This window comes from Ambystoma mexicanum, chromosome 4p (assembly GCF_040938575.1).
Source record: "Ambystoma mexicanum isolate Mex_15411 chromosome 4p, UKY_AmexF1_1, whole genome shotgun sequence".
NCBI classification, from domain to species: Eukaryota; Metazoa; Chordata; class Amphibia; order Caudata; family Ambystomatidae; genus Ambystoma; species Ambystoma mexicanum.
In genome coordinates, this window is record NC_090927.1 from 981,865,428 (window position 1) to 982,009,606 (window position 144,179).

The window sequence follows — 144,179 nt, forward strand, 5'->3', positions numbered from 1 at the left end:
TTGGTTGTGTCCTTTCATTCCTGTTTCCCAGGACAGCTCATGCTGGGAGGCTGTCCTGCAGGAGATAGGTGTTACCAGACCTCATAAAGGATCAAAGGAGGGGCACAGTCTTACAGTCTCTTGCCCTGCCCGCTAGGGCAGACCCAGGCTGTCTGACCAGAATATACACGATCCTTCCATTGCTGGGCTCGGTTCGGCGCACAGTGCTGATACATGCATGATATAAATCAGATGTGCCTTCTCATAGTTATGTGAATTACTATCCACCATACCCTACACTCGGGTATGGCTTTATGTTTAAAGTTGAAACTGCCACCAAGTAATGATTCCTCATGACTATATGGATTTGGAACAGAGGTACAGACGTTAAATTCATCCTTTGTACTGAAGTGACTTTTCTGTCACAGCAGCTGTCGAAGGGGCACCTGTGACCACTGATCCTGCTCTGTGCCACTGGAGAACAGGCACTGCAGATCAGGCGATTGATGCAGCAGGGCACACTCCATTATGCTTTTGGCATGGATGTCATGAAAGGGGGATCTGGTTAGCAGACTGAGATGGAATTACTAACCTCAAATTATTAATTAACAAAAAACTAAAAATCTGGGGCTTCTACACCCTTTCTATTGGCAATTCCTATCTTATTCAAGGTCCCTTCATTTAAACAACAATTCCCAGTATAGGCAAGGGACAGCAAGCGACAGCAAGCCTAGACACTATCTAATGAGCACATGTAAATAAGGCGCATAGAATGTAATAAATTCTTCAAGGTGACCTGTGCATTTTCTGCATACATTCCTGGCACTAAAGGAAGACTTTCTTCTAGCAACCATAAGGGGCCTCATGCACACTAAGTTGTCCTTGACACTTCTCAAGCTGTATCTAGGTGTGAGTCTGTTTCCAGTGCTACCCGAACTGGATGCCTTTGAGGTGGCAAAGTAATTAAGCCTGGAACATTTCGGCCAACAATCTCATTCGCCACACCCTGTTACACTAATGTTTACTATGTAAAGTTTTGCAAAGGAACTCTTTAAAAAAAGAGGTATAGAAGCAAGATAGGTCAAAGTTTAGTAAATTCCGACCCTTTCTAAAAACGAACTCTAAAATGTGACCATTAATATAAAACATTGCAGGCGAATCTCGGAGCAGAGGTATCCTGCACTGCTGCAATTAGATGAGCCTTTTCATAGCCATAATGCTTTTTCTGGGCAACCTTCCCAACTGATAACTTCTCCACAAACAAGGATGAATGCAAAGTGACTGTTGAGAAACGTCAAACTGAACCACAAACAATCAAAAGAAATCAAGATGATTTCGGTTTAATATGCCTTGACTCTTAATCCCAAACATTAGCGAGTTTTGCCATAATGAACATGTCATTCAAGTAAAACAAGATTAGCTTCTCAAACCGCAGCGTTCCAGGTGACGGAACTCGAAGGCGGCCTCGCGGTTCATTGTAAGCCCCATCAACTAAACGGAATGTGCTTTGGGACAAAAAAGAGCTGTGCCGGTAAGTTAGCTACGTCCATACTAAATATCAAGTGCACCTTTAAAGCTGAGCACAATGAGTATGAGTTGCAGAATAGCCTATTAGGTGCTACAGTGTATGGAAAAGTGTGCCCTTGTTTTCAGTGATGCAGTACTTGAACTGTGGTGATGTGTACGCAATACTTCTCTAGGCTATAGTTAGAGTCGTCTATATTTTCATGTTATTAAACCATGAAGCCAGAATGCTTTTTTTGCATTTATTGGAGAAAAATAGGTTTTATTATACGGGTTCGTATATATCACGTGACCAACCCGTCTCACAGCATTGTATAACATGTTCTCTTAAACATTGTCACTTTAACTTGGATATCTTCTTTACAGCTAATATACAGACATTTCTATATTAGTCTAATCTTGCCAAATTGGCTGAGATACGTGAAAAGGGTATGTGAGAATCAGCAAAAGGAGCAGTGGCTTTTTTCAGGTTATGTGGTGTGGGGGGCTTGAAGATGCAGTGATGGAAATTTACTAGCACGTATTGTGAGGAAGGTGATGATCCCAGCCATCGTCAGCAAACGCTTTCCAAAAGTATCACCGATGGTGATTTATGGAAGTGGTACAACTGACTCATTGGGGACTGGGCATTGGAGAGGAGGACTCCTCCCTAATTATAATATTGTAGGTTCTATTCGAGAATGTTCCCAGATACTTTCATTTGTGTCAAAAGGGCAGGGCCTTTATGGTGGGTGGTCGGGTTGTTGCAGGTTTTTTCCAGTAGAGTAAGCATGCTCTTCTAGTTATTGCCTTTCAGGACAATAAAGCTGCCTCTGACCTTGCTGCTATCAAATAATTTTGTGGGCCTGGATTCTCTAACAATTTGACACCATGGTTCACTCCAAGGAAGTACCGTGGGTTTACGACACCTTCACCTGAACTCCTCTGGCACCAGCATAGAGGTAAGGAGTCCTATTCAAAACTCCTTTATAGATAATAAAACCATAAAATAAACCAAAACATTGTAAAAGAAACAAACATGGGCACAGAACAGTCAAAGGAGGCCACCAAAGTGCTCAACGGCACACTAACTGCATACCAAATAGAACAGTAGGACTTGCAAATATTGACAGTAATGACACAACCTAACGCAGGAGAATCTACATAACCAGTTCCCACTAGAATGTACCGTATATGTAGACCGGTTTGACCATCTTAAAGCGCGCCATGGAACTAAAAAAGGGGAACGTTTGTCCGAAACAGTGAGGGGCGGCTTACTCTAATTGGTATGAGGAAGCATCCGAAATACAAATGGCCTCCAAAATTAAGGTATTGAAAGACTTAATCAATAAAATGGGGGGCCAAATTTAAGGTTTGAGAAATTGGGGGAGGTTAACAGAAGGGGTGGGGCCGTCACTCAACCTGCTGTGTCCTTAAGTAATAAAAGATACGGGGGGCGCTGTTGCCCACGGGAGAAGATGGCCGCTCCCGTGTGAGCTCCGGAGGGAACCAGGGCCGCTCTGCAAATATCACCGTTAAACGGATCCGGTTTTACAAATCCGATGCAGGAAATGTGTGGCAACGACGGGTCAGCACGACCGTGAAATCTGAGCGTCAGTGGTGGCTGGACTTCGAAAATACAGCGGCACGAAGATTACGCCGGCCTCTGGGTCGAGCCGGCGCTGGGAGGGGGGAGGAGCTCGGCGTGCGACAGGCACAATCCGCGCTCTGATCCCGACATTCGGGCCCGCTCTGGGCGCTCCGTTCCGCGCCGGGCGCTTGCTAGATCTCCCTCCTCGCGGTCCATCGCTGCCACCCACCGCCAGAGGCTGCTGAACGGGGGAACTCCGCCCATCCGAACTACGACAACGGGGCTGTGGACGCCGGCCAAAACAACACGGATAAGCGCAGCGGCTGGGGAAAGACGCCGGAGCGGCTCGCGGTGAGGGCCTCTACATCGGACAGCCGCGTGGGCGGTTCCTGCTATCCGCTGGGGAGCGCGGCCCCCCCGAGATACTTCACGCTTGGGCCTAGAGGCTCGCGGAGGCTCTGCGGCTGGCCCACCTGTTGGGCGAGGTTTGGCGGTCGGGTCGGAGCTGCCTGACTAACGCGGGCCGAGTTGCTTGGGCCAGGGGGGCAGCGCACACATCACGACGGCTCACTGTGGGACGCCCGGAGGGGGACGGAGCGCTGCACGACCCAGGCAGACACGATAGTACGGAAACCACGGGATAATGCCCAAGAATCACGGACCCAAGAAGAGCAAGGGGACGATCGACAAATTCACCACATCTACCCGGAGGAACTCGGCAGCCGGGATTGAGGAACCAACGACACAGATGGAGCAGCAGAGCCCACCGTCCACTCTGATGGACCCCCAAGCGGTCTTCCTCGCTATGCAGCAAGGGTTCTCAGCTCTGAACGACAAACTTGATGGGATTACCGCTGATGTGGCCTCCATTAAGTCGAAAATGGACAAAACAACGGCACGTGTTACGGAGGCGGAAACTAGAATTTCGGGCGCGGAGGACGCACTCGAGGCCCTGAAAAGTACGGTATCCACGTTGGCGATTGAGCTGGGAACGGTCAAGAATAAGTGCGAGGACTTGGAGGCGAGGTCACGGCGAAACAATGTTCGCATTTTGGGGGTACCTGAGGAGGCGATGAAGGGCTCCATGGAGAAAGGTGTGGAGGCCCTCCTTCGTACGGTGCTGGGGGACCCCGGATGGTCACCCATGTTCATTATCGAGCGTGCTCACAGATCCATGGCCCCGAAGCCGAAGCCGGGAGCATACCCCAGACCAATAATTGCACGCGTGTTGAACTATAGAGACAGGGATCTGATATTACGCACGGCGAGGGAAAAGCAGGAGCTACGATGGGAGACTAGCGTGATACGGATCTACCCCGACTTCACACTTGCAGTGCAGCAGGAGAGGAAACAATTTACCGGTGTCAAGAAACTGCTCCGCGACCGACAAGTCCAATACGCCATGCTCTATCCGGCAAGACTCAAGATTCAGTACAAAAACAAAATTCGCTTCTTTACCTTCCCTGAGGAAGCCGCCAATTTTGTTGAAACACATATTCCCGCGTTGCCGGGGAGCTCTGAAGCCAACGGTCAAGATTGACTGGTATGAAGTTACTTAGTTTGAATGTCACTCGCTGTATGTGATTTACTTCCCCGTAGGGGGACTACAATGGCTGAGGGTGGGCAGAATTTTATTTGTACGATGAGCCTTGCCGGAAACAGTACCCGTGGCCTACCACATGTGTGAGAGCAACGCCGGAACCGGCTACTCGTATGTAAAGATTCTAAGAGCATTGCCCTGGTCATCTCCACAGGCCCCCCTGTAGCAGGTGCATATGCAGAAAAGTGGGGGTGGGGAGTGGGATCCGAAAAGCACAGTAGATGTTCGGGGTACTGTGAGGGTGGGGGTAGGGGGGGAGTTTGATCTGTTGGGAAAGAGTTACGTTACGCATTGGGAGAAAATAAAAAGCACACAGTTATGGTACGTTAGCAAATGTCAAAACGTTGTGAAACAATTTGTTGCAGACACAAACCCGCAAACACCTTATAGGAATGGCTGACACAAACACCGACAATATTATGATAATGAGCTGGAATGTTCGAGGTCTGGGCTCTAGGGTTAAGAAGCGGAAAATCACAGCATATATCAACAGACATAACCCACAGATTCTTTTCCTACAGGAAACACACATTGGTCCACAACATGGGGAACAGTTGGTCCCAAATTGGGGTACTCACCAATATTTCACGACCTACTCGAAGAAGGCTAGAGGTGCGGCAATTTTGGTGCACAGAACTCTCCGATTTACCTGCAGTGAGGTGGACTGCGACGTCGGGGGCAGATATGTCTTGGTCCACGGCACTCTACGGGACAAAGAGGTAGTCCTCCTAAACGTGTATGGTCCCAATGTGGATAACCCGGCATTTTACTCCGAGGTCTTTGGGAAACTGGCACACTACCCTACTGCTCACCTGATTTGTGGAGGGGACTTTAATACCATTCTCGACGTGGGCATAGACCGCACTTCGACACAAACGAGGACACTGTCTAGAGCCGCTCAGGCGATTATCGCTCATATGGCTGATCTGGGACTGAAAGATGTATGGCGGACACTACATCCTGCCGAGAGGAGATATACGTATTACTCCACTGTGCATGATATGCACTCCAGGATAGACATGTGGCTGACTGATAGCGCGGTGTTGGCCTGGGTGACCGACACTCGGATGCTACCCAGGACTTACTCTGACCACTCCCCCATCCTGATGGAGCTCCACATACCCGACGTGGCAAAGTGCAGGCCGCCATGGAGGTTCAAGCCAGCCGCATTGCGCGATCTGGTCTATAAGAACGCAATAGACCAACATATACTTGAGTTTTTTGAATTTAATGAAAACTCTGTGCCCTCCCTTGCGACACTGTGGCAGACCTTCAAAGTGTTTATAAGAGGTGTATCCATATCTAAGGAGAGTGGTATCCTCAAAGATATCAGAAACAGACTGCAACGGCTCGAGACGCAAATAACAGTGTCACAATCCCAATATGAGCTTAATCCATCGCCACAACTCGCGTTGGATGTAAAAAATAAACTGGAGGAATACACTGAAGCAGCAGACCAGGAGATCCGCTACTTCGACAGACCAGCAGCTGCACGCCGCTATGGTGAAAGTGAACGCCCGGGGAGGTTGCTGGCCAGGGCTGTCAGGGGAGAGAGGGGGTCAACGGATATCCCATGCATACTCACACAAGACGGCTCCGTCACCACAGATCAGGCCAAGATTCGCAACACCTTCTATACATTCTATGCGGAACTTTATTCGCCCCAATCCAAAGCCACGGAGGCGGAGATTGATCAATATCTCACCCGCATCCCGACAACACTTCTGGCTGACAGTACAAGAGATGCACTGGAGGCACCGATAACTGAGGCAGAAATTATTGAGGCAATTGACGCTCTCCCTAATGGGAAGGCCCCAGGCACCGATGGCCTTAGCGCAGAATTCTACAAAGAATTTAAGAATCATCTAGCCCCTAGATTGCTAGCTATGTGGACCGAAGCGCTGGAAAGGGGAGAGCTCCCCGAGACTACAAGGGAGGCAGTGATAACGTTGCTCCTCAAGGCAGGGAAACCCCCGGAAGACTGTGGCTCATATAGACCTCTATCGTTAATTAACACGGACGCAAAACTATTAGCCAAAATACTTGCCACAAGGTTAACACCTTGGATGCCATACATGGTCCACGAGGATCAGGCTGGATTCATCCCCGGCAGGTCCACAGCCTCTAACATCAGAAGATGCCACGAGGTCATGACCACGGCACCGCCGGACCAGCAGGCGATAGCTGTATCATTAGACATGCGTAAAGCTTTTGATACGGTGTCCTGGCCATTCATGTTCGGGGTGCTACGCAACTACGGGTTCGGGCCGAAATTCATGAAATGGATAAAGTTATTACACTCGTCCCCTCAGGCCAGAGTTAGAGTCAACGGTTCACTAACAGAAAAACTTAAGTTGCGCGGGGGCACTAGACAGGGTTGCCCACTATCGCCATTACTGTTTGCATTAATAATTGAGCCTTTGGCGGATATTCTGAGGCTCCACTCCGCTGCATGCGGGCTAAAAATGGGCACCACATTACACATTATAAACCTATACGCAGACGATATCCTGCTGTATCTGAGAGAACCAGACAGAACATTGAGGAGGGTCCTGTCCATTGTGGAACAATTTGGTAGAATCTCGGGCCTACGACTCAACCCCAACAAATCAGAAGTGTTCCCAATCACTGAGGCCACTGTCAAACCCCAAGACCTGTATGGCCTACAGTGGTGCCCGACGCATATACGGTACTTGGGAGTGTGTGTAGCCAGGACGGCACAGCTGTCGCGGGCATTGAATTATAACCAACTGGGGGATTCAATATGTCTGAAATTGAAGCGCTGGGGGGCTCTTCCTATCTCCATGATGGGTAGGATCGCCCTAGTGAAAATGATAATTCTCCCAAAGCTATTCTACTTATTCAGCACGGTGCCGGTCTGGCCAGGTCGGGCGCTGTTTACTAAGATCACGGGAGCGTGTGCTACATTTGTCTGGGGCGGTCACCCTAGGGTGGGCTGGAGGGCACTGACCAATGAATACTCCAGGGGCGGTCTGATGGCACCAGACTTTGAACTCTACTATCTGGCTGCGCAGGCACAATATGCTTCCCTTTGGGCTACAACATTTAATAATCCGGTGGGTCCTACGCCAACTCAACCTGAGAAAGAGGCCATGCTAGCGCTTCACCAACTCACGAGGTCCACCTGCAAACATTATAACTCACTGAAACCGTCTAAAGTGACAATCACGGCATGGGCCAAAATAGTCGAGATATACGGCACTAACAAGATATATCATCCAAGTATGCCGCTTTGGGGTGCCCCGCAGGCTCCCTTTAACCTAGAGGGAGAGGCAGCCCACCAATGGACAGCTAGGGGCATAGCACAATGGGGTCAACTTTTTACCAGTGGGCACTTTATTCAATGGGAGGACATCAGGGACGTGGTGGGGAACACACCTGGGACCAGACATCAGTACATCCGTATGCAGGCAGCCTCCCAGAACATGTACCCGGCCTTTCCTGATGAACCTCCACTTAACATGGCACTGGGATACGTGTTCGCAGGGGGATCTCATAGGATAACGGCATCGGGTATGTACAGAATTATACTCCAGACACGCCCTTCGGAGCAACGTACAGCTAAGGCCAAATGGGAACAAGACCTGGGGGAGGAGATGGGAGATGTTGAATGGTCCCAACACTGTGCACTTGTTAAACAGATCTCCTGCAACTCCAAATACAGATTGATTCATTATAAAATACTACAAAGAACACACTACACCCCAATGAGACTTAAACACATATACCCTGCAATGACAGGGAAATGCCCGAGGTGCCACGCCGACAACGCAGACATTTACCACATGTTGTGGGCCTGTGTAAAACTGCGGGGTTACTGGGAGGAAGTATGCCAGGTGCTAGATGAGATGGCCGACCATCCCATTGAGTGGACTCCACGAATGTGCCTGCTGGGGACTTGTGAGAAAATGAACCCGATATGGCGGAAACTACTGAACTTAAGTTTACTATTGGCCAAGAGAGCGATTTTGCTCAAGTGGAAAAGTGCGAATCCCCCAACTAAAGCCGATTGGATTAGGGACATGGCGTGGGCAAACGATATGGAGGAGGTGTATATAGACACGGTGCTTCCCAGCTCAAGGCCCAAGAATATATGGGGCAGATACAAGGCATACTTGGCCGAGAGGGTCGAGCAAGTTAGCCCTGATCATGAATAGAAAATGTTATTGCAACTGTGCATTATGTGAATGTGTCAATGATATAACTAAGCAACTGTACTGACTGTGTGCAACGAAAAATAAAAGTTAAAAAAAAAAAAAAAAAAAGTAATAAAAGATACGCAGCATGAGGAGACAGGGGAAGATATAGTTGTGTAAAAGCTCTGGAAAATCCCAGTGCCAGCGGAACAGGCGGGCCGGGAAATCCCACGCCCAATGATTGAAATAGTCAAGTTTTATTAATAATCCATATAAAACAGGGACAGCGGTAAGCGCTCAAGTCTCCACAGCTCTCTGTCCTTTACAATGCAAAACATCAGGTGTTAACCGACAAACACATCACAATTGATGTCACATTACAGTCTTAGTTGCAAAAACCTACGTGTCAGTGGTATTGGTTACAGGATATGGCTGCATACAGGATGCACAGGAGATAGCCTTTCCATTGGATATAATTATCTGATGGCCCCACCTCAGACCACCCATAAATTGATACAAGTAAAGAAGGCATCATCTTAGCAACAGATAATTAGCTACTGCAATTATATGGCAGCATCCATTTGAAATTTGTGATTGGTTGGCCTTGGTCTTGCCAACCTTGGACATTTGGCAGAACATAAGCACCTGAGCAAAAACAGTGGTAGGGGGAGTGAAATGAAAGAGCTGCTTTTTTAATTGAATAAGACACCATCCCTCATGTCCTAGGCATTGAGCCAGGGCATCTTAGCTTTGTACTTGGCTTTGTCCATTGTCGCTTGCTCTGGGAATCTGTGGAGAGTGAGAGCAGGCGCCTATCAGTGTCTCGGGTCAATGAATAGACATATGAGGAGGGCGGTAAGTGGTTAACGGCGCCGGTAAAGGTGCTAGAGCCGTTAACCCCTTACCGCCCTATTACGGGGTCTGCTTGCGGGACCCGCTAAGGACGCCTGGTTTTACCAGGCATCCTTAGCCGGTCCCGCGAGCAGCCCAGCATGCTAACAACGGGCCTGTCATGAACGGGCACGTTGTTAGAATGCTCCCCCTTCCCATTGAGCCCTATGGAGGCTCAAATGGGAATGGGGATGGACCGGGTCCACGTTCACTGAATGGGGAAATACCGGGCCCTCCAAGGTCGGAATGGCCCGGTATTTCCCCAATCAGGGAACCCAGACCCGGACCCGAGTTTGGAGGCAGCCATGCCCTTAATAAGGGCATGGCTGCCTCCAAACTCGTAATGAGGCCCATGGTCTTCCAATTATAAGTCACGTGTGAGGAGAACAGAACATGTTTTGAATTACTCTACTTGGCTTTTATTAGGATCTTAGCTCATATTAATGGGGGTGCTATTACTCTCCTTGGCCACTGGAGACTTGGTTGAGCTATTCATTCCCCATGCAGCGTTAAACTTCTAATTAATGGGTATCTGGCTTTTCAAGGTTGTTTGTTCCCTACCTAATCTAAGAGAAATATGGCTTATGCTTAGGAATTATTATCTTCTGTTCTCTTTGGAGCCATGCTAACCTCCCTTTTCTTCAGTAACTTTGGGTAGGGGCTGCGCAACCACTATCTGGCCTGCATGGGTCTGTATTTCAACTAATTCAGTAAGTCGAATCTCCCTGCAGCTTCAAGGCTTCTTCAAGGTTTCCCTTTGACTCTAACATGGCTTCGCCATCCATTTTATCCAAAATGGCCACTCAGTACTGTTGCGTTTCTACGTTTAGCAAGCTTTATATGTATATCGTTCATCTTGCGTTTCAGCGTATACATTGATTACGTTATGTTACTCACATTATTATTGTGCAGGTAACATTCTTCATGTCTAAATACAAGTTTGTCCAGTTTGTCCTGGTGTCTGTGTTGCTTCATGGTGAGTGCGTATTTGCTTCATGTGTAGTCTATCTACGTGTGTCAGTTTGGCAGTGATGTCACCTGCTCTCGTCATCTTCAGTTAAAGCATGTTAATTTCTTCTTGAGTTTGCAGATTCATCTCTTCTTCTATTGTTCCAGGATAAGGTCAGTAAGGTGGTCTTAGTGAGTTGCGTCTCTCATAACTGCGGTATAGAGGTGGCAAAGGGGCCAATGCCATAAATGACCTAGCCCTCTTGTTTCTACGATATGGAAGCGGGGAGGGGCATATGCGATGAATGATGTATTCATCTGCCTCTTAACATGGTGGATTTCTTTATTAGCATACACCCACGCCCTCAAAGAACCAAGTAGGCAAGTGGCTCAGCAACCCCATCTGAGAACACCGATACACTGACTAGACAGGCTCAAGTAACCGGACACAGGAGCTCTATGAGCCTGATAATACAGCAGCCTGCCTCTCAAGAAAAAAAACTGTTCCCAATATATACTCCAAAACAACCCCAGTTATGCGTCCTCCAGTTCTAATACACACCATCTACGAATTGTGACAAATACAGGGAATTTGTTCCTTCTCCCATAGGGTGAGCCACCTCCTTTGGGACTACGGAGGTGAGCCCACTCCATTTAACACACCCTAGGGGACAGGTCAATTGGTATCCCCCTGGGGGTGACCCCTCCTTAGTGGATAAAAAATCCCCAAGCTAGATGCATACTCCACGCCCATGCTACACCTAGTTACTTTTTTAGTCACTTTATGGCCAATCACAGACACACATGCCTTTTTGTTAAGCCCGGCAGCCCCTGTAAATATGTCAGGTAGAGACCTCATATGTGAATTGAGCTGCTCTATTTACTGTATCCCAGACAGAGCTTTCTTAGAAGTCCCGGAAAGAAAAACTTAAGCCTGTAACAGCAAGCACGACCGGATGCCAGAGGAGCTCCATCCCAATGGCAGCGTTGAGATTGGAAAGAGAGAAGCCCTCTGAATGCTGTGGTGGCAAGCATGGCTAGGAACCAGAGGAGCTCCATTCTGTTGTGGAGAGAAGAGACGTGGCCACACCAAAACACAAGAAACCGACACATGCGGTGAGACAGACCGAAGCAAGGAAAATCCGGATTCACGGTTCAACACCAGCCAGCGAGGTCACCTCCCCCAATTAGCAATGCCACCAAACACAAGTTATGCAGCTCAAAACAGGAACCAGGAGGAGGGCAGCAAGGCCAGGTGGTACCCTACAAAGGAGTGAGAAACCCAGAAGCCCAAGAAGTGCTCACAACTGGAATAGCCCAATCTGGGCTGAAACTCAAGATACCCCATAAAGGGATGAGAAACCCAAGATCCCAAAAGGCGCTGAAACTTGAAATAGCCTGAGCCGGGTTAAGACTTGAAACACCCAAAGTAAGGGTGAGAAATCTGAGGGTTCAAGAAGGGCAGAAAAGCAAAATGGCCAAAACTGAGCTGAGATCCTACATGTCCAATGCAGGGGTAAGAGACCAAAGACACCCAGAATGGATGGGGTCCTAAACCCCTCACGCAGGGGGGAATGTCAGCGCTGTTCAGGAACTGATAGACAAACACAAGCTGATGAAACCTATCACATAAAAACCAACAAGTACAAGGACATTGAGACAAACAGATGGGTGAACTGTTCAGGCAGGCAGAAGACCTAAAATAGGAGATATGGATACTTGGGTGGGACCCAAATCCGAGCTCCACCAGGAAGAGTAAAGAGACATTTGAAACTGTGCATTCAGGCATGTGGCCTGAGACACAAGGGCACTTTGGGTGGGGGTGAGACACCAGCCACCATTGCCAGCCATTCTACCAGGCGCTGCACAGCTGAGTGGGGCCCTGCACGCGACTCTCCTGGGCTACGATTTTTGGATTTGTAGGCCCTGTGTGCCTCTTTGTGCCGGCACCCATGTAGTTCCTCTCCCCGTTCCCCTTCCGTATCTCATTTGACTCTCCTCCCTCCTCCCGCCTCCCAGACCACCTCCTCACCCTGATTGGCTCACTCTATACTTTTAAAGCCACCTCCCCAGGGCAGCCCTCTGCCTGGCAGCCCCTGCAGCTAAGGGCCCCAAAGCAAAGGGCGGCTCCAACAGAGGCGGCTCCACAAAGTGTCTGCAGGTGTCAGCAGGGGAAGCCAAGGAAGTCAGCAGATACCAACAAAACTGTGAGTTTGGCTTGGGTGGGGTGTGGAGCAATTACTCTACTCCAGAAAGCCCCTGCCACTCTACCTTACCTTCCATAGCGTAGACTGCCATACACTTAGGCAATACGTACTTAGGGAGACTAGTGACCACTGTAAATGGATTGTAAATGTTGCCTTGTGATGCATATCAACTTACTTGCCAATTTTAGCTAGTGCCACACCTGCTGGGAACTGAAAATTAGCCTGCATCGCATCTAGATAGAAACGTGATTGTTAAGCATGCACCACACTTAGAATTCTGAACTTTAGCTTGCATCACATCTAGATAGAAATGTGATTCTTAACATGCACCACATTTAGAATTCTGAACTTTGGCCTGCGTCGCATCTAGATGGAAATTTGATTGTTAAGCATGCACCACACTTAGAATTCTGAACTTTAGCTTGCATCACATCTAGATAGAAATGTGATTCTTAACATGCACCACATTTAGAATTCTGAACTTTGGCCTGCGTCGCATCTGGATGGAGATGTGAATGTTAGCATGCACCGCACCTAGATGGAATCCCATAATTGCAAGGACAGCAATGCCAACTAACCAATCTACTAACAATTTCATCCCTCTGCATACACCTTTCAAACTCTAACCAAACACAACCACAAGCCTAAAACGCAGCAATCCGCACAAACTTCACAACACTGCAACAACAAAACAAACCACACAGACTTACACAACAGCACACAATGACTACTGACCGTAAAACACCCCAAGCCCAGCCAACGGACCCACCGGGCTGAGGCTGCCAACAGCACATGACTGCTCTCTTGCACTTTTCCAGCTTATTCCCAATAACCCACCCCCCTCCTCCCTTTTTCAGAGCTGCCAGACCGCCAAGGGACCACTCCGGTGGTGATAGTGCGCAGAACAAATATCCTTTAACATTAACATTAACATTAAAGGGGGATCCCTTTAAGAACTTGCTGGTTGTTCTTACATTGTTGTCTTTTTGTATTAGTGATAGCGACAGACTATATAGCTTAGGGTAGGTTTGGACAGAGGACGGTATTGTATTATGGAACATTCTGATGAGCACAATTTATTATTTTCTTATTTTGATATACTAGGGAAACCATAATCTCAGAATTCGGGATATAATAGGCCTTATTTCCTTTAATAAGCCAGATAGGTTGCACATAGGACCTCTTGTTTGTCTCCTATATCTGTCTTACCACAATATGCTCTTATGCAGGTGCCTGGGGAGATGACCGCCGCAGGTTCTCACAGATACCCACTTCGTCCCTGTTCACTACTTCTCTCACATAGAGAGATACCAACTAAGGAAGAGACTTGTTTGTCATGAAGGCATCATTGAGGCAATTGCCAGGGACTACCAATGGTACAGACAGAGAAGACGGTTTAGTGACGGTGCACATCGCATAGTCTGCACTAGACCTAAGGAACCTCCAAACATCCAAGAAGAACATCAGCTGAGGAAATTGAGATGGTAATATAGTGCTATAACCCCTCTTGGGCTGTTATGAATCAACTCATGAGGGTGATATTGCCAGGAGAGTTCTACCAGAGACTAATGCAGCAAGACCACTGGCCGACTGAGGGCCCGGGGGTTGGGTACACATTTTTAACAGGCCAGAAATAGACTTTTGGCTTCAATCCCTGAAGTCAGCCCCCAAAAGACTGATTGGGGCAAGTGCCAGAACTACAAAGAGAACAAAGGGAAGTCTCCAGCAGACTATTTGGGCAGACTGAAGATAGTGTTTACCCAACATTCTGGAATAGTAAAGCCAGAATGCACAGCTGATGAGGCAGTGGGGAATCCTTTTGTTTTGGGTTGCAGTCCAAACTTTTGAACAGCAGCTTAAAATGGTCTGCATTGACTGGCAGCCAAAACCTCTATCCAAACTTGTGACACTGGTAACCCACTGTGTTGCTTACCAGGAAGAGACAATGAGAACATTGAAAGCAAGCTCATGACTCTGCAGTTGCAAAACCTACAGGGTGAAGCACTGCAAGAGTACAGGGGAGCGTTAATGGTTTTGACTATGCAGAGGGATCAGGGAACGATGCCCCACAGGATGGGCAGTAAGGATAACTCCATAGGCCCACAGCCTGTAATTAATGCAAACAGGAGGGCCACTGGAAAGGCAAGTGTCCTAAGCCCCAGCAGAAATGTTCTCCCCAACTCTAGAACAGGAAACTTTCCCTAATCCCAATGCCCCTCAATGCAAACCAGAGCTACCAAAACCCCCCATCATTGGATGAAGATCAGTGCTGAGATAGCCTAAGAGAAAATATTGGCATACATCACTTAATCCAGTAGATCAGGACAGTCCATATCTTCAGTGTCTGGTAGGAAGCCCGAACATGTCCTGTTTAGAAGATACTGGAGCCAGCAGGTCCACGATCCAATTGGAATGACTACTTCCCTGATATCTCATTATCATCTGAAACCATTAATTCTTTAGAAATTTCAAATACGCCTATGCTAGACCTAGTTACCAATCCTTTTTCAGTCACTTTAGGGCCAATGACAGACACGCATGCCTTTTAGTTAAGCCCAGCAGCCCCTGTAAATATGTCCGGTAGAAATCTCACATGTGAATTGAGCTGCTCTATTTACTGCATCCCAGACAGAGCTTTCTTAGAAGTCCCGGAAAGAAAAACTTAAGCCTTACTCACCAACCGGCACACTATGCCAACAAGCACAACTAAAAAAGATGCATTGCATTAATCCGGAGCTGACGGAGCGGTTAGAAACTCCCTCTGGTTCACACACAATAATGAAGTAGGAATCATACACAATGCAGAGTCTGTCCAAATCAAAGTAGTTTGATCCTAATGATTACTATGAATAGGTAGTATCTACTACGCTGAGAGGCGGAGAAAGGAATTTCACCTGTAATTCAATCCCTATTGGAAGAAGGAATAATAGTGGCAACTACTTGCCCATGCAGTAGCTCAATAATGCCTGTCAAGAGGAACTACATAGATTTGTTCAGGATCTTAAAGCAGTGAAAATAGCAGTATTACCATCATTTCCAGTAGTACTGAATCCAGCAACCATACTATCTTGTATCCCCGACAGCTACACAGTCAACAGTGGTAGACCTCTATCCATCATTCTTTTCCATACCCATACATCTAGACCATATTTTCCATACCCATACATCTAGACATCTATATAGTCTGTATGTGTTCACTTTTTTTACTGGGGCATCCAGTACATGTTGTCTCCCCTCCCAGAGGGGAACATAGAGTCCACCACCCTCATTTCACAAGAGCTCAATAGTTAAACCACTGCAGCAATTGACAAAGATAGATACCGAAGAACCATTACGGTGGACAGATGAGACCGAGCAAGCTTTCCAAACAATAAAGAGATGCTGACGCTACCTGATCCCGACCCTCGGGGTGGCATTATTAGGGAGGATCACATGGGAGGAGATGGCTGTCAGGGAGAAGTGGTGACTCCCTTAGGAGGGACACAGTATTTGTCCTTTTGTGAGAATGAAGAACCTATAATCCCCAAATACCTGATGGCATGCTGCCACTATGCAAAACCCACCCATGTTAAAGCCCAAAAGATAATATCTTTGAAACCACCTAGACATAATATGTTTTCCACTTTGGGAATATATGGGTCACATGTGGTACCCCCTGACTGCAAGGGTTCTGTCTTGGTTGAAATTCCTAAACTTAATGTTATTGCACATAATGTTCATATAACATCTTCTGTTTCATCTAACCATCAGTTGAAACAAAATAACTTTAGGAAACCCAAGAACATTATGGACTTCAATGCCCAGAATGCCTATGGTACTGCGGCAAGGAAGAGGAATGAAGAGTTAATGAGGAATCATAATGATGTCAAACAGACTGTGCAGTCTAGTTGTTTCTAGTCTAATCAGCTTAGCGGAACATTTAAACACAGTTACAGGTGAGGAAGGCGGCAGGAGCAGCCGAAGCCAAAGTGAAGGCCAATCAGAGGCTGCAGTCAGAGGAGAAGTTGCAGGGTGCTGAAGAGTGTGTGCAGCGGGAAGCGGACACATAGAAGAAAAATGAGGTCGAGCAAGAAGCTCAGCTGAGAAGAAGTGCTCCTGAGTGGTAGAGGATCACTCCGACAGCCTGAGTACCCGAAGACCCGAGGGAGCCTGTCAAACTCCTGGGAAGTGCTACGTAAGCAATGACAGCCTCAGGAGAGCTGTCAACAATGCTGGCGGACCAGAGAGGGTCTGGCAGCACACCAAAGTCCTGCCTGCTTCGAGACCGTGCTGCAGCACTTTGATTCAACACAGACATTGAAAGAAGCCAGTGTCAACCTAGAGAGCAGTAACCCCAGGGTGTTCCGTTAGGGACATTTACAATTCCGGGGCAATTTTGCATACCGGCCAAGTAGAAAAGAAAGGCAAAAAGGGTACAATTCTCCTCACATGAGATATCAGTTTGATAAAGAAGAGAAAGAAAGATAGTATGGTGCAATTCTCCTCACATGGCACACCAGTCTGGGGAAATCTGGAACCCACAATGCAAGAAGCAAACCAACCGGTAACCATTGTACAGTTCTCATATGAGATGTTGGTTGGGAGAAACCTGGACCAAACATAGCGACAAGCAGAGAAACCATCAATAGTTTTGTGAAGTTAAAAACCATTCATTACAACTTGGAAAGAATACTTTGTGGAAGAAACAGGTGCTTTTCGGTTTTGAACTAGTGTTTTGTGAAAGAGACATTTTCTTTACTCATTTGAAAGAAGTGTTGGATGAAAGAGACATTTGTTATTGAACTGAATAGAACATTGCTGAAACAGAACTCTTTAAAAAGTCTCCCTGAATTGATTCAGGGGAAGGGAATCAAACCCTGGACACAAGGATTGCTTTGTGGGAAACTTAAGTTTGAACTTTTGCACATTTTGATTAAACTAAAAACAGACATATTTACCTTATGAACTTTGATTGTATGTATTAGTGTGAGGGTCAGATATGTTTGGACACAAGGTCATCTTTCTTTAGCTTTTAGTTTACTTATGTGAGGGGTCAGAAATGTGAGGCGGACAACTTGATAAAGGTTTTACACAAGTAGCCATTTCATTAACTTATAAGGGTGTGATATCCCTAACCTAAAGAGGATTTCCCTGCCCATCAAACTAAGACGAAAGGAAAACAATCTAATAGCAGGAATCTGTCCCTCACACTTATTTATACATCAAACTAATAAAGGTCAATACAGGTTTAACAGGTGTACTCAAACAAACTTTGTAACCACGTATCCCTATAACCAGGGTCAGATCTCCTTCCCCAGGTTTAAAGCAGGATTTTCAAAATCAAAGTTCCAAATAATAAAGTTCTTTTTTGTAACCAAGCTCTGCTTTGAATATTACACAAAGTTCTTCTCACTCCAAAGGTCTCACACTTTGCATTTGGCAAAGCTTCCACAAAATGAAAATGTCTTTGGGCCTCATCACGAGTTGGGCGGTAGCCCTTAAATGCGGCGGTAATGCTATTATTGCCACATTAAAGGAGCCACCCAATCACGAGTCAGGCAGCATTTTCCCCCAGCTGTAAGCTGGGGGTAAATGTGGCCACTTAACGCCCATTTTTGGGCACAAATAGCACAGTGCTATTATCACACGGTAATTGCACTGAAAATGCCCAATTGGGTCCAATGGACCCAATGGGGAATACCCATGACCGCCCAACCCTTGATATGGCGCTAAAAGCGCCGGACCAGTTGGTGGTAACGCTATTAGCCCTGGCAGTGTCCCGACGGTAATACCGCCGGGATACCACCCAACTCGTCATGAGGCCCTTTGTCTTCACACTTATAGTGAACATTCCCACATAACCTCCTTATTGAAAAACAAAATACGCAATTCTTCTTGATCAACAACAATTCTTTTTCAGAATGGTTTTACCACAGTTCATCAAACACGTTAGTGGTCTTGCCACTTCCTTTCCTTCACAATCTTCAACAGCAATGCAGTACTTCAATGTCTTCTTCCTGGTCCACTAACCTGCCAGGGCTACCACTAATAATCCCTTTCCTGGTATACTCGCCTGTCAGGATAAAACTTCCTAACACTACTACAAGTACTCTGTGGTGATACTTGCTTCAAACCTTCAGGCAACTTCTGTGAGGCTACAATACACATTGGTGATCTTTGTTCCACTGATTTATTTGCCAAATGCAATGCAGGTTATGTTCCTCTCCTCATTAATACCTTTCACAAGGAGGGCTCCTCTCCTGTGACTTTTGATTTCCTATTTTCACATCCAGTAACTGCTGACCATGTCTCTTTGTTATACTTGCTTAGGCAATGCTTGTTGGTGTTTGGCTCAACTATTGTCTCTTCTTCACTCTGAGAATAATGGGTACGATCTTTCTGCAATATTTTTTTCTCTTTACTTTGCCAATGTTGGTTATATTCTATCCGAAGTATTGTCCTCTCTTTACTTTGGCAATGATGGTAATAGTTTTTCTTCAGTATTGCCCTCTCTTCACTTTGGCAATGCGGGTTCCTAACTTAGTTCAATATTAACCCCTCTGGGCTTTGGCAACAATAGTTGTAACCGACTTCTCTTGACTTTTTTCAAAGTGATTATAACGCCAATATGACTTTCTTGCATTAGTTTGGTTTTCAAAATGCGTTTTAGCAGTCTGCGGTCGACTACGGAGCGTCCCGGGGTTACCTAATAAAGGCCAACTCCCAAGTCTCTCTCCACGCGTCCGCCCAATCCTCTGCTGCTGCCACTTCTGCTTCTTCTGTTGATTCCTGAATGTCTGGCAGCTTCGGTCGTATATTCCTGCAGCCCGTGCCGTTCCAGAAAGGAGCCTGTCTTGCTCCTCGTGCATTCCCTTACTCGCCAACCACCAGGACAAGGCATGAAATTTGGAGAGCTTCTCTCTCCCATTGGACAGTTTGTTAAAATAATACTTCCCGCTGCGCAACTTCTGCACTTCAGGTTTCCTACTTCGAAGACCCTCTCAGGACCGATATCTGCTTCAAATACAGTGGCCACTCGGGCATCTGAGTTTTTCATCTTTTTCTGCTGCAACTGCGACTGGTAACTTCTTCTACTGCTCCACCTTCTTGTTTTAATGGCCTGCACCTGAAGGGGCTTTAAATATTCAAAAGTCTCACTCAGGTGGGGGTCATTAGAACCACTAGACTGCATACTGCAGTTCTGTATCGCTGAGCTCCTCTTCCTCATCCCAGTACTTACGGCATTGTGGGACTTGAAGCCTCCATTGTTCTGATTCCTTTTTGTATCACAAATTTCAAGTCCACCCTTATTTAATTCACTCGCTTTATTAAATATATCTTTAGGGAAAGATTTTAGAGGAGCAAATGGTTGGTTATTGACTTCATAGCTTAAACCTGAGGGAGAATCATAATCATTAGAAGCCAAGGTATTAATGCTCTGATTCATTTATATATTATTCCCATGTTGGTCATAATGGTTCTTACTACTAACAAGGGGGGGGGGTCGTTTTGGGAAGGGAAGCCTGACTCTGACAACATGCCACTAGATATTCCGGCTTCATGGAAATCTCCCCCTCCAAAGAAAAGAAATACTGTGCCTCTCCTAACAGAGCCATCCAATTGCCTCGGGGCCCTTCTCTTCCCAGGAGATCCACTCACTTAATATCTTCCCAAGGGTTAGGATCAGGTAGCAGCTGCCTTCCCCTGGCCACCTTTAAGAATACTTTAGGCAGGGATTTTATGAGGACTCTGCAGGATTCATCACATTAGGTAGGAACTTTCTGGTTAGTATAGGGACAGATAGGTGTTTATCCCATCCCCTTTTAATTTTAATAAATATGTCAAATGTTGAGAAAACTACAACTTTGTGTCTGTCTCTCATTTCTGACGCCGGAACTGTTTACAAAATGAAATGTACGTGATATTGTCATAAATGGAATGGGTTTTCACTAGCAGCACTCATACAAGCTCACAGTATGAAACAGAGACCAACAGTATATTACAGTACTTCCTTAGGCCCAGGTGCAGTAAGGATGCCTGTGATCCAAATCTGTACCCATAATTGTAGTGCAACAATGTGAGTGGATAGTATTAGGATCCCCATTAAAGGTAGCTGTCCCTCCTACCATAGCTGCACTACTATTGAAGACGAAAACACAGCACATGTTCCTGACACAACAGACACAATTATGAGATGCTATAATATTACATTGACACATTGTCCTGTTCTGAATCCCGCATCATTGTTGCCTGCACCTTTGGACAGAGAACAGCATGAGTATGAGCCACATGACTGTGTAGAAATAGCCAATGAACTCCTAGCCTAGACAGCACTTATTTGACACACCATTACAAAATCCTGAATTACTATACTTTGTGGACGGATCTTGTACTAGAGATGACAAAGTCTGACTAGTAGCAGGTTAGGCAGTTTCTTCACCTCAGGAATAGAGAAAGCAAGACATAAAATAAGCACGGTTGCATAGCAATATGCTATGTAAGTCTGTAGGTTTGCTAATTAAATTGACACTTGTGTAGCATAGCCAGCTGTTTAAATACCCTGTTAAATGACAGCAAAGCTCACCCTGCATTTCTCTCTTGCCCTCGGGGCTCTCTTCACCCTCTTTTTTTCTGCCCACTACAAGTTCAAAGGTGCTAACACAGAAAGGGTGCAGCAGATGTCATCTCCCTCACTCTTAAAAGTGCAAAAGGCCTGCGTGGGAGTTCTAGGAAAAAAATGTTCTTTTTTCAAATAATTGCAAATCGGATGTAATAAGGATGATACTTTTGTTAAGCTAACTATATCCTGTTTGGCAAAGATCAGTATATATTAACTTCATTTTTTAAAAAAAAAAGACAGTTCTGCAATCACATTGCTAAAAATGTAAGTTGATACATAATACACAAGTACAGTATTGCTACTGTAAAACGCTGCATTGACTGTTTTTCAGCAAGGTCTAGGTCAGTATCTAAATCTCATTGTGAACTTTTTTATTTACAAAACTTCTAAACTTCTTACACAGCAAATCATGGGGCAAACATACAATATATGGGACTGTCCTGTGCAACACTGCCTGCACTCAGTTGCACAGAGCCCTGCACTGTAAACTGTTGTCAGAACCTTTTTATCATATCTATTTATTTATGCAGCTTATTTATGCCCATTCATGCAGCTAACCTTTACATTTTACAGACACTCACCTCACTAATGTCTTACTTCAGCGGTACACAAAAATGCTTTATTGTTGCTCATTTTATGTCTTGACAACTGGTGATATTAAAAATATCAGGACAAAATTGCTAATGAAATTAGTTTGTTTGCTAATCAAGAAAAGTTTAATTAGCAAACTCTGCTAATCAATTTTTGAAAACTAATTTATGCCTCGGAAAATAGTAGTTTAACCAATATTTCTTCTGCACAAGTTGTAGAGTAAGTAGCCCCGACAGTGCCTGCAAGTTCACAGAATAACAATAGGTAAACATTCACACAGATTCAAGATACACCTTTGGGGTTGTGCATGACTTCTGACAGTTCTGGAAGCAAAGAGTATTGTGAACGTCTCCAGGCCCCCCATTAAAAACCACAGTCACATACATGCCAACAAACCCAAAGCTCCCGGGAGGGAGATTGCATAAGAGAAATTGGGAGACATAAATGTTCCCATAGGAATGCATTGGGGCTAGAATTATTTTAGGTGGGAGAACGTGAAAAATAGCAATATATTTCATTGAAACATCCGTAGTCTCCCACCTAAATTCGGGATGGTTGGCATGTATGCAGTCATGTAGCAGCGCTTTTGTATGCCCTGATGCTTCCCTGTCACCCAGTTTTTGTGAAGTTCAATGCACACAAACACCTTAGTGACAGGAGTTCACATGGGAGCGTGATGATGCTAATAAACAGGCAGTTTTTTTCCAACTCTCAGGCTGAACATGGTCACCTTGTTGCAACCAAATATACTTTTGTCATACATGCTATGCATCTATCATGGATTTGCCTGTGTAGGAGAGTGGGATATGACTGCCACGCTGAGCCATGATTGACATGCCTCAGATTTTCCTTCTATGTCACTAGATTACTGCAGGCATTGTGTGTTATGCCAGCAAAACAATGTGGGGAAGGCCATAAAGACAACACCAGGAGTTTAACCGAGACCCTACAGACCCTTTGTAAAATTGCAATCCAATTTTATCCAGCTGTCATGTACAGGCGGCAGGTAATGATAGACAGGTGGCTGCTCTGGAGGGTGACCGATCACACTACAGTTCCCAGCAGCAGGTGAGGCTCATGGCTGGTAAATGCAACGGAATATGGTGATGTCACGCAGAAGTGTGCGCACTGGCACACCGACACAAAGAATCGCCAGAGGTGAAAAGAACAGATAGAGACTGAACAGGTTGCTCTACAACAATGGTGAATCCCTGTTAGTCTAGCAGATATTAACTTGTTCTCGTTTTGTCCCTAGTTTCCCATGATAGTTTTCCTGTTCTGGCCCCAAGCTTCCCAGCTTCGATTTATTCATTATTTCCGATTCCTCCCACTCAGTTTCCTTTGATTTCCTTCTTGTTACTTTGACATAATATTCTGGCTTTCTCCTAATGACCTGGGCCTGCTTGGTGATTTGGCCTTGGTACTTTGTATTATCGTTACTCCGGACTCTTGGAGTAACCTTGGATCCAAATAGGTTACTACAGCCTGGAATCTCTTTTCTTAGAATTTGCTTTCTCCCAGCACTCGCAGTAGACAAGCCCTCGTTCCGCCATGTTTAGCGATTCCACGCTAATAGAAAGGACCCGGTTAGTGAACCCACAGCATTAAAATGCTCCTAGATTAGTTGAGTTTGATCCTTCAAAGTTTTGATAACTTATTGCAACCTCTGCTCCGGGTGCAACCTCTGCTCCGGGTGCAAGAAATAACTGATGTAAAAAAAACAGCTACATATTTTAGAAAAAGTCTTTGGGTAGCAGAAACAAGCTTTCCTGGGTCACACACACCGTACGTGTGTGACCCAGGAAAGTGATGAATGAATGAGTATGTCTGAATTTGAATTAGAACGAATGTAGTGAGTGATTAGGTTGATTTTGGTGACATTTGCACAACACTACCCCAGAGTGATCTCAATTTTTATTCACTCCTGGTTTTCACACTGTTTATTATTTTTTGGTATGTGGTGATTATTGTATATTTTTTCTGTTTATTCTGCTGTTTTACCTCTAATTGTGAAGAGGTACATGTCATTAGCATTTGCACTTTATACCAGTTGTCTGGTTATTGAAGCTTTTAAAGTTGACTGTGAACAAACTGAACATGTTTTAATGATGATGAAAACTAATAAATGACATATATTTTTTGTAAATCTGTTTGGAATCTGATCAGTAACTGGTGATTAATGCCGCAAGCATCGGGACACCAATTGAAAAGGGAACAAATCAAGACCCTTGGCACTGTTTTGTTTGTTGTTCTAGGCTTCGCCTAAAAAGTATAGAGGATGTGCCAAGAAGAGGGCTCATAATCCTCTTACCTCCCCATAGGTGTTTGTTTGTAGTTTGTCACACACTGCTATGCCACCTTGTGTACTCCCTTAGATATGGTATCGTAGTAACTGAGAGTATCACAAATAAACCAATGACCTTTGCCGTTTTAGGGCTAATACTTATTTCTATTATTTTTGCAGGATTCATTACTTGCTGTTGTAGGTGCTTGTGTAGAAATAATAGCACAGGTATATATGCATTCAGACCTCCACCAACTACTATTGGGGAAGCTATCTTGTATTGTAACAGTAGAGAGGATGTAGACATGCTCAGGGAAGATTAATCTTACAGAGAGACCAAGGTCCTGATGAGTAATGACATCTAGATTGTAGCAACAGGATTAAAAAAAGGGCTGTCCGGGTAGACCAGCTCCCATGAATCCTCTGTGCTATGTAACAGGGTGAGAGGCGATCAGCCTCATTACGATTATGGCGGTAAACTGTAATATTGGCATTAACTCTGTTACGGCCAACTTTACCACTATGCCAAATTATGAGTGACCCAAAAATCATCTGTAATTCCTCCATCAGAATTACCTCCAGCGGTAAATCTGCTAAGAATCAGCGGAAACAGCAACGGGGCTAATTTCTCCGATGGATTCACTGCCAAATAACAAAAACCCATTACTGCAAGATTACAAGTACAAAACAGCTGAATTACCTCCAAAAATTGGAGGTAATTCTGCCAAAAAAACAGCGCAATTACCTCGACAAAAAAGGTGGATGCAAATGCATACAGTTGTCACAAATCGAGGTCCAGGTGAACCTGATCCACTTAAGTGGAGTATAAAAGGCCCACCCCCAACACAGCTCTAAGCAACATCCAGCCACAAGCAGACGTAGTTTACGGTCTCCACTACATATTACTCTAGATCAGAGGTCTTCAAACTGTGGGGTGCCAGAGCCCAGCATGAAATGTAAAAAAAATGAAATCTTTTTTTTTTTTTTTAGATTAGAGGAAATGGTAAAGGGGCAGCTCACATGGTCAGACTGGGCAATAAAACGGCACTAGGCACCAATGAAAAAATGGCTAGCAGTTGCAAATGGATATTCAGTGTTTAGTCACAGACTGTTTGAATAGTACCAAAGGGGTAGTTTTTTGTTCAAATGTAAAGAAATGGTGATATATAAAGAATATTTATTCAGCAACAATGGTCAAAACTACTAGCTGCATAGTCAAGTAACTCCTCAAACTGGCCCACATTGGCCAAAAAGTGGCCCATTTTTACTGGCCTACACTAGCATTTTGCATTTTTGGTACGTCATCTCCCTATTGCCGTATAGGCCAGTCCAAGCCTGCCGGCTCATCCATAATGGGTTAGGGGGCGTCCACCCAGTGGACACCTCACCCATTATGGAGGAGCCGAGGAGCCAGCCCAGTGAAACACTGAGCCCTCCCTCAGCTGCTTTTTCCAGCTGAGGGAGTGCTACTGGGCTGGCTGAACTGTCAAAGGGAAACTCCGTTTGCCTTTGACAGTTTATTTCCCCAGCCACACATGATCACTGAGCAATGCAACGCTGGGGGTGTTTTGATTCGCCAACCTTACATAGCTCATTGGAAATGCTGGCTGGGGCACTGCATGCATGTATGTGCGAGGGGGTGCTCCTGCGCCTCCTCGCACATACGGGCAGAGCAACCTGGAGCGGGGCATTTTAGAAACCACGCGAGGTACGTTTATGGCGATTTATTTTTTATTTAAATGTGTATGGATGTGTGTATGCTTGTGCTATGGGACTGTGGTGGGAGCAGGATGGGTGGCAGCAATGGGATAGTGGTGAAAGTAGGGTGGGGAAAGCCCAGGGTCTGTACTGGGAGTAGGGTGCGGTGACGGCACGCAAACGTTCATAGCGATTTCTACATACTGTCCATCTGGCACTTTTGGGGGGGGGGGCCCGGTCTGCCCAAACTTTGCTCAGGGGGGGACCAGGCCAAAAAAGTTCGAAGACCACTGCTCTACATCAAGCAACAGCAGCATGCTGGACCACAGCAGTGAAGGAGACGGGCGCAACCAAAGCGTAGGAGATGCATGCTGTGGAGGGCACCCATACCACATGTCCGACCATCCCCATGGACACTGACAGACAGCCAATTAGTCACATTATACAGACTGGACTGTCCAACTGGGTGTCATTTCCATCAGAACAGCCACACCCCCTGCTGAAGCTTGTGGCAGTCCTACATTTCTGTGGCACCAGTGCCTTCCGACACACAGTAGGGACACTGCATGGCATGTCCCAGCCCACATACTTCAAGGGGCTAGACCAAGTCCTGGATGCCCTAATGATGCATGCACATCTGCACATCTCCATGCCCATCACCCAGGCACAGGTGCATGCAGCCAAGGCTAGGTTTTACAGCATTGCCCATTTCCACACCATTGCGCCATTGGATTGCACCCATGTGGCGTTGGTGCCACTCCAGGCAACAGAACAGGCATACCGCAAATGGAAACAATATCACTCAATGACTGTGTGGATGACCTGCGATGCCCACCTCACCATCAGTCAATGCTGTGCCCGCTATCCTGGGGCCGCACATGATTCACTGATTCTGCACAACAGCACTCTGCTTGCGTACATGGACAGACAAAGAGGACAGCACACCTGGCTCGTGGGTAAGTGGCACTCAGAACAGACTGCCAAAAGCACTGACACACACCTGGGGCACGTAAGCAGTAGTAGAGTGAATGAACCACAAGTCCCATGTTACAACACTAATACACAGAATAGGCTAGGCATCCCAATTGATCCACTCCGGGACACAGACTTGAAACATGTGATGACACAGGGCATCCAGCCATGCAAGGCAGCACCATGAAATCAGGACAACGTACAACCCAAGTAAGCATCGCCATGTACCCTACATGGCCTACTGCCGCACCATAGTTGACCAGTGCATTGACAATATCACAGCAGTGATAGCCACCACATGACTGGCAACTCCCACAACGTGTATGATAGCAAAGGAGTCATGTAGCCCATGTCCCAACAACCCCGATGCACACAAGGTGCACCGTGCCCATCCACTGAGTCATACACATAGGGGTATACACGTCAGGGCCATTAACTTGTTCCCCGACCCACACACCACCATGTCTTACACAGTCCAATCATGTTTTGCGGGTGATGCTGAATACCCGCAGTTGCCATGGCTAAAGACTCCAATGACAAACCCTACTACACCACAGGAGATGACCTATGATAAGGCGCAGAGGAGAACAAGATCATGTATCAAGCGGACATTTGGCCTTCAGAAATCCAGGTTCAGGTTCCTACATTACACAGGCGGTGCACTGATGTACAGCCCCGAAAAAGTAGGGAAAATCATAGTGGCCTACATACGCACGAATGTTGAAAAGCCTGCAGATGAGGACAATGACCCCCCTTAGCTCTGATGAGGAAGAGGCTGGAGGAGGAAACAGGGCACCACAGGCCATGTGTGGGGAAGTAAAGGAAGGTCAGATGGTCCGCCAGGAGTTCATGGAATTGTTTTATTACTCTAGAGACATGAGGCGCATACGTGCAATGGATGTAAATGTCTGAATTGCATTTAATGAAAACCGTCAAACTGATAAAGCATCAAGCGTATTTATTACTGGCAACAAGGAAACCCCATCCCCAAGACCAACTCCCACCCCCATCCCCAACTACCACCTCCCACCCCCACCCTAGACCCACCCCAGCCCCAACACCAACTATCACCCCCACCCAAGCCCCAACTCCAAGTACTACTCCCATTAGCGCTTGCGCTTATCCCCCTTGTCCGCAGGTCTAGCAGCATTTGAGGCACGCTATTGTGAGTGCCTGGGCGGGGTGCTTGCCAATTACCTCTCAGTAGGGGTAGCGGACTGTGAGCTCCACTGCGGTCCATGCTGAGATGTATGGCACTGGCCATGGTCTCATGTGATGAGGACATTTGTTCAGCCAGCACCCGCACCGTCTGGCTTGTGAGACACAGGCTTGCATTGCAGGTCACTGTGCTGCTGCATAGACGGTTGATTGACCTCGACAACCGTTTCGAGGCCCCCTGGATGCAGTCAGGCACAGTCTCAGCATGCCCCAAGTGTTCCTGTGCAATGGCGCGCATTTCCACCTGCCGCTGTTCCATCTAGTCCACACAGTCCCAGTTGGCCTGGAGTATAGGGGCAGCCAATGGCCGTGGTTATTGCCTTTGGTCATGTTCCTCATGCTGGCCATGACGGCGAGCCTTCCAAGCCTGCCCGTCAGATGAGTCCTCCACATAGCGCAGGGCACGGCAGGAATCATGCTGGGATGGTGGTGTGTGCAGTGGGGAGAGGCTGCACAGGGGGGAGGACTCAGGCGAAAAATGACAGACGGGGGAATGTAGGTGGCTGGATGCAGGGAAAGCACCCTCATACTGCTCGACAACCGTGCCTGCAGTGGCCTGCTCTGATTACAGGCTGTCGTCCACACTCTAACCCACCTGTGTGTCCGCAGTTGGAGCCGATGTGGTTGCGTCCTGGCCTGTTTCTGGTTGCACAGATAGCACACTTGGGGTCTGTGGGGGCCCCCATAGGCGTTTCCAACTGGACGGCTGCAGTGTCTGTCGGTGGCCTGATGGCCTGGTGCCTCTTCTTGGGTGGCACACTCCCACTCCCTCAACTGCCATGGTCTGGCTTCATGCTGGCAGAGGTTGGTGCTGGTGTCGTGGAGTGGCCAGCCTCCTCAGCCCTTTCATGGTGTCTTGTGTTCCTGTTGGGACAAATTGACATGTGTGTTACCACATTGGTGCTGAGGTGCTTGACAAATCAACATTCACTATGTCCTGTACTATGTCATCACTGTGTGTTGGGCCTCCTAGGGGGGTGGGGGCTGGCATTATGTGTTTGCTACTGTGTACATGGCATATATTGCGTCTGGACAGCTGGGTGTGGGTTGGCCAGCTTGATTTTGTGGTGCATCCCAGGGATGTGTTGGGCTACAGGCTATCCTGTCCAGTGGTGCATCAGAACTGTTGGTGACAGGTATCCGGTGGCGTGGTGCAGTCAGGTGGGTGCAGTGCATTTGGTTGTGTGTGGGTCAGGTGGCCATGATGTCAGATGTATACTCCTGAATGTGCATGTACATGGGGCATTGTAGTCGAGGGGCCATTGTCTGCGACGCACCTATCCACAGTTGTGCATCCATAGGCAGGGACAAGTTGCATGGTGGCTATGCTGACTGTGCATGGGTGTCATGTCAGGGTTGTCCTGTGGCCACTGGTTACTGTCATTGTGGCCTGATGCCTCAGATGGATGGCGATTGCTTGCTGGGGTTCACGTCGCTTGGTTACATGGCAGTGTGGGTGGTCATGGATACCTGCAGGGTTGTCCATTTGTAGGTGCATATGTGACTGTGGTATTCACCAGATTCAGCTTGGCTGCTGGCTCCTAGCTCTGCCGTGCTCACACTCTCGATCCCGACCCTTGCAGGATCCCACTGACCATGCCCTCCCACGGTGTCAGTTGCAATGGTTCCACTGACCGACCTCCAGTGGCAGCTGTCTCCCGGCGGTGGAGTTGAGGCTCCTGACCCTCGCCTTGAGGTCATTTTACCTCTTCTTCATGTCCTCAACCTCACATTGGACGTGCTCTAAGGCCACCCCCTTGTCCCTGATTTCCGCCCATATATTGTTTTTGCGCGGTTGGCTGGTCTTCCGGTGTGATTCCCCATATAGCTTCTCAGAGTGGGCAACCACTTGCTCTGCCAACACTGACCTCCTGCTCCGTGAATTTGGGCTTCCGCTGCCTCATCTCGGGCACCCTGCCTTTGCCCTTTCCTGAGGACATGTTTGGCCTTAGTTGGGTGTCTGGAGGGCACTCCTATCTCGAGATATTAAATGGATTGTAATTTCAGAAATGGCCGCTGTGGTGTTTCCTTATATAGGGATGATGAATTTCCACCAGTAGAATTTCTGCCGTCGGAAATTCCGCTGACCACCATGGCGCTAATAGTAATTCTGCCATTTTTTGGCAGAATTTCGTCATACCATGGGTTGTTTGGCCGTAACTCCGTTAGGTGGAATTACTGTTACCGCCACTGGTGTGTGTGTGCACCTGCCAGGATGTAATTCGGCAGAAATTCTGCTGCTACACACAGCAGTAACACTAATTCCGCCACAGCCGAGTTACCGCCGGATTACCGTCCAAGTCGTAATGAGGCCTGTTGAGGATCCTGTTGTACTGTAGTGCAAAAAGAAAGGTGAAGAGGGAAAACATTGATTTCTTATGTGGGTTCATTTATATAATTATAATTTGTTTTTATATAGCGATTTAATCTAAAGCGCTTTACATAGGACATATTTACATACATTTATATCATGTGACCAATTTGTCTTAATGCGTGTAACATTTATTCCTGCACATCGTTGATTTAACTTGGCTTTCTTCTTTGCAGCTTATAAGGACAACTCTAAATGAGACTAACTGTGCCCCATTTCCAGAGATATGTAATGTGCAATGTTTTTCTGAGCTTGTTCGCACTGTGTAAAGGGGACATGAGAATCACAAAGGAGATGGCGCAGTGGCCTTTTTCAGGTCAGGTGGTGTGGAGCGACTTTGCAAATGGACTGGAAGCTGCAGTAACGGAAATTCACCAGCATGTGTGGAAGGGAAGATGGAGATTGCGGCCATCGTCAGGTGTCAGCTTTCCAGAAGGATCGGGTCAGGTGATTTATGAACATAGAACAACATTTGTGTTAAGGATAGACTTTTATATCTGTAATTCAAGGCTGTACATTGGAGGGAAGAACTCATGCCTAATTATAATATTGTAGTTTATATTCTAGAATTTTCCTAGTTTTATTTGTGTCACAAGGTGTCAAGTTGGACGAGGTTCCTTCTTCTATACCCACACGGCCTCTCTCTGCTTACCATACACAGAAAGAGGAGGCGATCACAGGAGGAGGAATATAACAGGTCATTATTCCTACAACTCCGAACTAAGACTAACTTCCCTTATCCCCGCCCCCCCTTCCCCTGAGCCCTGTGTCATTCTCCATGAGACACAGAAAGTGCCTTCAACAATGTCACCCCCCCGCCCCCCGGTACTTAACACAATGTCGTACCCAAGTTCATTTCTTCTATGAGTCTCTGGGGTCGATTTCTGGCCCTCTGAGGCCTCTCCGTCACTCACAGAGTTCGCTGATTCTCTCTCTCTCTCTGGGGCGGGAGCATCTGTTATTCACTAGAATCTTCACCATCACCCTCATAGGAAGGGTCCCACCCTTGAGTTTCTATTTCTGCAGTGGACGACCGTGATGTGATGATTCCTGGCATTCTTTTGAAATGTGAAGGGTTCCCGGTGATGCTTCTCCTTTCCCCTTCAGCTGAGACGAGAGATCCCTTCACATGAGTCATTGGTTCCTTGTCAAATGCAGACACATGTTTCCTGGTTTGTGGTTGGCGCACTATTACGATGTCTCCTACTTGAAGATCATTTTCCCAGCCTCTCCTGTTCTCATCTGTCCTCCTTTTCATGTTCTCAATGCTTCTTGCATCCTGTTCTCTCATCTCATCTTCTCCCTTGTAGCTCTTGTTCATGGTGGTGACATGTGGTATTCTTGTGCGTATGTTCCGTCTGAACATCACCTCATATGGTGTTTTCCCGGTTGTACTGTGATGTGTGTTGAGGTAGTCACGCAGCAATTGATATAGGACCTTCTCTACGTGTTCCCCTGTCAGTCGTGTGATCTGCACATTTCTTTTGATGTTACTCATAAAACGTTCTACTGTGCCATTGGCTTGTGGTCATAGTGGTGTGATTCTTCTATGCATAAAGCCCATGTATTCGGCGAACACTTTGAAATCTTGTCCTGTAAAAGGGAGGCCATTATCTGATTTCACTACTCGAGGTATACCTTAGGCAGCAAACATCAGATCCAGCACTGGTATAATATGGTAAGCGGACGGGATGGTACTAGCTGTAGATCAGGGAAGCGAGAATATTCATCTATGGCCACCACTATGTATTCCTCCTTTCTATGGCGATCTCATCCCAGGCCTATTCTGGTAGGTCCATCATGTGCAGTGGCTCTGGCGGGGGCTGGGATTGATGACTGCACATGTGGGACATTGGTTGAGTAGTTCTTGGGAACCAAGTGGTGGACACTATGCCCATGTGTCCTTCGTGCGCTAGTTCCAAAACTTTCCTTCGCAGACTCTGTCTGATTACTAGCTTGGTTCCTTTTAATAGGAATCCTTCCTCTGTCTTGGCCAGCTCTTCTTTTACAGCTACTAGGCTGCTGATGTCCTGCTGGGTTTCAGTGCTTGTGGTTTCTCCTGTTTATTTGGCCTGTTTCCATCGCCCCGTCTCTAAGCATCTAAGGATGACTTGTAGACACTGGTCATTTTCGGTTTCTTGCACAATCTGATGGGGGCTTAGACCTCTCGGTTTGTTTTCATGCACTATATAATATATGTATTGATCTGCTATGGAGTGCGTGAGCTGGGGCTCCTTGCGAGGGTGTCATGATAGGAAGTCTGCTGGATTACTGGGCCTCATTATGAGTGTGCTGGTCCGGTAACAATGGTGCCAGTAAACCTACTGGCACCGTTGTTACTGGACCGGCACACTACGAGTCTGAGGGTGACTGCTGTCCCGCCCGCCAGGTCTGACCTGGCAGGTGGGACGGCACCCGTCCGCATACATTCACAGAAGCACCGGCACCGTTATAAACGGTGCCGGTGCTTCAATCATCCCCATTCCCATCGAGTCCTATGGGCATGGTTATTAACGATTTTCCGATGCTTGACTTCCAGTAAAACCAGGGTCATAATCACCCAGTGTTTCAGTGAAGCCAGGTGCTGGAAAAATTCACAAGTCGGCGGCAGCCTGCCGGATTTACCGGCATGGCTACCGCTGGACTTGTAATGAGGCCCACTGTCTTTCCCTGGGCGATGGATGATGTGAAAACTGTAATCTTGTAGTCTAAGTGCCCACCAAGCAATCCTAGGGGGCATTTTTGATTGGGGGTTTCGGAATATGAAGAGCAAGGCCTGGTGGTCGGTGACCACGGTGAATGGTTTTCCATATATGAAGAGGTGAAAATGCTCACAGGCCCATAGTGCAGCGAGGCCTTCTTTCTCAGCCTGTGAGTAGGCCTGCTCTGTCTTTGATAAGCTCCTGCTAGCATAGGAGACAATGTGCCGCGTGCTGTTTTTTGGGTCGATCAGTGTTAAGATGACTCCCGGACCCACCAGGCCTCTTGTGGAGTTGAAGTAAGCCATGTTTTTGGAATCCGATAGTCTCTGCTTGATTATCTGAAATGCTTGCTGCCACTCCCCTGTCCACTCGAAGCTCGCGTGCTGCTTCGTGAGTGCTCGTAGAGGTACGCTTACGAATGCAAAGTCTTGAATGTAATGGGTGCAGTAGCTTGCAAGCCCAATAAAGGATCGTAGGTCTGAGATGTTTGTAGGCGGTTCCACCTCGGTGAGCACCGTTACTTTCTCCCGATCTGGGGTCATGCCCTGAGCTGAGAATAAATGTCCAAAGAAGCGAAGGGTGTGTTTTCTGAGTTCACACTTTTCTTTGTTTAGCGTGAGGTGGGCTTCCTCCAAGGCCATGCAAACGCAGGTGAGGATGTTGTCATGTTGTTCTTCCTCTTGTCCGAAAATGAGGATGTCATCACTGTAGTTCAGACAGTTTGGGATGTGCTTTATAACATTATGTATTTCTGCCTGGAAAGGTTCAGCAGCTGAGTATATGCCGAAACTGAGGCGTTTGTACCTGTAAAGGCCTAGGTGGTTATGTAGCGTGATGCTTTGCTTGGTTCCAGCTGGTGGTATCCTTTGTTAAGGTCCAATTTCGAGAATACCGGTGCTCCGTTCAGAAAGTGCATTGTGTCAGTGATACGAGGGCCTGGCGACGTTCCCTTAGTATTGCTTCGTTTTCTCGTTGCATGTCTGCACATATGCGGATGTCAGAGGAGTCCTTTTCTGGTACGGGGACAATGGGTGACACCCATGGGGTAGGCCCTTCTGCTGGTTCTATGATGTCTGCTTCGAGTAGTTTGCATAGTTTTTCCCGCCACCTGTTTTTGTATGTTTATTGGTATTCTGCGGTAATGTCGGGCTACTGGTGGCACTAAGGGGTCAAGATGTAGGTCAATCTGTCGACCTTTGGGTTTTCTTAAGCCTTTGAACAGTGACGGGAACAGTTGTTCTATTTTTGTAGAGGGGTCCAGATATTTGTGTGCCCCGAGTCTGTAGGGCACATGTATGAGGCCTATGCCAATAGAGGGTTTGAAGCTTAGAATGAATATTTACATGGTCACCTGCCCTAGGACACAGACATCCCACCATCAGGTGATGGGGGCAATGGGTCACATAACCCATTCTCACCCCTTTGGGACGTATCAACATAGGGGGCCCGGCTGGACTCAGTCCTGGCGCCTTTGGCGCCAGGCTCATGTGAGAATATAAATGGGAATACTTCATTACGGCACCAGAGCGCTTTATTGTACAAGACTTTCCATGTGCTTTTACTTCAGGAGCAGTTCCACATGCAGACTATTTGGGTGTGACTCCCTGGGCTGGGTTGCACGTGCAGAATTCTAGGAGTGGCGGGGTGTGGCAGGCAAGCCAGGACTAGTGGGCGTGCCCTCAGGAACTCACCTATATAAGCTGTTCCATCCCCTCGTCTGCAACGTAACGCTCACCGCCGCCTGAGTTGACAGACTTACCTCTTGGATCCAGCATCTTACCTGGGTGGGTACCTCTGAGAGACCGGCGTCCATCCTACCATCTGCAGACTCATTGTCTGGAACTCCGCGATCCTGATCTCAATACCACCGCACATCGCGCTCTTCGTTCACAAAGCCCATTCCTGTGGAAGAAACGGAAGACAAGGTTAGAACATTATTCAACATTTCATTTAGGGTCGCGCCTCAGTCAATCATCGCGCGCATCCCTAAGGACCACTTACCTATTGCCAGACCATCGTGGAGCTATCTTCATTCCCTCCGGATTCCACCCCATGCTTCACAGCTGCAGCAGGGTCCACACCATCGCCTATACAGGGAGAAAGCAAAATAGAGACATTACTTACGGAGCAAGCAATAATACTGGAAACAAACAATACAAACACTATTAAAGCAGGCTGAAAGCCGACAGGTGAGAAAAGACAAAGGGAGAAACAGAACAACACTCACCTGAAGTGACATGGACTAGTCGCAGCTGGACTGGGCTACCACATGCGAGGGACCAGTGAAGGAACTCGGACCCGACATTTAAGCGCCCCTGCCAGAAGCAGCAGGACGGAGAGCTTGCCATCAACAATCATCAGGTCAGCCTCTCAGGAACAGCGCATTCTCACGAAAACCACATCTGGGGAGGAAGAGTCTGGAGGGGGTAAGGGTCAGACTGGCATAGTCACGTCCCCTTATGTCCACGCAAGAGCAGCACCACCAATAGTCGCAGTCCACAGTATAATTGCAGAGAGAGAAGCCAGACAAGGGTGACCTCCGTCAGGGAGGGCTGCAACCGTGCCCCAACGTCCCCACAGAGACCAGGTGAGCGTAACAGAATGCAAAGCCTCTACAAATTTCTGCCTGGGCGTAATGGAAACTTCTGAGATGGACCAGTTGGCCCAATTATTGGGAGAGCTATGGGCTGAAGTTCATGCCTCCAGACAGGAAACCAATGCCCTAAGGAGGGATCTCATTGTGAATCGAAAGCGAACTGATGATTTAGCAAGGCAGATGCTCCAGGCACAAGCTGGCAGGGTCCCATTGCCGGGGTTTGCCCCCCTGCTCCACCTCCACAATCAACGCCAGTACAGGTGGTTCTTCCAGGGGCGGTTCCACTGGCCTGCCCAAACGTTTTACAGGCGGCCCAAACAAATATGCCATATTCATGAATCAATGCGACTTCATTTCCTGTGCAGACCTGGAGCATTTCCCAATGATCAAGCCAGAGTGGCGTTTGTAGTTTCATACTTCGGAGGTAGTGCTGCGGACTGGTCAATACCCTTGGTAAAGCAAGATAATCCTTTGCTTTGGGATTTTGGGGGTTTTCAGCACGAAATGGAGAAACTGTTTGAACGGCATACTAAAGGACAGGCTCTGGACACCGAATTGTTGTCGCTTAGACAGGGTAAAAAAGATTTACTAACCTACATCGCCTCCTTCAACCGTTTTATAGCTCAGACAAATTGGCCGGAAGAGAAGAGAACTACACTCTTCTACTGGGGGCTATGTGGGGAACTTAAGGACATTCTAGCCCAAGTGGTGAATCCCCGGAAGTATGTGCAGAATACATTAACCTGACAGTGCAGCTCGACCCCCGGTTGCAGGATCGGAAAATGGATCAATCGAGGGCAGAAGGGCAGTCAGTCTACATGCGACCCCGTGAGAATTAAACCAAATCACACAAACTAATTACGCTGACGATACCCAGATCCTCCTCCCACTCTCAGGGGACTACGAAAAGGACTTAGCAATGGTGAACAGAATCTACAGTATCGTTCAGGCATGGATGGCTACCTACGGCCTATGCCTGAACGGTGATAAAACTGAGCTTCTCCTCCTAGGTACCACTTCCCTCATCAATAAACTAAGTAGAAACTACTCCTCCTTCATCATCGACGAAAACTGCATACAAGTAGCCAAAGAAGTAAAAACGCTAGGTATTTACCTTGACTCCACCTTATCATTCTCCAAATAGGCAAATATACCCTTGCCTCATCTACAGCTTACACATTTAAACTAATCAGAGCAGGAAAACAATTCTTATCTCAGCACAGCTGCCTAACATTAGCCAGAGCCCTAATTATCTCCAACCTTGACTATTGTAATGCATTATACATCGGAGCCACTAAATCCACCATCAACAAAATTCAGATATAGCAAAACAATGCTCTCCGAGCAGCATTGAACATTCCCAAGAGAGAACACATCTCAGAAACAAGAAGGAAACACAAATGGCTCTCCACCCACGAGAAAATTAAACTCAAAACTGCATCCCTCACACACAAATCACTCCATAATAAAGCCCCACAATACTTAAAGGACAGATTCACTAGAACACACTCCATAAGACAAACTAGATTAGCCAACACCAATCGTCTTCAAGTACCTTGATTTAGGGGCCGATTCATGGAACAAACGTGCACCGAAAATCCATGCGCAAGCAGGCGCAAGGGAGCGCAAGCGTGAGAAACGCAGCGCACGCGCACGATTCAAGGAAGACGCTGCGCATGTTTCCCGCTGTCCGTGCGCCCAATCCAGCCATGGCGCACGCAGGCATACACGCCGTGCGCTACACGCACAGCAAAAGCGCACATAGCGCAGCGTACACAACCAAAGTGGGCGGAACAGTGGGCATAACACGCGGAGTGGGGAACAACGCGTGAAAAAGAAGGCGTAACTGGGGAAGTACTGCAGGGAACTACACGGAACGCCCACACGCACGCGAACAACCCGTATTCATGGATCCGAATACGGGAAACCTGCGCACGGCAAAAGACGCGCACAGGCGTCAATGCGTCTGCCACACGAAGGCAGGCGGAAGCGTCCCCGCGCACAGCATAAAAGTGCGCGCAAACAACAAACGCGTATATACAGCTACGATGAATGCCCCATTTGTCGCAGCACTGATCGTGGGAAACTGCAGGAGGAGGAGAATAGCCAGGGCACGCATTTTCACACCACGGACAAGCCTTTTTGGGATGCCTGACGACCAGGTCTATGGCAGGTATAGGTTTCCACCGCATATCATCCTAGACCTGGTCAGGGAGTGGGAAGATGACCTTACATCCCCCACCCTTTGCTCCCAAGCATTGAGCCCCTTGGAGAAGCTGCTCAATGTCCTGCATTTTTTGGCCACTGGGTCATTTCAGCGGACCACTGCCATAGTGGGGGGGGTCTCACAGGCCACGCAGTCACGCTGCCTACACCAGGTACTGGCAATCATGACAGCGCGCCCCTCAGTCTGCAGGCACATATACATGCCCAGAACATCCGCAGAAAGGCAGGCCGTTGTCCTGGATTTTTTCAGGGTGGCACACTTCCCCAAAGTGCTCGGTGCCATAGATTGCACCCATGTGGCCCTACGTCCACCGAAACCGCAAGCACTGGCATTCCATCAATGTACAGGTGGTATGCGATGCAAAGGGAATCATCACCTCTGTCTATGCAAACTACCCTGGCTCCACCCATGACAGTTTCATATACAGAATGTCCGCCCTGAGCCGGGCCCTGGAAGCTGGGCAGCATGGCGACACATGGCTCCTAGGTCAGTACAAATGCCCTTGCACATGCATGCAAGTCACACACAGACAAATATCCAAACCCTAATAATCTCAACTATTATCACCTCCCCAGGGGACAGTGCCTACCCTCTGAGCAACCACATGATGACGCCAATCCGGAACCCCACCACACCACCCCAGGTAAAATACAACGCCGCCCATATTGCAACCAGGGCCATAGTGGAGCGCACATTCGGAGTGCTCAAGTCACGTTTCCGCTCCCTTGACCGCTCTGGCGGGCAACTACTCTATGCACCACCAGTAGTGTGCAGGATCATTGTGGCAGCATGAGTCCTGCACAATGTTGCAACACGGCAGGGCGTCCCGGTGGACATGGTGGTGCCCCCACATCCCCAAACACAGGCACAGGCGCTGCCCATGGGAGGGGACAGGGCACGTGGCGAGGAAGCCCGGACCCAGCTTGTGGCCACATTTTTCACCTAAACTCCCACCCCTGCGGAGTGCAGACAGGCCTGGCACATACCAGGTGACAATCGATGATGACAAAGAGACAGTCAACTGTCACAACCCTACCACCCTGAGATAGTTGCCATGGAAGTGCCACATCGTCTGCATCCCTAGCTACTTAAACACAAGCTATCCCGTGTGACCAAAAGGCATACATATGACATATGACATGATATGGCCTATACACAAGTATTTCAAGGTGTGATGAGGCAGGGAGGGGGGAACAAGGGAAGACAGACAACGGTACTACTAGGCCAGGTGTCATTGAGATTGTGCAAGTGCAGGGGTAGGGGGAAGGGAAAAGTGCAAGGGGAAGGGGGGGCGAGTGCAGTACAGGCGAAGTAGCCCAAAAAAAAAAATACATAGGTCGGCTGGTGGCAACTGCAAAGGTAAGTGCAGACAAGTGCTGGGAAGGGTGGGCTGTAGGGATAGAGAGACAGTACCGCAGTGCAGGGGTTGCCAGGGAGGCAGTGCAAGTGGAGAGTGGCTGGGCCAGGGACCGAGGTCGGTGAGAGTGGCCCAGTTGCAGCTCCAGTGCAGTTCCAGTGAAGAATTCTGCAAGGGAGAGGCAGAGAGAAAGCAGAAGCAAAGAGGAAGGTCTTGAGGTGCTTCCAGAACTGGAGATGGTTCCCCTCAAGTTCAAGTGAGGCAGGAAGGCTGTTCCAGAGCGAGGGCCCTGCCGCGGAGAGAGATCTACCCCCAGCTAGTTGCTCTGAGAAGCGGATGACCCTGACATGCAATGTGTGCATCACACACACCTGCAAAACAGGCCATGGCCATCACTGTCATGTCACTCAAACCCTCCAAAACCACGACATGACATGGCAAGCAATACCCATACACCAACACAGTAACAATAAGGTACACATTGCCATGTCCTAAATGTACCGTGGCAGACGACAATGATGCCTGTCCCGGAATCAGATGAAATGACAGACCAACAAAATCTCCCACCCAAAATAAGTCATTTCCAAATGCATTACAAGAGTCGTAGACATAACAATGAATGCTTGTCTACATGCACATTGTGCATTGCAAAATCAACACTGCAGCTCATGTGTGCAGTGTCCTACTCCTGCAACACACTGCTCAGCGCACAGCACAGTGAACAGCCATTGTGTGTGATGCACACCCTGAGCATCACATCTAAGTGACAGACCACATCAAACAGCAAATTAGGCATGTACAGGATCTATAGTCGGTCACAGAACATGTGCTGCAGGGACAAAGTGGGCACCAGAAGGCAAACAGTGTACACGCGGATATGCAAGGGTGGGAGTACATGTAGTGCATCAGAGTGCAAGTGTGTGGTTCTGCAAGGACATGCACTCCACATATGCATGTGCACTCAAGTGACCATTAGTGTTCTCTACACATCACATGTGAACATTCACCATGTGTACACCCCAGCATGTCAAACCACAACTATCCCCTCGCACCTGAAAGGTAAACACAACACATGAACAGGCATTGATCAGCAGAACACAACATGTACATAGGATACCACCATTACAATGTCAGAGTTCCCATCACACTGCAGGGCAAGGCAACTATCAACAACAACCCCCCCCCCTCACAAATGACCATGACCCACTGAAAAACTGCACCTGGGTCATGGAGCCTTCAAACCTCAATTCCACCTGGCCACAGGATCACCTTTACCCTTCGTCACCATCTCCCACCTTGTGTGTAAAAAGGTGCCTGCACCCTCATAATCAATGTCCAAAATCACAAAATCCAAGCCAGAAAAACGAACCAGAACACCCTCCAGTAGATGACTTGACGTAGCAGTACCTCACAAAGGCCAAGTACTACCACAATGATGCAACAACCAAGGTAGCACAGTAAAACAATGTCACGACAGGATGTGAAACATGTGTGGTACATGACATAGGATGATGCACCATGAACGGATGTGTACTGTCACAGGTCCCCTGTACAGGCGCGGGAGTGTCACGAAACAACCACCCCCACCATGTCCCGGGTGCCTGCAAGGTCAAACTCACACAGGCCCCTGAGACCCTGGTGGGGAAGGAGGTTCAGGGATATGCAGTCGGGACAGGTGTTGACACACTGGATGACTGGAATGAGTGGCAGGAGAGGGGAGGAGGAATGACACATGAAACTAGGGAATGCACAAAAATGTACTACCTGCATGAACACATACACAATCCAAACAAACTTGGACATCATTGTCATGGCCTTCTGTAGTCCAGGCTCAGGAGCGGTACAAACCAACCACCCCCTCTAGGGTTTTGGCGCCTGCAAGTTCGGGGCTTACACAGGCATCCGCAACCCCAGCGGGGAAAGAGGGTCAGGGAACGTTGCTTGGATAGGTACGGGAAGCAGGAACACCGGGTAGAGGGTACAGGGTTCAAAATTGCATAGGATCACGGGTGATTAGGGAGAAAAAACATACCAAATTGAACCACACATACATCCATGCATTAGTACACTCCCCAGCAAGCCTATGCAGAGCAGTTCGAAAGAAAAACAACAAGACACTTAGCTCTGGTTTTGAGTGCTGGCCTCCTGCCTGCGCACTCTCAGGTCCGGTTACAGGAGCACTGCAATGCTGCAAAGAGAGCCACAGTCAACAACCTGTACGTGCCAATTACACAAAAACACAACACCAAACATGCCCCATAGCAACAGACTACTCTACAAACAGACAATCTGGTGTAGATGCTTCGTACCCATATATAACATCACCCCTGTGACGGGTCATACACAGTCAATGCAGTAAGTCAGCCGCTGGTGGGTGCGTGGCAAATGGAACACCAATGTGTCACAATTCACACAACATGCAATGTTCCCTGGGTAAGCAGACAGACCCATATAGCAAGCCATGACTTCAGAGCAAGTTGCGTACCACGATGACCGAAACAAAGTTGGCAGTGCATTTATCATAAAGTACATGGAAAAGACATGCACTGCACCCGAGTATGTCCCTTGCTGTATATCCCTGTGAGCTGCCCCTTTCCATGTCTCGGAAGGCTACATGGTTGATACAAGTGCCTCAATGGACCTTGGTGTACCGGAGGGTATGTGCCACTGCCCCTGCATGTGTCCCAGACAACCCTACTATCAACAGCCATCAGTCCACCAACACATCTGAGCTGCATTGTGTGCTTCAACACCAATATTCGTCTAAGCTCACCCTCAGTGCTGTGACTAAGCCTGCATGTGCAACTCACCTGGTGCAAGCTTTGCTGTGGCGTGGCCCCCCTGTGCTGCTCACCTTGCCTGGAGTTCCTTGGAACATGTCAGCAGTTCTAGGATGTGGGTCTGCAATCCCTGTGCCTCTGCTTGTGCACACATGTGCATGTGGGCACCAACAAACGGGTCCAGAATTCCGTCGTCCAATGGGACATGTCTGCTGGCAAAGGTGCTCTGGAGGCTCATCCCCCTGCAGAAAGGGCATTAATGCTTCAAAGTCATCTGTGTGTGTCTCATCAGGCAACTCATTACTTGACCATGTCAGAGAGTCACATCACAAATCACACCATCAGTCCGTCTTTCACATCCAAAGTGTGGAACACTATCTACAGCATGAATTGCAACAAGCACGTGTACAGGAAAGATATGAAACATACTACACAATGCATAGCAATCAATGTACACATTAATCATGACACACCCCATCTAGCAAAAGCTGAACAGTGGACAATAACACCAAAATCATCCCCACTAGGGGTGTCAACACAAGTCACACAGCACCAGACATGCCACAGATATGATAGTCCAAAGCCCTTGTGTAATATTCTGTAACAACCGAGCCCATGGATAAGGGAGGCAGGAGTGGCATATGTGAGTCAAGGACCCCAAGCAGCAAACACATACACAAGACAAGCCTGAAGGGCCCAGCTGGAACAGACAGTGGATGCCTTCAAAAGCCACAAAGCACCGCACCGTCACATGAAAGCACAATAGATTAGCAATTTTAAACTAAATCAACTATTAACTAATTACACTAACAATGGAAAACCTACATTACCTAATTAAACTAACTATCAAACAGAAACTTAACTAACTAAACTAAAAGAAAAATCAAAAATGGCCACATACGACCTGGGGGGGAGGGGAGGCAGCCAGGAGGGGGGAGGTACAGGGTGCTGCTCAACATCCACATGCGATGATGCTGAGCCAAAAAAAAAACCTCCATGGGCTCAACGCCTGCACAGCCCGACCTATGTGGGAGATAGATGGTCGTCCGAGTCTGGCTCATCCTGTAAAGGAGGACGTGGCACAGTAGCCTGGCCACGCCTAGCCGCAGCTTGCCCCTCATCGGCAGCAAGTCTGCCAGACGGGTGAGCCTGGTTCTGTGTGGCGATGTGACGTAGGTCTGCATGCAGAACCTCACGTGATACACGTGCTTCCTCTTGCAAGGTAGCACGTGTAACACGGAGTTCCTCCTGCAAGGCCTGGCTGGACAACCGCTGCACCTCCCGGCAAGCCTGTAGCTCAGCCGAGATGGTACGCTCAAGCTGTGCAAACCTCTCCTCTGCCTGCTGCCTCTGGGACATCATAAGGACACCCAGAGTGGATCTGAGGGAAGCATACTCTTCCCTCAGGGCATCCATGTGCACCTCTGCGTGAGCAGCAATTGCTTGACGCAGAGACGACATTTCAGCCTGGCGTGCCCTGTCTGAGGCCGCCATGCCCAGCCTGAGCGAGCGGGCCGTGGACCGTGCCGCCTGCTGCTGGAGAAGCACCTGCCTAGCAGGGGGGAGCACAGATTGGGCCACACGCTCCATGCTCTCAGCGATGTTCTCCATTGCTGCCCCCTGCCGTTCGGAATTGGCAGTCATGTCTTGCTCCCACTCAGTATACAGCGGTTGCGCGCAGTGACCGCGTTGCCGGGCTTGATCCCTGCAGGACCCAAGGACCGGGGGTCCTCGCTGTGTTGGCACCGCCCGCGGCTGCATGACTACATGCCCCCGTCGACGTGATGTCCCAGGCACATCAGTGACTGGTGTGGAGGGTGACCCTGCGTCCCGATCCACCACGGGCGGAGGCACCAAGACTGTCTGATCCCTCAGTGCAGGGGTCGCAGACAGAGGAGTGTCCACATCAGAATCACTCACCCCCGACACATGGACTTGATGCTCATCCAACTCAACATGGACGTCAGAGTCGTCATCAAGGCTGGACTCATAGGCAGCCAGAGACAAGATGGACTGCAGCACTTGGGGGTTTTCGTGGCCTACCACCCCACGACCCCCACTAGTGCCGGGTTGATGTGGTGTTACCAACCCTGTGTCTGGCATGACAACACCATCCTCCGCCTCCATTGCGTCATCGCCTGAAAAATAGAGAGAAAAAAGGTCACTACACATGTCAGAAGCACACGACACACACACACCGAGAGCAAACGCATCCGGCAGACATGTGACACACAACATATAACCTGGCATGCATGCTGGGTCAACTTTGAATAGCTTCTGTGATCAGACCTGTTAAAAGGTATCAGTTTCCATGGAAGTGGGTCTATGTAGTGCAGAAAATGTGTACGCCACTCACTACCTACATGTACAAGCACTCCATGGTGTGTGCCAGGAAATGTGAAGGCAGTGCAATGTCAAATTCAGACATCACGTGCATTGTGCATTCAATGTGTACCATATCTAGAAGCCAAGCACCCCTCCACCCCAGTACCAAAGCAGGGATGCCTAGCATGGTATCAAAAGGCTGACCATACACCTGTGTATTGACAGGCAGTGTTGACTGGCATCAACAGCTTAATGTGATTCAAGTGACAACACTGCAAATGATGCTGGGACAGTAGGCAGGACACATGATGAAAACTCCGGAGGCCGCCCACGTGTGAAGATGTCACGCTCACCTGATTCCCACGGAGGCGCAGGTCTGGCTTCGAGTGCTGATGCTTCTTCAATGGTGAAGCGCAGGACTCTGATGATGGACAGGAAGGGCCCCTCTACACTGGCTTTTCTGGCTCGCAGGAATATTCCCCTGTGCGTGAAAAGGGAGTATTACCTACTGACGGAATAATGCTCAAGCCTCCCACTCCCTTCCAACCCTCCTCGATACCCTTCCACGATTCCCTGTGAAGTCTCACCTTAGGGTTTGGAAGGATGAGTTCTCCATCCTGCTTCTGATGCAGGGGCGCGTTGAAACCCAGTTACTTCACTGGATTGAGGTTTGATGGGAGTTCCATATAAGCTTGACTATTCAGGTGAGGCGCTGTAAGAGTTCTGTTGCAAGTTCAAAAGTTCAAGCTTAATAATAATGTTCATTGTCTTATTGCAGCAAGCGCTAATGCTTATGTCTTTTTCCCCTTACGGGCCGGGGTTCGGAATGCCGGAGATATGGCGCCGACCCGAAGTGTAAGTTCTGGATGAGCGTTCAGGTAATGTCTTTGCATTCGCTCATTCAATGTCTTTGTCTTTTTTCCCCATTGGGTCCGGGGTCCGGAATGCCTGGAAGCGGCAGGACCCGAAATGAAATGGGAATGACCCAACAGGTAAGTCTTAGAAGGAAACTGAGCTTTTCCTTTTTCCCTTCCTTCTCTCACCTTTCTTCTTGTCTTTTCTCTCTAGGCTCTGGGAAGTGGGTGCGGATCCGGATGATCGCTGCTGAAGATGGAGGCGCCCAGGAAAGGTGAGTGAAATGCAGCGCTGCAGCGATCGAAACAAAATGCTTTTAAAATGATGTCTTCCCTTTCTGGATCGTCGGTGTGATGTCCCCGTGATGCAGTTTTAACAGGTAAGGTCTTCTTTCTCTCCAATTCCCTCTTATCTCCTTTTGCAGGCGACCCAGGATGCTGACAGGCGTGGCTGAAGTCCAGATGCAGGAGCTGACACGGTGAGCGTCCAGCTGCGAGGAGCAGAACAACGCGAAGCGTGAGTTGCTGATCGGGCGTGGTTTAAATAGCTTTGGAAGAAGTTCCAGGCATGTACCCTTCCACCGATCAGGTATGTATCCTTCCCCGACCACACCCAGGTGGAAAGTAGTCCCACAGGTAAAGTAGTTCAATTCAGGCCTCAAGAGGGCCTGGATGTAGCAGCATGGTCTGCATCAGGTAAGTGCACATTAAAACACTTGAACACATGTCTAGCTTTATGAGCCTGGCGCCTATGGCGCCAGGACAGGGGTCCAACATGAGCCTGGTGCCTAAGGCGCCAGGACTGTGTCCAAAGGGCCCCAGCTTGGGCCCGCTGGCACTTCCCTGGGGGGAATGATGCCTGCCTCTGGGGTTGCCGGGTCGGACCTGGCTCCTTGGAGGTAGGCATCATGACAGTACCCCCCCTCAAGGCCCCTCCCAAGGTTGTTCCCTCCAGGGGTTTTGGCTTGTTCGGAAATCTCCGGTGGAACCTTTGTATTAATCGAGGTGCGTGAACATGGTTACTAGGCTCCCACGATCTCTCCTGAGGTCCATATCCCTTCCAGTCAACAAGATAGAAGAGTTTTGACTTTAACACCTTGGAGTCTAAAATGTCTTTAACTTCGAATTCTAATTCCCCTTCAATTTGAAGTGGGTCTGGAGGCTTGGACAGTCGGGTCCCTGGTTGTACTGGCTTCAAAAGTGATGCATGAAAAACTGGATGAATACGCATGTTAGACAGTAAATCCAGTTTAAAGGCCACGGGATTGATTATAGCCTTGATGGGATAAGGTCCTATGAATCTGGGATTGAAGGTTCGCGGGCCCTTGAGGGGTAAATGTTTCGTTGCTAGCCATACCCGATCTCCTACTTGGTAAGGAGGAGTTTTACTTCGGTGCAAATCAACATTTTCTTTATACTTTTTCTTGGCTTGTTGTAAATGAGTTGCAGCTTCTTTGGAGGCTCGGGTTATTGTGGAATGCAGATGATTTACTGCGGGCATTTCCAGGGTCAGAGGTGGATCTAGGTCAGAGGTCCGAGGATGGTGACCATACAAAGTATAAAAAAGAGTTTGTCCGGTTCCAGAATGCACTGAATTGTTGTATGCATATTCTGCGATCCAAAGGATGCCTTTCCAATTTAACTCGGATTGGTGTAACATGCACCGAAGATATTGCTCGAGAGTCTGATTGGTTCTCTCGGTTTGCCCGTCGGTCTGGGGGTGGTGGCTGGTGGATAACCGCACATCTATTTGTGCTAGTTGACAACATTTCTTCCAAAAATGGGAGATAAATTGACTTCCACGATCCGAGACTAATATGGAAGGAAAACCATGTATGCAAACTATATTCTCCAGAAATTCCTTGGCCAAGGTGGAAGCTGAAGGCAAACCTTTTAAAGGGATAAAGTGGGCCATTTTGGAGAATAGATCCACAGTTACAAGGATAGTGTTGTAACGAGCACAAGGAAGCAGGTCAGTTATAAAGTCCATTGACAAGGTGTGCCATGGTGCCGGTGGAATATCCAAGGGTTGAAGTAAGCCGGCTGGCCTTTTCTTTTGACCCTTGTTTTGGGCGCGAATTCCGCAAGACAATACAAAAGACTTTATGTCTTTTCTCCAAGAAGGCCACCAGAAGTGGCGTTTGATTTTTTCCTCCGTTTTAGCGATACCAGGGTGTCCTTACATTAATGATTCATGATGATGGGCAATAACAAGTTCTTTCAATTCTTTACTTGGCAGAAACAACCGCTCCTGGAAGTAGGGTAAATCATCCTTAACGGTGTAATGAGGACCCTTTTGACTCCATTCCAGTAAGGCTGAAGAGTCTAGACATTTTTATTTGCGTTTGGATGTCCTCAATAGTTTGCAATGAAGTTAGGCCTAAGATTCTTTGTTCAGGTATGATTGGCACAGGTTCTAAACTCGAATTGGGTTCTTCCATGCCAATCCGGGATAAGGCGTCCGCTTTACCATTCTTGCAGCCAGGGCGATAGGTAATTACGAAATCAAATTCCGCAAAGAATAGAGCCCATCAGAGTTGTCGTGAAGATTGAGCTTTGGCCGTCTTTAAATATTGTACATTTCTGTGGTCCGTAATTACAGTGATGGTGTGTCTTGCCCCGAGAAGGTAGTGACGCCAAGCCTTGAAGGCAGATTTAATAGCCAGTAACTCCTTGTCGGTAATTCCGTAGTTGATTTCAGGAGGAGAACATTTCCTGGACCAAAAGGCCACAGGGTGTAGTTGGTTAGTTTCTGGGTCTCTTTGCGACAAGACAGCTCCCATGGCCGAACTGGATGCGTCGGTTTCCACAATGTAAGGGAGATCTGGGTGCGGGTGCTTCAATACAGGTGCAGAGGTGAATTTGGTTTTCAGGTCCTGAAAGGCTTGTTCGGCCTCAAGAGTCCATTCAAAGCGTTTGTTTTTCTTTAGGAGAGCTGTGATGGGTTGGACTGTTCGGGAAAATTCCGGAATGAATCTTCGATAGAAATTGGCCAAGCCGAGCATGCTCTGAACTCCCTTCACCGAGCTAGGAGATGGCCATTTGAGGATGGCGTCCACCTTTCGCGAGTCCATTCGGACTCCTTGAGGTGTCAGGATGAATCCGAGAAACTCAACTTCTGTGGTATGAAAGACGCATTTTTCGAGCTTTGCAAATAGTCTGTGCTGGCGCAATTTCTCAAGAACTGCCCTAACATGTTTTCTGTGATCGGATTCTTAAGAAGAGTACACCAGGATGTCGTCAATACAAACAATGACACAGACATCGATAAGTTCCCGAAAAACATCATTCATAAAGTACTGAAAGGCGGCAGGTGCATTGCACAAACCGAAGGGCATCACCTGATATTCGAAGAACCCAAATTTGGTGCGGAATGCAGTCTTCCATTCGTCGCCTTCTTTTATACGCACCAGGTGATAAGCTCCTCGGAGATCTAACTTGGTGTACACACAAGCGTCTTTTACCTGGTCGATAAGCTCAGGGATCAGGGGCAGAGGATAAAGATTCTTAATCGTTATTTGATTTAGGGCGCGATAGTCTATACATGTTCTAAGGTCGCCCTCTTTTTTCGGCACGAAGAACAGAGCTGAGGAGACAGGAGACTTGGACGGGCGAATAAAACCATTGGCTAGGTACTGATCTAAATACTGACGCAAATGCAGGTTCTCAGGTTCCGTAAGAGCATAAATCCTACTACAAGGTAGTTGAGCATTGGGTACCAGATCGATTTGGCAATCATAAGACCGATGGGGAGGTAACGTGTTAGCCTGTTCCTTCTGAAAAAAGTCTTGGAATTCTTGGTATTCTGACGGTAGCTGAACAGGGGTGGAAGTTGCTGAGGCTAGACCCATAACTGGATTTCTTGGATAACAAGTTGGTTCACAATCAGGAAAACTTATCTTCTTTGCTAGCCAGTCGATTCTGGGATTATGGGCCTCATTACGACCCTGGCGGTAAGGGGTTAACGCCAGCGTTAGCTGCGCCGACCCCTTACCGCCAATTACGAGGTCCCTTAGCGCCATGGAGGTCTTAACACCCGCTTTTGGCGGGTGTTAAAATCCATGGCGCTAAGGGACCATGGAGTTAATTACGCCACCGTAATTTACGGTGGCGTAATTAACGCCTTCCCCACTCCCATTATGCCCTATGGGGCAAAAATGGGAATGGGGAAGGGTAAATGGGGATTGGGGACTTACCGCCCCGCCAAGGTCGGAATGGGGCGGTAAGTCCGCCAACCACCATGGCGTAAACGTAGTTTACGCCATGGTGGTAAAGTCACGGCCCAGGCGGTAACTTACCGCCTGGGTCGTAATGAGGCCCTATGTGTTTCTAACCAAGGAATTCCAAGAATTACTTGAAATTGTGGGGCCTTGATCACATCAAACACAATTGCTTCCCGATGTCCATCCTGACCCACCAGTGTCATTTCAACAGTGGAATGCGTTACAGGTCCTGAGGCTATTTCGGTTCCATCTACTGTAGTAATGACATATTGGGTTACTTTCGGGCGGAGAGGGAGCTTAATCCTGGAAGCCAATTCACGGTCTATGTAGTTTCCAATAGCTCCACTGTCGATGTATGCTTTTACAGCATGCAACTTCTGAGGCTGTTTTGGGTCCACGAGCGCCATTGGCATGACAAAATGCGAGGTCAAAGAGTTTGTTTTCAAGCTCGGCAAGCGGACCCCTACGCTTGTCGGGCTAGGTCGTTTCCCGAATCAGGTGTCAATAAATCGTTATCAGTGGCTCCAACCACCTTCTTAGGTGGTTTAACCGGACAATTTCGAACAAAGTGACCGGATGTCCCGCAATACAGACAAAGTTGCATTTGCCGCCTTCTCTCTCGTTCCTTCTGCGTTAATGGTCCTTTAACACCGCCGATTTGCATAGGTTCGGATACGTCGGTACTCTTGGAGTTAGCGTGGGTTTTGATCGGTACTCGGGTTTCGTACTTGAACCGATCTGCTTTTCTATTTTGAAGTCTGTGATCAAGTTGAACCACCAAGTCTATGTAGTGTGCGCAGACCTGGGGTGGATCTACTATCTGAGCTAGAACATCCTTAAGCTCTCCGCGCAGGCCTCGATGAAACAATGTGATCGTTTTGTTTTCTGGCCATCCAGTTTCCACAACCAGTCTATTAAGGGTGGCAACGTAGGACAGGAGATCCTGATTACCTTGTCGTAAGGATAGCAGTTCGTTATCAAGGGCCTGTCCTTGAGAGTGTTGAGCAAACAATCTTTCCATGCTGGCCTCGAAGCCCTGAAAATCCTGGAGAATTGGATCATCCTGATTTACCAATGGAATAGACCAATCGGCAGCACTGCCACTGAGGTAAGATAGTATAAAGGCTACCTTGGTCTGGTCGTTAGGGAAGGCCCCGGGTCTGCATAGAAAGTGTAAACGACATTGGTTCATAAAGACGGCATATTTCTTGGGATCCCCCGCAAAACGTTCAGGCGGGGCCAAAGGCATGTGTCCAGGTAGATTGATTTGTACCGGGTTATTCAAACCCATTGATGTGGAAGTACCTCCGGAATTAGATAAAGGAGTGTGCCCTGCCTGGGCCTGCAATAACCTTTTGGCCAGGTCATCATTTCTCTCCTTGGATAGGATCAGTTCTCTTTTGAGTGCACTTCTGCCCGTAATTCCCCCAAAAGCTGGGCCAGCTGATCTGTCTCGGAAGTCTCCATAGCGCCCGGGAGGGAGATTGTGGGTAGGCTTCGCGTTCTGTCAGGCTCACCTGATTCCCAAGGAGGCGCAGGTCTGGCTTCGAGTGCTGATGCTTCTTCAATGGTGAAGCGCAGGACTCTTGATGGACAGGAAGGGCCCCTCTACTCTGGCTTTTCTGGCTGGCAGGAATATTCCCCTGTGCGTGAAAACGGAGTATTACCTACTGACGGAATAATGCTCAAGCCTCCCACTCCCTTCCAACCCTCCTCGATACCCTTCCACGATTCCCCGTGAAGTCTCACCTTAGGGTTTGGAAGGATGAGTTCTCCATCCTGCTTCTGATGCAGGGGCGCGTTGACACCCAGTTACTTCACTGGATTGAGGTTTGATGGGAGTTCCATATAAGCTTGACTATTCAGGTGAGGCGCTGTAAGAGTTCTGTTGCAAGTTCAAAAGTTCAAGCTTAATAATAATGTTCATTGTCTTATTGCAGCAAGCGCTAATGCTTATGTCTTTTTCCCCTTAGGGGCCGGGGTTCGGAATGCCAGAGATATGGCGCCGACCCGAAGTGTAAGTTCTGGGTGAGCGTTCAGGTAATGTCTTTGCATTCGCTCATTCAATGTCTTTGTCTTTTTTCCCCATTGGGGCCGGGGTCCGGAATACCTGGAAGCGGCAGGACCCGAAATGAAATGGGAATGACCCAACAGGTAAGTCCTAGAAGGAAACTGAGCTTTTCCTTTTTCCCTTCCTTCTCTCACCTTGTCTTCTTGTCTTTTCTCTCTAGGCTCTGGGAAGTGGGTGCGGATCCGGATGATCGCTGCTGAAGATGGAGGCGCCCAGGAAAGGTGAGTGAAATGCAGCGCTGCAGCGATCAAAACAAAATGCTTTTAAAATGATGTCTTCCCTTTCAGGATCGTCGGTGTGATGTCCCCGTGATGCAGTTTTAACAGGTAAGGTCTTTTTCTCTCCAATTCCCTCTTATCTCCTTTTGCAGGCGACCCAGGATGCTGACAGGTGTGGCTGAAGTCCAGATGCAGGAGCTGACACGGTGAGCGTCCAGCTGCGAGGAGCAGAACAACGCGAAGCGTGAGTTGCTGATCGGGCGTGGTTTAAATAGCTTTGGAAGAAGTTCCAGGCATGTACCCTTCCACCGATCAGGTATGTATCCTTCCCTGACCACACCCAGGTGGAAAGTAGTCCCACAGGTAAAGTAGTTCCATTCAGGCCTCAAGAGGGCCTGGATGTAGCAGCATGGTCTGCATCAGGTAAGTGCACATTAAAACACTTGAACACATGTCTAGCTTTATGAGCCTGGCGCCTAAGGCGCCAGGACAGGGGTCCAACATGAGCCTGGCAGCTAAGGTGCCAGGACTATGTCCAAAGGGCCCCAGCTTGGGCCCACTGGCACTTCCCTGGGGGGGAATGATGCCTGCCTCTGGGGTTGCTGGGTCAGACCTGGCTCCTTGGAGGTAGGCATCATGACAGAAGAAGACACAACAAGAGTTGGACAGGGTCATTGGCCATTGAACAGGCTGAGGCCTGTGAGCCACACAGATTGTCAGAGCCTAAACATGTGTGCAACGCAGGACTGAGCCACAGTTGACATGGGAAGGCTGATGAGATGGCAGGCAATGTATGTAACCAAGGACTTATATTACAGTGATCATCCAGTCAAGGACACATAGGGGCATGCTTGCAATGCACATGGAGCATGAATGGGCACTCATGTCCCTGCGGGACATCTGACCCATGCACAGTACAAGTGAGATACCCTGCATCGAGTACTAAGGCGGTACCACACGGCATATGTCTGGCAGATTCTACGCTGGAAGGTAGCATCTACACAGGACACATGAACAAGAAACTACACATTGGCAAGATTGAAGCAGACCAGTGCAAAGGTGGAACTGGGGTGCAGAGTGGCAGAGGAGAGGCAAGGGAGCATGCCGACATGGAGTCCCGCATGCAGGCAGAGGAGACATGCATGACTGAAGCATTGGATTACTTACACATCAGAACCATGTACACGTCACATGTAGCAGCAATCATGCACAACACATCCCACAAGTGAAACACACACGTCCTCAACAAACACGCATCAACACTCACTGGACAGCGCATCAAAGTCCAGCATCTCTCCCACTCCTTCGACCAATTCAGGTGGTATAAACTCCGCAACGAGAGCCTCATGCGGAGTGAGCTCTTCCTCCTCTGGTGCAGGCCCATCGCCAGTCACCAGAGTCAAGTTGTAATTAGAGGCAAGCTTAGCCTTAGTGCTGCGCTTGATGTCATTTCAACGCTTTTTGCACTCTTGCGCTGTGCGCACCTCATGGCCGAATGAACTGACATGTTCCGCAACATGCTTCCAGTGGGTGTCATGTTGGGCAGCCGTAGTCTGACTATTGGCATCCACTAGCATGTCACGGCTGTGGCCCTGCATGTAGTCCACGAGGAAGTCCAGTTCCTGCTTACAGAAAGGCTTCTTCCTCGATGTGCAGGAGGTCGTGGCTGTGTGTGGGGTCCCAGCCTGTGCTGCAGGTGCAACCTTCCTCCTCTTGGACTGTGGCGCAGACCCTGGCTGGCTAATGCCGCCCTGACCAGTATGGCCAGTGGTTTCGGTGGATTGAGCCAAGGGAGTGGCAGGTGGAGGGATGACCAAAGGCCTGACTCGTGTCAGTGGCAGCTGGGTGCCCACTAATGGACCCTGCGCAGCAACATCAGCTGTGGCAGGGTCATTGACCGCAACGGTCCTGGTTGGCAGACTCACAACCGGGGTGCTGTTGGGTGCATCTGCCCCTGCACTTGCCAACACCCGGCTGTTCGGGGCAGCAGATGACATGACTGCCCCAGGGACACGTGTCTTGGTCTGAGCAGCCCGGCCTGCCCCTATGGTTTCCCCCCTGGCCTGTTGGAGATCTACCAAGGGCTCTTCAAGTGCCAACGCAGCCTGCACTGGCAGACCCTGAGCCTGGGTGGCGGTGTCCACAGCTGCACCTGCAGCTACCACTACCCTTGGGCCCGTGGCAGTCGATGGAACGGACTGCCGGGTCGAACGGGTGCCAGTGCCAGATGCAGGAGCTGCATCCCCCGGAACCACAGGGGGTGGTGGCATGACTGCACCGACACATGGCACAACATTGTGCTCAAGTGGCGCACCCCTGCCTCTTCCCCCTCTGTGGCCGCCCTGGACACCCTGGAGTCCCCCTACTCCCTGGTCACCACGGCCACGTCCCCGACCACGCCCACCACGAGGAGGACGCTCACCTGAGGTGCACCTCACCTTTGGTGCCTCCCAACCAAGGCACTGATGTAGAAGTGCTGGCACAAATGGAGTGGTGCCAATGGGAGGTGTACACCACAATTGACCTGGGCAATTGGGGTGAAGGGGGTGGGAAGCAAGATGTTAACAGCCCCCCTGCACCTGCAAGGCTGTATGTGACCCCGGTGATGTGGTGACGGGTCACGCAACGCTCAGGCACCCCAAAACTGCAGTAAAACCGTGCACGCAACCCTGCAGCCTACGTGCGTGGATTCAACCTCCCGCAGTACGTGGTGGCACCCAGTAACACGAATAACGCGTACGCGTGGGACACGCAGGCTACTATGACATCGAAAATGGGTGCGATACACAGGGGCACCCGCAGTGGGAAAAAGAGCGTGTGCGACTCAACGTCTGACTAGCGCGATGCAGAAAAACACACATAGCCAATACCCCTGCCAAAAGAAGAGATACATTCTTGATAGCTGTGAAGTTGTGATGGCGCGCGAAACAACAGGAAAGGCACGTACAGCGAACTGCTGGGCCCGCTCACCTTTAACCCGTGCTGAGGGAAACGCACGCGCGCGTCACGTCACTTACGCGCATGGGCCCTTTCCTCGTATTACACGCGGACGTGCAGTTTTTCACGCGTGCTGAAATGCCCATGCACGCCTGTATGCATCACGTCACAGGGGCACTTGCGCTTGAGGGGCCTTCTGTCCAATGAAAATGCCTATGCGTGCAGACGCGCTTACCCGCTAAGGGCCTTTCTTCGAATTACAGGCTGACGTGCCGAATTTTCACGTGCCAAATCACTCCGTATCAGCTGGCCACGCGTAAGCACACGGAAGACCACGCTCCTGCCCAGAAGGCCGAACTACTGCCCCCCAGAGCCCCAAGCACGCTCCCACCTGCCATCTGCTGCTGCCTGACTGCCTGCTGCCCACGTGCCCTGCCATTTGCTGCCTGCACATCAGCCAGGGGTGCTGTTGCTGTGACCACCCCTGCTGGAACCGAAGACTCCCGACTGGGATTCCATCGTTCCACAGCCCAGCCCCAGGACCCAGTTGCCCACCCACTCCTGCCTCTGGGGTTGTCATGTCGGGGCAAACACCATCTGAGACCACTGACAACCCCCGGCCAGAGAGGCACAGGGGCACCAGCTTCAGTGCCACCGAAGTTGGTGTCCTGGTGGAGCAAGTCCTGGGGCATTATGATGCCCTCTTCGGAAGTTCCCGCGCCGACAAGGAAGGACGGACTCGGATCGGGACTGACATCGTGACTGCCATCAACGCGGAGGGGTTGGCAGTCCGCGACTTACAACGTGTTAAGAAGCGCTGGGAGGACTTCAGGTCCAGGACCCTGAACAAGGCCCGGCGCCTCTTGAAGGCAGCGGATGCCAAGGGGCGCCGGGGCCACTTGTCGGAAGAACAGATGAGGGTCCTGGAACGCATATCCCCAGCGCTCCACGTCCAGGTCCTTGAGAGGCAGACCCGTCTGGAGTCGAGCGGTAAGTGTACATGCATCCTGATTGTGAGATGTGCGTGTGGTGATTTTTCAGTAGTGTGCAGGTTGCACATCTGTTTGTATGGGGTCGAGTATGGATGGGGGTGTACAGGGCTGTGGGGCTAACATGCGAGGGCTGGAATGTGTGAGACATGGATGGTGCTTGTGTGTGTAGGCTTGCATGCCAAATGCAGTTGTGTGGGCACACATGTTTGGATGAATGTGTATGTAAGTAGACATGTCTGTTATGTCACGCATGTATGTTGTTTTCAGCTGCATTTATCAGCACTGTGTACATGTGCATCTGTGTGTATTTGACAAGGGTGCAACAGTGATGCAACATGGATGCATGCGACAGCGGTATGTGGAAGCCTGATCGGCAGATGTGACATGGATGCCCATCTGAACACTGCGACACTTGGCAGAGGTGTACACATGCATGCAAGTGTGGTGGTGTGTGTACATGTGTGGTGCACTTCCTCTGTTGCATGTGATGTCTGGCTCACCTTTGCCTGCTCATGCTGTTGTATGTGTATGGATGGTGCTGGCAGTTGCGATATGGCTCATGTGTGCGATTTGAAATGACATGTGTGTTGGGGATTGTGATGACATGTCTGAGGTTTGCCAATGCCACTCATGTACAACTGTCATGTGTGTATGTGTCCATTGTACAGTGCCCTGATGCCTGTGTTTTATTTCTCCCTGTCTGCAGCGTCAACTGATGAAGAGGGCGGAGAAGGTGCTGTGGAGCACAGCGGCGGGGATCCCACCGCCAGCCGGAGACGCAAGGCCCGGCTCCCCTACCATGTTGTCATCTCTTCGGGGAGTGAGGAGTCCGGTGCCGCGTCCCAGGCCGCAGCTGCCGGGGGGAGGTCCAAGAGGCGGAGGTTGGAGTGGGACTCCTCGGCAGCAGAAGGGGCAGCTGGGACCCCACAGAGCCCAACAGGGGAAGATGGCACGGAGTGATCCAGGTTGGTGGGGGGTTTGGTGGAGGAGGAGGCCGTGCAAGCAACAGAGACGGGGTCTGGAGGTGGGGATCCCACTGGTGCTAGTGGTGCAGTGCAGGACCAGGGAAAGGAGGCAGCACAGGGCGCCGCGGAGGTGCCTGTGTGCAATCCTGTCCCTGATCCTGTCCCTGCATCATCTTGCACCAGCAGGGACGCCTACGTCCAGACCCATTTTCAGGCAGGGGATGAGCTCACGACAACTGGCCTTCCTCTGCCTGCGGACGTGGCTATCCGGGTCCGGGTTGAGCCTGTTCTGACTGGTGTGGGGTTGCGTCAACGTGCCATGCGAGGTGACCTGCAGTCTTTTCATGAGGAGACTGCACGTCATCTCGAATGGCTCGTTGACCACGCCAGCCTGCTGGGACAGGTCACCCAGGCCAGATTCCTCCGTATGATGGGGCTTGCTACGACCCCCTCCTTAACTGAACCCCCTACGCGCCAGTCGTCCTCCGTGCCATCTTCCCACCCATCAGTCACCTGGGTGCCCTGTGGAGCTGCCTCTGACGGTGCGGCCAGGCTGGTGGAGGAGGCATCCCTGCCACAGTCGGGAGTCGGACGTCCAGCAGGGATGGCCACATCAACGACTGCACCCCAGCCGGCGGAGGATGTGCAGGCAGCAGGAGGCAGTGCACGGGCAGAGGCACAGCAGCAACGTTGTGGGAGCCATGAAGGCTCGGGGCCTTCAACATCGGAGGGGCAGGCATCGGCCAGAGGGCAGGAGGAGCCAGGACAGAGAGTGTCTTCCGTGTGGCAGCGGTTGGGCCACGCCATAGATGCGGAGCGGCAGCGGGCGGAAGAGGCACGGCTCACAATGGTCAGGGCGGAGAACTCCATGCGCAGGGTCCTGAGGCAGGCCGAGTGCCTCGAGGCAATCCGCAGGGGTTTGGAGGTGGACACGTCGACAGCCCTGCGGACCCTCGGGGCCATGGAGGAGGACCGCCTCCGGGACATTGAGCAGGAGTTCGATGATGCCCTGGCCCGGGACATCCAAAAGTGAGCCGTCAAACTAGCCCGCTGCCCTTGTACATAGTTATGTAGGTAGTGTTAGGTTTCATTTTTTTTGGGATTTATTTTGGACCTTTTGGACATTGGCCACATTTTTGTATATAGTTTATTTTATTAGTTAGTGTAGTTAGATAGGTTTCCTTTCTTTTGTTGGGATAATGGACCCTGGCTTGTTCGTATGTACATAGTTCACTGTTGGATTTGTAACGCTCACCTGATTCTCGCAGAGGCGCCGGTCTTGACTGGGCGACTACCGTATCTTCAAAGGTGATGTGTAGCACCCGGTTGGCTCTTTGGGCTGGACCTCTGTGCACTGTATGCCTGACGTGTAGAGTAAGATGTCTGCAGATAGAAAATATGGGGTTAATGAACTGGGGTTATTGGGGTGTCCCTATCTCTTTCCTCTTCTCCTCTCCTGTAGACCCCCAAAGGTTAACGCTCTCACCTTAGGTAAGTGAATGCCGAGCTCTCCATCTGCCTCGGGGCAGGGTGCTGTAACCAGTTTCTTCACTGGATAGGTAGCGCAGGCCTCTTGACTTCAGAGGACTGCTGTCCGTCGTTTACTGCACGAACGGTAAGTTTCGAGTCATTCAAATGTCTTTAAAGTCTTTAGTAATGATGTCTCTTGTTTTGCAGGGTTCCGGCGATGGCGGATGACGGGCTGAAGTGAGTTGAAGATGGAGCCCGTGTGATGAATAGAAGCGCCTGGAAGCAAGTAAGTAAGCGCTTGTTGCCTGCTTCACTATGCGCTCTAACTGTCTTTTTATTTTGCAGGTACGAGTTCGGAGTGGCTGCAGGGTGCCGGAATACCCACTGGATTAGATGTGGAAAGGAGTAATGGCACGTGAGTATTAAAGTTCCCCAATGTCTTTAAACGCACCTTGTTTTGTCTTTCAGATGCGGGATGCAGCGCCGAAGGCCTCCGGAGCGTGCAAAGAGTTGGTAAACTTTTGTCTTTCAGATGCCGGAATGCTAACCTGTTCTTTCTTGTCTTTATAGGTGTTGCTGAAGACTGGATTCAGGATGGTAAGCCTTTGCCTTTCAGATGCCGGAATGCTAACCTGTTCTTTCTTGTCTTTATAGGTGTTGCTGAAGACTGGATTCAGGATGGTAAGCCTTTTTCCTTAGGCCCAGGACCGGATGCAGAAGACACGATGAGCGTTCTGCTGCAGAGGTTGCAGAATAACGCAAAGCAAGATTCATCCACCGGGTGTGGTTTAAATAGCCTCGTGTAGTGCTTAGGCGTCTCCTTCCACAGCCACGCCTAAGTAAGAAAAGAGTTCCTGGTAAGAAAAGACTTCCTGCCTTCCAGAAGAGTTCCAGTGTTCTGAATCTAGGGAGTGGCTCCAGCCCCACCCAACAGGAAAAGTAGTTCCAAACAGAAGAGGATCAGAGGCTCAACTGGCAGGCAAGTAAGCAGCATGGTCTGCTGAAGGTAAGTCCACCCAAGCATTTTGAGCCCGGCGCTTGCAGCGCTGGGACTGGGCATATTTATGAGCCTGGTGCCACTGGCGCCAGGACTGGGTCCAAAAGGTCCCAATTGGGACTGGTTGGCACTCGGAACCTGGGTTATGGATCTGCTTCCAAGGGAGTTGGGAAAACCCTGACCTTTTGGAAGCAGAGATCATGACAGGATTGTATTTTTCTTTCACATTTTAACCATGGAGCAATGGCTTTCTTTTTTATTTCCCATTGGATTTTGTTTTGTGGACAGTGACTTTGGACAACATTACTTTGGATTTTGATTTTTGGTTTTGCTTTTTTTCACGGACATGCTTCTTTTCATTTTTGTACATTCCCTTTTATGTTTCTTTATTTTTGATTCTATTTATGTTTCCTTTAATACATATTTTTTTTATCAAACTTCAATGTGTAGTATCATCTCATTGGTTTCATGCATATCATGATATGGGTTTTGAGATTCACTGACACCCATTGGGTGTATGTGAGGGAAATGTGTTTGTTTCGGAACTTGCAATTGGTGTTCTGTCATGTAATTGCCAATTATGAGTGGGTGGATGCAATACTCGGTGGGTGTTTTGCATTTGGAGGCTGACCATAGGGACCAGGGATCTAGATTGTGATGACATGTTGGCTGGGGAACATGAGTTGGACATGGGTGGGTGCCTGGTGGTGGGTGCCCCTGCACTGCTGGGGGGTGGGGGTGGTGGGGAACATGAGTTGGACATGGGTGGGGGCCTGCTGGCAGGTGCCCCACAGTGCTGGGGGGTGGAGGGGGTGGGGAACATGGGTGGGGGCCTGCTGGCAGGTGCCCTGCACTGCTGGGGGGTGGGGCTGGTGGGAGACATGGGTGGGGGCCTGGTGGAGGGTGCCCCTGCACTGCTGGGGGTTGGGGGGGTGGGAGACATGGGTGGGGGCCTGGTGGAGGGTGCCCCTGCACTGCTGGGGGGTGGGAGGGGTGGGGAACATGAGTTGGACATGGGTGGGGGCCTGCTGGCAGGTGCCCCACAGTGCTGGGGGGTGGGGGGTGGGGAACATGAGTTGGACATGGGTGGGGGCCTGCTGGCAGGTGCCCCACAGTGCTGGGGGGTGGGGGGGCCTGCTGGAGGGTGCCCCACAGTGCTGGGGGGTGGGGGGGTGGGGAACATGGGTGGGGGCCTGCTAGCAGGTGCCCCTGCACTGCTGGGGGGTGGGAGACATGGGTGGGGGCCTGCTGGCAGGTGCCCCACAGTGCTGGGGGGTGGGGGGTTGGGGAACATGGGTGGGGGCCTGCTGGCAGGTACCCCTGCACTGCTGGGGGGTGGGGGTGGTGGGAGACATGGGTGGGGGCCTGATGGAGGGTGCCCCTGCACTGCTGGGGGGTGGGGGGATGGGAGACATGGGTGGGGGCCTGGTGGAGGGTGCCCCTGCACTGCTGGGAGGTGGGGGGGTGGGAGACATGGGTGGGGGCCTGGTGGAGGGTGCCCCTGCACTGCTGGGGGGTGGGGGTGGTGGGGAACATGAGTTGACATGGGTGGGGGCCTGGTGGAGGGTGCCCCTGGTGGCTGGGGGTGCAGGGGGACATGCGTTGGTGGGCAGTAGTGCAAGTTGACATGTGGGTTGGCTGGGGGGCATGGCCATGGTGGATGGGGTGCCTGCAGGACATGTGCAGGGTAGGCCCCTGTGGTGTGAGCCACCTGCAGGGGCCGTGGAGGGTGTAGAGGGAACACCTGGGAGGACCCACACGTGCAATTCACGTGTGGTGCTTCCCGCGCACCCCTGTAATACACGTACCCTGATGGAATTGCGTGTGGAACTTCCCGCGCACCCCTGAAATACGCGTACCCTGCTTGCACGGGGCCAATCGCGTGTGGAACTTCCCGCGCACCCCTGAAATACACGTACCCTGCTGATGTCGCGTGTGAAACTTCCCCCCCCACCCTGAAATACACGTACCCTGCTGAAATCGCGTGTGGAACTACCTGCGCACCCCTGAAATACACGTATCCTGCTGGAATCGCGTGTGGAACTTCCCGCACACCCCTGAAATACGCGTACCCTGCTCACACGGGGCCAATCGCATGTGGAACTTCCCACGCACCCCTGAAATACACGTACCCTGCTGATGTCGCGTGTGAAACTTCCCCCGCACCCTGAAATACACGTACCCTGCTGATGTCGCGTGTGAAACTTCCCCCGCACCCTGAAATACACATACCCGGCTGAAATGGCGTGTGGAACTTCCCGCGCACCCCTGAAATACGCGTACCCTGCTGAAATCGCGTGTGGAACTTCCCATGCGCCCCTGAAATACACGTACCCTGCTGGAATCGCGTGTGGAACTTCCCGCGCACCCCTGAAATATGCGTACCCTGCTCGCACGGGGCCAACCGCGTGTGGAACTTCCTGCGCACCCCTGAAATACACGTACCCTGCTGAAATCGCGTGTGGAACTTCCCGTGCACCCCTGACATACATGTACCCTGCGGCAATCGCGTGTGGAACTTCCCGCGCACCCCTGAAATACGCGTACCCTGCTTGCACGGGGCCAATCGCGTGAGGTACTTCCCACGCCCCCCAGTGATACAGGTAGCCCGCTTGCCGTGCTGGTACAGGGTTAGCGCAGCCCTTTGGGCTGGATTGGGGATTTTGATGGCTTTTCCCTGCGCGAGAGGCGTTCTTGGGGGCATAACTGGCGCTGCTGCAGGGTCGCTGCGCCACTGTGCGCCACGGCTGGTTTTGGTGGCTGGAATCCATGAATACGCTGTGCGCGGAAATGGATTTTAGCGCACGCAGCTGGCGCAGGGATTCGCACGCGCACACTGTGCGCCAGCCGCGTGCGCCACTTGTGCGCTGAATTCTATGAATTACCCCCTTAAACTCGCCACTATAGGCGGAGCCAGCTTCCCAGTCAAAGCTGCGCAATTGTGGAATGAACTACCTTCCAATGTGAGACTAGAACACTCTTTTACCAAATTCAGGCAAAATGTGATCAACTGGCTGACGACAACAAATGTTAAATGAATGTATGAACTTGCTACCACTTGCCTCTACCCTCGTGTCTGATACAATTGTTACCTGTCACTTGTATAACACGTTTGTAACCTATGACTTTGTAACCTGTAACCCTGTAACCTGAAACTTTGCTCTAAGCTGTACATCTTCATGCCTTCTGCGCCCTTATACCCCAGGGTCCGGTGCGCATAATAAATACTAAACAAACAAACAATCAATCAGAACCGATGCAAATCGGTGGGATGCGGAGCCCACTCTCCAAGGCAGAAAGGGAGAAAAGGAGACAGCAACAACTTTGTTTATGTTGTGGTAAAGCAGGCCAATTTCTTCGAGAATATCTGGTGAAACCACCCACGAAAACAATTGGAGCAACTGACAAAGAAGAACAGGACTCGGGATACTCTAATGCCCGGCAAGCATAGGGGTCCACTTGTCGAGCGGTAAAAAGGAACCTGTACAGACCTCACACCTAGTCATCCCAGTACTCTTGGTAAACCACAAACAGCCATCAAAAATACATGCCTTGGAGGCATACATTGACAGTGGAGCTGTGGGAAATTACATTGACCAAGATCTGGCTACCCGGATAGGCCTTCCTTTTCAACAGAAGCAGGTATCGGAGAATGTCACAGCAGTGGATGGATCTCAGCTATCATCCGGCCCAGTGACGCATTACACTGAGGCGGTCATGCTTCTGTGCCAGGATGGCCCCCGAGAGGACATTGCCTTCAATCTCATCGGCGCTCCTCAGTTCCAGATGATATTAGGAATGCCCTGGCTAGAGACCCACAACATTAAGATCGACCGGTGTAAACGAGTTCTGACCTTTCCCCGTGAATGTGCCAATACCTGTTACGACAAAAGGATCCTGTCGAAAGGCTCCATCAATCCGAAATCAAAGAAGGGAACCACACTGGGCCTCACCGGCTCGCTGCCACCGGAATACCTGGATTACCAAGATGTCTTTCAGAAGGAGCAAGCGACTAGCTTACCCCCGCACAGGCCGTATGACTGCCAAATCGATCTCGTACCCGTAGCCCAAATCCCCTGCAGTCAAATTTATGCTCTAACAGAGCAGGAAAACCAACATCTAAGAACCTACCTTGCTCAGTATTTAGCAAACGGCTTCATCCATCCATCCCATGCCCAAAAAGGAGGGCGACTTGAGAACTTGTATCGACTACAGGGCTCTTAACCAGATCACGGTAAAAAAACGGTATCCGTTGCCGCTGATCCCTGAACTCTTGGACTAAGTAAAAAACTTGCAGATTTATACAAAATTGGACTTACGGGGGCCTACCACCTTGTCAGAGTAAAAAAAGGGGACGAGTGGAAGATGGCCTTCTGCACTAAATATGGCCTTTACGAATACCAGGTTATGCCCTTTGAGCTATGTAATGCCCCCGCGGAGTTCCAGCTTTTAATGAATGACGTTCTCCGCGAACTATTGGACGTCTGCGTACTTGTCTATGTTGACGACATTCTTATCTATTCAGCCACCAAGGAGGATCACGTCAATCATGTCCGGGCAGTCTTAGAAAAACTTCGACAACATCAGTTATATGCCAAACTGGAGAAGTGTTTTTTTCATGTGACAGAGGTAGAATTCCTCAGGTTTATCCTCACACCATGGGGTGCACACATGGACACACGCAAAGTAGATGCAATCCTCCCTTGGCCTTCATCAACATCCACAAAGTGTGCTCGGCTTTGCCAACTTTTATCGTCGATTTATTCCCGGGTTCTCCCAAATCGTCCACCCAATTACCGCTTTTCTATGAAAAAACAAACAATTCCATTGGTCTACAGAGGCAGAGGAAGCCTTTCAGACACTAAAACAAGCATTTACCACAGCACCGGTTTTACAACACCCTCGACCAGATCTACCATACGTGGTTGCAACCGATGCCTCCAACATTGCAAGGGGAGCAGTTTTATCACAACGAGACCCTGAAACAGGACAGTTGCATCCCATAGCGTTTTGGTCTTGTACGTTTTCGGCACCAGAATTAAACTAAGCAATCACTAATAAAGAACTGCTAGCGATCAAAGCAGCTTTTAAAGCATGGAGACATTTTCTCCCATCTCGGCTGGCTCCAATTCCTCTCACAAATGAAATTCCAATTCCTCTGCCTTGTCTACAAATCTCTCTATGACCTTGCTCCTCCCTATCTTTCCTAACTCCTCTCATTCTACTCACCCTCCCGCTCTCTCTGCTCAGCTGACCTATACCTTCTCACTGTATCCCCTGCACCTTGTGCCTCCTCATGCTTCCGCTCCTTCCAACTCTTGGCCCCCCTCCACTGGAACTCCCTACCTCTCCCCATCCGCTCCTCACCCACATACCCATCTTTCCGCTCCTCCCTGAAAACCCTTCTTCTCCACTCTCCCCCTGACTCTCCTTCCCTACTTCTTTCCCCATGAACCCTCTCCCTTCTACCCCCCTGGTGCCCCTCCTCCCGATGCCCTTTTATTGGCCGCTGTAACTACCCCTGAGTGTCATGACCGTCTGGGAACACCACCCCCCCTCCTTTTGAGTAAATTGTTCTCCCTTTGAGTAAATTGTTCTATGTACTGTACCACTGGCGTGTCTCAAGTATATAAATATGCTTCTTTCTCATGTATTGTTGATGTTATATTGTAAAGCGCTTTGGTGTAAAGCGCTATATAAACCCAATAAACATAAACATCTTTTTGGAGCTAGACACACAGTCACTGTCATTACGGATCATCGTAATCTACAGTATCTAAAGACCGCTAAAGCGCAATCATCACGCCAACTCCACTGGGCTCTCTTCTTTGCGGAATATGATTTCATCATTACTTATAGACCCGGAGTACGCAATGGAAAGGCGAATGCACTGTCACGCACGAGCGAGGAAAAATAGGCATTCACTGCACCAAACCCCGTGGCCATCATTCCCGACGGATGAATCCTAAGCACGATTGCCGCAACCACCTCTATAGATGACTTGAAATCTTATTTGCAACACCTTATGAATCCATCAGCACAGCAAGAATGGCTATCAAAAGGAGACTGATATACCATTGTGAATAACCTGCCATACTTTCAAGGGCGACTGTATGTCCCGGAAAAAAAACTGCAAAACCAAATCATAGCAAACTACCATGACTCATTAGTAGAAGGACATCGGGGAATAGCTAAAATGCAGGCTAAAGTAAAGAAAAGCTACTGGTGGCCAACTTGGAGGAAGGACATTACCCAGTTCATCACAACCTGTGGGGTCTGCGCACAGCACAAGTCCCAAAAACAAAGTCCTGCAGGGCTTCTACATCCTTTGATGGTACCCGCAGCCCCTTGGCATACGCTGTCACTAGACTTCATTACAGATCTCACCCCTGCAACGGATACAACACCATTCTGGTAATTGTGGATCTGTTCTCCAAAATGGCCCACTTCATTCCTCTGACAGGGCTCCCAACTGCTTCTGCTCTAGCTACTGTATTTTTAGAACAAATTGTACAGCTACACAGGTTTCCATCAGTACTAATATCGGATCGTGGAACTCGATTTGTTTCGGCATTCTGGAGAAGATGTTGCAAAATCGCCAAAATCGACCTTCGACTTTCCACGAGTCATCATCCCGAAACCGATGGCCACACCGAACGGATGAACCAGACCCTAGAGCAATATTTAAGATGTATGTTGCAACAATCCGAGGACACATCGAAGGACATACTCTGGTTGGCAGAATACGCATACAATTCCCTCCATACCAGCACAGGGCAAAGTCCATTCTACACGGTGCACGGAAGACATCCATGGACATCCATTTTTGATCCGCTCGAGGCGTTTGAAATGTCAGCAGTAATGACCTTACACAAAAACCATCACGCAGGTTCTTAAGGAAGCAGTCGAACACCTGGCCAGAGCTAAAGAAAGACAGAAACAGTTTGCAGATCGACAATGAAGGAAGGCTCCAAACAACCAGGTCAGAGACAAAGTTTGATTAGTGTCCAAAAACATTCCTCTGAAAGGACCAAGGGCCTGGCACCCCAGATACTTGGGACCCTAGACTATCAAGGCTGTAATCAATCCTACAGCCATGAAATTAGAACTCCCCTCCCACATGCAAATCCATCCGGTATTTCACGTCCCACGAGATAGTAGAGGGAGAGCCGGAATATGAATTCAAAACTATCTTGGAATCTAAGACAGTTCGGTCCAAGTTGTATTATCTTATTGACTGGAAAGGTTATGGGCCTCAAGACCGAACCTGGGAACCTAGTGAGCATGTCCACGCTCCCTGACTGATCAAGCAGTTCCACCACAACAACCCCACCATACCAGGACCAGGAGGAGGACCACCTTTGAGAGGGGCCTTGAGGGGGAGTGCTGTCATGGTCATCTGCCCTAGGACACAGACACCCCACCATCAGGTGATGGGAGCAATGGGTCACATAAATCATTTCCACTCCTTTGGGACGTATCAACATAGGGGGGCCCGGCTCATGTGAGAATATAAATGGGAATGCTTCATTACGGCACCAGAGCACTATATTGTACAAGACTTTCCATGTGCTTTTACTTCAGGAGCAATTCCACATGCAAACTATTTGGGCGTGACTCCCAGGGCTGGGTTGCATGTGCAGAATTCTAAGAGTGGCGGGGTGTGGCAGGCAAGCCAGGACTAGTGGGCGTGGCCTCAGGAACTTACCTATATAAGCTGTACCATCCCCTAGGCCAGCGCTTCGCATTAATTTGCACTTGCGTGCAACGTAACGCTCACTGCCGCCTGAGTTGACAGACTTACCCCTTGGATCCAGCATCTTACCTGGGTGGGTACCTCTTGGAGAACGGCGTCCATCCTACCATCCGCAGACTCATTCTCTGAAACTCTGCGATCCTGATCTCAATACCACTGCACATCGCGAACTTCGTTCACAAAGCCAATTCCTGTGGAAGAAACGGAAGACAAGGTTAGAACATTATTCAACATTCCATTTAGGGTTGCGCCTCAGTCAATCCTCGCGCGCATCCCTAAGGACCACTTACCTGTTGCCGGACCATCGTAGAGCTATCTTCGTTCCCTCCGGATTCCGCCCCATGCTTCGCAGCTGCAGCAGGGTCCACACCATCGCTTATACAGGGAGAAAGCAAAATAGAGACTTACTTACTGAGCAAGCAACAATACTGGAAACGAACAATACAAACACTATTAAAGCAGGCTGAAAGCCAGCAGGTGAGAAAAGACAAAGGGAGAAACAGAATAACACTCACCTAGAGTGACGTGGACTAGTCGCAGCTGGACTGGGCTACCACATGCGAGGGAACAGTGAAGGAACTCGGACCCGACATTTAAGCGCCCCTGCCAAAAGCAGCAGGACGGAGAGCTTGCCATTAACAATCATCAGGTGAGCCTCTCAGGAACAGCGCATTCTCACAAAAACCACAGCTACGGAGGAAGAGTTTGGAGGGCGGTAAGGGTTGCAGACTTGCATACTCACGTCCTCTTATGTCCATGGAGGAGCAGCACCACCAATAATCACAGTCCACAGGATAATCGCAGAGGGAGATGCCAGATAAGGGTGACCTCAGTCAGGGAGGGCTGCAACCATGCCCCAACATCCCCGCAGAGACCAGGTGAGGATAACACATATGCTGTCCGTTGCTGCTTCTAGGACATGCATGGGTATCTTCTTTGTTTGCCCCTTTGTAGCTGCATGAAGCCATAAAATATGCTTTGCATGGCAGTGGTGTTTTTGAACAATATAGATAGAAGTGTTCCTCGGCTGGTCGGAGCCGCAGAGCATGGAGTATGCTGTCTTCTAGTGTCTACGAGAAATTCAGCCGCCATTTTATTTACCTGGATGAGTAACACTGGACTCTGTTCTTTTGCTGTCGGGTTGCCCAGTGCATATAGATATTCTCTGTGCTTGGGTTCTTCCCGATGTCTTTCTTTTTGCCTAACATCCTCTTCTGATGACACACTTGGACCTACTGTCTGTTTGAGATTGTTCAACGAGATACCACACATATCTTTTGGGTCTTATCCTGGACCTGGAAGACGATTTTCTTGATCATCATTCTCCCCAGGTCCTATCTTGTGGCTTTCTTTCTTCTCTGGGCCTTCGATGAGGCGGTTCGTAGGATTGACTTGAAGTCGGTGGGGGACTTTGCGCTTGTGAGGTTCTTCCTACATTGCCTTCGCCCCTTGATTGGCTGCGGTGCATGCGGCATGCCGCTTTGAAATGGTTGTCCCCTCTGCATGTCGAGCACTGTTGACCAATTGGCGGGGCGGGCACTTTCATGGGGAAATTCGTATCCGCACCTGTAGCAGAAAGGTTCACCATTGCCTTTGCTTGCGGTCGTCAGATCTAGTTTGTGTATGCTCTTGAATTTTCCATGGGAGATTTTAATGTCACTTAGTCCCTCCACTTAAAATGCCCATGCTACTTTCGATCGTGTGAGGCCCAATATTTCTTCCAGGGAGCGAGGCTTCTGTAATAGTCTTTTTCTGAAATCCGCAGACTCACACCGGCTATGATTTGTGATCTTAGTGCCTCATCGTTCGAGTATTTGTTGTTGAGATCACAGTGCTTTAGTTTGAGCCTCAAACGCATGACGTCTGTGTCCATTGATTCACCTTTAATTTGTTTGGTGGTGTGAAAGTTATGTCTTTCATAATCCACATTGGGGTGTGGAGTGAAATAATCCGTGAGTGCTGCCTTGAGATTGGCCTAGGTGTCTGTTGTTCCTGTAAGGAATTCATCCACAATGTCTCTTACGTTGGGTCCTATGGACAATGTGAGGAGGCTGTGTGCTTTGTCTTCCTCCAGGGGTCCTATGGCCTTTATGCACACCTCGAAGTCCCTGACCCATCTTCTCCATCGGGGGGCCCAGACTGCTGGTTTCAGACAGGTCAAACTATGTGGGCAATTGCGTGATGAGGCTGTCTTGTATTCTTGATGGTATGGCCGGTGCTGGGGTGAGGGGCACTGTGAGGTTGTCCTTTTCCGACATCTTGGGCAGTGTCTGTTTCTGTATTTATAGGCCTGTGTTACCGATTGAGAGGAAAAAGGCCACGTGTTATTTATTAGTCTTTCTTTTGTTTGCTTTTCAGCATGCACTTGCGGAATTGGGGTCGTGATTGGCATGCAGGCGTTACTGGGGCTTGGAGATGGCTTCCTTGTTCACATGCATAGTCTTCCAGTGTGGGTTTGTCTCTGCGCACACGTGCGCATTCAGGATCTTGCTTTTGGAGGCCTGATTGCCTCCGGCTCTTCTCATGCCTACTCCGGGGCCTGGAGTGTGAGGTAGGAGGGCTGCACTCCACTGCGGTCGATGTATCCGCCTTGTCAGGGGGTGGTGGAAGGGCAAAGCGGGTCTTCCACTCTGGCAAAAATCAGCCTGTGATAGGCTTTTGCACCCACGACTCCTCACATGCCTGGCGAGGAACGGAGGCAGGGACAGCAGGTCTTCTGCGCCCACGGTTCCTCCCTTCCCGCTGTACTTCGGCTGGTCGCACTGCTGCGAGATGGGAGCACGGCACGATGTAGGCCGATGCTTCCTCGTCGCAAGTGTCAAGTTGGACCTTACAAGGTCCCGTCTTCTACACCCACACGGCCTCTCTCTGCTTACCATAGACCCAAAGAGGAGGCAGACACAGGAGGAGGAATATAAGAGGTCTTTTATTCCTACATCTCCGAATTCATACTAACTTCCCTTGTCTCCGCCCCACCCCTTCCCCCGAGCCCCATGTCCTTCTCCACGTGACACGGAAGGTGCCTTCAACAATGTCACACATGGGTAGGGCTTAGAAGGTGGAGGACTGTTGGGCGGGTCAGTTAGTTTGTTCCGTTAGAGTAAACATGCTGTTCTGGTCATTTACTTACAAGACAAAGCTACCTCTGACCTTGATGTGAATGATTTTGAGAGTCTGGTTTCTCAGACACATTTTACTATAACAAAACATATTACATGTATTTTTGGATTTGTTTTGTCCACATTTACATACCAATGCCTGGAGCCACATTAACACATTGGAGGTCATTTTTGTTGTCGAGTAGAGTAAAAAGCATGTATTAAAAGGATGCATAAAGCTTTTGTGTGTTTTTTACTCCACATATTTTCATTGGTTTGTATGGAGGAGCTAGAGCACAGAATGGAATTGCTGTTTCTGGCATCCGCATCCGCTCCACCATTCAAATTTACTTGTGTGTACACCAGCATGACATTGTCATGCTGGCACAAATTCATTGTATTCCTACAGAATCCACTGGCCTTCACACCACGTGAAATCAAGCCGATTCCATCAGAGTCTATTGTAAATGTTGTTTGCCCTGCATAAATGGCAGGCAACATACACAATTTGCACTACAAAGTGCAAAAAGAAGGTGTAAAGGCAACTCCGCCTTAGCTGTGCCTGTTTCACTTTTATGATTGGGATCACTCTTGTTTTGCAGAAATGTGAGGGCTGAGTAGGCGGTTTAGCCATTCCTGGCAGAAGTCATTTCATCACACTGCTATAATATGAAGTGTAATTGAATGTAAAGTGGTCTTATATAACGCCCTTCTGCCAATAATGTTGGCCTCACTGTACATGGCTCTGTAAGAAAGGAGGGCAGGGTGTGTTAGTCGGATAGCGGGAAGGCAGATGCAGAAACCTTTGATGTTGATGGATACAGGTCAGAAGTAACTATTACCTATATGTCAATATGAAATTCTCTATGTTGTTTGTATTTGGTACCAACCGGGCAGGTTCACCATATGGGCAGCCCCCAGATTGTGCAGTGCAAGAATTAACAGCATGGTTGTTGATACAAGATTGATAGTTGATAGGGTCTTAATCTGTTAAGTGCACTATGCCTAGGAGGTCGTCTGTAAGAGTGTAGGAGGTGTAGGGATGCAAGGTTTTACTCTTTTTACTTTACTCCATTTAGTTAGGTCAAAATAAACATCTGTTGTCGTTGCCATGGTACCCCTTGAAAGTGCACTCTAAATGTACACCTGTTATGTTACAACCAGCTTCCAGTACGATCTGCAATGATATGTCATCTATCCAACTACATTGGACACAATAGTCCCCTGTTACCAGGTGAATAACCTCAAAGACAGCAGGTGAATAACCTCAAAGACAGGATATAAGGTAGCATGCTCTTGTAGGAAACTTGCCAAAGAACATGATCAGCCTATACATAGGCATTCTTTGTGATACCCAAAGGACGGTTGCATTAGGACTTTCAGTCTCACTGGACGTTGTCTGTCATCATATATACTATATGTTAGCCTCAAATGAAACAATTGGACTAACCCACCTGAGTGCAATTATTTGCTAAATGAAAGCCAGGACTGGAAAGAGGGTTCTGGGGAGGGCACGCATAACGCTATAGCATTTAGCAATAAGGGGAGGTGCCAAATATGGAGCCTTCAAAGGAAGGTCAGGTTGGACAACGGATTGGCATATACCAAGAAGTGATGGCACAAATGGAAGTGATGGAGAAGGGTGAAAAGACGTGGTAAAGAGGGATGCTCTGTTTTGGATAACAATTGGATTGGGCAAGCATATTGCAGGGAGTAGCCAATGGAGGGTATAGTGTGGAGAATGGATAGGGCTGGAAAATGAGCAATAAACACTCTGTAGGGATGCAATTGGTGGCAGGAGAAGGTGCATGGGACGGCACCATGAACATGGGAGTGTCAATGGCACAATCGGTTTTGGGGATGGCCGGAGGGGCACTGCGTGGTGGCCAACAGGATCGGGGACATGAGTAGGGGTTAGGAGCTGTGCAGGCGAGGGTTGGTAGCATAGGTGGAGTGGAGCAAGCGCTGTGGGTGGTTGGCAAGGGTGTTTGGTACATAAGGTGGGAGGGTGTTTATTTCCCTTAGCTCAGGCTTCTGCCAGAGAGTACTGGGTTCGTACTTCCCGTGGGGGGAAATGGGGGATACAAGTTACGGTGGGGGAAGCCATGTTTTGGAATTGGGACCAATTATAGACCAATTACGAAGGTTTCCTTCCTGCTTACAATTCTTGATCGTGTTGCTTACCTTCAAATTCAGGACTTTCTAATTGGAAGCAACATATTAGGCCAGAGTCAATCTGGGATCAGATCTGCTCATGGCACGGAAACAGCACTTCTTGATCTGAAAGCTAACATCTTACAGGCAATGGAGAATGGCAATACTGTACTAATCATGCTTCTGGATTTATCTGCAGCTTTTGACCTGGTTGATCACTGCATTTTGATCAACAGGTTATTACACTCTGCCTCTTTTTCAGCTGCAGCAGCCAACTGGGTCAAATCTTTCCTGTCCAATCCATCAACAAGCGTATTTAGTTGTGAAGCCATTGTGGACGAGTTTGAAGTGACATGCAGGGTCCCACATGAATCATGTTTATCCCCCCCATTATATAATATATTTATGTGGCCGTTGTTTCAACTGCTTGATGCCAAGGGTGTTATGTATACCAACTACACTGACGATACTCGGTCTCTAATCCCACTCTATGCCAATCATGCTCAAGACCAGGAGACCATTAATGAAATCTACACCCCGAGTCAGCCATGGATGGCTGACAACAGTTTGGCTCTTAACGATAGGAAAACTGAGCTGATGATAGCAGAAACAGCTGCAAGACTAAGGAAGCTAGACATGAACTACAGCGAATTTCTGATAGCAGGATGTACCATCGCCACTCGTAAAACGCTTGGTAATGTATTAGATCAGGAGATGAATATGAAAGCCTATGTGAACAGTTCGGTTTCTTCATCCTCCTATTACAATCAGTTGCTAAATCAGATAAGACCTTTTCTGACGCATAACAACTGTGCTACCATTGCTAGAGCCATCATCAATGCCAAATTAGACTACTGTGGCAACCTATTGCAAGGAATAGGGAAAAGAGAAATAGCCAACCTTCAGGTTATTCAAAACAACGCTGTGCGTGCCGTTGAAGGCATAGTTAAGAGAGAATACATCTCTGAGGCCAGGAGGGCATAGCATTGGTTGCGAGTGGATGCAAGGATCATCTTTCGTGTTCTCTCCCTGACACACAAATGTCTCTATGGCCGACGCCCAGCCTATCTCAGAAAGGTTGACCTGGCTACCTCCTCGTAGACCTCGGAGACCAAACAATACCCATCTCCTGCCCGTGCCCAGATCTAAACTAACCTTGTTTAGTCAGGAGGCATTTCATTACTCAGCACCCAAATGCTGGAATGCTCGGCCTCCTGGCCTGAGGGGCTCTGCCTCTTTGGATTGTTTCAAGCATACCTTAAAGACCATTTTATTTGAATTAATTGTTTGGCTTACTTCTTTATGCTTTGTTTCTCAGCAATGATTTGTTAGGTTAATTGTTTGTTTGTTCCATCAGTGCTCTAATGCCTCCAGACCTGATTGTCTTTAGCACATTACAAATAATAAAATAAATAATGGTGGGAAAGATCTGGGAGATCCTAGCAATGGATCGGATTTCGGCCATCATGTCAAGGACCTTTCAGAGATAATTGCGGGTGTGGCCTCCTTTTATTGACTATGTGAAAGATAGGGCGCAAATGTACTATAAACCGAATCAGAGGATGTCATGCTATGGTGGGTCATTGACACTGTGAGCAACAGCACTAAGCCACAACAAACATTACTACACAAAGAAGCATGTTGGACTCCCTGTATGCAAGCGCATGTATCAGAAATTTCACACAAAAGCTTGTTTACATACTACAACACAAGCCATTTCAACAAGTAAATACTCCCCCTGGACATTTGATTGGCGAGTCTCTCACTTAGCCAATGTTTGGGTATCCTTGAAATAACTTCATATAATACATACATGTTTTTGCCACTCCCACTGAATTATACCTTTTTCTTCACCCCGAATTTTCATACATACAGGTTCCTATCAAATATAGATGTTGGTCCTGAGGAAAGCGCAGAAATAAGAGACGCAGAAACATTTCTTAACATTGACCCTGTTCCTAGATAATGGGCCTCATCACGAGTTTGGCAGTAACCCTTAGATCCGGCGGTCGCGCTATTACCGCCGTATCAGGGCTTCGGCGGATTTCTCCCCAGCTCTGAGCTAGGGGGAAATCTGCCGAAAATTTGCGCTATTACCACCGGCGGGAAATCCGCTGGCGGTAAGAGCGTGAACATTCCCCATTGAGCCCAATGGGGAATGGGGCATTCCCGAATGGGCTCATGGGGAATGGGGAATTCCATTACCGCCAAACCCGTGATCCGGCGCTAATAGCGCCGGGGGGTTTGGCGGTAGGGCTAATACCTACCGCCCAAATCGTGATGAGGCCCAATGTCTCTACAAGTGGTTGCCCCGCACAAACAGACTCCTGTTTAATACCATGAATTTGATGTGTTGTTTTCAACACATCTAATGTTATTACGGAGGAACTTAGCTTCCAGAACATGAATGATTAAAAAAAAATATAGCATCTGTTATGCACTACAAAACTGTATTCTTGTGTTTCCATTTATTAATACGTTTTACGTGTAATCTCAAAAATATATGCACTTTTTGTTTTCCAGCATCGGATCTTTCATAGATTCACATGCTGTGAATATTACTTGTCGTCAGGGTGGGAATCCTCAGTTACAGCTTTCCTATTTTACTAAAAGGAAAAACAGGTGTGTTGTGTACCCCATTATACTGCTTATGGGTGCTTTTGGCCCCACCCAATGGGACATTTCTTAAAATCCTTCCCCAACCAGACACCTCTCTACTTTCCTTACTCTTAACTGCCCCTTCCTGCACACGTTTATTTTTACTTTTCATGGTAAATTGTTCTGTATATTGTTCTCAGTTAGTTGATTCACGACTTGTTATGCATTGCTTGTAATGTATTCTCTGTTGCTGATATAAAGCGTTTTGGCTTAAGGCGCTATATAACATTTTATAAATACAAATACAAACACATTGAGTATCTGGCCCCTGCCCTGGAGCCTCTCTTCAGATTCTAACCGCATGTCATGCTGGAAGGAGTTGTCATACATTTCTCTACGAAGAGAACCTACTTCAACCAACCAATCTTTATAACAATTTCTTTAAATCAAACCGACAAGTCCAGGACAAACTCTGCTACATAACAACCAAACGGATAAGGCAGTGTTTGTTTAGAGAGAGGAGCAAATCAACAAAGTTTCTGTTTAGGGCTTGCTTTACCTGTGGGCGAAAAAAAATAAATTTGTGGGAGACACACATGAAGACTGCAGGTATTCTCTCTTTCCCAATCACTCCAGTGAGGAGTGCGACATCTGTCATGGCTTCAGTGCTAAAATACTGAAGGCAGACACAGACGTCTAGTCTGCTGGCTCAATAAAGGGAATCTCCTCCCTCAGAAGCAGAGTCTCCATGAGCATGGGAGTACCAAAACTGTCTGAAAAAGACCCCCCTAACAAGAGAACAAGGTCTGAGGAGAGACCAACAAAAAAGAATAAACAGCATGAAAAACACGCTCGTCTAGCGCTGTCTACAAGTCAGGCCTCACAAAAGCCATCAATGGGGCGAAAGGCACAGGGGGGCTCTGGCTAACACCATCAGTAAACCACCCTCGAAGACAACGTCAGCAAAACCTACACCCCGAAAAGACTCTGTAGCAACACCGTTGACAAAGTAATCCTTCAAAGATCAAAAATGGTCAAAGGAAGTAATCATCGAGAGCCCACTTGTCAACGATGACTCACTTGTCAACAAGAAAATCACCTCAGGCATCGTCCTCATAAAAAGTCACATTCATCAATGACAAAATCACCACAGACATCACTCGTCCAAGAAACAATCACTACAGGCGTGCAGAGGGAATTACAGCATCACTCTGAATTGGCATCATTGTACTTGTCAACGACAAAATCACCAGACATATCCTCGACAACACACTCGTCCATGAAAAAATTACATATGGCCGTGCAGAGGAAACCACAGCATCACTCTGAATTGGCCTCATCGCCGTCCACAAAAGTGGTCAATCACTCATGGATGATGTTGTCAACGACCAGGACAGACCAGTCCATAGACAAGCAAGAGAAATCAGCAAAAAATGCTGCAGCACTAGAGGGGGACAAGTCAACAGGCCTGCAGAAAACTGCACTGCAACCTGCACCATAAAATCTCCCTTGCACATAGAAGGGGGACATACACAAACAGATGTGCAACTGGTCACATCACCAGTATCACCAATTACCCACTTGTGCATCATGCCAGAGGAAATATTGCAGCATCAAATCGACTCAGAGTTTGAGGCGCAGCAGGGTGATTCACCAGTCTTCTCAGCCTCAGAAGACTCAGTCATTGTGGAAGGAGAAATACAGGAGAAGTTGTTACTACCAGCACAGCCCCCACATCTTCCAATACACAGGCCTCACGTGCCACCTAAGGCAGCTTCCTGCCCAGCTCCACACATCCTAGGGCCAAGCTAATTCTTGGTAAACCCAAGTGCAGTGCGAGGCCAACCCATGTTAAACCCTCAGGCGTTGTTATCGCTACAAGTCTTGGAGTCCTTGCAAAGCCTTTTGACACAGCTAAATACACGGCTACCACCTCCAGAGCCACAGGTGACACTCCCAACATACAGTAGACCATTCACAAGGTCTCCAAGAAGACCAAATCACCAGGAGGGTCAAGATAACCTAGCAGATCCAGATGCCCAAGAAGATCCACATCTCCCCATCGGCACCATCAGAAAGTGATATCCAAACGCACGATACCTAGACCCCATAGGGCTCCATCACTAATGGCAAGGTCACTGTAACAGCCACCATGGTATTCATCACCCAGAACTGAGTAGCAGGAAGAAGGCGAACTTCCAAACATAGATCCCGATGATGGTCCGAGGAACACAGCGTTGACTACTACAACTGGATCACTATGCAGAGGTGACAATTGGGATACAGATGATTCCCCAATACATAAACCACCAGAAGAAACTCCAGAACAGTCATCACCAGATGAAATAGGGGTGTTCCATTCTATGATCACTAGGGTGTGGCAGGAGTTTGCCCTCATGCGATCTGGAGAATAGAAACAATGTTTTCTTTTTGACCATATGAGTAAAAGGCATCTTAGACCACATCTGGGAAGAATGCCTGCACACAATGAAGCATCCCTTCACTGAACTAGCCATTAAAGGCAGAATGGAGAAGAAGTTTAAGGCCCCGGAGTCAACGGCAAAATGCCTTACTACTCAACCCACTCCAGTGCCACCAGAAAACGAGGGGTGTAAAATAGATGCTTTTGGAAAGAAGGTCTTGATGATCTGAGCCCCCACTGTTAAAGCAGCACACTCCCTGGCCATAATGGCAAGATATGACAGGGAGATGTGGCATAGGATGGCTCACATCCTGCAACACCAGCCAGAAGATAAAAGGAAGGAAGCAATAATCATCCTAAAGGGAGGAGAGGAGGCGTTAAACCATGACATAAATATTGCCGTAGACATCGACGAAATCCGGCTTTAAACAGATTGGCAATGTGGTGGTACTAAGGAGACAAAGCTGGCTCTGCTGCACAGACTTCCGGCCGGAAGACCAACACAAGGTGATCGATATACCCTTTGAGGGTATATAATCAATTTGGAACCAAAATAGACGACGCCTTAAAAGCTATGAAAGCAGACATGGATACAGTCAGGGGAGCATCTGGAAGAGCTGGCTCCTCCTCCTCCACAAGAGGCGGAAGGGCATACACCAAGAGTACCTACTACTTTCAGGGGTACAGAAGTAGCTTCCAGGGACATCTTCTAGAGTTCAACAGACACCTGCCAGACATTCTCCCAAAGCTACTCACCTTCACCTCAAAAAGTGCTCCAGGAAGAAGCTACAACTAGCCAGCACAGACTGATTAAAATCTGAAGAGAGGCTCCAGGGGAGGGGTAAGATACCCATTGGGTGGGACAGAAAACACCAATAAGAACTGGAGGTAGAGGCAAGCTACTTACTCCTTTCTTTACATACTTAACATTTAGGTCATGTAATAACTGCATTGTATTATTTGACCCATTTGCTTACTTAAAGCATTTTTGTATATATTTAAAAAATAAATTGCATTACGTCACAAACAATTGTAGACTCATCCACAAGTTAAAATATGTTTTTCGTGTGTCTTAGGTTAATATACTTATACATTGATTGTATTACTTGAATAACCCATCGACTAAACTTGTACTAAAGTCCACCAGGAACACACCCTCCTTTGTGTATCAGTATACAGATCCCCAGTTCCGGCGTGAGTAGGGTTCCCTGCCTCTCGTAAATAATACATTATTACGGTCGGCATGAGAGGGGAAGGTTAAGAGTAAGCTTTACACAGGTCTCAGGGCTTTCAGGTTATCAGAAGTGGGGGCTGTCAAATGGGGGAAGCAGCTATTGATGGAAGATGTAAGTTTGGTGAAGGAGAGTTCAGACACCTTGGTTAGAAGGTCAAACGAGCTAAAGAAAAGGGGTGTGTGGTTCATGTGAAAGGGCGGGCAGAATTAGGTCCGGTAAAGTAAGAAAGGGGTGGTCGGGATTGTGTTGGCCATTTGGTAGTACTGGATTTTCTGTATGAGAGCAGGGGGTTGTTAAGAGTGGGACAGTTTTGGGGGAATGTTTTTCAAAGTGAGTTATGGGGAAGAAAGGAGAGTTTTGGTTACACTGTCTTGGGACAGGAGAGGTACTGGAGGGAACTAGTTTTGGTATAAAGGAGCAGGAGAATTATAGTTTGGGGTAGGTGAGCTAGGGTAGGTATAAGGAATATCAGGGAGGCGGTGGCCGAGAAGAGTTTGAATAGGTGGTATTTGAAAAGGGTCCGGGGGTGTAATATGTTTCTAACAATGTGTTTCTTTCTACAGATGCGCTACAGTTAAAGAACGACATAACGGAGATATGGATATGCGATTATTTATTGTAAAGTGGCCAGGCAGACAAGTGTGGAAGAATGTTTTTTAGTACACAGGGGGAGGAAGACAAGAAGATGTTTTGGTGAGGTGAGGCATGAGGGCGAGTTCAAATGTGATGGAAGAGGGACATGCGTGCTAGCAGCAATAGTAATGCAGATAGAGGAAAATGACCTAGGCAAAGCTTCTGGCATGGCTCTCTTGAAAGAGGTAAATGAAGGACGTGGTCATCTAAAAGAGGATTTGATAGTGGGTGCAGGTACCTTGGAGCGAGGGGGGCCGTGAAGAATGCAGGGCGGTGTGTCCGCTCAAAAGATGGTCAAAAGGGACAGTGGTGTAAAGGCATGAAGGGGTTTTAAGGAACAAATAGTTAAGGTCGGTAGACTGTGGGGGTAGAGGGGAGTTGCCATTTTTCAATAGAAGGGAACTTGTCAATGGAGACGGGGTATGCATCTTTGGGGAGCAGAGAAGGTGATAGGACAGCAGGACGTTTTTGGGAAAGTTCAAAGGTAAGGGAGGGTGGGGCAGAAAGAACACCTCTGGGGAAGGTTTTTCTGTGTGCTGGATGGTTGGTGGAAGCCAAAGGGTTATTGTAGCGGTAAAGAGGGTGGTTGGCGCTGTTCGAAGGGACATGCAACGGGGTTGCAAGAAAGGGGAAGAGGAATGAAGGACGGGTGTTGGCTGGGGGAGAGAACATGGATAAAGTTGGGAAAGATGGTAGCGAGTAAGAAATATTGAAGGGCGGAGTTATGGAGGGGAGGGTGAATATTATATGTGTTAATGGTTTAGTCTGTCCGTAAGGCAGAGGGGCCAGGGTAGCGATGTTTGTAAGCTGTGGCCTTTGACATTAAAAAAACCTTTTCCACTTACAGCAAGTCTGGGCGTTTTTGTGCACTGTTGCCCAAAGTGGTGTCTGGATTTAACTGAGCCTCCTGGCCAGCCTACCAGCCAACAATTCTTGGCACCTTTTGCTGTTTTTTCTTCCTGTCCTTGGTTGATAAATTGTGGTTAATAAATTCAAAGCTCAAAATCCGTACTTTCGAAATGCGGGGGATGCTGTTAATAAGTCAGCTGCGAGGCACTCTTGGAACAGTAAAGGCCCTGTTCTGCGACTCAAGCAAGGACCCATTCAGAGGAGAATGGGCGGAACGCGGCCATGAACGGAAATGGCGCGCCAGGACCCCGTGGAAAGCGTCGACATAAGCGGCGCAAGGCATTGTGGCGGCTAATTGTTTGCTATGTTGTATGGGCAGCTTAAAATCTTTAGAAAACATTATTTTGTATTTACGGTGCGCTCGATGAATAGCGGTACTTTTTTTTCAAACGCAATTCTCTCCACAAGGTCAGACAAAGTCAAAAAATCTTGCAAGTAGCCTATCGTTCCTGAAACCTTTACAGGGTCCTCATGCGTTACCTCTCCCTTCAAAGGCCGAGAGACACTCGTTACAAGTTGAAAGCTCTCTTTTCCAGCTGTTGCTGTTTAGCTGCGCTGCCTCTCCACCCGAAGCACGCCGGGGAAAAACGAGGCCGAGAGAGGTCAGATGGCGCACAAGTGCCCCGCTCCTTTCTTTCATTAGCACAAGTGATGGCTGCCCAAGGATTTCAAATTTATTTCAATTCTGGCTGCGAGCTCTTTGCGGCATAAAGTAGGGCCTGATTGCCGCTGAAGAGGCTCTGCAATAACAAAGGCAGAAGTCATACACTAAAGGTCCCTGACATGTGATCTGACGGGGCTGATGTCACTGGCAGCTGACCTATCACAAGACCTTGGGAAAGACGCCAGCGCGCCTTGTTTGTGAGGCTCTGCTGAGAGGCTCCCTGCGTCTTTCTGCTTGGAAACAGGTTGACTGACATATTAGAGTGATTTTGTAATCTGTCCTAATGCCATAAGCTACAGGCCCGTAGACTTTGACCCCTCACAGGTATAATACACCCTTTTGTTCGGCTGCACATGCTCTCCCTCTCAGTGGAAAGAGAGAAGGGCTTTTTTTTCCTCCAATTCTGTATCCAAAGCATATGTTTTGCAGGAAACAAAGCGCTTTATTCATTGCCGAAATCCTGTCATCCCATTCAGCTTTGCTAGCCAGTTAACTAATTGACAGATAAGAATTCGCCTCCATAAGGTGCTCTGGCATTATTTGAGCACATGCCACATTCGAAACTTCCCTCGTGCGTATTATCATTGCACTCGTGTCTGAAATGATGCGTAGTTTGTATTTATTGGGGATTGGTAACTTGCGCAGAGATCAGGGCTGTCGGGATTTGGTGAGTAGGCGATGCGACAACCCTCCATTGGAGTTTGTCTGGAGGGCATAGATATGTTGATGAGGTCCTCTGGATGCAGCTGGCTGCTAAAACCTTACTTTTAGCCCGTTTTACTTACCATCAAAAAGATTCCTAGGGTAAATATGGAGACTGAACACACTAAAAATCTTGCAAAGTTAATGTCATGGTAGCACAACGTATCTCATCGTAGACCAGTTTAGCATCATGAACCATGTGAGCCTATCATGTACACTTCATTAGTACCCGGGGAAGGGCCATTAGCCAATCAGGAGGATGGAGCAGCGGCGAGAATATCCATTCTCCGCCCACTGTTCCAGCCACCCGAGAGCCTTCCCGAGGTGCTGGTATTTCTTTTCTTATCTGCAGAGGCATCGGGGAGCCTCTCCCTGTTGCTTCCCCACTACCTCCCTCAAACCCAAACCGCTTCGCCACTCCCTCCATCCCCACTTACCTGTAGGACTGGACATTTATGCTCCGGTACGGCGCACATCCTGCTCCGTTTGAAATGGAAAAGGATGGCGGTAGCCGTATCGTTTTAAAAATGTTTTCCTTCAGAGATTGGCGTCATTTACGCCAATGCACATCCTGGATGAACCCGAATGGCTTTCATGCCCTGGTGAGGGGCCAAACATGGGCGGTAACGACCCACAGCCCTCACCGACTCGGGCTGGCAGGCCGTTACTGGCCATGTCCACCCCATCCCCCCTCCCACGGGGGCGTGAAAGCCATAGTCAGATGAAAGCTGTGCTGTGCACACTGCTGCTAATGTGAGCTGCGGTGTGACATTTCCATCACAATAGCCTCTGCCAGAAGTTTGCCTTTCTTTAATGTGCTATAGATGGAAAGGTACATGATAAGATGTAAAATGATAGTCCAGACATCTCAGGTGGGTAAGTGAACTTCTTTATTAGGTTCCAGATGACAAGGTGAACATAACAGGTAAGTTCATAGGTAAGTAAGTAGGAAGGTACAAGGAAGAGATCCACAAGCCTCCTCTCTCACCGGCTGACTCGCTCCAACTGACGTTCATGGAACTTCAAGGGGCACTGACACCACAACATTTCACCAGCGAACATTCCACCAAGCAAGCATTCATGCAAGACCAGGGCTAGGGAGACACAAGACACAACATCCCAATCCTTAACTAAACCAAGGAACAAGGTGTGGAATGAGCACAAAGGAAACACCATCTGGTAATGCAACCAAAGCGTGAGCCAATCAACAAAATCAATCAATACTCTGGCCACAACCAAACATACTCTCCCACTACCACTCATTCCATTCCTAAGAACAAGGAGCAATGCTCCCACCAACCTCATCCCACCAAAGGCCTGCAACAAAACCAGGCAACCACTCGAGTACATTCACAGTCCAGTTGCAGGCCCACAACAGACACTCACACTAAGGGAACCAGCCCAGCCACAACAACACACCACAATGCCACTAAACCTCAAACAGAACCATCAAGCATCGCACTACCATCAACTGCGGTGCACTGGGCTACAGTGTGCCCCTCACTACAACGCCGATGCAATCCTGAACAACGTTCTAAGCACAGCGCACAACAAGCACCAATTGCAGTGCACTGGCAGGAGGAGAGGACCACCCCATCAGGGTACTGATGTCCAACTCCCCAGGAGCACGTGCAGGAAACCGCCTCCCCTCCCAAGTGCGGGTGTTCAACACCCCAACTCTACTAACAATGAAGATGCACAGGTCTATGACCCCTAAAGTGCCAGGTGTCCAACATCCCGGGCGGCCGTGGGCAGGTCAGCCTCCACTCTCACAGGCTGACTCACTCCAACTGACATTCATGGAACTTCAAGGGGCACTCACACCACAACATTCCAGCAGCTAACATTCCACCCGGCAAGAATTCATGCATGACCAGGGCAAGGGAGACACAAGACACAAAGGTACACCTGGTGAGTAGTAGATGTCTACAAAGGTCAGGCAGATTGAATGCTCCAAACCCAGAGCTTCTTATTAGGAGTCGAGTTGAAGTTTCAGAGGCCTATAATTGTGTGTAAAAATAGTGCACATTTTGATGTCACTAAGACCCATTTTCTCCCGTATTCTGGTATAGTAGTTGGTATTAGATCATATTTTATGTTTAGCACTCCATGCCTGACTCCTACTTCTAAGCTAAGTTAAAGTACTTCATTTATCAACCTCAGAAGGATGAAGGGCTGATTTAGCCTAGCTGAAATATGAACTTGGAGAGTGCAGCCTGGCACAAGTCTGAGTTGAGTTTTTAACTCGCTGAGCTATCCAATATCGACACAGTATGGTGTTTAATCAACTGTGCCAATTAAAAAAAAACATTTATTAGGATATTACCTGCTACACTCTCCGGTTCCCTCCAGTCCTTTTTCTAAAAATGTGTATTCATTTGCTTTTGTCTTGCATAACAGCACAAAAACACAAAAGTAGTAGGCCCCAGCATTGCACACCCACAAGTGATACTGCATATTTTCTAACCATTGGGAACATATCTGAGACTCCTCATCGTTCGGGGTAGGCCCCAGATGGGTTCCATACTACAACAGTGTCCGCACTATCATGCCCCTAAAATACAGAAACAGGAATAAACTGGTATCTGTCCAACGTTCAACAGATCCCCTCAAGCTCTCGGTTCCTAGGCAGTTAAGGGGCTTCACTCTACTTTACAGAAATTAACTCGGTTCAGCACAGTCCTGGCAGGCCAATAGATTCCAGATTTGATGAGGCTCACATGTCCCTCTTCTGCTACACCCGTCCTCAATCAACCCCTCTTTCCCGCTAGGGCCATAGGAGCCGTACTAAGGTCTACCCCTATAAGGCATACCTCTCCCGCCACCTTCTCCGTATCACTGCAACCATTGTGGTCCAAAGGGGTTCTCCAGGGCCCAACTGCCACCTCCTAAGCCAAGATTCCCTTGTACCTGTTGGGAAGGGGGATGATCTTCCCAGGCCCCCCAGGGCTTTTGGATGAGACAGAGGCCTGGAAGTGTGCAGTAGGGACTCAGGAGAGGGTCCGTTGACAGGGGCTATATATAGTGCAGGGAGGGTGGTATATATTTTTGCTCTAGTATATATGGGCAACCAAACGCCATCTTAGATAGTAGCAGCCATATTGAAATTGAGGTCTAGTTCTGCGCTTCAGCTAGGGTTGCGGCTCAAGACACATGCACATGGAAATACGTGTATGCATGCAGGAATAGTGAATAGATTGTAGCGTGTGCACCGGTGAGAAAGGACAGGGCTACATAGATTCATAGATCCATCATTGTCTTATGTTGCCAGCATTTGTATCCCAGAAGGAATGCACCCTGCAAGGCCACAAGAGGGGTTGAGAGTTCTCTGCAAAATGCAATCCCATGAGATGGAGAGCACGAGCCCCTGACCTTACTCTTCCCAGCTCGGTAATAGCACTCAGATGCCCCCATCCCAAGACCCCAGCATTCCAAGGTACCAGTCAGTCCCAGACCACTGACCATAAAACTGTAAAACCGGGGGCGCTGTTGTGCGCCGAACAAGATGGCCGCCCAATCTGTGAGCTCCGTGGTTGGCAATATCCTGCATCTCAAAATCCTGCTGAAACATGCAATTGTCGAGTGCCCAGATACTGTAAACAATCTGCTGAAGACGCCGGGACCACACTGTTCCAATCCTGGGCGAAATCGGATCCCAGAACCTGAAAAATGGATGGCTACACTGCCGAGATCCCTCTCCAATGGCTGCGACGCTGCGCGCCAAAACCACTCCTTGGCTGCCATCCTCACAATGGACGAAGGGAGGAGTGCAATCAGCCTGACTAGCGACATCATACTAGCCTGAGGGCGGCTCGGGACGACTGGCGGAATGTGAGCCCCCGCCGGCTGCCAAGCCACGGTGCAATCAAACACTGGCTGCAGATACGTGATAGCTGAAGATCCGCTCTGGGCGATGATCGCGGCCCGTGAGAACGCACGGGCTGCGTGTGTACCGCCTCGCTGCCCATTGGGTGGAAGCGACCGGAAAGAGGCGGACAAGACCCACAGCCTGACAACATCCAGATGGGGGCGAGAGAGGAGCCTGGATGGTCCGTTGCGGGCCGCCCCCCACCTGCTCTTGCAGCTGAATGAAATCTGCACGCTGGTGAGACACAGCAACACCTGGAGAGGGGTAGCAGCGAAGACACGACACGATAGAGAGCGGAGGTTGTGCTCGCAGTGCCTCGCTCCCCTGATTGAAGAGATCACGGCAAAGCCGGCCCGACATCAGCAAGGTATGTGCAGGGGCGGAGGGTCCCCCATAAATTCGCCCCCAGGGGCCCACACGGCCTGCGACGCAGACACGGCCCCTCACCCCTAGGTTGGACTGAGAAAGGTGCTGGACAATACCTGGCTCCTGGCGCTCATTCTCACGCCGCCAAATAGGGGGATTCTCGGACCGCGGGCCCCTACTCCCTATGAACCAACTACAGCACCTCAGAACACCTGAGCCCCGGAAAAACACCCCATCCCCGTTGGGCAGGGTAGCCCACCATAGACATATCAAGAAACATACACTTCAGCCAGTACCACAGACACCCCAACACTGCGCTCCATACCACCCCCTCCCCCCCTTAGAGGCACAGAAGACCAAGGAATCAACACATAGCCATGATGGGAGGATCAAAAAATAAGAAGCAGGGACCCATGGACGCATTTGCCAATACTACCACGATAGACCCAGATCGTGACGCAGCGCCCCTCCCCAAGGGCTCCCCATCAGACCCCCCAGAACAAAACATGACCCCATACATGGCGGCGATGGAGAAAGGGTTCTTGGCAATCAACGCCATACTGGATGACATAGGCGATAACATCACGTCTATATGAGCAGACATCAGGAAGGTCAACTCCAGAGTCGCAGAGGCTGAGGAAAGGGTGTCCACTCTCGAAGACACGTCTGTCACACAGAGCAATTCCATAGAACAAATCCAAAAGGACATCAAAACTATCCAGAGCAAGTGCGAGGACCTAGAATCCTGCTCATGCCGCAACAACATAAGGGTGGTCGGGGTGGCGGAGCGCAAATTTAACACTCCCATGGAACACTTCCTCGAGGATATACTCCACTCTTTGTTCCCGGAGGCACAGTTCTCGAAACAATTTCTGGTCAAAAGAGCACACAGAGCACTTGCCCCCTCCACCTAAAACAGGCGCTCCACCCCGAACAATTATAGCAAGAATACTTAATTACCGGGACCGCAATCTCATCCTCAGATTGGCACGTGAACAAGCCCCTCTGTCCTACGACTTCAACCGCATCCACATATATCCAGACTTTTCATCAGGGGTCCAGGCACTGAGGCGCGCCTTTACATAGTAAAGAAGGCTGTCAAGGAAAGGAAAATAGTATACGCGATGCTATTTTCGGCTAAGCTACGCATACAACATGCTGGCAGGACACATTTCATTGACACACCAGACGAGGCCATGTCATACCTGGAACAACACATTCCGACAGTGCAGAATGTAACCTGAAATCAGAAGCCCATATGACCAAATGTCACATCAGAAACAGAACGACAATGCACCAATACGATAGTCTAATACAGCCACGACTCCAGAGAGGGAAACGGGCCATCCAGCCCCCTCACTTTGCAATGTTGCATTTGGTTCACAGGGACACACCGCCCGATTGGGGGGATGGTGAGGGGGGGGGGTGGGATGAGTTATGGGCCTGTTGCCTGGTTAGGACTGGTTTCTCGATGCTACACATACTTACACCCAGAAACGCAAACAAAGGATCCAGTCGGGGAGAAGTTTCTACAGTTACCCATTTTTGTTATAAAGAGGAAAAAATTAGACTATGTTATGTTATATATAAAAACCTGGCACAGCGAAACCCAAGAAGCATACATCTGGTCGTCACAGACCTTGCACATATTTCACAGAGCAGAATGAATGGCAACGTAAGATAAGAGGGTGAGCACCAGGTTCTTGACCTGGAATATAAGGGGCCTGTCTAACCGAATCAAGACTAGAAAAGTCATGGCTTACGCTGCAAGACACCATATCGACATTCTGTTTCTGCAAGAGACTCATGCAACTGAAAAGGTGGTAACATCCCTAAGCCGCACCTGGGGCCAACAAGTGATTACTACTGACTATTCCTCACAATGAAGAGGGGTGGCGATAATTATACACCAAAGAACAGGCTTTGTTGTAACCAAAACCATACGTGATCCCGAAGGCAGATACATAATTATATGGGGAACACTTCAGAGGCAGGATATAATACTCCTCAACACATATGGCCCTAACGTTGACTCCCCAGAGTTCTACCACCAGATACTTTTGCTGATAGTACCTATAGGAGAGATAAAGGTGATCTGGGGCGGAGACTTCAATACCATCCTAGACCCCGAGAAGGACAGAACAACCACAAATAGTAGAAAAGAGACGAAGGCGGCCTCAACCATCAAACATGCAATGCGGCTACTACCGTTGGCCGATACATGGAGGGAACTCCATCCGCGCAAAAAGGAGTTTACATTTCATTCATACGTCTATGGGTTGAGCTCCCGGATAGACTACTGGCTCTGTTCCACGGAATGTATTCAAGAGACTAAGGAGTGAACCATACTACCCCGCACCCTCTCAGACCATTCCCCGGTCATACTAGACATCCTGCTTGGCTCCACGCCCCGAAGCCCCCGAATGTGGAAAATGCCGCCACAACTACTGCGGGATGAAGCGCTGGTGGAGTAACTCCGTATAGAACTGACCAACATTTTTTGAACGCAATGAGTGCTCTGTATCATCACACACCACAATATGGGAAACCTTCAAGGTATGGCTAAGAGGACAGCTGATGGCCATAGTGCATGGTAGACTGAAAGAGATCCGCTCCAGTTTGTCCCAGACTGAAGCCCGCATAAAAGAGGCAGAGGAGACATACACCAGAACATGAGGACAAAGCACCCTGGCCCCCCTACAGGAAGCCACCGAAACATTCAATACACTGGAAGACCAAGAAGTGCACTACATGATACGACCCATGAGAGCCAAGAGATATGGAGAGGGAAATAAATCAGGAAAGCTCCTGGCCAACCTTGTCAGATCAGAATTAGGTCACGGACAAATCACCAGCATCACAGATGAACAGGGAATAACCCTCACGAGTCAGCAAGGCATGAACAAAGTGTTTCTCCGATACTACTCCGAATTATATCAAAGCAGGGACCAGAAGTCACCAGAAGAACTACATCAACACTTAGATTTATACTCACTTTCACGGCTCACAGAGAAGGATAGAATAATCCTGGACACCCCACTATCGGAAGAGGACATAACACAAGCAATTAAAGACTTAAAGATAGGCAAAGCACCAGGAGCAGACGGCATTACGACAGACCTATACAAAGCATTTACTGCTGAGCTGGCCCCACAACTTCTGAAAGTATGGGAGGAATCACTGGAGAAAGGAACATTACTGCCATCTCTACGCGAGGCCATAATCTCTGTACTGTTGAAGCCACACAAACCGTCTCACGACCCCTCCTCTTAAAGGCCCCTATCTCTCATCAATGTAGATGCGAAAATCATAGCCAAAGCCATCGCCAACAAACTAAACCCACACATGAATAAACTGATACATCTGGACCAATCCAGCTTCATACCATCCCGCTCCACTGCTTTAAACATTCGCAGATTCTTTGCAATCTCATCTCAAATGGAACCTGAGAAGAAAACTATCGCAGTAACATTGGACGCCGAAATGGCGTTCGACTCTCTTGGAGGTTCATGTACACCATCCTCCAAAAAATGGGTTTCGGCTCGGGATTCATCAGGAGCATACAGACATTATATTGTAACCCCACAGCCAGAGTCAGGACTAATGTGACCATCTCCGATAGCTTTGAACTACAACGAGGCAGGGATTCCCCCTATCTCCGCTGATTTTTGTGCTAACCATAGAGGGAATGGCAGCATTCTTACGGACCAAACATGCATGGAGAGAGATACGCATCATGGGAAAACCTCAATTCATCTCACTATACGCAGACAACACTATGTTATACATCAGAGACCGAGATATACATCTCCCTCCGATAATGCAAGACATCGCAGAATTTACAAAATATTCCGAATATAAGATCAACCAACTGAAATCCGAAATAATACCTCTAACCAAGGCCGCCTCACAATCGGAGGCTACAGCCCAGTTCCGCTGGTCACCTACCACTGCTAGATACCTGGGGATCATTATGGCAACGGATAAGAACACATTGTATTCCAACAACTATGACCCATTTCTAACACAGCTGGAAACCAAACTCAACCTCTGGATGAGCTACCGCTATCCAGGTGTGGCTGGATATCCCTACTAAAAATGGTGATCGTCCCCAAATTGTTATATTTCTTCAGTGGCATTCCCATTTGGCCGGGTTATAGATTTTTTGAGACTTTACAAAGGAGCAGCACACACTTTGTATGGGGAGGAAATACACCCAGGATCAGCTGGACCAAGATGTGCGAACATTATGAAACAGGGGGCCTGGCTGCGCCGGACTACTTGCTATATTATTACGCGGCCCAAGCCCAGTTTGCCAGATACTAGTTCCAAGACACAGAACAGTATGCGCACATACATGCTGAAGAGTTTGCAGCGGCCCTGACGGACCTGCAAGGTATGATGTTCACCAAAGTAAAGGAAGAGAAGGTGGGGGCGGACCCAGTGACAACAGCGGTCCGAGCATGGATGCAGATCCTGAAGAGAGTCCAATGCGATACACCTTACTGGCCACATGCCCCGCTATGGGCTTACCTGGACCTCAAACCAACCTTTGACTGCGCTCTGAAGAACCGTTGGGACCCAGAGCATGGAGCCAAATTAGGTGACCTTTTCCCTAAGGGGCGTTTCATCACGATGGTCGAACTACAGGAAAGAATAGGCAAAGGCCTAACTCCGGCACTACAGTACCACCGCCTAAAGGCGTTCTGCAGAGCAATCGGGCCATCGTTCCCGGAGGAACCTATGGTACATAAGTTCCTTGCTGACATCTTAACACTGGAAGGGTGCAAGAGCGGAGTCTCTGAAATATACAAGAAAGTACAAGCACACACCCCCTCGGCCAACACGATGCGCTCCAAATGGGAAAAAGATCTCAACATTGAAATCAACGAGCAACAATGGGCACACTACTGTAGATACACCAAAACCATCTCCATTAATGCCAACTTCCGCCTCATTCAATTCAAAATCCTAAATCAACTGCATGTTACCCCAAAAAAGATTGCCAAATTCGACTCCTCCAAACAATCAGCATGTCCCAAATGCAGAACAATAGAGACGGATGCGATACATATGTACTGGTATTGCCTACCAATCCGGCAGTTTTGGGAAGATGTAGCAGAAAAGATAAGTGACATACTGAACCGTCATATCCTGGCGACCCGGCTGAAATACTTGCTAGAAGACATTGGGAAGGCCTCAAATAAGGTCCGTAGACTGTTCGCGGTGGCGGGAGCAGTAGCCAAGAGACAAATACTCCTGAAATGGAAGGCCAGGTCGCCCCCTACGGGCCAAAAATGGCTCCGACACCTGGCCCTCAAACAAGAAAGCGAGGAGATGTATGTGCAGGGTATACAAGCCCACTCTAGACCCAAGGACATATGGGGCCCACTGAGAGCTTACCTACAAGCCCCGACGGTCAGCCGAACGAAGAAGAGAATTAGATAGAGACAATGGGCCTCATTACACGGATGGCGGTAAGGATTTACCGGTACCGGTAAAATACCGGTACCGGTATATCCTTACCGCCTTACTACGAGGTCCCTTTGGGGGTTGGGGGATTTAACGCCTGCTTTTTGCAGGCGTTAAAAACCAACCCGCAAAGGGACCCAGGGAGCTAATTACGGTACTGCAATTTGCGGTACCGTAATTAGCGCATTCCCATTGAGCTCTATGGGCCAAAAATGGGAATGGGGAAGGGCAATGGTGGAAGGGAGAATTACTGCCCCGCCAACCTTGGAATGGGGCGGTAATTCCGCTTTCCGCCAAGGCGGTGCCGGTATTTTACCGGCATGAACCATGGCGCTAATAGTGCCATGGTTCTCCGCCATCCGTGTAATGAGGCCCAATGTGTGATAAACTGTGTAATTTACAAGTTGTAAAAAGGATCAGAATGCATTTCTCCCAAATGTTTGAAATAACATGTCTGTTTATTGCCAAAATGCCATGCCAGAATTAAATAAAGGTTTAAAAAAAACGGTAAAACCCCCAATCGATCAAGAAAGATTAGAAAGCATGGACCAGTTGCCTTCGCCATAGGTCACGTGATTTGTGCTGCGCGGTGCCGGGAGGGGAAAAAAAACATAGCCAAAAGGAGGATGGGGAGCTTTGGACAGGCGCCAACATGTCTGGAATCGAGCTGTAGTCTGTTAGATGCAATGACCTGGAAGTATCCTCTTAGCCCTTGTCTGCAGTACCAGGTGCACATCAGGGTAGAGATAAAGCCTGCATTGTTTTTCTCTACATAATTTCTAATTAATTATAACTTCATGCCTGATTACGAACAAGGAGGAGCCCATGTGGAGGTTGATGTACAGAAGGGGCTGGGACCAATGGCCTGGCATGCCTTATGGAGCAGGTAGCCTATAGGGTATCAACCAACCAGCTTCTTGGATTTGTACATTATGTAATTTACGTTAGTGTTGACGCTGTATGCCTTCATAAAGTGTTGCTCGTACTGATTTTGGTTCATCAGGAGGGTTCAAAAGAAAATGTCGAGTGAGTTCACCTAAAACGGAATAGATATAAAATATCATGTATAGGGAGTACTTCTAATACTAGTTGTAGTATTACTTTTAGTTTCAGGTGCGATACTAGATGCAAAATAATGGAATATTTGTACTCACTTTATTGCGGTGAGTGTTTTGCTCTATAGTGGCTCCTTTTGCACTTGTCTCTCTCGTTTGAGGTAGTAAATAGTTCTACTGTATGATAGATGTAATGTTTTTTCTACAAAACATAAATGAAAGTGTCCCTTTAACTAATGGAATAAATAGAGTATTAAGACTAACTTGCAAGGACTTGCTCTTAAAAGGTGATATCTGGTCTTGTATTAACATACTGTACAATCGTACTGATTTTGCCAGAACATTTGTGGCACCAGGGTACTTTGCTGGCACATCTTTATTTTTGTGGAAATAATTCTTGTTCTCCTTGCAAGAGGTTTGCTGGGCCTTTCTCCCTAGTGAGGTGCATTTTTTCTGGTGTGAGCATTGGAGCATTGAGGGGTTTCTCTACATTTTTGGTGACCCTGATGTGAGCCCAGTGACCCCCGCGAAGTCAGAGGCTTCCAGGATGCATCTCTGGAGGGGCAATGCCCACCTAGAGTGACCATTCCCAACCTTGTAACCCTCATTCATGTACAGGAGCCATTTTCACAGAATTTCTGTCTGCTCTTTGGAGTAGGGCTCAGCTTCTAGAGTGCAGGCCTTTGTTATTGGGACCCTGTGATGGAGGAGCTCGGGTGAACACGCAGATATAAGTACACCTCTTGCGGGTGACAACAATGGGGGTAAGAGTGTGTGGAGAGGTGAATGGTGTGTGAGGGTAATGAGAGAGCTTGACAAGTCACGTGGTGGGTTTTGTGCTTTTTTTAAATTATTGTTATTATTGAGGAGATAACAAAGAGGAAAACGGAGGTTGGGATCCTTTCTGAGTAAGGGGAGAAGGTGGTACAATTTCTTATGGTGATAAGGAGGATGCAAAAGTAGGAGTACCGTATAATTAGAGAGCTCGGATTCCTGTGCCCAATATATTTCGGGTGGGGGAAGGAGGCAAAGTAGTGGTCTTTGTTTTAGCTTAGTATTTTAGTTTGTTGTTTTTGTGTTTTCAATTATTATTGTGAATTTAGTGGAGGCTGAGGGAGAGCTTGTGGAAGTGTTGCGAGTGTGAGGAGTGATAAGTGTGTACGTGTGCACAGAGGGGGGGTGGATAGGGGATGCCTGGGTGGCGGGGACGGAAGACTGGTAGTGACCGCTATTTTAATATTGTGTGGGACGCACAACTAGAAGCTTCTTTTGAACATATAATTGTCAATATGGGGGTGATGACTCAGCTGGAGTACATGTACAGTGCGTTGCCATTTTACAAGGATAACATAGAGAAGTACCACAAGCAGTGGAGGGTAGAGACCCAAGGGGGAATGGCCCAACCTTGGCCAGAGCATGGTACTAATAACAGAGAGATATTAGAGCACATGAGTACGTTCCTAACTGTTAAGTATAAAGGTACACAACTGCAAAAGAGAAAAGAGATTTTCGACTTGTGGAAAATGGTGGAGGATGTAGAGGATACCGCAGGGTGTATGCCCCAAAGCAAAGCTAGTGCCACCTCAACTATATTAAACACAACATCGCCCGAGGAAGCGCCGCAACCCACGCCTAGAGAGGAGCTTTATCCACTAACCGCCTTCCCAGACACTGGATACACTAACCCAAAATATGGGCCCCCGCCTGCCACTGCTCAACCCCCATATCAACCAACCCCAAACACCATTATACAGCAGGAGACCACATCACAGAAAAAGTTATAGAGGAGGCAACACAAGAGGAGTTGGCCCGGTTGAGGGCAATAAAAGAAGGGGATAGCAAACCAGTGTGTGGGTTGGATGAATGGAGGGCTGGAGACATTTTGTTTAGAGTGGATAGCACTGCTATGGATGTGCGTGTTGAGAAGTGTTAGTGGAGTTTTCCTAAAGTCCTACTGAAAGTAAGACATTAGTAAGCTATCCCAGTGGTTTGTAGATCTGGCTTATCTTAAGAGGAAGATGTGAGCTGTAGGTAAGTACACTGAATCTTAGCTAGACAGGCACAACAAAGAAGTGCTTACATTTATAATTATATAAAAAGTATATTACATGGACGCGGTAGCGTCCATGTAGTTATGGTTAAGTTGGTGTTTCCATAGGAAGAGCACTTTTTGGGTGGCTTATAACTTCTCTCCCTCTGGATGAATTCTCACCAAACTTTGCAAAAAAAAGTATATGGCCCACTCTGAATTTTTTTTGAAAAGTTTGGAGAGGTTTGGTCTGGGGGGGGCAAAGTTATAGGGGGGGTCCCAAAACTTTTGCTTTTTCCTATAGACATAATGGGAAAAAACTTTGCGCACTGCTACAGCCTGAACCGCTGGACGGATTTACACCAAATTTGCAGCAGGAGCAGCGGCTTGGTCCCGAAAGCATGCTTTTGCAAATTTGGTGTAAATCCGTCCAGTAGTTTTTAAAAAAATGACCAAAATGTAAGGAAACAAAAATAGTGATGTCTGTGTTCGCTTCGCGGACGGACTTCCCTGTTCGCTCCGCGGACAGCACCCCGATTGGCCCATGGGCTTGCGTCATGTCGGCGGACATGCGACGTGTTCGCTGATTGGACGGCGTGGGGCATGGAGCGCATCAGATTTTCTGTGGCGCCCGGCATCTTGTATTCGCGTCGACCGCGTACAGCGCGGTGAAACTTGGATTAAAAATTGTATTTAGTGGAGTGTGTTGGTGTGTAAGAGTGTTTGGGGAGGGTGGGGGAGTATGAGATAGGTTCAATGTTTTTTTTTTATGTGCTATACGCTTTTGTTGTGTTCGATTTGTTCGCGGAGAACACGGCTGTTCTGACATTTTGTAAATAAACTAAATGGTGGGGTGTTCAGAGGACGGAGTATGTGTCCTTTTTGTTCGCAAGGAAGGTAAAATTGAGCTAAAAACACTCGCGGTGTATTTAAATGTTCGTAAATACACAAACTGGTGGTGTCCTGAGGACGCTGTCCGTATTATAATCTGCCAAGTTGAATGTGTTCTAAGAACACTCGCGGTGTCCCGAAATGGTTGCAATTACACAAAATGAGGGTGTTCTGAGAACGTTGTTTGTATTGTTCGTTGTCAGGTTGAAAATGTTCTACGAACCCTCCTTTTGTCCGCTGATAGTACAATTTCCTATGGGCCTCACCCGAATTTTTGTCCACTAAAGAAACGATAAATCAGGCTGGTGTGCGCCGACATGATGTGATAATCCTATGACTGGCGGTATTGACTTGGCTGACTTGCTTTTGCGACACTAAATCATATCTCCCGCCCCTAAGCCTGACATAATGAAAGCATTCATATTCCCCGCCTCTCTCCGTGACGTTACAGGGTGCGTCATCAAACGCGCCCAGTCGTCTCCAGTCCTACACGACTTTACAAGGAACCCGGAAGACAACACACATTATGTCACAACACAGAGCGCCACAATTCGGAATATGAAACTGTGATTTAAAAGCAAACAGCAAGATTGTAAATTTTGTAAAGTACATTTATTTGACATCAAATGTTTAGAGAATATTCAGCGATTTGCATTTGTCTTTGTTGTCGATCCGCAAAAGCTCATGTTGAGCCACGCGATGTTCCTTTGCGGTACAGAGGGTGTTAGATCAGCTTAGAACACAGTGCGCCACAATTCGGAATATGAAACTGTGGTTTAAAAGTAACCAGCAGGATTGTACATTTGGTAAAGTACATTTATTTCACATGAAATGTTTAGTGAATATTCAGCGATTTGCAATTGTCTCTGCTGTCGATCAGCAAAAGTTTATTTTGAGCCACGCGCTGTTCCTTTGCGGTAGATAGGCTGTTGGTTTATGATAAAAGCAGTAAATGGTTGCACTGATAATTGGAAGGTTGGTCCAACAACGAGGCATTAGACCACCATAATGGTTGGGATGTTGCTTCTAGCCGCTAGTACTGCGTAAGGGCATATTGGTCCTTGGCGATTGTCCCATAAAATGGTGAGGGTCATGAAGTTGCTTACATGGAGCTGCACCTGGCAGTTGAAAAATCCATCCGCTGGAGTCTGAAAATCGTGACATTGGCAAAATGGGGCAACATACCTGTTTTAAAAAACATAAATTAGTTTCACCAGCCGATCCTCATTAAAAATATTCATTTTATTTATTAGGGCGTGAAACTATTTGCTAGCAAAGATAGTGCAACGGAGTATGTTAATAATAAAATAATAATATTTTCGCATTTATATAGCGCTAAGAACCGTCTGGTATCTCAGCTCTGCTTATTATTACCCATGGTGTGTGGTGCTCATTTATCGACCACGGAAGGATGAAAGGCTGAGTTTGGCCATGCCAGGATTCGAACCTGCTGTGCACCGATGTCAAAGCGAGCGCTCTACTCGCTGTGCCACTTGACCGGCTACAGTGAAGTGGCACAGCGAGTAGAGCGCTTGACCAGCTACAGACCGGTTAAATTATTTCTATTAACCCACCCTGTATCGTCTGCCTTTTTCAGAGCCCTCTAAACGAAAGGGGATCAATTCGGCGGTGATAGTGCGCGGTAGAAACAATATGTCACATTGAACGAACAAGTACAACTTGACCGGGCTTTAATGCCACGCTATTCTTATTATATTCCGGTATATTCTAATCTAAAGGGTTACTTACATTATAGTTGCATTTTCCATTGTCCAAGTGTAATGCAGTCCCAAAATACGACTCCGCGTGTGCCAACGATCTTTCTCAAAGTGATATAATATACAAAAGTGGTTTCGTTTCAGAAATTTCATCTTTATCGTGTCTTACGTTTTTGCTACACTTCTTCAAAAGAAGTCTTTCAGCACAATCTCTGTCTGTCAAGGTAAAAAAAAAATAGAACCTTATACTGGGAGTCGTGGGCCTCTCCGGGCCGCGAGAAAAAAATGGAAGCAGCTGACCTTCACTGTGAACGAGCATAAATGCTTACTTTGCAACATTCTGTGTAAAGCCACCTGTGAGAACTTGCTGTTTACACTACATCTTTGTATATTGTTTGCGTGCTAATAAAAAAAGTTTGTTTAAGGGACGTTATGGTTCCAAGTAAAGCCGAAAAACCCCTGAAATTCGCCAGTTATGGTAAGCTAAGCAACCATAACTCGCGCCACCACCGTGCACTGCTAAAACTAACACCCAGGACATCAAAGATAACATCGCAAATGTCATTGATGACATCACTGATGGCATCACATGTGAATTTACTTTTCATGAAATTTGTTTACTAGGGATTTTTATTATAATGTTGCGAAAAAAGTGTCAAGGTTCATTGCAATAAATATCATACCGTAATTAGTGCTTTGAACGATGCATTGATATAAATAGCATTGTATTATGGGGTTCTATCTAGTATACTGAGCTACTAATGGAGAAACATAGCATTGTGTGCAGCGTACAAGATGAAAGTATAATATTTGTAATGTTAATATGTTGAATAATTAAATGATAATTGTCCTGAAATGTTCGAAAATAAACAAAATGGGGGTGTTCTGAGGACGTTCTTCGTATTGTGTGACTGCTTAGCTGTATGCAATGAGGGAATGGCACAGAGAGTAAAGTGGAAATGGTAGAAGGGGTGTCGAAGAGTTACGCGGTCCGCGGACACCGCGGCTGTCCGTGGACAGGGCATGCTACATCCGGGGTTTTCCAGCAAATCCAACATGGAAAGAAGACTGTACGGATTAGCCAATCAGATGTCGAGGTTGTGGATTTGTGTTGAAAGAGACTGTGTGTGGTGAAGATGGCAGAAGTAGAGAAAGTCAGGGTGTTGGTGCTTGGAGATATGTTTGTGCATGGTTTACAACAGTACGCTCGATGCAGGCATGTTGAAAAGAACTTTGATGTGAAAGGAGTGGAGGTGGTGTGGAGCACTGTGCCTGATTGCAATGTACAGGGAATTGTACACGTTTGTGAGGATATGGCCACGATGAACAGTCCGCATGTAGTAGTTTTGCACTATGGTGCTTTCCATTTGGGCAACGTCAGTGCCCCTACTTTGTTGGCTGATTTGGAACGCTTGGTTCAAGCTGTAATGAAGATCCTTCCAAATGCGAAAGTAATTTTGTCTGGATTACTACTTAGGGCAATATGGGACAATAGTTCAGTTTTTTGTCCTCAGCAAAACATTGCTAGGTGTGTCATCAACCGAGGCATGTGTGCCTTCATGCTTAGAGCTGGTATGTTCTTCTGTAATAATGAGAATATTGATGCCAGTAATACTGTTCATTTTAAAGAAGATGGCATCTCTTTATCTTTTACGGGAAATGCCTTTCTATTTTGGAATGTAAGGGTTGCTTTGGAGAGGGTTATGTGAAGATTTTAGGAGTAAAGTAAGAAAAAAAAACAAGAAAAAAAATACAAAATAACAGGTGTCTGTCAAGCATCTGTAAAAAAACCAAAAAAATGGCTCTTTTCAGAGCCAACTTCAAAGGGGAAATGGGGCACACTATTTAAATTTACATTCACCATGCTCAGATTCTCGATATGTCCGCGGACATGGCGGTAGTCCACAGACATCAAAATCACTACGTGGGGGTTCAGTATGTTCTATGTTACATGTATATGAAGTCAGGGATATTATGGTTAAGTTATGCTACTAAAAACTTATGAAATTCAGTGAAAAAACTTTGTTAAAGGGACTTTATGGTTAAGTTGCGCTACGAAAAACCTATGAAATTCAGTGAAAAAACTTTGTTAAACGGACTTTATGGTTAAGTTGCGCTACTAAAAACCTATGAAATTCAGTGAAAAAACTTTGTTAAAGGGACGTTATGGTTAAGTTGTGCTACTAAAAACCTATGAAATTCAGTAAAAAAACTTTGTTAAAGAGACGTTATGGATAAGTTGCGCTACTAAAAACATATTAAATTCAGTAAAAAAACATTGTTAAAGGGACGTTATGGTTAAGTTGCGCTACTAAAAACCTATGAAATTCAGTGAAAAAACTTTGATAAAGGGACGTTATGGTTCAAAGTAAAACCGAAAAATCCCTGAAATTCGGCAGTTATGGTAAGTTAAGCAACCATAACTCGCGCCACCGTGCATTGCTAACACTAACACCCAGGACATCAAAGATGACATCACAAATGTCATTGATGACATCACTGATGACATCACATGTGCATTTACTTTTCATAAAAACTCTGTACAAGGGATTCTTATAATGCTGACCAAAAACTGTCAAGGATCATTGGGATAAATATCATGAGCTAATTAGTGCATTAAGCAATATATTGATATAAATAGCATTCTATTATTAAGTTCTATCCAATATACTAAGCTACTCATGCAGAAACATAGGCAGTGTGTGCAGCATACATGATGAATGTGCCATATTCATAATCTTGCCATGTTGAATAGTGAAATGATAACTGCTTTCTTATTAGAGTTTTGCGTACTGTGAAACATGTTATAAGTAGATAATAAAACCCACTTAATACATAATTATTACAGACAAAACACAAAGAGACAACAACACATAGAAATATGAGTATATACAGGGACAGTGAAGTAAACAAAAAAGCAGAAGTAGTAGCAGAAAGAGTTCATAACCTAACTAATTGTCTTTATGCAGATAAACTATTGCTCTGTTTCAAAGCTGCTACTTACCATATGTATGTGTATCACATGATGTGACTGCACCCAAAGGAAAGGAGAGTGAGTATAATGTATACAAATATGAGCATATACAGGGAAGGTAGAGTAATAAAAATAAAACTGTGAGAAGTGCTGATAACCCTAATGATTATCTTCATGCACAGAAAGGATTGCTCTCTTTCAAGCCTGCGTCTTCCGCCATGTATATGTTTCATATGATTTGACTTGACCCTAAGTCTACAAATATAGTACCTTTTCAATGTTTACTTCCTGACTGTTACTGAAGAAAACTATGTGGCTTAGATAAGTCAGTAAAGGAAAAAAAGGGAGAGCCAGCCATGTGATGTCATCAGTGATGTCATCAATGACATTTGTGATGTCATCTTTGATGTCCTGGGTGTTAGTGTTAGCAATGCACAGTGGCGTGAGTTATGGTTGCTTATCTTACCATAACTGCCGAATTTCCAGGGTTTTTCAGTTTTACTTTGAACCATAACGTCCCTTTAACAAAGTTTTTTCACTGAATATTTATTATATTTAGACCAGAATCACTTTAAATACTTAAGATGTTTACATTAGAGCACTTAGGAATACTTGATAATACCCTTCAAAGGGCACTTTCACTTTTGTGTTTGTTTGCGGTTACATTTGGAGCAACGTTAGAAAGGGAAAAGACAATGTTAACGTATTATCGGTTACTGCACACTCATTCGGTTTTCAACGGTTTATATGGTAATACATATAGGGGCTGATTCATGGAATTATTTGTGCTGAAAAATGGGGATTTGTGCGCCCTTCTGCCCGCAAATCCCTGTTTAACAATGGGGATTTGCGGGCAGAATGGCGCACAAATCCCCATTTTTCGGCTCAAATAATTCCATGAATCAGCCTCTTACTCTGCAAACACATATAGTAAAGTCACTTATAGGGAGGAAAATGGTTAGTTAGTGTAGTACGAGCTTATTTCATGATTCTAGAGACGGGTTCTTCACCTAGTCTGTCTTTTAAGTCCAAAAACGCAACCCTAGCTAAAGGTAGTTCGGAGAGGGCTTGAGGTCTTGACAATCAGTGAATTACGAAGAGTTCCTGTGGATTTCTTTCAGTGTCTAGAGTTATTGTAGCAGCACGTTAACAACCAACAATGGAGACCTTAAATTGTACTTGAGAAGGGGGACACACGCAGCGGCTTGGATCAGAGTTAAGAGGGGGTTGCCCTGGGCACCTCTACGTGCACTTCAACGCTCTGCAGTGACTTCTTTGAATCATGTAAGCAATACCTTTTTCCCAATAGTACCTTAGGTTAGAAGAAAATGTTTGTGCTGGATGCTCCGCGATGTTGCAGCTTTGGACCCGACCTCTGGATTCATTGGTCTGGTGACTGAAGACAGGACAATGGACGGGATCTCTCAGCAGCAGTCTCGAGGGAGAACCTGTGGCACGACTTTCAGCAATTTCTTGGTTCACTCTGTGGTTTTGATGCCTTTTCTACAGCACCAACAAAGGACATAGATCACCTGCTCAATCTTCTTTGCTTCCTGCAGTCCCACACTGTGGTGAGGGGGTCTTGGCGAGTTGGATCGCATCTCTGGAGTGTCCTTACGGGTTCAGCAAAGATTTGGACGGGTTCAGCCTTTCCACGGCGATGTACTTGGAATAGGTAGCAGGTCTTGTATTGGGGTACCGCAGCTCTGGAAACTCATATGACCTCAGGAGATGGCTTGTTTCAAATGGTATGCATTGATAAAATCGCGGCAAAAATGTCACTTGTACAAAAAATCGCATGGTTTGACCCGTTAACGGTGTACCCCATTTCATCATTAAAGGATAGCGGGAGCTGGGGGGGTCTCCCGCTCTCCTTAAATGGTATAATAGGTCCGGGGATTGTGGGGGTGTCCCCCGCATCCTTTGCATGGATTGCAGCTGCAAAACCACTGCCCTTTTGCTGTGATATTTTGTGTCCATGACCATTTTTGCCACGATTTTAACACATGGAACCTTTCAAAGATCGTCTTGGGACTGGTTGTTCCCACCAGCCAAAGGGAAGCAATTATCCTCTTCAGAGCTCCTCTTTCGCACAGAAAATGGGGTCAGGACAGCAGTGGTGACTTGACGGTGGTGCAAAGGTTCTGCAGGCCTCTCAGGTTGTCTTCTTATTTGGTTACTTCAGCTTCCAGTGGTTGACTTACTTTTCACTCCAGATGCCTCACCTTTTAGACAGTTCCAGCGCACTCTCCTCTGCAATCTCTCGCAGCATTTTACAGAAAGGGGCGTTTGGCTTTCCAATCAAGACAGCCAGACCCCCTGTGGGAGATGGACCTATTCAGGCACTCTGGCAGACAAAGTACAGGTAGGTATCCCCGCCTGCCCAGACACTCTGGAGCCTAGGCGTGGATACCAAAGGCAAAGGCCAAAGGCAAAACACACACACTGACCTCCCCATCCCAGAATGGTAGAAGAAGGGCTAACAAAGAACAACCACACTAGCAACAGCTAAAAAAGAAGGCAGGCCGCAGGTTGGTACTTGGGAGTCCCTATTGTGCACTACCAAGGCTATGGACATAGCTTGCAGTATAAAAATACACAATAGTTGGTAGTACACGGCCACTGCCACCACCCATAACTATGTGATTGTCTATTTAACTGAAAAAGTCACAGGAGCAGAGAGAAGGGGGATACTAGGTATCCCTTTGGCATTCCACTAAAGGTGGTGTGTGCCAATCTCTCAGACTATAGAGTTTTGGGAGATATACTAAGTATCTTTCTAGATTAAGAACTGTAGTTACTTGAGAATATAGAAAAATAGTCTTAAAGGTGGAGCCTAAGGGTCCCCAGTAACACTGCCCATAAGGAGCTATTTAATGCAGTAGTAAAAACATAGATTCCTTTAAGAGCTATGGAGCAGACAGATTCCATAGTACAGGTAGGATACAAAGAATCTAGTTCCTAAAGACAGAGCCCACAAAAATGAATGAGTGGAAAAAGGCTCCACTCAGTCAGGATTGAAAGAAAAAGGTCCAGAAGTCTAGCAGAAAGTGCTGGGGGGTCTCACTAGGAGAGGGGATGGAGCATAAAAATGATTAATCTCCCTAACAAGAAGCACGGTAGTGGAGATGGCGGGACAGAAATCACAGGCTATGGGACAGTGACGTCGGACAGGGAAGCACATCAAGGGATGCAGGAAGGGTAATGCGACAGTGTTCAAGAATTCAAGGATGAAGAAGGTCAGGCACAAGCGGCTCTAGAAATTACACCAAGGGTAGAAACGAGTGATTGAGGAGCAAGTTTGGGTTGGTAGCAGTAGCAAGGAAAAAGGGAAGTGATGGATGGAAAGCAAGGCAGGCAGTGGACACACAACTGCCGTTATTGCATGAGGTACCTGAAAGGGCACATTATGTGCCGTAGGCCCAGATGAATATGAATAATTTGATAGAAACACCCCTGCTGAGAAATGGATTTACGCATTTGAGAAGCAGACTACAGGAATACCTTTGGCAGAAGGAGACATCGATAGTTTACTTGTTTCAATTGTGGGGGACCAGACTGGGAAAGTGTGGATAAAGGCAAGGTATCCAGGAGTGAAGTTACATGATGACGCGCACAATGGTGCCCCGTTTAACAATATTAGAGCACAGGTGTGGGGTGCACTGTGGCGGGCGTACCCTGACACACCAGACTTGCAGTCCATAATGCAGTACACCACGGGAGACGATGAAGATACCGCTCAGAACATTTTAAAAGTGCAGGAGATGTGGCAAGGGGAGACAGATGACCAGTGGGACCGATCAGTTCCTCTTTTCTATTTTGTTATCAAGAGGGGATTGCCCAAGGAAGTTCAAAAAGCGCTTCACAAGATAGTGGGCATAGATTCGAAGGGGTGGACGAGATTCAGACTATAATAATACACCATTGCAAAATGATTAAAGAACAAGAAAATGAAACATCTCAAAGGTTGCAGGCGGAGGAAACAAAACTAGTGCAGAAGAAGTTAGCTACCAAGGCAGTGGAAGGGGCAGTTACGACAAACACAGGGGCAAATTCAGCAGAGCAGGTTGCAACTTGCGCAGACATAAGGATAGCAGTGTTTTGGCCAAGCGGAAGACAGGGGCAGTGCGGCGGCGGACCACCACATCAGTATACTGAGTGGACCAAGGAGGTCAGCAGCAGGGAAGAGGAGGGTTTCAAGGGAGTAGAGGGACCCAGAGGTTGTATAGGACCACCTCAGTGTTGGAGCTGCAGGAAGTGGAGGCATTTTGCAAGAGAGTGTAGGAGCAGGCAGGGGGTGGGGTATAACACTTACAATCAACCTGCCCCAGCATTACCACAGCCACCCAGGTTCACCTCTATACCTTATGAAATGCATCAGGCCTACACCCAGCTGCCACCAAACCCCCACACATGGAGGCCCAAGCACTGGCTAATGTGCAACCGCAAGCGGCCCAGCAGAACGCCTTGTATGGAGGCCAAGTAGCCACACACAAAGCAGTGCATAATCGGCTGAGAACACCTTACCGAGGGGTCAGTGCCATGGGAGGCAACCCCTTCATGTTTCCAGGTACTAATACGTATCCTGATTAGGACAGCCCACAGAAAGCTCTTGCATGCCCAGTCCTGTCCATGACTACCCACCCTGACGAGGAACCCTTTGTGGGTACTGAAATAGGTAATAAGCTATTCATCTTTATGGTCGACACAGGTGCCTCTAAATTGGTTCTATTTGAAATTACCTTTTGCTCAAGAGAAAACGACCTATTTACTTTGACCGATTTTCTTTTGATCGGAAAACCGCTTTAAAATGCAGTTTTTCCTTTTTTATGTTCTGGGGCTTTCGCCCCTGAGACACCCACCTCTCCTCCCTGCCCCCACCCTCTGGATTTCTGCTGCCCAATCCCCTCCCACACCTCCACCCTCAGGATTTTACCCGCAGCCCCAACCACATCCCCCCTTGCCCCACCCTTAAACCAAAACACATACATACAACAGACACATCAACACACACGCGCATACACACACACTTACCTGTTCTCCGCGCCCTCTGCTTCCTGCTCCCCCAGAGCCTGTCAGCAACTGTGCTCATCGAGTGTGGCAGGGGTGTGTCAGTTCGATTTCGAAAGAGCGATGCGTGTGGTCAGGGAGCGGTCTTTCTAAATCAACCTTTTAGTGAAAAGATCTTTTTATAAAGATCTTTTCACTGGGAATGACTAAATCATGCATCAGTGAGGGAGACTTTCGATTATCAGGTGAAACTCCTGACACGCAGGGATTCGGTGAGGCTGTCACAACGGTTCCCTACACAGAAGAGGTAGCTATCAAAATAGGAGGAAAAGTGGTGTGTGCACCCTTACTTCCATGTCCTCCCTGAAACATTTGTTGGGATGAGATTTGTTGAGCAAACTGAACATGACCATTTCCTTTACAGACCGTGGGGTGGTATGTGTCAGCCCAGGGATGTGTGGCGGAAGGGCTGTGGTCGTCATACAGGCCAGAGGAGGGGGGGTGGTGGTTTGTGGCATCCCTGTGGACCTGGACATGTTTGTGTACAGGATTACAGTATTACTTGATGCAGTGCCCCAGATTGGTATGTTGGCGGGTACCATCAGATTTCATCTTCCAACCTGTGGTGATTCCAGAGGCTTGTGGCAGGTATGATACTTTCCCTAGATTTACAGGGTCTGGTTGTGTCGGCTTAAAGGATTGTTGTGGTAGGCATGGACTCTGATGGGTGCAGTGGCGTACTGTAGTGTACATTCCACTCAAAGAAATGACTGATGCAGAATTGTTTGAAGATTGGGTTGAAGATGGGGAGATTGTGTTAGCACTTTGTATCCCTTGTGACATTATGGCGCAATATCGAAAGGTGCTATGTTCCTTCATGGCCCTTGTCACCCCGCTCCCTTCACTGACAGTGGGCCTCATTACGGGTCTGGTGGTTTCCGTGCCAGTGATACCCGTGGTTTGCCACCGGACCTATAAATATTTACTGGCGCCCACTTCCCGGTAACACAGGGGGATTACAACCCTGGCGGACCAGAAAGTCAGGCGCCAACAAATTGTAAGTCCGTATTCCCATAGAGTCCAGTTGGACTCTATGGGAATAGGGACAAACAGGAACACCGGCACTATTCTTAATGGTGCCGGTGCTTCTGTGAAAACTCTGTGGGCGGGTGCCGTCCCGCCCGGCAGTTTAGACCTGCTAGGCGGGAGGGCACCCACCCGGCAGAGTTGTTGTGTGCCAGTCCAGAAATAATGGTGCCGCTAAACTTACCTGCACCATTGCTTCCAGACCGGCACACTTATAATGAGGCCCAGTGACTTGGAGCAGGTCCCAGAGAGATTATAAAAATCTGATGCACAGGATGTAGGGCTCTTACAGGGAGTGGTGCCAGTCCACATAAGACTCAAGCCAGGTGCGGTGTTACCTCGAGTTAAAAAGTCAAAAGAGGCAGACAAGGGCACACGGGACACCATTGTGGCATTTCTGAATCAGGGAATAATAGTGCCATCTACCTCCCCATGCAACATGGCTGTCTATCTGATTAAAAAGACAAAAGGGGAGAATTGGAGGATGATACAGGACCTTTGTCCTCTACATGACATTGTCCAGGCAGAATGTCCCGTAGTTCCGAACCCTGCAACGATATTGTGCAGCATCCCGAAGGAGGCCACCCATTTCACTGTGGTGGACCTTAACAACGCCTTCTTCGCAATACCCCTGAACCCTAATTCGCAGTACCTCACTGCGTTTATGCATTGGGGAATGCGTTTCGAGCACACAAGATTGCCTCAGGGGTACTGTGAGTGCCCCAGCAACCTCAACAGGATTCTACATGCTGATTTAGGGAACAAAACGAAAAAAAGGGGGAATGCCCAATTCCAGCCTGGTCCTTCGGGCTATACAATCTCTACAAAAGCAACAGTGGACCAGTGGATGAGGGATGACACCTTCTATCCTGTTTATCTTTTCATATTTATCGATAAACCAATTATTATAATACAAAATCCATTTGAATAGTTATTAATTTCATAAAAAATAGATCAATTAACATACATAATTCATACCGTTTCATCAATATAATTCAATAAAAGACAATATAGTTCAAAACAATGGGCCTCATTCCAAGGTTGGTGGTAGTCATGGCACAATTTATGCCATGACTGCCACCAATAACAGTACCGTGTCTGGTTTGGTGCAATGGGGACTTACCAGTCTGTTCAGACCTTGGCGGGACCGGTAAGTCCCCATTCACCAAACCATTCCCCATTCCCATTGAGCCCGTATAGGGCTCAATGGGAATGGGGAGGGCGCAAATAACGGTCCGGCGTATGCCAGGCCCTTTATTTGCGCCCAGGTCCCTTAACAGGTCCCGTCCTTAACACCTGGTCAGACCAGGCGTTAAGGAAGGGACCCGCTAAGGGACCTCGTAGTAGGGTGCTAAGGGATTACCGGCACCGGTCTCCTTACCGGTGCCCGGTATCCCTTACCGCCCTACTCGGAATGAGGCCCAATGACTTTTGGACTAACTCACAGTTGTCACTTTTTGAATGAGAGTACAGTGGAGTGTGAGGAAAAAAGGAAAGTGAATGAATGGTGGGAATTTGCTATGAGTGAGTCCAAAAGTCATTGAGCCTAGTTATAACAGTGGTGGTACAGTGATAATGGCGCCGGTAGTGCTGCCGGCACCGTTATCACTGTACCGCCACATTACGAGTTCTGCTCGCGGGTGCCGCTCTGCACGCCTGGTCAGACTAGGCATGCAGAGAGAACTGGATGGTAGCAATGGTACCGTTATGAACGGTACTGCTGCTACCATCCTCCCCATTCCCATTGAGCCCTATGGGGGCTCAAATGGGAATGGGGACATACCGTCTCCGGGTCCCGCAAAAGGGGAATCACCGGGCCCGCCAAGGTCGGAATGGCCTGGTAATTCCCCTTTCGTGGGACCCGGAGCCAGACCCGAGTTTGGGGGTAGCCATGCCGGTAGAAACGGCATGGCTACCTCCAACCTCGTAATGAGGCCCATTGTTTTTAACTATATTGGGGGTCATTGCGAGGTTGGAGGTAGCCATGGCGCTATTAGCGCCATGGCTACCCCCTTACCGCATTCTGGGTCCGGGTTCCCGGAATAGGGACTTACCGGTTCATTCCGACCTTGGAGGACCCGGTAAGTCCCCATTCCGGGAACCATTCCCCATTCCCATTTCAGCCCCCATAGGGCTCAATGGGAATGGGGATGGAGCTAATAAGGGCCCGCTATTAGCGGGCTCGTTATTAGCTCTGAAGTCCCTTAACGGGTCCCTTCCATAACGCCTGGTAAAACCAGGCGTTAAGGAAGGGACCCGTTAAGGGACCTTGTAGTAGAGCGGTAAGGGATTACCAGCACCGGTGCCCTTACCGGTGCCGGTAATCCCTTACCGCCCACCTCCTAATGATTGTCTTTTATTGAATTATATTGATGAAACTGTATGAATTATGTATGTTAATTGATCTATTTTTAATGAAATGAATAACTATTAAAACTGATTTTGTATTATAATAATTGGTTTATCGATATATATCAAAAGATTAACTGGATAGAAGGTGTCATCCCTCATCCACTGGTCCACTGTTGCTTTTGTAGTGACTTAGGGAATATCCAAGTGCACAGGACCATCATTCAGTATGTAGACGATTTGCTGGTGTGTAACAACAGTGAGCAGCAGTGCCAGAAGGATTCTATCACCCTCCTGCAGCTGCTGGCATACACGGGGTACAAGGTAGTTAAGGGAAAGCTGCAATATTGCCTACAAGAAGTATTATATTTAGACCAGTTGATATCTGTTGAAGGGAAGAAAGTTATACCTAATTGTGCCGCCTCAGTGCGCAGCACTTCCCAGCCCAAAACTGTCAAAGAGATGCAAAAATGACTAGAGTTGTGTAATGACTGCAGGGCATGGATTCTAAACTATGCAGTGTAAACGAGGCCATTGTTACAGGGCCATAAAGAGACTCAAAAGAATGACAGTAAGATTACATGGATGGAGGACAGGCTCACCAACTTTAATGCCCTAAAAGAAGTGATCTCCACTGCCTCAGTGCTTGCCTTGCGACCCCTGATTACACACAATAGCTTTATCTATTTTTCCATTCAAATGGCCAATTGATGACCGCAGTACTGACACAAAGGAGCATGATGGGCCACAAGCCATGGGCCTACTACAGCGGTCTGCTAGATTATGTGATGCTGGACCAGTTCAAATGCAAACAAGCGCTTGCTGCAGCTGCATTTTCAATTGAAAAAAGCCCCACAATTGTTATGGGGTGCTCTGTAACGCGGAGCATGTGGTGTTCGCCAATTTGGAGCGTTCCAAATTAACTTTAACCATGCAGCGGTATGAGATCATCCTGTCCAGCCCCAACATTCATAATGTGACTTGTAAAACTGTAAATCCCACCACCTTTTTGACCGAGCAGTGTACCGAAGAAGGCCTTGCAGGATATGATTGTGTAACATTTGAGAGGGAGGAGCATGACATCCCGAAGGCAAGAGATCGCCCACTCGAGGGGAGGGGTGCATTTCGTTGACCGGTCAGCAACTATTGACCAGGACACAGGTCTAAGGCATACTGGAATGGCAGTGGTCCGCCCAGTGGACGGAGTATATGAGGTATTGGTGCAGTAGAGATTACCCGTTCACTATTCGGCCCAAGCAGCAGAGCTTATAGCAAATCATCGTTTCTGGTGTCTCAAGGATGCCTCATCACCATATATTTTCACTCGGCCTACGGCAACACCACGGTGAATGCAGGACTGGCATGCTGGAAGAGGAGGGGAGTTAGGAGGGTTGACGGGTACCCGGTACAACATGAAGTACTGCTAGATAAGCTAATTGACGTAGTATCACAACCCTCCTTGACAGCAGTGGTGAAATGCACCGCCCATACCAACAACACAGACAAGGTCTCACTCGGTAACACTGCTGCGGATGTGGTGGCCAAGAAAGCAGCATATTTACTGGTACCAAGTGTTTCTGAGGAACCAGTGGTGTCGCAGAGCAGAGAACAGCTGCCAGACTACTACAATTCCTTACTGATTGAACAACTAATTGAGTTGCAGGGACGGGCCCCACAGAAAGAGAAAGATTTGTGGTTGAAAAGGGGATGCAAGCAGTCACCTACAGATTTATTGTGGCAAAAAGAAACATTGGGCAAAGCAGTTATGCCACACGAGTTGCTGCTGGTTGCATTCAACCTGCTGCATCATCCTTCCCATGTGTGAAACAAACATATCACTGCAGATATTCCGAGAGACAGGTTTGTCCCCAATCTGCAGGAGGCAATAACTATATCAACTGTACTACTTGCCAGACTTACAGCACTGTTCTCACCCTGCAGACAATTAGAGGTACACTGCCCCACCTTACTAGGCCATTCCGCGAGTTGCATGTCGACTACGCAGATATGGGCGAACGGTTAAATGGGTATCATTATCTGATAGTGGTAGTGTGTCCTTTTTCACAGTGCGTGTAGGCTGGTTCTTGTGCGCACCCTGATGCAAAATGTGCAGCTAAGTTCTTGGTCAGAGAGGGTTTCCCTTGGTGGGGCATGTGCAAAGTATTAAGGTCTGACAATGACACCCACTTTTTCAATGAGCTCTTCAAATAGATCACAGCATTATTGGGCATCAAGCATCGGATGTGTACACATTACCACTCTCAGGCCAACAGGGTTGTGGAGAGGATAAATGGTTTTCTGAAAAGCAAATTGTCCAAGCTTTGTTATGTTTTGTTCTGTTAATCACAGTTATAATGCACACGTTCGCCCAAGGGCATCTGGGCAGGAGTAAATTCACAGTAACACAGCAGCACACCAGGGACTAGGAAAAGAACAGAGTTTTTAGTAAATGGCGAAAATGCAAATGGTTCATAGTCTGTCTCAGAGTTAGAAGGAGACGATTCCATAGCTCACTAGCAGCCACCCGAAAAGCATGACCGCCAACTCTTTGAACGTGAAATCTGGGAACCATGAACAGACAGTCACTGCTGGATCGAAGAAGCTGGCTGAGAACATACGTTGTGAATTAGTCCCATAGAAATTCATCCCCAGCAGGTAATATGCCCGATGGACGAGACATACTGATTTAAAGACTATTCTTTGTTTCACCGGCAGTCAGTGCAACGAGCACAGCACTGGACTGATGTGAGAACCATAGAGAGTGGCTGTGGCAATCCGAGCAGCCAAATTCTGAATAAGTTGAAGACAGTGATTTAGGACAGAGGGCTATGCGAGAAACGTGAAGGTGTCTCACTCACTAGTCTCCAGAGATATGCCATCCAGGAGACCAGGACATGACCATCACTATTGGATCCAGTTCCTGGGGTTGGAGCAGTGGGGGAGGATCACCTGGATGAGGGGTCTTCGGGGAGTGGAAGTGGGACACCGAAGGTTGAGACGCGATACCCCCTTCCTTGTAATACCTTTTCACCATCCTACCCTGTAGGATATTTAGAAGCTCCCCCCCTTCTGACACAAACACTTTCTTACACAGACAATGGATTAACACCAGAGCCGTTTACCTGACATGTTCCAACACAAGTGTTGGGGGTGTGTCCTGACCCCCAGCGATACCCGTAAGCCCCCAGCGCACAAGGACTCACACCATACACGTCCTTCTGGCTCGGGCTTCCCAGTCGCACTGACGCGGCCGGGAACGCCCCGTTTATTTATGCTGCACGCGGCGGCGTGCAACATCACGCCGCCGCATGCGCGCCCTGTCATCAGGCAGCACCACACTCCTCCTTTTTCGGGAGGACAACGACAAACACTTAAAGACTACACACTGCAAACCAAATAACAATACAACTATAACCGCATCTAATACCCAGTTCCAAAACACCCCTTTCTCAACATCCACCCGGGTCCCCTTACTTAACAGTTCTCACCCTCAGGATGATCAGACAAATGTCGCAACACGTAGTCGCTGAGGTGAGCAGGTTTCCCTCACCCAGCCTTCTGGGGGTACCTCCCGCTCACCTCCGGCACGGGTGATCTGTCCATAGGCGTCGTCCGGGCCGGGGACTCAGGCAGGCAGGGTGTCTCTCCTTTGTCCTCAGGAACCACCCTTAAGTCCAGATCAGGGGGCGGGTCAGTTCTCGGATACCCTAGCTTCTTGAAGAAGCTCACATTGCGGGTTACCGCAGACCTTCCGTCCGAGGCAGTCACCATGGATCCCTTGACTGCAACGACGTCCAGCGGCTCCGGCTCATATGGAAGGGAGAGCTTTCCATGGGGGTGTCTATTTCGAATGAAGACCTCATCGCCCGGCTCCAGCCGCTGCGGGCGAAGCCCTCGCCGGATGTTTTCCTGCTCGATCCTCACTTGCCGGTCTGCCTCGACCTGTTGGTTGTCGATTACCCCTGGTTCTTTCTCCCCCACCTCCGGTAACAGCCCCCGAGGGCACCGCTTGAATAACGCCTCTGCCAGAGCCACTCCGGTGGAGGCATGTGGTGTGGTGCGGTACACCCTCAGGAACTGATAGAGAGCTCTTTGGAGGGACTGCCCCTGGCCGATTCTAAAGGTCTTGTTCAGAGTCCTCATCAGCCGTTCGGCTTTGCCGTTTGCCCTTGGCCATAGGGGGGTGATCATCCTGTGTAGCACCCCGCAGCTCTCCATTAGCTCCGAGAACCGCTCGCTCTGGAACGGCGCCCCGTTGACTGAGCACAGTGTGTGGGGGAAACCATGGGCCGCAAACACCTTTTCCACGGCCACCACCACATGCTCAAACGCCACTGACTCCACGAATTCCACTTTGGGGTACCTTGAGTATTCGTCGACCAGCACCAGGAAGTGGGTGCCCATCGTGGTGGAGCCAAAGTCCGCATGAACAACTTCCCAGGGTCGCGTCCCTCGAGGCATCGCTTCTATGACAGGCTCACGCTGCAGGGGAGACGCCGCCTGACATCAGACGCAGGCCGCCACAAAGTCGTCCACTTTGCATTCCAGTTCTGGGAACCACACTTTCAGTCTTAGGTGAGCCTTAGTCTTGGCGGCGCCCTGGTGACCACGGTGGGCAAGGGTGATCACCTCCCTCACCTTGGATTGGGGCACGACAATGCGATCTCCCCTGAGCAGAAGGCCGGATGCTGAAAATGATAGCTCCTCCCGGACCTTCCACAGCTGCTCCAGTTTGGTTCTGGCCTCCTGAGTGCGCCCTGCCAGGGCCTCCAGCACCGACTTCCAGGAGCCCTGCTGCATGGAGTGCCTTAGGATTTTGAAACACTTCCGCTGCAGCTACCTCGAGCTACCTCAAGCTCCTCCAGGGGCATTGCATTCGGCGTGGCCACCTCCACCACCACACGTACATGTTCATCGGGTTCTTCCGCAGATGTGTCATGGTCTTGCTCTCCAAGCGCACCCGGGTCTCTAGAGAGATAGTCCGCCGCATTGTTCGCCCCCAGCCGATACACCAGGGTGACTCCATATTCCAGGAGAGCAAGCATCCACCGCTCAATCCTTGCCGGCGGCTTGGATGACGACCCAGCCAAGATAGGAAGCAACGGCTTGTGGTCCGTCACCACCATCACCGGGCGTCCGAGGACATAGAGCCGGAAGTGCCTGCAGCCCCAGAGCACCGCCAGCACCTCGCGCTCAATCTGCGAATACCGTTGCTCCGCATCCAACAGCGCTTTGCTGGCATAAGCCACCGGGCGAACACCCCATCACGGTCAATCTGCATCAGCACGGCGCACAGGCTGAACGGGCTGGCATCGACAATGATCTCAGATGGCAACGCCGGATCAAAGAATGCCATGGTGTCATCTGCTGCCAGGGCACACCTGATGTCGTCAAATGCCGCCTGTTCAAGTGGGCCCCAGTTCCAGGTGGTATCTTTCCTTGTCAGTGCTCTGAGCGGTTCCGACCTGGAGGCAAGATTCTGGATGAACCATCCACAGTACGTAACCATACTCAGGAAGCTCCGCACATCGGACACGGATTCCGGAGGCTGTGCCTTTTTAATGTCCTGGACCTTCTTGGGATCTGGTGACCCCCCCCCCCTTTAAACACAAAGCCAAAGAACTCTATCGATGGTCTCAGAAATTCGCATTTCTCCTTGTGGAGGGTGAGGCCCAGGGACTGCAACCTCTCAACCGTTTTTGCCAGCCGCCTCAGGTGGTCTACCTCCATCCTGGCAAACACCAGGATATCATCACTGATATTCAAGATACCCTCCAGATCTGCTAGGGCGCCCCAGATGATATTTTGGAAAACCTCTGCCGCCGAAGACACACCAAAGCTCAGTCTTTTGTAGCGGTATAGCCCTCGGTGTGTAGTAAAGGTGGTGATATACCTCGACTCGGGGTGGAGAACAACCTGGTGGTAGCCCGCTCGGAGGTCCAGCTTTGAAAAGAAGCAAGCGCCCTGTACCTCGGCAATGATGTTGTCAATCGTCGGGGTGAGGTGCCTCTCTCTCTTGATAGCTTTATTCGGCAGCCTCATGTCGACACATATTCTGACGGCATCTGGTTATTTGGGTTTCCGTTCCACTACAATTGGGGACACCCAGGGAGTCGGACCCTCCACCTTCTCAATTATGTCGAGATTGACCAAGTTCTCCAGCTCCTTGTGGACATGTTCACGAAGTTGAAAGGGTACCCTGCGATGTTTCAGGGTGATGGGCTGCACAGATTCATCAATATGCAGCCTCACTGGGTCACCAGCCATCTGTCCAATCCCATGGAACAGTGCGGCATACTTCTCAAGCAAGTCATTGATGTCCTCCAAATAGACACAGCATGCAAAAATGACGATGCCGAGGGCCTCCGCCGCTGCACAGCTTAACAAGGTATTGGTGCTCACTGGTGTCACGTAGTGATTTGCAGTGATTTGCGAGCCGTCGTGCTCCACCTTCGCCACAAAAGCACCGTCCAGTGGGATAGGGTCCAGACCTTCAAAAGCGAAGATGCAGGCTTTTGGTGCTACCAACTTGGGAGGCATGTCCATAGCTTCATAGTGTCCCCGGGCCATCACATTGACGGACACTGCCGTGTCCACCAGGACTGGGACTGGAGACCGATTGACCTCCACCACGCACCTTGACTGCCTCCTGTTCTTCCCTTTCAGGACCCCCACACTGGAGACGAAAAAAATGTTCTCTTTCTCCTCTTCGTCTGCTTCTTCCACTTGGGCATCCTCTTCACTCTGGTCCACCTGAGCGACGTTAGGCGGTCGACCCTGGCGAAGGAAACAGGACCGGGCCGGGCCTCGCGGCACCATCACAGGCACGGCCGCCTTGCACACCCTCCAGAAGTGATCTGGCAGCCCACACCTTCTGCATGTCCTTCCGGCCGCGGGGCATTCCGTTGGGTGGGGCAGGTCGCACCCACACTTTTGGCAGGACTCCCCTGCCCTCCCGGCTCTGTCCCCAGGTCCACCGCCAGGTCTTCTGGTGCCTCTGCCACCGCGCCACATTGCACACACCTCCTCGGTCTTGATGGAGCATGACCCAGCCTCTATTTTAGCTGCCCTCGCCTCAGACACCTCATGGCATCTCCCCAGTTCTAGGATGCATGGCAGCGTGATTCTGGGCTCACTTAATACTTGGTGCCTGAGCTTGCCCGAGGAGCACGCCTGGATGAGCATGGTCCTGATCATGTCGTCCGCATCGCACCAGGCACAGGCCAGCGACAGGCGCCTCAGGCGCCCATAGAAGGTGTCCAAAGACTCGTCCTCTTTTTGTTTGGCGGACAACATCATGAAGCGTTCATAGTCCGCGTTGGCAAGAGGCAGAAAATGAGCTTGAAGCGCGGTCTTCGCCTGACCGTCGGATCCATCCCCTGGCGGAAGCAATTCAAAAATCTCCTGGACTGAGGGCCCTGCCGAGTACAACATAGTTGCCAGCCTGCTGTCATCATCAACCACTTGAGCGGCCCAAAAGTACATGTCCAGGCGGTCAACCCACCTCTTCCATCTGGGCCCCAAGCTGGAAGGCGGGCCCTAGACATCAAACTCCGGGATGGGCTGCAAGGCCGTGTGTGCAAGTGCCTGGGCCATGGCAGGAAGTATTGGCTGGGCAACAGGTGCTACCGCCGGCTGCACTGAAGGCAATGGGCCTTAAGGCCATGCTTTTGCAATTGGAGGCTGCTGCACCGGCTACACTGGAGGCAATGGGCCTGGAGGCCCTGCTTGAGCAAGGTGAGGTTGCTGCATCGCTACTTGTTGTGCACCGTCCTGATCCTCAGTATCACTCATGAGTTTGAGCACACAGGCACCCCCAGCATGGAAAATGGGGGCCGCAACTCAAACTCTGGGCCGCATCGAGGGAAAGGAAAGTTCAGCCTGGGAGTGAAGATGGCAAGAGTACACTGTCCCCCTCCAGGGGGAACCATTAACAGCCTAGTTCCAGCCACCTACAAAGAGGGGCAGGAGGGGCAAGATCAGAACAAACAATAGACAATCAAAAAGGAATGTGGACAAGATCCAAAAACTCAAACCACAAGAAAACCTAGTTGTCAATCTTTCAAATACAGAACTTTCAAAGGAACTCTACTCAGCACTTAACAAAGGGTTATCTTTCAGTCCAACCAACAGACTGGATGTTTTCCAAACATATGTGGATCATCATAAATTCAGTAGATTACTTAAACTAAAGAAATATTTTGCTACTTATCAAAAAAGCCAAAAAGTAAGAACATTAAAACCACCAATATCGGAGCTCACAATACAAGACACAGAACATATAGTAAGCCTTCTTAACATTGGAGACTCTGAAGAAAGACATACAATGGAAACCCTACATACAGACCTTGACATAGACACTAGACAAGCAGCATCATCAAAACTCAAATCAAAATCTTCTTTCATTCCGCAGACCACTATGGTCAAAACAGTAGACATATTTACACTAGCAGTGGAAAAAGATCTAAGGAAAGTCTACACACAGAATCAACAAGACAAAAGAAAGCACAATAGCACCAAGAAAGAAAAAATTGCAATTTCGAATCTCAGTAAAAATGACAACATTACAATAAAAGAGGCCGACAAAGGAGGTAAAATAGTCCTTTTGAATACCCAAGATTACATAAAAATGGCGGAAAAACATCTGAATAACACAACGTGCTATACTAATCTTAAAGATAACCCTCTACCTACCATCATGGCAGAATGGAACCAGATGATTACAGACTGGTATGAGAATGGCCTTCTCTCAGAAGAAGAATTAGACTTTCTGAAGACCAAACACACGGTACTTGCCACAATCTACTTCTTACCTAAAATACATAAAAGTTACCTAACAATACCTTCTAGCAGACCGATAATTAATGGCATAGGCTCAGTTACAGAACCCATTTCAGCATACATCGATCGTTTTCTACAACCGCTGGCAGCAAATCTAGCATCATTCGTACACAACACAAAACATATCATACAACAGTTGGAACTCATAAATTGGGAAGAAAATTACAGACTAGTCACCTTTGATGTTACAGCTCTGTACACCAGCATTCTGCATTTGGAGGGCATGGAAACAACAGAATACTTTCTAAAAGCAAGATCCATCTCATATCTAGAACAGAACAACATGATACTCGAAATGTTGAATTTCGTTCTACACAACAATATATTTCTGTTCAATAGCATCATTTATAAGCAATGCCAAGGCACCGCCATGGGAGCCAAATTCGCACCTTCTTATGCGAACCTGTACATGGGCAGCTTTGAACTAAAACATGCCTGGCTGCACAAAGCATTCACAGATGATAACAACATTTTATTTTGGGGCAGGTACATAGACGACATTTTAGTAATATGGAATGGCAATCAAGCAACCCTGCTAGACTACCACAAATATCTCAATGACAACAACTATAATCTTAAACTCACCATGGAAGAAAGTACTAATCGGATTCATTTCCTGAATTTGGAATTATACATTGAGAACAACAAAATTCAAACAACACGCAACACAAAACCAACCGCAGGTAACAGCATTCTTCATGCCCGCAGTAATCATCCACCACACACGATCAAAAATATACCCTATGGAGAATTCATCAGAATCAAACTCAACTGTACCCAATAGAATGAAATTAATAAACACATGGAGACAGCAACCATGAAATTTCAAAAAAGAGGATACAACAAGAATCAATTGAAAGCAGCATCAACCAAAGCGAAACAACGCAACCGCAAAGATCTTTTACAGAACAAAACTAAAGATGGGCAAACAGACAAACAAGAAAATAAAATTAGATTTGTTACCACTTGCAGTACGGACAACAAGATATTGAGGAAGATACTCAATAAACATTGGAATATACTCAAACTGGACAGTGATCTTAAGAATTTTGTTGAAGACTATCCCCTGATTACTTACCGGAAAGCCCAAAATCTAAAACAAATCTTATGCCCATCACACTTCACATCAGGTGTATTGCCAAAAGGCAAAACACAACTATGGTCACAAGACAAGCTAAAAGGTTTTTTCAAGTGTGGACAATGGAACTATTGCAAATTCGCAGAAGACAGTAAAAACAAAATCAGATTACCCAGTGGTAAAATATACACAATCATGGATTTCATGAACTGCAATACGAGCTACACAATATATGCTGTCATATGCATATGTTCCAAGATCTACGTAGGCAGCACTGTAAGGCCTTTGAAAATCAGAATCTCAGAACATCTAAACACCATTAAAAACAGAGACATAAAATACCCGCTTGGGAAACATTTTGCATCTGAACATCCAGATAACAACATAGATGGTATTAGATTTTTCGGAATTGAACATGTCAAGATAAGCCAGAGAGGAGGAAACAGGGAGAAAAAACTCTGTCAGCATGAAGCGAAATGGATATGCATTCTGGACTGTTGCAATCACAGACGAAATTTTGACACAGAAATGGGCCACTTTTTCTAGACCAAGTGTGCAACCAAAAGTTATTTCTATGATGGAACATGTAATGAACAGTTTATCTTAATCTGTATGTGTATTTTTATTATTATTTTTATTTCTTTCACATATTTTTTTCACCATATATTAGCGTGCAAGACTGACCAGCACAAATAAGACATAGGACCTAACATCAGGATTCTAAAATATTTTTCCATTAGAGGGTGTCAGCTCAAATAACCAGAGGGTGTTGGCCTAAACAACTAACCACAATATTGAATGTAAACAAAGGAAAATCTTTTTTTCTTCAAAAAGTAACAAATGTGAATGAAAATAATTCTGCATTTTTCAAACATCGGTAAATAATGAAAACAAATGGAATGAATCAAATTGAAAAATTAGGAAGAAAAAAGTATAAAAAAATGGAATGAAGTAATTCTGTATAATTGTCTTTTTGAATACAATTTTGATTTGGAGCGCAACAAGTGGAGTCTTTGTGGTTCTTCCTTCTTTACATAGTTCCAGCCACCAGGCCTGATGATTCCAGGATGTAGAATGAAGAAAACCACTGCAACACACCTCCGTGATGATGAAGAGGATGAAAAAGCAGTAGGGCCACCAGTCTGATGATGAAGAAGATGAAGAAGGCCCCAGCCTTCAGCTGTTCCAAAAATTGAGTCAATAAAGAATTATGGGCTATGCAGACCCAGCCATTGTAGCTCTCCTCCTTGCTTGCACTCGACGTAGGAGACCCAAAATTCGAAAAAAAATAATAAAACGGGCATAGGCATGCAGATAAAACTGCCTGCTAGCAGTGTGTCCAAAGATTAGGCCTGGATGCCACTTACCACCCAAACCGGAGCTCTGTGAAGTCCACGGCCTGATATTCGAAATGGCCGCCGGCCGCGTGGGTGAAGCACGGCCTATGGCATGAAATGTCAGCAAGAATCCGTTTCAGGAAGAAAAATTGCAGATTTGTCACCACTGGGCCCAGGCATCATATCCCCACTCGTCGCCACTGTTGGGGGTGTGTCCTGACCCCCAGCGATACCCGTAAGCCCCCCAGCGCACAAGGACTGACACCACACATGTCCTTCTGGCTCGGGCTTCCCGGTCGCACTGACGCAGCTGGGAACGCCCCGTTTATTTATGCTGCACGCGGCGGCGTGCACCGTCACGTCGCCGCGTGCGCACCCCGTCATTGGGCAGTGCCACAACAAGGGTCAGGCAGAGTCAGGCACTTGATAATAATCACACACACCTGATGGTGCTTTACCTTCCCCACAGGGATAAAAGGCAGAGCACAAGAGCACACTACGAGCAAGACCGAACGCTCGAGGAAACCGCTACCCTGAACCGGCAGTTCAAAGGAGAATGGCGGTGGGACCTGGAGGGACGGCGAAGAGGAAAATGCCCTTGGCCTTTTCGATTCAGACCTGCAAAGCGTCCGAAAAGGGAATTCATAAAACCCAGAGTTACAGCTGGCGTGTAGAAGAACAGATGTAAATGGTGCACGGGGCGTCCCGCATTGACAAAACCGGCAGGAAGGCACGTTGGCTACTATGGTACTGTCCTTGACTCCAGAAGCAAGCCAAGCCAGCGGACTCGACACAATCAGTGAGTCGAAGAAAGCTGATAGCAAACCGAATTGTACTGAGCCCAAGGTTGCCAAAGGCAACATTAGATGAATTCAAGAACTTGAGAACAAAGAAGTTGTGTGTATTTGGCCTTTTGGGAAAGCCCGAGAAGGACAAGCTGTAGGGTAGTCAGGTGCCAGAGAAGTGCTCATCTGAAAGACTCTTACTGGCCCATTGTTGAAACTGCAAGTACCAGAAAGCCCTAGGAAAGGGCAGCGTGAGGACTCGCAGTGGTCCTGCAAGGGTCACGTCAAATCCCTTGTAGACTTGAAAGTCTCTGACCCATTGCCAAGAGAAAGCTAAGGGAAGTGAATCCTGCATTGTGAGAAAGTAAAGTGAACTGTATATTTGAAAAACTTGAACCCGGTTGAGGGATGCCTGTGAGTTGGGATGAAAAGTAATACACCCGTGAACCTTGTGTAGACAAGAGTGAACCCAGCCGAGGGTTGTCTGTAGTGGGAAGTTGTTTAAAAAGACATTAAGGCTCTTGAATATTGCGAGCTGCATTTGAAAAACAGTAGTGAACCTGACGGAGGGAGGCCCAAGTTGCAAGAAGTATTTGAGCCCGGCAGAGGGAGATCCAAGGGGCGAAGAGCAATCATCCAAGGTACAAGATTACTGAAGGAACTTTTGTTTGTTTGTTGTTTTAACCCACCAGGCCCTCTAAGGCAAGAGACTTTGCAGAGAAGAGTCATTGACCCCTGAATGTTCTGGTATCATTGAACTGGAATTGTTAGCCTCGTGCTGGAGAGGTCCAGGAGTGTGCTGTGCTCAGAAGTCCCGCTTTGTCTCCTGCTAAAAACGTGGGGAAGGGAGACCCTGCCATACCATCCTGACTTATCATTTTGTGAACACTTCTTTCTTTTCTGGTGAACATTATCCCACACTCTTTTTTGTAATTTAGTAGTAAGGATTGGCAATAGGTTTTTTAGTGTAGGCCCTTTTTATTTGACAATACGCTATTAGGACTACCTTATTATTATTTGATGGTCGTAGCTTGCTCCCATCTTAGCTTTAGGTTTAGTTTAGGCATTTTTCTCACCCATTATAAAGTTCAATAAACACCCTTGAACTGTGATCACTTGTGTCAGTCTTTACTGTTGCCATCATGAGTTCCTTGCAGCGGTCCCAAATTAAGGGCATTACAATAGTCCAGCCTGCTAGAAACAAGAGAGGCCACGACTGGGGGACAAAGGGGAGTGGGGAGAAAAGGCAGAATACTCTGGAGGACCTTCAGTAAAATAATGACCAGTCTGACACACAGCAGTGACCTGAGGTGCCATGGATAGAGAACCGGATAGATAGACCCAAGATTTTTCACCACCGTCATCGAGATAGGAAACTCACTCAGTGAAGAAGGCCAGAAGGCTGAAGACCACGAGCAAGATTCAGAAGAAGTGCCCACCCCCAGGACCTCTGTCTTGTCCCCGTTAAGTTTGAGCCAATTGGCGCACCACATTAAAGAAAAACTGGGTGCACTGCTTACCCCTTGCTCTATTTAGTATGCACACGCAGCCCTGTAAGGATCATCACTTATCACCCCATGAGGTGGTAACAGGGCGATGCATGCATGCATCCCTATCTCCAATCAGGAGAGCATCTGATGGTCACAGGTCTGTGTCTATTTCAGGGGATGAATTTCGTAGCCCTAACGAAAGCCATAAAATATATGTCTCAACTAATCGCACCGTCAAGGACTGAGGAGACGACCAGCACTGAATCTGATTCTCCACCCACATTGACTCCTCTCCAACTTTTCCCTAGCGACCGTGTTTTGTAAAGAACTTTGTCCGCCTTTGGAGAGAGCCTAGATATAATGGTCCCTTTGAGGTCATATATGCTACTCCCCTTGCGGTAAAGGTGCGTGAGTTGCGGTACTAGGTACACTTATCTGATCTTCGCAATGCACCCCAGGCCACCCCCCCGACCCCCACCCAAACTCAGTAAAGTACTAGCAGTCCAGGTTAAGTGCTGTATGTAGAAACTCTCCTCCTGTTAATAATTCTGGAAAAACACGTGTAGCTGCAGATTCACTGTTGTTTCCTTCCAGATGTGTTTTTAATGTTATGTTCTCAAAGTTCTACAACAAACCTACCTCTGTGATACATAAAAACGCTGCTATGCAATGTTTGCACTGATAAACCTCTCTCTCTCTCTTCCTTTTCTCTCTCTCTCTCTCTCTCTCTCTCTCACTCTCTCTATCTCTCTCTCTCTCTATCTATCTCTCTCTTTCTCTCTCTCTTTCCCTTTTCTTTCTCTCTCGCTCTCTCTCTCTCTGTCGGTCTCTCTCTCTCTCTTGTCTGTTTACCTCGTAATTGATTTACATGGGTCCCACAACTCCTTTTATAAAAAGCAACATTCTCGTTTTCAGAAAGACACTCTTACAACAGTGATTTTCCCCACGTACATGTGTGATGCATTGGGTGCCTGGTATATTTGCTATTTCTATGTTTAGCAATATATTTAGGGTGCAGTTTTATATGGGGTCGTCATATAAAAAGGGTGATAAGAAACATAACTAGTAGTAACAGATCTTGTACACATGGTTCTTTGGGCTCTTTAACACATGACAATGCTGCAAATTTGACTGAAACAAATAATACCGCGGCTGCAGTCCATGAAACACAGCTTAATGATACACTTGTCACCCAGCAACGTATGGGGAATTTTACAAATTTGCTCTTGTTATCATTATTTCCTAATTTGTTCTCTAACATAACTGTAAATTACACTTTCTTTCCTAGTGTTTCAAATTTTGGTGGGTCAAAATGTTTTAAAAGACAAATTAGAAGGGGCAAATATGATCAATACCAAGGACTTGGGTTAGACACAATCGAATATGTGTACCATCCAGAGTTAAGTAATAGTTGGTACGCAGATATGACTCCGTGGGGAAATCGAAAGTTAATGGAATCTGTTAAGTTTCTTCCTTGATTCCACACGTGTCGGGCGCCCCCAAGGAATTAATGCCACTGGAAACTCGGATTGTGGAGGCTCAATGTTTACTCCATCTGACCTTGTACAGATTGCAAAGCACTTTCCCAGCACGAAGCATGCGACTAGAAGTAATGGATCCTGATCAACTGCAATGTGCTCAAAGCCCCAAAAGAGTGCAGTGCCTGCAGAGACCATACCGAAAGTTGAAAGGTGTGAGGTTCGTGGCAAGTAGAAGGCAAGAAACTACCATGAGCTGCATGGCAGGAGGACTAGTAGGATTCAGAGAGGAAGTGATATATAAAGTGAACAGTGTATACAGCGGGTACTGGAATGAGCAAGTGGCAAAACTCACGTAGACCGAGGCAATGGAGAAACCAGTGAAAGTGCAAAAGCAGTAAGAATATGTATTGTGCTTTTAAAATGAAGGGAGCGTCTTGGTGGGGAGCAATAGTAGATGCAACAAGGCATTATACATCCCAGATCTCAAGAAAAGGACAACAGATCATTCGTAGCGGCATCTTTACGCACTGCTTGGAGTGAGCTGTTGGCGCTTTTGGATAGGGATTCTTTCAGGTATTTACCAGCGTTCATTTGGCTGAATCCTAGGATTAGGGACAACAACAAAACCTTTTTTTGGCCTGATTGTTTTTTTGCTTGTATTAAACTGATTGGTGATCTTGGGAAGGATGGTAGATAATTATAATAATTTCACATTTATATAGCGCTATGAACCCTCAGGTATCTGAGCGCTGCTTATTATTACCCACGGTGTGTGGTGCTCATTTATTAACCTCGGAAGGATGAGTTTGGCCCTGCCGGGATTCGAACCTGCATTAGCAAGCTCTGCATGGATGTCAAGGCGAGCGCTCTACTCACTGTGCCACTTGACCGGCAGATGGATGTATGCAAACGAGTTGAGGGAGAAGTGGGATTTTTGGGATCTGACGGACTCAGCCTATAGACGTTGGAAGAGGTCAATAGGCAAGGTTGATTGGACTAATACGGTGGACTTGAATATTTTTCTTGCAACACCTGAGAAGAATGGGGGTGGTTTGGCAAGTAGAATTTATAAATTGATTGTGTCAAACTATCGTAATAATGATGCACTGCGGAATGTTTGGCATATGAGGATCGGCTCTGAAATCACACCTGATTGCTGGCAAAATATTTGTAAGAATGTTTCCTTGTGTTCTTTGACCTTAGGCGAAATGACACGTCAACTAAAAATTCTTAATCGTGTTTATTGGTGTCCAGAGAAGCTAACAAAGAAAGGTATGATGGATAGTGATGAATGTTGGGGTTGTATGCATGCATTTGGTTCGTTGGAACATATGTTGTGGAGTTGTGTCAGGGTTTCTGGATTCTGGTCTGACGTTTGTGACGCTTGTACTCAGATTTCCAGTGGGGATCCAAATTTGGATTTCAAGACGATGATATTAGGTGATGTCTCTGAAATTTGTGATCTCAGCTCTTCCCACAAAAAATGTCTTTTTAGGGGAGCCATTGTTGCCAAACGCTTGATACTTGGGGGCTGGAAGAGCAGGATTTCTCCTTCATTTGATGATTGGACAGAGGAAATGCACAAACTCTCAAGGATTGAAAAGTTGATTTATAATTATAAACTGAAATGCAAATTGTCTTTTTATGACAAGATATGGGGGAAGTTTAATGATCTTTTGTGAACCTTTTTTTTTCTTTTCTCTCTTCTTTCGTTGAGTGAACTTGTATATATACTGTTATGTATTTTTGTGATATTTTGTTTAAATTGTATATATTCTGTATATATATAAATAAATAAAAAAGAAAAGAACAATAGCCGTGATGGATAACTATTGGGTGTGCGGCCAGCAGGCATTTCTGCACCTCCCGCCATCATAGAGGGGCACCTGCGCGCTGGCCCCATTGCACTCAGCGCTCCTGGTGGTCCCTGAAGAACATTTGATAGTGGGACCAGGTGGCTTGTTGGTTCCAACAACTACACCAGGGTTTGGCATCCTCACCACAGTGCTACCGCAGAAGCTCATATTCCGTATCTTGGCGGGGAAGGAGGAAAAAGAAAGATTGCAGAGGAGGAGAAGATCGAATTATTTATCACAAGATTCCTCACAATTACTCAAATAAATAGCAGATCAATACCGACTCTACGGCAAACAAGAATCCTTTTTTGCATCGCTGTTGCTACCGGGGGTGCAGACCACTGTGAATGTCAAGTGGCTTCAGATTGTGTGGTGGGAAGTGATCCAGCTGGCCAATGACACTGAACAAGGCCTTAACACGATCAAGATGGAAATGAACGCAATCCGGCTGATAATGTTGCAGAATCGCTATGTGCTGGACCTCCTCACAGCCATGGAAGGAGGGGACTGCAAAGTGCTTGGTGATTCATGTTGCACCTACATAGCTCCTAATGACTCGAAAATGGGCTCCTCACCAACATAATAGGGGCGCGCACATCCTCGGCCTGCACATGCAGACAGAAGCTGGGATACAGAAGAGTGATTGGTTTCATAACCTGTTTTTGTGGGCACCATTGTGGATGAGGGCTATGGTGAAGATACTGGTTCCTGTGATTGTGTTCATGTTGGTGATCTTCTGCACCTGCAAGCTAGGGCTTCGATGCTATGCCAAAGCAGTGCCTAGCAGCACAATGATGATGGTCTCAATTGCGGTACGAGTGGCACCTAGTGGTACAAAAGACAGTGCAGCTCAGACTGATGACCCAAACCAGCAATGCATGGTTGCAAAAGAGCAACACCTTCAACCCCCAGGCACCACCACAGTTGCCCCACCTGACCCCCGAGAATTACACTGAACACTGGGTAAATTTAGCAGGGGATGAGAGGCGTATATATATATATATATATATATATATACATATATATATATATATATATATATATATATATATATTTATATACACTCCTCTCTCAATGGCTCACCCCATTGTGCCATTGTGGGTGAATCACAGCTGTCCTACCTCGTGGGTACTCAACAAAAAAGACACCAAAGGAAGGTGATACAGTGCATGTCACAAAGTCTTACTCGTACTACACTGGAGAGGTAAGAAGATAGCTGAGTTTCTCAAGTTAATACCACCTACAGGTTATAATAGAATCTGCAACGTCACAGGTTGTTTTGCTTTTTGAGATAGCAAGGGGAAGAATCCCTAGTATATTCAGAATAAGGAAACCAGCAACAGCAACAACAATAGTTGCAGATGGTCTCTAGAAGTAAAATCTTACAGACTGTGCAGGTATATCACTTAACTTTATATCTCAAACCGAGGGGGAATGGTATCTTTTGGGGTTAAATCAAGACACGATTAGTGTGATAAAACTGTGTCTTTATCCCATTAGGGACCTGCAGGAAGACCAGGGCAATAGATGGTTAAAACTCATCTCCAGCCTTTACACGACACACACATGTGAAAATGTGTTCCCCTGATGAATGTCCGGCGGTATTTGCCCCCAAAGGACAGAAACATGTATGAGTTGGGCTTTTTTTTGTAGAATGAGCATTCAGTGTACTGATATACTGTTGTTTCATAATGTATGATCTCTGGATACATCTGTGCATCATATGGTTTTAGCCATTATTTTTAATGTTTTATGACTTATATTATTGTGTGTGGAAATGTATAATAAAACAGAATATATTTTTGTATGCTAAAATAATGTGCCCTGTTCAATCGTCCAAATTATGAGTGGTACAAACCCAGGTCATGATAAGACTTTATGACACACACTGTATCACCTTCCTTTGGTGTATTCTCTGGGGGTGTATATATGACATGTACCCATGAGCAATACGCACAAGCAGGGGAAAGCTTACGCTCCGTATTTAGGGCATGGGTACCAAAGGAAGGGTCACCTCCATATTTGGAGGCTGAAAGATTGGAAAGGGAAAGAAGGGTAAATAAGGACAGGGAGTTCACATAAGAATGTGTTAATGTAGTATTAACGAAGGGGGCAATGTTGGGAAGAGATAGAGCCTGCATTGTTTTTCTCTACACAATCACTAATTAATTGTAGCTTCATGACAGATGATGCAGAAGGAGGAGCCCACGTGGAAGAAGATGGACAGAAGGGGCTCGGACCAATGGCCTGGCATTCCTTTTGGAGCAGGTAGCCTATGTATAGGTGTGAGAAACTGGAATGTGTCTCACCCGCTAGACCACTGGGGTCTCTCTCTCTCAGGTGGCCAGGGCACAGCCATCGCCATTTGATCCAGACCCTGAGGGTGGACCAGTGTGGGAGGATCACCTGGGTGAGTGGTCTTCAAGGAGTTGGACACCTGAGGGCGAGACGTGACAACCCCCTACCTGTAACACGTTTACTCCATCCTCCCTGATAGGATATATAGAAACTCTACCCCATCCCCTTTCCCTTCACACACACTTTCACATGGACAGCCCGCTATTGGAGAAAACAGGCTCACACCCGAGCATTGTACCTGACATGTCCCACTACAATGGTCAGGCAAGGTCAGGCAATTACTGGTAATCACTCACACCTGACTTCCATTAAACTTCCACACAAAGATAAAAGGCGGAGCACAAGAGCACACTCTGAGCGAGGCAAAGCACACGAAGGAACAGTACTTTCCCGACAGCAGCTGAGCGAAGGAAGGAAGATGGCAAACCAAGAGGGGGAAGGCAAGGGGGGAGATAGCTTTGACCTTTTTGGCGAGAAGACATTTCTTCCCAGATCCCTTTAGATTAGCAAAGTAAGGCCAGGAAAACAGACCAAGAATCCTGTATTGTGTGTCAAAGATATCTGGCGCAATCCTGCATGGCTGATCAAGTTGGGGAGGAACAGCAGCCGCTGTGGTACTGTATTTGGCTCCAAGATCAAAGCAGCGCCAGAGAGATCAACACAGCCGGTGAGTTGGGGAGACCGATGCAAGACCAGTTTGTGTTGAAGTCAAGGTTGCAAGCAGGAACATTGTATAAAGAGCGCAATAACAAAGATTGAAACGCATTTGATGAAATATGTGAGGAAAACTTAATTATTGATGAATGTTTGTACATTAAAGGAAACAGATACAATACCAGTGAAAGAGTGTTCCACCACTACGAGGGTGCTCAGTCGAAGGTGTGTGAAGCGAATCGAACTGGTCCTGCGAAGGTTTAAGCAAAACCCATTGCACATTCGAAAGTCTTCCATTTTTGCTATCAAGAGGAAGCCATAGAGAGTGAGATTACATGGTCCGAGCACAAATGAGTGAGACCAATTGTGAACATTGTGCTAAAGGAGTCTGAGCCTGAATGAAGGAGATCCATGGTACAAGCCCAAACGAGGGAGGTCAAGTGTGAATGTTGTGCAAAAGGGGTCCGAGCCGAACGAGGGCGATCCATGGTCTGAGCCTGAATGAGAGAGAACAATTGTGAACATCGTGGTAGAAAGGGGTCTGATCCGGAGGGAGGAAGACCCATGATGAACACTAGAAGTGTGAACTTGTGAATTTGAAAATCCTGATAAGAAAGGAACTTTGGTGTTTGTTTGTTACGACATGCTCTCTACAGTAAGTATCAGAACCGGCAATATTGGCTACGGGTTTAGCTAGGTGATCAGCTATATCTTCGTCTTCACCTGATTTGTAACCCTCCCCTGTCTCTTCCTCCTCACCTGAATAGTCCAGTTTCTTCCGGCGGGTAAGTCCTGTGTACGGCTTCTTCTTTTTTAGAAGATATGGTCTACCTCGGAAAGAAGCCACCGTGACTCTCAGACAAAGAAACCCCACGGTGACTCCCCTCCGCGACAGCCAGAGGGGAAAAAGCCACTGGATCGGCAAAAAACCCCTGGATCCAAATATAGACGTGAAGATTGTGGGCGCAGTCAGCACAGTCGTATGTTGAATGATCCTTTGCCGAAGACCCAGATGATAGGTAAGGTTGGCGATACCGCTGATCGAGGGAATAGGAGATGGTAGATTTCAGGTAGGCACCCCTCAGGGTGGAGGACAAGAGTGAACAGAGAATCCGAGGGCAGTGTCTCTAGAGCGAAGAAATACTCAGCAGAGATTCAACACGAGAACAGAAACACAGGAGAAGGCAAACAGGATACAGAGGAAGGGGGGACCCGTAAGGAACGGGAGGTGGAGAAAACAACAGGAAAAATAGCAAGTAGACTATCCGAAGGGAAAAACTAGCGCAAGCAACAGGGCGATGAGATAAACACAGTTGCAACGCGCCGAACCGCCGGCAGCCGAGTGGTATATATACAAACGGCGGCGGCCATCTTGAAAACAACTAGACCGCGTCTGATAGACGAGGAGGAACGTAATGGAACATTTTAATGGCGTCCTCGCGTCCACCTTCGCCACAAACGCCAGTCGCTGGCGGCCGTGACAGTATGCCCCCTCCGAAGGCATCTCCCACCCGGCCTTTCTGGATGTTGTCGGTGGAACTTGTGTAACAGTTGAGGAGAGTGAATATGGAACTGTGGTTCCCAGGTGTCTTCTGAGGAGGGATATCCTTTCCAATGAACGAGATACTCAAGACGTCCCCGATGATAACGGGAGTCCCGTATCCGAGAGACTTCATATTCCTCGGAAGCTGGAACCGGCAAAGTACCCAGTTTGGGGGATGCTTGTTTCCGGGTATCTGGCACAAAGGGGCGTAAGAGTGATGAGTGAAACACGGGATGAATCCGCCTGAGTACCCTTGGCAACTTGAGGCGGAAGGCCACCGGATTAACCTTTGAAGTTATCTCAAAGGGTCCGATGTAGCGGGGTGACAGCTTAGAAGGCCGAACCCATCGAGGAAGGAACTTGGTGGACAGCATGACCTTGGACCCTCTGTCCCAGGCAGGAACTTGACTTCGGTGTTTGTCCGTTTGCTCTTTGTAATGACTGCTAGCCTTAGAGAGGCTCTGACTGGCTGTGTTATGGGCTTCCTTGATCTGCGCAAGGGTATTCTCCAAAGTAGGAACGTTAGTTTCCTCCCAGAAACACGGAACTATGGACTGCGGGTTGTATCCGTAGGTACAAAAGAATGGGCTAGTACCTGTAGCCGTGTGGATAGCGTTATTGTATGCAAACTCTGCTGTGGGAAGCAGGTCCACCCAGTTGTCTTGCTGTTTATTAATGAAACACCTTAAGTATTGCTCTAAGGTACCGTTTAACCTCTCGGTTTGTCCATTTGTCTGGGGATGAAACCCCGACGAAAGAGCTCTCTCCACGCCCAATGAATTGCACAATGCTGCCCAGAATCTGGAGGTATACTGGCTGCCCCTGTCTGATATTATCTTTTGAGGAAGCCCATGTAACCTAAAAATGTCCTTTAGGAATACGTCAGCCATGACCGAGGCGGATGGGATCTTTGTCAATGGAGAAAAATGTGCAAGTTTCGAGAAAGCGTCTACTGTTACCATAATGCAGGTACAGCCTCGGGATACCGGCAACTCCACAATAAAATCCGTAGAAATGCATTTCCAGGGGCCAAGTGGAACCGGCTCCTGTTGTAACAGCCCCATAGGTTTCGAGGTGGAATATTTGCTTTGTAAGCATACCATACAGGATTTAACATAGACTTGCGTGTCAGCCTTCATGTTCGGCCAGATGAACGCCCTTTGGAGAAGTTCCAGAGTACCTCGTACTCCTCGGTGACCAGCGGTCTTGGAATCGTGGCACCACTGAGTGACTCGTCTTCTAAGATTACTGGAAGGAATAAACAGTCTTCCGTGGATAAAGTGCAACCCGTCCTTAGTGGTGACCGGTTGATTTCCCATAGTGAGAGCAGGTTCTAGGAGGCAGGCTCCTCGTACTTCATCCAAGAAGTTAGACACTGTAGATATGATCCGGGTACGAGGAAACATAAACTCCTTTCTGTAAGGGACGATAACATCGTCTCTGCGGGAGAGAGCATCAGCAACTAGGTTTTGAGAGCCAGGGATGAATGTGATGACAAAATCAAACTGGGCGAAAAAATGAGCCCATCTGGCCTGGCGGGTGTTGTAACACTCTTGCTGCTTGAGTATTTGCAGATTTTTATGGTCTGTTCGTATCTGGAACGGGTGTAGGCTTCCTTGGAGCAAATGCCTCCATTCCACACAAGCCAATTTCATAGCAAGTAATTCCTTCTCTATGACTGAGTAGTTTCGTTGGCTAGGATTTAGAGTTTTTGAGAAATACGCCACCGGATGCTCTAGGTCCTCGACTCTCTGAAGAAGAACCGCTCCTACGGCTGCTGCAGAAGCGTCAGTTTCCAGGATAAAGGGTAGTAGCTGATCTGGTTGTTTCAAGATAGGAGCTGCACAGAACTTGTGCTTTAAGCCGAGGAAGCTTTCTTCAGCCTCACTAGACCAGATGAAAGGGCCTGTGGATTTCTTGAGAAGGGATGTAATAGGTAGAGTGAGTAAGGAAAAACTTGGAATGAACTTCCTATAGAAATTTGCCAGCCCTAGGAAACGTTGAATGTCCTTCACCGAAGAAGGCGATGGCCATGACAAGATGGCATCCACCTTCCTGGGGTCCATAGTTACCCCCTTGTCGGATAGAATAAATCCCAAGTAAGACAATGAGGATTGAGCAAATGCACATTTCTCAGGTTTTACCAGAAGACTGTGACGTTGTAGTCTGCGCAAAACTTCCTTGACATGTCGGGTATGTTCCTCCTGGCTCCGTGAGAAGACCAAAATGTCATCCAGGTAAACCACTGTGTTAAGGTTAAGAAGGTTGGAAAACAATCGATCCATGAATCTCTGGAAAATAGATGGTGCATTGACTAGGCCAAACGGCATGACTTGGTACTCAAACAACCCATAGGGGGTGCGAAACGCCGTCTTCCACTCATCTCCTGTTCTTATGCGGAGTAGATGATACGCATTCCGTAGATCAAGTTTAGTAAACACCACAGAGCCTTGGACTGCCTCTAGGATCTCTGATATAATGGGCATAGGGTATCGGTCTTTTATGGTCACTCTGTTTAACCCCCGATAGTCGATACAGGGCCGCAGCTCCTTGGTGTCCCGTTTGGGTATGAAAAACAGAGAGGCCCCAGCGGGGGATTTGGAAGGTCTTATGAGTCCGTTGGCTAAATTATCATCAAGGTAGCATCGGAGTACAGCCTTCTCCGATACTGAGAGGGAGTACATCTTTCCAAAGGGGACCAATGCTTGTGGCACTAGGTCGATACCACAATCCTCTGGGCGATGTGGAGGGAGTCTAACGGGGGTCTGCTCCTGAAAGACTTCGTTGTATTCTGAAAGACATTTTGGGATGCAATGGATTGTACTGCCTTCAACAGCAGACATAGTCTTTACAGCGGTGAATGTTGGTTCTGGAAGGCATTCTCTTAGGCAAAAGGCGGAATGGAAACTTAGTAGGTTCTTAGACCAATCCACCGTTGGGTTGTGTTTCCTGAGCCAGCCTATTCCTAAGATGACAGGGAAATGGGCCACCCGTATAATATCAAACTTGATGATTTCAGAATGCTGGTGTATGGATACCTGTATCTCCTCAGTGGTGTGGGTAATGAGTCCAGAACATAAGGGTGTACCATCCACTCCTTCAACCTTTTGGTCCTCCTTTTTCTCAAGTCTTAGCAGACCCATCTTGTCAGCCCAATAAGTGTCAAGGAAGTTTCCAGCCGCACCACAATCCAGTAGGGCCTGCGTCTCTACCTCTCTATTCCGGAAGCGGAGTTTGATGGCTATCACCATGAGACGCACATCTTCGCTCATCTGAGAAGAGGCCACAGAAAGTGTAGTGTAGGAACAAGGCGTGGCCCCTCGATAGTCCGTTCCACTGACTATCGAGGGCGGTCGTTTCCCGATCTCCTTGGGGGCACATCGGGACAGTCTCTCAGCAAATGGTTGGCTCCTCCACAATATAAACAAAGGTTCCCTTCACGTCTCCTCTTCTTTTCTTCGGCAGTCAACGGAGATCTGGTGCTTCCGATCTGCATAGGTTCCTCTCTGGCGTGGCGCGATACAGGCGAGGAGGAGGCGGGGGGTATATCCAAGAAAGATTGTGGACCTCGGACCTTCTTCCTTTCGTTTCTTCGTTCCAACAGGCGGAAATCGATTCTTAGAACTGCAGTTTGAAGATCCAGAAAGGTGTCTGGGCGCGGGATCCGGGCAAGCTCATCCTTGAGCTCTTCTCGCAAGCCCCGGCGGAATATGGTATACTGGGCCTGCTCTTGCCAACCTGCCTCTGCAGCAAGTTTCTTGAACGTGGAGATATAGGATAGTAAGTCGGTACTCCCTTGACGTTAATCCAGCAGGTCTTCGCTAGCCACGTGTGAGCATTCGGTTCGCAAAAAGGTGTGTCGCAGCAGTTCCTTAAAGGCAGCGTAGTCCTGCAACACTGGGTCTGATAGGGATACCAATGGAGTAGCCCATGCCAAGGCGTTTCCCGTCATGTGTGTGATCATGAAACCCACCTTGGAATGATCTGTGGAAAAGGCATTTCTGCGGAAGGTGAAGTGAATATTACAGGCCTCCAGGAATTCCTTAACCTTTCTTTCCGAGCCGTCGAATTTACCTGACACCAGGGGTAGTGGGGGTAAATCGGCTGTCTGTTGTTCTCTTGCAGCTACTCTTTGTTGGAGCGCCACGTTGTCAGCTTTTAGTGTTTGGACTTCTACGTTTAGGGTTTGGACAGCTGTCACCAGCTCTTGCAGTTGTTGTGGCGTAGCCATGTTTTCTGTTTGGCGTTGCAAACTATCAGAACCGGCAATATTGGCTACGGGTTTAGCTAGGTGATCAGCTATATCTTCGTCTTCACCTGATTTGTAACCCTCCCCTGTCTCTTCCTCCTCACCTGAATAGTCCAGTTTCTTCCGGCGGGTAAGTCCTGTGTACGGCTTCTTCTTTTTTAGAAGATATGGTCTACCTCGGAAAGAAGCCACCGTGACTCTCAGACAAAGAAACCCCACGGTGACTCCCCTCCGCGACAGCCAGAGGGGAAAAAGCCACTGGATCGGCAAAAAACCCCTGGATCCAAATATAGACGTGAAGATTGTGGGTGCAGTCAGCACAGTCGTATGTTGAATGATCCTTTGCCGAAGACCCAGATGATAGGTAAGGTTGGCGATACCGCTGATCGAGGGAATAGGAGATGGTAGATTTCAGGTAGGCACCCCTCAGGGTGGAGGACAAGAGTGAACAGAGAATCCGAGGGCAGTGTCTCTAGAGCGAAGAAATACTCAGCAGAGATTCAACACGAGAACAGAAACACAGGAGAAGGCAAACAGGATACAGAGGAAGGGGGGACCCGTAAGGAACGGGAGGTGGAGAAAACAACAGGAAAAATAGCAAGTAGACTATCCGAAGGGAAAAACTAGCGCAAGCAACAGGGCGATGAGATAAACACAGTTGCAACGCGCCGAACCGCCGGCAGCCGAGTGGTATATATACAAACGGCGGCGGCCATCTTGAAAACAACTAGACCGCGTCTGATAGACGAGGAGGAACGTAATGGAACATTTTAATGGCGTCCTCGCGTCCACCTTCGCCACAAACGCCAGTCGCTGGCGGCCGTGACAGTAAGAGACTGTTATTGGGAAAGAGGCTTTGACAGAAGGCCCTGATACCCATGCTTTGAACTGTATCCTCGTGGCAGAGAAGCCAGAGTGTATGTGAAGCTCGAACATGCCATTTTGCCCCATGCTGGAAACGTGGCGAAGGTAAGCCAACTGCTCACTTATCCTGACATATTATTTCTTGAACACTATTTCCCCACACCATTTTGTATTTAGAAATAAGGATTGGCAATAGGTCTATTAGCATAAGCCATTTTATTATGACAGAGACTCTAGGGCTGTGTTATTATTATTTGATGGTCGAGGCTTGCTCCCATCCTTAGATTTAAGTTTAGATAGGCATTTAATCAACCCATTGAAATTCAATAAACACCCTTAAACTGTGATCACTTGTGTCTGTCTTCACTGTTTGATACCATGCCTTCCTTACATGGAGTATCAACCAACCAGCCATTTGGATTTGTAAAATATGTAATTTACATCACTGATGACACTGTATGCCTCCATAAAGTGTTGCTCGTACTGATTTTGCCAGAACGTTCCGTGGCTTCAGAGTACTTTGCTGGCGCATCTTTATTTTTGTAGAAATAAACCTTGTTCTCCTGGCAAGAAGTGTACTGGACCTTTTTCCCTAGTGAGTTGTATTTTTTCTGGTGTGATCGTTGAGGGGTTTTTCTAAATACCCTATTGCATCTGTGGGTCATCCCTCTCCTCTCCCAACACTTGCTGTACCATCATACACAACCTTCCCTCAATAATAAATCCACTCAAACATGTTGAGTATCTATGCTATAACAGATAAAGGAAAAATGTGTACCGGAAACAAAAATATTGCAATACGTCCTCACACCCAATCTCAATCCACCTTGGCCAGCGGCAGAAAACATCAAGTCATGTCCCCATCTCTTGACCCCTCTCTTGAGTTCGATTTCAAGAGGTCTTCACTCTCTCGACGTCCCAAAAGATGTATTCCTTTTCCTTCCAAGTCACTCTTAATTTAGCTGGTTTAAGCCTGTGCCGCTGATAGAATTCTCTCTTTAACTCGCTTGTCTGAGAGTTTCACAATAAGCATCACTCCCGCTGTTGATTCCCACCTTCCAGGGGCAGAGGTCTTTTGAATACGAAAGCATTTGTCAACGTATATAGGGTCCTCTTCCGTTTCCAGGACAAGGAGCTGAGGAATCCAAGTAGTGACAAAGGCCACCGGATCGTCCCCCTCCATCGGAGGGGGAGCCGTATAATCCTGATCTGTTTTGCACAAATTGCATTTTCCAAGTACTCCAATCTACTTTCCAGGACTCTGTTGGTTTTAACTGCAGCCTCCATGTCCTTTCCAAGGTGTTGCACTGCTGGAACCGATTGTGTGTACTGCTGATCTATTTCATCAACCCTCTGTTCAAGCATGGATGTGCGAAATTCCAGCTGGGCTACCTTCTCAGCCATTTTTTTTCGGATTTGCCCTCTAATCGTGCCATCAATGTCACAATTCGCCCCAGTGCTGCAATCACTAGATCTTGTGTAGGGGAGGAAGTCCAAGATCCTTCTTGATCTTGCTGTCTACTGGTGGCATTGCGGGTGTAAAAAAGTTGGAGTACGTAGATTTATCCTTATTTTTGGCTTCCCCCCATGTTGCCATTGTTGTTGCTTCCAACTCCTCTCTAATTCAGTTCAGACTACGAAATACTGACTAGGGTTTGCAGGTGTCACTCCCGTCTCTTCCTTAGAGATCACATGCTACATTCACAGTGCTCTGTGCCTGCTCTTCAGATGTTTTCCATGACTTGCACTTCCGCTGTGAAAGTTGAGGATAAGACGGAGGGTTTTAAAGGGGGTCCGGTGTGGAATTGCAATATGATTGAGGAATTACATAAGGCAGGCGTTATATATAGAAGATGGGATGAGTCTAACGTATGGAAGGGGGGCACGTTACAGGATAATGAACATGACTGATCACACATTTGTGACATTGAATGTACAAGGGCTGAATTCCCCAGTCAAGAGGAAGTCAATCATGAGGATCTATCAGAATTACAAGCCTCTGTGGTGTTGGTGCTGGAGACGCACCTGCTTCCTGAGCATCCAGCTCGCCACCATGTCTCTCGGTCACTCGCCGGGGTCCCCAGCACAGAACACTGTGTTCGGTCTGTTTCCCTGGGCAGCCCCACCTCGCAGCTGGTGAGGTCCGCACACGCCTGGCCAACAGCACCACTGCTGTGCTATGGCACTGCTCCCCCACTGTTGGTCGAGCTCACTGTGCCGAATGGCCAACAAGAGCCAGCACACCCAGTCCCGATTTTATTTGCCCGATTTTAGGTGACCTAGAAAAATCGAAAAAATGACATTTCCTCGCCCCTACCTCCCACTCCTCAGCACCACCCCCGCCCCTCACACCCACCCTCTTTTGCCCCACCCTCTCTTGCCCCATTTGTTAAAAAAACAGGGGGTTTCATCTGCCAAGCCCCCTTCCCTCAGCCCCTGCTGCCTCCCTCCCCTCCCAAGACTCCCCCATTACACACACAAAAATACCCATTACACACACCGAAAGTACATGCAAACAAGTACACCCAAAACACACAAACACACAAGCACACATGTACTTACCCGTTCTCCCTCTTGGCCGCTTCCAGGTCCTGATGTGCCTGTCAGCCCCTGCACAAACTTGTGTGCGTCACAGTGGCTGACAGTTCGATTTAGAAAGACCGCTTTGTGCGGTCACAGAGTGGTCTTTCTAAATCAGCTTTTTTTTCTTTCGTTTTTTTAAAAAAGGTCATATGACCTAATCCCCTGGAGGGTCGTTCATACAACAATGCCATCTTGCCAGTCTTTTTTAAAACAAAAAATAGCACTACCATTATCAAGTTTACTAGTGTCATGGCATATTCCTCCTGTTTCTAAGCACTGTAATAATAAGTGTTATATTAATAAGAAATGTAACCTCTGAGAACTAAAGAATTACCAAATGCAGTGGTAAGGATAAATAGCTAGTAAGATAGCCCGAGGGTTAACCTATGTATGGTCTGCAAGTCATAGGTTTTGAATCCTAGCAAGGTCTCCTCCGCCTTTTATCCTTCTGAGGTCAACAAATGAGTACTACCTTCAGATGCGTTTCGAGAAATCATATATTCATCAGTGGTCTTGACAGGTTGTCTTTTCTACAAATAATCAAAGGAAGATAGTCTTATGTTGATATCAATCCAAATGTTTCCACATACCATAACAAAAATCTAACAAAAATAACTTATTGTCAGTATACTCCAACTCAGCAGTACAATTCAAAGTCATAATTTCAGACATTCAATAATGCATATATGTAGCAAAATCTACATTAAAATCTCCAGGGCCCTAACAGCACCAATCCCCTGGAAAGTGTAATACGGGGGGCTGAATGATGTATATGTGGTCTGTTCCATTCCTCGTTATTAAAAACAATGATAGGATCATTAGGTATCTAGATCTCTTTAATTACTACCTATCAACGACGTAAAAAAAATATGTCAAAAGCCTCACTTCTCCTTCTGCAGGAAGATATACTCAAATCCTTCTAACGTCGAAATTGTTAAGTCAGGGTCATCACTATTAGATAATAAAAGTTCTCAAAATGTCTTCCTCCTATAAGTAGGATTTATATCATGACTAATTATATGATCTCAGCGAGTAAACACGTCTTCTTAATAAAACCCAAGAGTAGTCAAAAATATACTTTGATGTCATACTCACCTAGCCTTTAAGCTGTGATGCTATGGGCTAAATAGGAATGACTGAACTGGCTGTGATATTGCTCAAAAATCAAAAACATATACACGGTCTGTCTGTGGAATGAAAAATCACTATTATAGTGTCTGACCATATTTTGATTATTTCTGTTATATAGAAAGTATATGTTCTAACCACTCACCTCCTCAAAGGTCTATAGGTTTTAAGGACGTAGAAGTGGATACCAGATACTAGCATCAGATGGAGACTTCAATTGTCTTGACCTGTAATGCCAAGAAACAAGTTGGAGTGTACAAAAAAGAGGATACAATACTTTTTAGCAAAGTTCTCCTAAGCATATTTAGTTCCAAAGATGTTTTTTTGCCTTTAGCACAGCACGCATAGAAATGCTCTGTTGCAATGGATCCTTACATCCGTGCCTGCACTCGGCCACCCGAAAAAACAGGAGAACCAAAATGGCTGCTATTAATAGCGTTGTGTACACTGTGCGTGATTATGTCATGCCGCAATGACGGCAATAACGTCATACATTTAAACAAAACGGCCACATCTGTAAAGGATGCCGGACCCAGTTGGTATTTGGTGAAATTAACTAACCTGTGTGTGAGCATAACAACTGTGCTCAAGACTACTGATGTGTAGAGTTGCACAATTGAAATCCCGCCTGAAGTAAACTCCAAATGTGATTTTGAAAGGAATAAATAATAGCGCTATTTTTTCTGTACTACAAGTAAGGGAATTAGAAGTATCTTAAACTGACTCTAACTTATTAGTTCATTTCAAAAAAGATATCAAGATTTCTGCTACTAATCCGTAATGACAACCACACACTATTGGCTGCATGTTACTAAGTAGGTGTGTAAGGATCAAAAGCTGATACTATATGGGAAAAGATATTACTTTGCTTAGTATACCTGATCATACTGAAGAGGATGTGAGTTCCCTATTTTTGGGAACTTATTCTATTATTATCGTTCAGTCCATGTGCCAGGACTGAGTTCTCTCCCCTGCACCTTGAATACATACAACTATCAGCATGATTTACTATTTGTTATTCTTAAAAATACACATATTAAGGTGTGCACTGTGTAATACTTGTTGATACTCTTATTCAACTTCACATTTGTCGATATAAAATCATATCCAAGCATTTCTTTGGTTCCTTGTGAATCTTATTTTATACTGGCTTGTCTGACGCTGAAAGAGATGAGGTTATGAATGCATTGGCAGTGAGATAGTGGAACCTTCACACAGCTTGGTAGGAATAAAAGTCAGGATGACACCAAGTTATGTATTGTTATATACAATGTATGTATTATATTGCAGATTTTGTTAATGTTAACAGCAACTTTAAGGCCCTGCCCCGCACCTCAAATGTAACCCGTGGCCACACCACTGTTCTGCCCCAACCCATCTTCTGCCCATGAACCATACCAGAAATGCCCTACAAAATAACTCCTCTGGGCACTTTACCTCTTGAAAACTAGATAAGGCAGTTGGGTGGGGTGAGATGTCACAGACAGGAATATGGCCAGAGATCATGGAGAAAACAAGTCGTCCAGGATGTTCAAGCAAGCTGCAGAGTCCAGATAGCAGGGAGGGGATCCCTCTGTGCATAACACAGATGAGAAATGGGCACAATGGCCATAGTAACACTCCTTTTGTAGCCGGCCTGCACCCTACCATGTCCCTTCTGGAGGGTGAGGAGAGGTGGTAATTGCCAAGGAGTGGACATCAGCCGGATGGCATCATCAATTTAACTTAACATCATCTTTGCTGAAGCACAGATACATTCAGAGGTAGGGGTTAACAAATGCACTCTGCCGGCACAGAGGTGACAGCAGGGCCCCTTGCAGAACTCCTGCAAGAGGGAGGCCTGGGGCACTTTGTCCATCTCGTGACGTCCATGGCAGAGATACATTTTGTCCAGAAGCAACAGTACTAGGGTGACAAGATGATTACATTTCACTGGGATACTATTTAGTTCATTTCACTGGGATACTATTTTTGGGCCTTCAACTTTCCTCAATGAGCATTGACCTTTGCTCATATAAAGTGGTAATTTCTCACTAATTTCTTTTTTGAATGTATTTATTGATAGTGTAATTGGTTAATTAAAACCTTTTACACTTATACAAGTTCGATAAACATAACTTATAAAGTCGCAAATCACAAATATCAATATCACAATTTTTACAAAATGAATCTTCCTTATTACCAACGGATGTGATTTTAATATACAGTTTACAGCATCTAATTTTCCAGAGGGTGGGTAAGAATGTCAGTCTCAGTTCGCATCTTATTGCTTCTATGGGTGTGGATTTGGCTAATCTTAATGCCGGTCTCCACAGCTTTCCTCACTTTTACCTAATTCATCTGTGAATCTAGATGCCATCATTATTCAAGCGCATATTGGGCCCCAGGCATTATACAGCTCTTATAAATCTCCAAAAAGCCCTCAACGGAATGCCCGCCCTTGGTTGCCATGTATGCTCTGATAACATTCAATTTTTTACCTTACTTTCAATCATTTCATGATAGTGATTTCGGGGTGGATTATCCCTTACTGACATACCCAAATATGGGTATATTTCTACCACCTCAATCACTTGAGTCTCAATTTTCCATCTAAACTTATTTTTTTCTTTCTTTCATCTTTTCCTCCCCAAAGAACACAATTTTAGTTTTCTCCATGTTGATACTAACGTTATTCTCTATAGAATACCATTGTAGCTCATCCAAAGACCTCTGTAGACCAATCAGAGTTTTATCCATCAGAACTGTGTCATCCGCATATGACATCCAGCTGATTAGATACTCTCCGATCTAAGGTGGGATGTTATTGATATTTTCAAACCTCTCCCCCACGTCTGCCACATATAAATTATATAAAACAGGTGAGGTGTTTAAGGCCCATATTTGTTGTGATAGGCATTGATCTAATAATCTGTATGTTCAAACAAATAGTGACAGTTGTTTCCCTGTACATTTCTCTTTGTAGATGTAATACTAGAGGGCAGATTTTCCATTTTGCTAACTTGCTCCATAATTTATCTCTGATTACACAGTCAAATGCTCTTGGAAAATCAATAAAACATACATATACATTTGCTGCTTTATTTTTCCGTGTGTCTGCAGCTATATAATTCAATGCTACCATGTTATCCAGAGTACTAAATCCTGCTCTAAAGCCTATTTGAAAAAGGGGATAGCAGTTTAATCTCCTTGCTCCATGTATTAATAATTTGGAGCAAAAGAGGGCAAAATATTTTGCAGCTAGAATCCGCCATAGCAGGCAAACTTCTATTTCCTTTTTTATGAATTGGTATGAATATGGCCTTGCACAAACTATCTGTGATTTTTCCATATCATATATATATATATATCTAACAGTATCACTGCCCACTTCTCAGGATTACGTTTGATAACTATGTTTGCTAATCTTGTCGGCACAGAGGCTCTTGAAGACTTCATCTTGTTTATAATCTTCAGAATATCTTATATGCCAAAGAGGAATATCCTACCAACACTGTCCCATCTGATCTCGATTATATCATAAGGCCTATTTTCTACAAAATAGAGTGCTGATATATTTTCCAGCAATACATCCATAGAGATTATATTTACATTGAAATTCTCTTCCTCCATTAAGTATTGCCTATATAAATACCAGACTTTTTTTTAATCATGAGTATGGCATAAAGTCAGAATCATTTTCCTATTGGCATTATGTATATTACTCTTATGAGCTCTAAGCCAATTTTTGAATTGCATACGTACACTAGTAATTCTTTGAGTTTTCACAGATTCTTTCATATTCTTATCTTTTTGAATTATATTTATTTGTACCTTAATACCATTTTTCCTATGGTTTGTCTGGCTATCATATATGTTCTTATGTTTTTTCCCTGTCCTTTGGATAAGGGTAATTCTACTATTAGTTGACTGTATCATGCCCAATAAATTACCTACCACTTGCAAGCCATTCCGGGCTATCTCTTGTCCTTCAATATGTTGAACATCTGATCAAATTTAACTAAGTTCTTTTCTGTCCAGCAAATCCTGTTACCCTCACTATTACATTGGATATTCAGACTTTTACCTTTTCTGCTGCTTATCAATTGCGGCCTATACAATCTACATTTTAGTATTTTATGGTCGCTAAGTGAGGTAGGAATGTGTTCAAATCCTTTAAGTTTGCTTAACAACCCACTGTTTACAAACATATAGTCTAGTCTGTAGCTCACCTTCAAGTTGCACCATGTTGGATATTTTCCCCCCATATTGTCTGGTTCTAAAAAGGTTAAGCCCCAGCTCTGCAACATATTCAACCAGACTATTGCATTAGTGATCTGGGGGGAGTGATTTGGTCCAGTTCCAGTTTTCCCCAACACTACAGGGGGAGTTATCTCATAATCCCCACACCATTCATTCCATTTTCCATTTTTGCCAATGTCACGTCTCAGTAGGCATTCAAATCTCCTACTATCATGACGTTGGCTTTAGGAGGCTCCATTAACCATCCATCTATCGTGTCCATGATGATCTTTCCCATCTCCTCTAAGTGACTCCCCCCTGTTCGGGAATGTGTTTATCAGTAGCATATCCTCTTGATAAGCACATTTTTCTATAATGGCACGCATAACAAAATCTGACAATCCAAATTTTCCATATTCTCTGTTGGTTAGAGGGCTTTTGGCTCCAATGCAAAGCCCCCCATTGGTCATCCCTTTTCACCCGCTATGGCAGATTTCGTTAAAATATTGTAACCATCCATGATTATAGTGCCCTGAGCCCACGTATCTTGCAGGGCAAACATATCACTACTTTTCAATAAATGTGTGCAATCTTTATGTAGAAAGGATCGACAACCTCTACTATTCCAGGAGATAATGGTGATATCTGTTTCCAACTCCTTATCTCAATATTCTGTCAGGTAATTCTCATCAGGGGTCCATTTCTCAACTTTCTTTTGATTCTCAAGCCCCAAGTCCAATTGCTCTCCTTGTCTCAACCATTTATTTATTTTCTCACTAACACTTCCAATGTTATTACACGCAATTATTTGAAAATCATTATTCCATACCTCACCGGAGTGTTCTCTAAGAAGTTCCACAATCACAGCTGTACGAAACTGTACAATCACCCAATTATTCCAGCTCACCACCTCTGGTAGAATGACTCTTTCAATGTCCGAGGACTTTATGCATTGCAATTGAGGTATTTTATTAAGGCATTCCAGTAACCAATTTCTATTTAAAAAGGACTATCTTCCTTAGGGGCCTTCTCGATTATTTTAATACTCTTACCTCTGTTTCTTACCAGTAACTTTTGATCCCCATATATTCCCCTACAACCTTTTTCATTATCACATCTATTTCTACTCATAGCCAATCTTTCCATCTCCACATTATAAACCCCCCTTTCTCTGGAGTTTAGACCAACCCTTTCCATATTAACAGGTACATCCAAGAATCTTATAACTAATTCATTACTTTCTTCTATGTCTCTCTTGTCCTCCATATCTGGAAAAGAGGTTACTTCTTCGTGGCCCACTGGCTTACTTTTTCCTTTAAGCAATTTTGCCATACCCTTCTCTTTTTGCCTAAGCTTGTTATTGCCAACATCTTGCTCCTTAACATTCAAATTTAACTCA